The sequence below is a fragment of the Pleuronectes platessa genome, chromosome 4, assembly GCF_947347685.1.
Source record: "Pleuronectes platessa chromosome 4, fPlePla1.1, whole genome shotgun sequence".
NCBI classification, from domain to species: Eukaryota; Metazoa; Chordata; class Actinopteri; order Pleuronectiformes; family Pleuronectidae; genus Pleuronectes; species Pleuronectes platessa.
The window spans coordinates 21,772,195-21,886,940 of NC_070629.1; the positions used below are offsets into that span (position 1 = coordinate 21,772,195).

Here is a 114,746-nt window from a genome sequence, read left to right on the forward strand (position 1 = left end):
AAGATTTGATGAAGATTTAATAGATTGTTCCTGAGGTCATGCCCCACCCCTTCATAAAAAATGTCATTGAAATAAGTTAATTACTTTGTGCACAATCCTCCTAACAGACAAACAAACAAACACTGATGATGGAGTTAAAAATAATTTTATACAATAAAACTCAGCAAAGTGCAACATGTGACTCTTTAGTCCGTATAGATTGAGTTTACGTTACAAAAATGGATCACAATTATCAGTCATACTTCAGAGTGGAAGTTCTGCCCATTTCTCCACATTCTTGGATTACGCAGGTTCTGCTGTGACGAGAGATGAAACAATGTGACTGTTTCTGAGAGTCCATCGAAAATAGAAAATAAAATATCCTGCACAGAGGAGGCTTAAAAGGAAATCAAGTCTTACCGAGTTCCTACTGCCTTGTACTGTCTGGTTTGAGCTGTCACAGAAGATGTGTATGAAATCCTGCCTAGAGGAACACAGGGCTTAACCTTACACAACTCTTTTCTCTCATCTCTCTGTTCAGGTAAAAATACATAACTCAAAGTAATACAAACACAACACAAACACACATATTTGTGCTGCTTTCTTTTTAATGCAGAAACACATGTAATCTGAGGGAGGCCACACTTTATGGCATTTCCCGGCATTTTAAAGCTCACTTTTTTATTGCTTTGAGAGGAAGCTGGGGATTGGCTAAGAAAGGCAGAGAGGTTCTGTGACCAATGTGAAACAGCACTGCACGCATGAGGCTGACACACCAGCACACACACACACACAGACACACACACACACACACACTGCATGAAATGAGAGGGGCACATACACAATTAGGAATTCTAACTGTCCACATGAGCATACAGGTATTTATGTAGTTATCGTACATTAATTGATCTGTGCTGGGCTTTCTTGCTGCTGGAGTATGTGTCCCTGTGTGTGTCCGTGTGTCTCTGTGTGTGTGTGTGTGTGTGTGTGTGTGTGTTTGTGTGTGTGTGTGTTTGCGTTCCACAGGTAAATCCTGTACTCCCTCTGATTACGTATGGTTACATATAACATAGCTGCCAGCTAATCAGCAGGTAAGAAGAGAACTGTCCGAAACTCCACATTTGCAATCAGTTAAAAAAAGAAAATCATAACCAGCAGCCATGTCTGACCTGATTGTAAACTTATACAGTGAAAAAGTCAAATTAAATAAATGCAGAGAAAAATGAATCTTTTAAGCCCAAACAAATCCCCTCAACTACCCCAAACCAAATTAATAAACATAATTCTTATAATAATTAGACTAGGTAACTAGAGGTTCCAGGCTTTATGTCTCTATTGGTCAATCGTAAAGCATCGCATTTTTGTATAAATTATAATTCGCAGTTTTACTGTTTAATGTATAAGAGCAAAAAATGTGATTATGCTGTTCCAAAATCTAAAACTCCCTTCTGACTATATTGGGCCCGGAGGACTCGGCTTGACCTGAGAAATGCAGGTGGGTCGGCCCCTCAACAAAACTTTGTCCCTGTCACTCATGTGTCGTCCAAGTTCAACAACCTGATCCCAGAACTGTGTCCGTTTTTACCGTGACACATTAAATACACACATGAATACAGTGTACTGCTTTGAGTGTCTACGTGCATTCACACACACACGCACACACTCAGATTTACACCTGTTTCCTATTAGTCCAGTAGATTGCAGGGAAATTGAGTGGGAGTGTTAAACACACACACATCCATCCATCTGCCCCTCGGTCCACGATAATTACACACTTCCTGCTCTGAAATCCTTCTCCGACAGCTTCCACTCCAATCATGTCTCTGTTTAAGTTTGAGTGTGCGTGTGTGGTGCAGGTATGTAAGTGTGTGTGTGTGTGTGTGTGTGTGTGTGTGTGTGCGGGGTTGGTTTTCAGACCCACAAGATTGCATCAGTTCATCATGGAGATATGGGCTGATATATTTGAGATATACTCATAACTCTCCTGCCTATTTGAACTGTTTCAGCTGCGTCTGAGTGTGTGTGAGTGTGACCGAGTGTGTGTATATGTGTTAATATCTAATCTATGTCAGTTTAGTTTATTTTACTTCACTAACTTCATTGTTTTCTCTGACTCAACCTCTCAACAGCTCGATTACAGCTCCACTGTGGAGTCTCTGTTAAAACACATTTGATAAAGTGACCTGACTGCAGTGTTATTATTATCGACGCAGTTTCTTTCTTCCGCCGTGGAGGTTATGTTTTCACCCCCGTCAGATTACCATGAAACCTGGTTGTGAGGATGTGGAATGGGTCAGAGACGAACCCATTCACTTTCTGCATGGATCTGGATCAGGGGGCGGGTCCATGCACCATTCACTCTCTTAAAAAAAATTCTAAATTTCCGTTGATTGCCCTGAGAACAATTCTTGGATATTTAGTTTTATGTGCTTTAGTAATGTTTCTAACTTGCTTCAGTGTTTATTCTGGGGTTTGTTATATCTCCTCATGTCATTTATAAGTCTCTCTGTCCAAGTGAGTACCTATTAACCAAGTTACCTTGAAGTATCGGATCTTGAATCCTCATTAAGACCTAATGTTTCACTGTCTCTACATTGGAGCTCAGAGTGAGTGAGTATGTGTGACATCTATTTTATCATTCTCTCTGTAAATACTGTACAAGCTCATCTCTGTGCATTCACACCAGACATGCATGTGTGTGTGTGTGTGTGTGTGTGTGTGTGTGTGTGTTAGCTCGTGTATACATTTTCTGTACATGTGTCTGTGTGTTGACTCAGACTGAGCCTCCCCCCGGGGTCCTCGGAGCTCTCCTCCAGCCCTGTTCCTCATTAGGCATCTGTCATGGTGCCAGCATCAATAAGCAAAGATGGAAGGCGAAAAAAACATGTCTCCTCTCCTCAGGCCAGTGTTTACTATCATCATCAAGGAAAGACCCTCCTCAAATTTACTACTTTTAGTAGTGTGTATTTATTTTATGATACACACACATATATATATATATGTACAATGTGTGAGACATGAAATCAGATGCTCCAGATTTGTTCAACTTTGCTGAATTGTGTTTTCGCTCAACACTCACAGACACAGATGATAATATTTAGTGTTGGGGTTCTTTTTTTTTGTCTGTCTCTCTTCTGTCCCCCTTGTGTCTTAAGATGATGCATCTGTTTCCATACATTGTTGCATGTTTCCTGGCAGAGACAAACAGCGCAGTTTACACAAAGAGGTGGGTGGCGTGTGTTCATCTGGACCGTGTGTGCCTACTACGTTAAACAAAAGGGAGAAAGGGATGACAGCATCCAGCCTCAGTTTGTCATCCTCAGCGTAAACGCTCGTACATCACGCTAACATCTTGCATGTGCTAAGTCGGATCACGCGAAAAAACAAAGGGATGGAAAGAGGGAGATGGATGGAGAAACCAGGGCGAACGGAAAGTTAAGACTAACGACACGAAGCGAGGGAAGTCCAAATGAAGCGCAGACGAGAAGCGAAGGAGGGTGGAAGGAGAGAAGCGGAGGGCAGGATAAATGCTTCCAGTGTAAGCGGAAGAGGAGAGATTGTGACACGGCTTGGCACGGCTCCTTAGCGCTCGTCTGTAGCACAAAGAAAGAGCGGGTGGGTTTTCCACCTCCACAGAATAAATGATGCGAGGGGAAATGGGAGTAAACAACATCAGTCATTATAATTACTCTCATACGGCTACTCCCATCCACCATCAACCATCGTCCAGCCCTTCCTTCACTTTTCCTCCTCCCTGCTTTTTCCATCTGTCTTTACTCGCCGTCTTTTTTTCTCTCTCTCTCTGCGACTTGATTACACCTTTCATTTTACTCTCTCTCTCTCTCTCTCTCTCTCTCTCTCTCTCTCTCTCTCTCTCTCATTGACTTTGTCTTTCCATCCCTAGTTGGCAAAGTGCACTTCCTCTTTTCTATACCTGTATCAAAATTCATCTCCTTCTTCCAGGGCTTCCATGTCGAGGTCGAGTGCGGGGTGGTCTGACTCCTGCTCCTGCACAGAAGAAATACGAGGCCGCAAAAAAAAAAGGCCGGGAGGAAAAATACTACGAAAAAAGAGGCTGCACGTCAGCGTTTCGTTTAGCGTGTTTGTCTGAACGCTGCAACAACAGCCAACACTAATACTAATCTTGGCGAATCTCTTGAGGTTTTCACTGCAGACGATGAGACGGATACGATCTTTGGCTCGCTAGCTGCACCTCTCTCTTGCGGTGGAAGCCTTTGAAAGCCGCTGAACGCACCGTGAATCATGTCAGCTGTTTCTAAGAATTGGATCTGGTTCCCTCACTGTCTTGGACCTCCCTCCTTTTGGCTCCCTCTTTCTGTCGTAGGATTCCTGGAGAGCTGTAGTCGTGTACGGGGGAAAGTTGTGTAGCACACAGTCGCTCGTGTCATTGAAATGATTGTGGTCAATGAAGGAATTCTTGGCCATGAAAAGCAGCAGTTCTGAATCCAAAATATTCAATTTGACACACTTGCAAAAGTAGAAAATTTGTGTTCAGTATGAGGACAGAGACGATGTCCGAGTCCGCAGCCACGCAGGCTTTAGACATCATTCTCATAAGGGCTATTTTATTGTTATTCACCACTGCAGCTCTAGCACAGAACTGCTCTGTAACGCTGAGCTTATGTAATTCATGCCACTGGGGACTTGGACCTCACATTCTTCTGGATCCGTCTCGTAGAAGGAACGCACTCCCTCTGTGGGAGATAAAACAGCCAGCCAAGTCAAACGGGTCCCGGGGGTGGGACTGAACACCAGAACCGAAACCCACCCAAAGCCACCCACCTTGAGACCGCTGACAGAAAAGAACAGAATAAAATAGAGGAGAGGAGAGATATGGCATTTAAGCTTAAAAAGGTGTCACATTTTATTAAAGGCTTCAGGGTTTTCTGCGAGACAAACATACAAAAATAATCAGCATTTGTCATCTTCAATATAAACGGTTGTACATAATAATGAGGCTAAAGCCAGCAGCTGATTAGTTTAGTTTAGCGTGAGGAGAGGCTCAGAATCTATCTTTCTCATTGGCTGAATGTTCTCTGAGTCACGCACAGCCGGGCCAATCAGAGACCAGGACTAAGAAGAGTCATTGATATAGATGAAAGAAAAAAATAACTAAACTTTCTCCCTATCTTCCCATCTTCCTCTAGGAGGCCCCCTGATGTGCAATATATACCGATATTACTCATTGGATAATCCTTTCATTTCCGAACCATATGTGATAGAAGATGAGGCCGTCATTAGAAGAAGAACGATTCGTGAATGCGAATAAGGCCCCAAGGGTTCCCCAATAAATATCTCACTTTGTACAATATGGGACCTAAACATATGGTCAATCTATAGCGTCTATTTGACAAATTAACACATTTTCATCTATTAAGAAAACGATATATCTTGATTCATGCGATATGTCTATTTATAGACTTATGTTCCATTTTAAAAAGATTTAAATATTTCTTTTGAAATCACAAAAACTCAATATCATCCACCTAACCCTTATACGCAAAGTCATCATAGATAGATTCAGGCAAATATTCGCAAAATAAGAAGTACAGTGGGTTTGATGTCCATATAGCAAGGAGTCCGTTTTCATACGCACACACACACACACACACACACACACACACACACACACACAGGAGTAAACACAAGTAGGAGCTGAATGGTTTTCAAGGTGTCTGTGAGGCCTCAAAGGTAAAACCACCATTCATCTGGATCTGAAATCTTATCAACACATCCTGAGAGGCTTCCTGCAGATTTATTCTGAAACTCTGTTTTCTTTTTGTTTTTATAAAGAATGTGTAAATCTGTCCCCGGATCTGGCTAGCGTGTGTGTGTGTGTGTATGTGTGTGTGTGTGTGTGTGTGTGTGTGTGTGTGAGGGTCCCGTAAAGTCATTTCAGCAGAGCAATCACTCATGTAGAGGAGACTACACACTTAGAGGGTTTAGCTCTGCCGGCAGGTGATGATGGACAAGCCTTTCAGGATGGAAAGAGACAGAGGGAGGCAAAGATGGACGGAAAAAGAGGACTGGAGCAGAGGAATAAATAATTCAACAAAATAATAGAATTCCCTTCACAAAGATTATAGGTGAGAAATTGTGGAAAATAAGAAAATTAATGAATAAGTCAAAAGAAGGAGAAAGTTAAACTTTCCTGTGGGGTGTGTATCCGCTCCATTGTCACCCAGTCTGGGCAGAGAGCCACTGCTGAACAGTCCATTTGTCCTGTGGAGAAGGAACCTCTTAATTGCCTCCTCTCTCTCCCTCTTTTGTCCTTCCTCTGTCTTTCTCCCCCTCCAACCCCCTTTCTGCTGGCTGAGAGGACAGGTACAGGAAACACTCGTTCATTAACGACACAGAGTTCATTAGCTGCAGTGAGGCACACTTCACCGTATGTGCACCTCTGAAGGCTACTCTGAGTGTTTGTATGTGTGTGTGTGTGTGTGTGTGTGTGAAAAGGCTGGAGGTGAGGGGGAGCGAAAGGGTAAGGCAGGGTTGGAGGAGGGGGCGTGTGTTGGTTTGGTGACCCGGGGTCCTCCAGCAGATGAGGGAGGTCCTGGGGAAAGAGACCTTAACAACATTAGAACTCAATGAACCATGTCGCCTTCAAACAACCATGGGATGGCCAAGATAACAAACTGTTGTAATGAGTGAATGAATCAGCAGAGTTTGAATTTTCAATTCTGTGGGCACAAAATAACGTTTGAGAGAATATTGCATTAAAGCCCTGCAGGTGGGAGGATGGTGGGTGATTCGCTGTTGTAAATACGAGTGGGATCCTGAACCTCCCAATGCACACAGCCATAGACTTGTGTATTTGTTGACAAGCTGACATCAAGCAGTTATCAATGTTGGAGCATGATGTGTATCAAATGTAATTGTGTAGCTAACTTATGCTCCGATATTCACTATTGCTCAGCTTCTTACTCGGCCTCATTCTCTTTTCCTCTTCTTCCTTTCCTCTGACAACGTCTTCCTCAGTTTCCTCGGCGGACCTACCATGATGTCCACACTTACAATGGCGAGCGGGTTGTGTCTTATGGCTAACTGCTAGCTCCCGCTCTGGTCGTTGGCGTGTGACGTGCCGTAATGTTCCAGCACGGTACACTGGTTACACAAGCTGTGTCTCAATTCAGGGGCTGCATCCTTCAGAGGCTGCGTTTGAACACAGATTGTTTCACATTTCGAACACCATTTCGCAGGCTCCTTCAAATGTGGCTGATTTTCTTCATCCTTCCATCCAAGAGACAGAGAGGCTCCAACCGGTGCCTGGCTCCAACCGCCAACCTACCCCAGGATTCATTTCACTTCAGTAATGAACCATTTTTCAAAGAGGCAATTGTGCCAGCAAGCAACCAGATGTCCGATGCTTGAGTATCACGCTTCAACTCAACCGAACAGTAACAGTACACATGTTAAACAAAGCATTACAACTTTATTGTTGTGTCAAACTTCAGCTTTGTTGATAGGCAAGAGGGATAAAGGTGGGACAAGCTGAAGATGCCGATCCCTGAAAGACGCTGTAATCTACACCAACACAGTCTAAGGGGCGCACTAAGGAGGCGGCCTTCAGCTGCGTCCTCTGGAGGAGTTGAGACACAGCCATCGATTCAAGCTGCTTGGGAGCACGGTTGTAAATACAGACATGCTATACCATGTCCCTAAGATAAGTTTGTGTACCATCATAATCATTTTTAAACTGTTTTTTTAAAGGTATGAAAACGACCTATAACTACAATGACAAATTCTTGAAATTCAAAGACTCTTTCAACGTTGACATTACGATCAACACGGGCAACACGTGCATCAGCCTCTACCTTTGTCCTGTGTTTTCATTGAGCAATGGGCTAAAAATGTCAAGTCCGGTTAGAAAAGTTCAAAACGTGACACAAAGCACCCTGCCACCCAGCTCTCCAAACACACCCTGTCATTTGTAAGATGTCAGCCTGCCTCTTTGCCCCGGTTGGACAGCATGCAGCAGGGTACTGCGCCTTTATTGGCTTTTAAAAGATAATGACATGCCTACTGCCTGCGTCCAACCGCTGATCCAGGGTCAGAGAGTTCTTTTCAGCTTGAGGTTCAGGTTGAGATTGAGGCTCGGGACAACCGATTATTTTATTTTAGGTAAGATGGAACAGAAAGGACACACTGCAGAACGGCAGAATGTGGCAACACACAAGATGCTTGAGCTGCGAGTTTCCTCCGTGTCGAGTCAAAAACATACGCGAGCAAATAGCTGCCACCCATAAAGCTGACAGGGCGCTCTCCTCGCTCCCTCGTTCTCCCTCCCTCACCATCAGTGTTGCAAGCTCAAGGCCACATGCCCTTTTTCATTACAGCGAACAGGCCAGCTGTATTGTAACTACAACCAATTTCCTTGCAGTCTATAAAGCTGTCAATCAAAATCATACGGAACAGGGAGAGGAGGTGGGGTTGCAGGGGTGGAGCTGGGTGGGCTGTCGGGGAGGACGGCGGCCGGGTTCCAGACCAGATGTCAAGAGTTTTACACCGCGGGACACGGCGGGAGGGAGGGGGAGGGAAGGGGAGGGAGGGTTTACCTGTTGCTATTCTTCATAGAGAATACCAGAAATGTTTTGACTTGCACGAGGGGGGGGGGGGGGGAATTTATTTTCATCAGAGATAAGGATGAAAAGTGTGAGTTGGAGTTTTTAAAATGATTGTGTAACATTTTGGGTATTTGGGTATTATGTGTATTTGCTTTTTTTAAGCGTTAACTGAGATCATTAGAAAGTTCCCTCCAGCAGCTGGTTAGTTTAGTGTTGCACAGAGACTGGAAACAGGGGGACACTGCTGACCGGGCGCTCAGGCAACTAAATCTGTCATCAGCACTTCTTCAACTCTCAAATTAACACTTCTGTTGAATGCAAAAATTCATAATGAAAAATAATAAAAACATATTTTCCCTTAAGAGTGAGTGGTAAAGCTATAGTACAGTTTGTGACCCTATAACACAAGAGTGCAATTGATTATTATGTTTTTTTTTTATATTCTAATGTGTGATAATGAATTGTTTTTTTAAATTCATATAGTCTTCATCTTATTATTATTATTATTTTACACAAGATACTACATGTTGATAAGTGAGCCTTAGAGTGTCCTATAAACCTAGCCTGACTACGTTTTATGATGTTTCCCAAATTTCCAGTTTTTGAAAGCTAAGCTATGGGCTGTGTTGCAGTAGTTAGCACAGGCGCCTTCTTGTCACTGCAAGAAATATATGAATTCATATCTGACCGTGTGTGCTCAGTGTGTTTGACTATATATCATCTATAGGAAAGCAAACTATAAGTAGTATTTATTATAGTGTCCAGCTGCACATTTAAAGAACAAAAACATGTTGAAACAATCAATTCACAGTCAGACCAAAGCATCTTTTTAAGTTTCCATTTATTAAAGTTATGAACAAAGAGACAAATAAGTTATAATATTTTTATTTGTTAGAATTCTATCAGTGTTTGAACATTAATATTTAGAGAGCTAGTACAATTTTCTACTTTCATGGCTAGCCTTTGACGAACCCATAGAAACAGCTGTCTCTCTCCAAGGACTGGAACATAATACTGAAGGGGGAGGTGTTGATGTTGTCTCAAAAGACAGTTAGCAATGAAAGTGTGCACCTTTTCTGTTATGGTATATCATTACATATAAACTCTTTAAAAATATACTTCTGTCAAATACCTTGACAACTACTATGTACACTACAAAAATAAATTTTCATATAAATAAATTATATGGCATACATTTATCTTTGTAACTGAAAACAGCATACATCCACGCCAACCAAGACCAAAATGGTAGTCTGGAAGAACCACTGATTTTTTTTTCCTTTTAAAATCCTCTAAGAGCTATGATGAGACCTGTAGTGTAAAATGTTATATACTCTTTTTTTCCTATTTAACATTAGTAAGCACTTTATACAGATCACTTTATACAGAATAAACTGTAATAGTGTTTTTTTTTCAATAGACATAAAAATCCCTGCATTTTTTATCCACTGGCATCACAACATTGACGAAAGAAAAGAACAAAAACATGTTTTATATTACAAAAATATAAATATCGCAATTCAACGTTGAAAACAAGAACATTAAAAAATGAATAAAATAGTTGCCAGCGATGATTCTCTCCGCTACTGCCAATGTGACATCGGGAGAAAACAAAAAACAAAAAAACAAAATACAGAACAACCTATTTCATGCAAGCAGCTGACGTAACACGGTGGACAGAGAGTGTAAAACTGCTAAGACTTCAGGGAAGAGCTACATGTGTTCAACAGGAAGTGAGAGGCAAACTGAGGCAGTGATTGAGGGACCTACAAGTCTGGAAACAGGGGGTCGGGGGGGGGGGGGGGGGTCACACATTTGCATGCTGACATAGACGCACATACAGATAGAAACTGGCCATTGCAAGTGAAGCGAGGTGCTGGTGGTGTAAACTCTCCCCCCTGAGGCTATGGGCTGTGCCATTTGGCATTTGGAGGAAGGGGTGAGGGGTCCCAATTAGTGTCACGGCGTTATGTTGTGGATTTTTATGAGCTGAGGTCAGAGAGGACGCTGAGGCCAAATTGGGGCCAGTTATCTTTACTGTCACTAAAGGAGAACTGGGACAGATTAAGAGGATAAACTCATACACACAAACATGAATGTTTACACACATATAAACTAAGACACACATTAGATACACTGTCAGGCCATATAGGGCTTAGCCCTGAGCAGGCTGCAGGGGCTAGCTTATTGGTTGAACAGAAACAAAAAGTAACTTGAGGTGAGATATTGGTGAGAATGATGCTTGAACGTAATCGAGTGCGAAGTTGAACGTGGTCGTACAGTATACAGTTTGAACTTTAGCTTATCCGTTAGACACAGTCACTAAGGGAGCAGAGTTAGCGCCCCCTGTTGTTGACCCTGTTCCAGAAGAAAATCAGTAACGTGAATGTCCCTGTAATGGCACCGCGAGTTTCTGAGGTGGGTTTGATATTTGTGTGTCAGTTTAAATGACAGAACCTGTATTGAGCCTGCTAGGGTTAAACAAAACAACCTTTACAGTAAAAAATTAAACCAGAGAGCAGCCGAACACTGATACAAAGCTGAGAGCAGAAACAGGTTCCAATGCAGAGGCCATAACCAAAAAACAAAACAAAACAAAATTCTTCATATCTGCTCATCTTAAATAGCACGCATAGCGTGTCAAGTTAAACAGTAATTGTTTCATAACTACCACAAGTTTGTGATAAAAAAATTAATAGTTTAAGATGCGTACCTTTATACAATAATGAACACACAAAAGACACACAAACACACACACAAATATACATATATATATATATATATATATATATACCATGGCCCTGTTTGATGACTAACAATTTCCCTCATGTTTTAAATGAGTTTAACTGTTAGACTGTTCTGAGGATGAATCTGATGTAGAAGGCAGAAAATAATGGGGCTGTTTCACATCATAGAACACTACACACTCACACACACACACAAACACAAACACGTATACGAACACACACATTCACACAAATACAAAAACACATGTATACGCAAACACACACACACACACACACACACACACACATTTAAGTAGAAAGATCACTTGTTTTGTTTAAAAAGACATTTGCATAGAGTTATAAATGTATATCATTTAAAAAAATATTTTGAGCAGCAACGTTGCGTGCTGGCAGGTACATTTGTCTGGATGAAGCTTCCTAATGGCACAGATCCACAGATGAGTGAACAGTAATCAGAAATCGATCTCTCTCTCTCTCTTTCTTTCTCTCACTCACTCACTAAGTCACGCACACACAAACTCACACACACTCACACACACACACACACACACACACACACACACACACACACACACACACACACACACACACACACACACACACACACACACACACACACACACACACACACACACACACACACACACACACACACACACCATATAAAATGGCAGCCCCAGTCTGTTACCATGAGGAGTTGTACGGCTCCTAAAATTATAGCTACTTTTTGTTCATATTTACATATGTATACATCTTTTAAATATTGATAGAATCTAATATCTAAGACAGAAGTCCACTGGGTTACAGTAAGAATGAGCACCATGACCATGACGGCAACACTGGCGAGTCTTCTCGCTTTTTAAGGCCGGGGGGGTTGGGGCTGGTGAGCCGGGCTGTGCCAGGCCAGGTCAGCTGCTTAGTAATAGAGAGGAGTCCATCTTTGGCCGTTGTACGTCCGTTCCCCACAACTGAAAATAAAAAGTATGTTAGAGTGTCAGTTTATTTTAAAGCAGGTTTTTCTAAAATGACCATTGTACTAAATACTCTATGGATCTACTGAAGCAGATGAAAAGTCACCTCAGCTCGCCCGTCTGCCCTGGTTGCTCTCAGCTGCCTCAAACTCCAGATCTTGGAGCTCCATGGCCTCCACCGTGTCTCCCCTGGACCCTGTCTGGGTGTCCAGGGGCACGTGTGGGTCCTGGAAAGCAGCCTCTGGCGCCTCTGGCCCTGAGGGGCAGTAACTGTCCGTTGCAGTGTACCCTGGGTAAGAGGAAGTGGAGGGGCCCTGGTTGGACAAGGGGGCCGGGTGAACGGCAACGGTGACGGAGGCCGACGCTGTTACCGTAGTGATGGGTTGGCAATATGGGGTAGAGTTGGGGTGGTGGTGTGGGAGGTGGTGGTTAGGTTGTGGGTTGTGGGAAGAGCGGGCTCTGTGGCCTGCTGAGTGTTCTCTATGGCTGTTTGAGCCATAATGGCCCCCAGCCTCAGTAGGAGTTTCAAAAGCGTCCATGCGCGGGCGGGCTGGGGGCGGGACCTGCCAGTGCAGCTGGCTCTTGGGGTTCCTGCTGCTGTTGCGCCGAGTGGCTCCTGGCTGGGGCCCAGAATCACAACCCTGAGAGGAGACAGACTGAAGAGGGACACAATGAGACGTTTAGTTCCATAATGTGAGAAACAAGAGCATATCTGCAGTCAGAGCATTAAACAAGCAGCACAATACAGGATATTTCCTTACCGAAGTCACATAGGCTGCAGGGTCGGGCTGTCTGGCTGAGCGCCTGTGCCCTGATCCTGCTCTCCTGTCCTCCTCTGGCCTGACTGCTCTGCCTCTGCTGGTCTGGAGGTGGTACTGCTGCTCCTCCGCTCGGGTTGCCCCTCTGCGCGAGGGCAGGTTGTAGTTCTGCACCTCCTGGCTGATGCCGGACACCGTGGTGTTGGAGCTGTACTCCGAGTCGGAAGAGTCTGAGGCTGCACCGGAGATGGTGGCTGTGGTTGTGTTGTGAGGTCGGACTGAGAAGTGGACCACGTGAGGTGGGGCCTCTGGGGACGGGGTCGGTAACCGGCTACGACCATCCACAGGTGTGACCTGAGAGGCGACAAAGGAGAAGGTGAAGAGACTTGAGATGTTTTCAAACATGCAGTGAACTCCGGATAATCTCCTGGAATCATCTGGAGGGGCTGCATGTGAGAATGCCATTGTGCCAGTCAGTCGCTCCGGACATTCTCTGGAGTTTTTCCTGTCCACTAGTAAAGACTCCAGAGAACGTCTTTGTGAGTCCATGTGAGAATTCAGCTGGATATTGTGAGTCGGTGCATTTATCCAGTCAAACACACAATTACATTTTCTTTCAATTATAATTTTTTGAGCTCTTACCTCTGGATAGGGGCCGAAGTATGACAGTAACACTGGGAGAAGTACGAGACCATTCAGCACTCCCAGAACTGTGAGAATGGCCAACACGGCAAAGAAATACCTGCAATAAAACATGCATATCAAAAACAGATCAATGCGGGGACTAATTTAACTAAATGTAACATGTCGGCACCAAACACACCGCAAGCAAAACAAGAGTCGCTCAGAGCAGCACAGAAAAACACAAGAAGAAAAACAAACCAAGCAAGTTAACAAAAAAAAATACCTGCGCAAACCACAGGGCTTTAGACGTGGAGAGACATGTGTAAGACCAACCATAACACACATGCCCGAAATAATAATTCAACAAAGACGCAAGGCCACTCCTTAAACACACACACACACAGACACACACAAACACACACACACACACACACACACACACACACACACACACACACACACACACACACACACACACACACACACACACACACACACACACACACACACACACACACACACACACAGAGATGTACCTTGCATGTTTCTAAGTCCCGCTTAAAGAGGGTTAGTCGTAAAGAAGCCGAAGAGAGAAAAGAAAAGGGGAACCATAATTAGCCGGAGCTTGTTAATTCAAAGGCGCAGGAGGAAAAGGGGGGGGGGGGGGGGGGGGGAGAGAAGGGCAGGTTATTGGGACCGAGGGTACTCTCTCTTGGGTGTGTGGTGTATAAGCAAACATGGAGAAAACAAAGCAGTGAGGAATGTCAGGGGAGGGGGTGGAAGGGGTAAATGAGGGTTTAAAAAAAAATAAAGGTGGGACGGGGGGTGAGGGGAGAGGGTGGGGTTGGGGGGTCGTGCAAGAGGACAGGGGCCTCCCTCGCTACTCTCTACTCTCGGGCTCTAAAAAAGAGCGAGGGAGAGAAGCAAACAAATGAAGTGAAGGGTATAGAATTTAAACAATTTAGTCGAGGGAAAAAAGAGAAGGGGACCCTCAGAGTGCCACCCCCTCCCCGGCCTCTCTCTCTCTCTCTCTCTCTCTCTCTCTCTCTCTCTCTCTCTTTCTCTCCCTCTCTCTTCTATTTCTTTTTCCTCTCTCTCTCCTCCACCTCACTTTTCTCTCCCTTCTTTCTAAGCTAAGCCCCTGTGAAATTCCCGGCCACTCCACAATCCCCTCTGTCTAATTAAATCTCCAATGTATCAGGTAAGACCCCCCATTCTCCCCACTCCGAAACCCACCCCTCCATCCCAACCTCCCTCACGCTCCACTCCAGCTTCCTCCCTTAATGGAGAGGCTTTCCTCCTGACATGGCTCTCCAGTGGAAGCTCTCAGGTTTTCAGGGATGTGCTAATGAACCACTAACCCCTTTGCCTGAGTCTTCACAATGCTGCTGTTTGTATGTGTGGTACCAGAGGTGTAGACACACTAGACCGCCGACTCAATTCATGTGCAGGGAGAACAACATTTCACAGAGGAACAGATCTACAGGTGAGGACCAGTCCTTGTCTGCCCAGCATGGGTGGCCTCACTTCCCACGTGGAACCAACAACGAGAGCACCAGCTCGACTTATTCTTGCCCAGTGCCACAGCAGCTGGGACATTCATGTGACCAGAGAACAGGACATCATGCTGTGAGCGGGTGTGTAGACGGACGGACATGAATCTCAAGATGAAAAAATCCCAGGGTTCTTTTAAGAGAATTCATCCTTTAATGAACTCTTCACTAAATAAAAACAATAAACAAATCTAAAGCAAATCATAAGGTTCATGAAGAGGTTCAGAGCTTCAGACAGACACACACACTGTGTGGGGTCATGGGAGTTGTTGTCCTCAAAACCATTGCCAATGGAAATGTACCTGACACGACTCAGATGCAAATCAACTTCACGGCTGTGGTAATGTGTGAAAGTTTTACGCAGCAAACGTCAAAGAATAACAGCCCAAGGAAGGAATAGAAAAACAGTTGATTGGCTAGCAGTGTGTTTTTCCTCTGTCGTACGTTGTTTATCCGGGACGTTATAGAAACGCTCACTTCCACAGGTAAAGCGGATGTGCATGAAAAAGTCCACCAAAATAAAACGCACTATTATCCTGAACAAAATTAGGGATTTCTTTGACCATTGTTGGAAACATTTTGGATAATGTTAGTTCACACATACAAACATATTTAACATAGGTCAAGATAATTGAATGAAGAATTGTTACTGTCTTTAAATGGAACTGATGCAATCGGGTAGGATGGGGGTTATGATTTCCATTCACAACAGGATGGGTAATTGCCACATCAACTTTGGGCGTGAATATACACATACATGTAGCTACGCACACGCGTGCAGCCCACATACCGGGCTGAGTGCCCCCGCTAGGCTGTTTGGAGTGAAAACATTCACGGCGCTGACGGGGGAAAGTCAGGGAAACATTTCTTTCGGCGCAAGCAGAAAAATACGAGCCGGGCCTGTTGTTATTGCACCGTCTTGGGGCGCTGCTTTGTTTGCTCAGACAACAGCAGAACCTCTAAATGGAGGCCCGGGACCGAGCCAGAAACCAGAGCTCACCACTGGAGGTGAGGAGAGACGCTCTATAGGCCTCCCTGTGTTTGTGTGTGTATGAGCGTCTGTTTGTATGCGTCTCTCTTTCTCTCTTTCTCTCGCTCTCTCTCTCTTTCTCGAGTGTGTGCTCTAACTGGCAGGCACACCATCATTGACCCTCATGATTACAAGGTCAGGAAGCACGTTGGGGTGTATGTGTGTGTGTGTGTGTGTGTCTGTGTGTGTGTATGTGCATATAAGAGGCCTATGCACATGACACAGTTTGTGCTCTTGCAAATCACATGGACCTCAGTGCACCCTGTTCTTAAAGGAGCAGGTCAAACTAATTATATAGCTACCTAGTATAGCCTCCAACAACAATGTGTGCATGTGCTGCCACGTAAGACCATAAGAGACTTTAAATTATTCGCTGAGCTCAGTGGAAACTTCTCATAACCCTCCAGAATGTACACTATCATTAATTTTCCTCCCATGACCGGCAGCTGGTTGTTACCTTTCTGCCCTTGTCTTACACACAAAAGTAGCCACCGCGGCAGAGCCCCCACAGTGTGTCGGCTTTAATTTCCACTTCTCCTGTCTTTCCACGACTGCCCCCCCACCCTGTTACCCCTTCCCATACTTATAAATGTCTAGCGAGGGCAGTTAAACTAGCTGAAGGAGATTAGAAAAGCCAGAGGGACCTTCCTGTTCTCTTTCTCTTCCCCCCCCTCCCGCTCTGTCTCCCCTATCACTCCCTTTCACTGCGCTCTTCTTCGTCGTCTACTCCCCCCAAGCCCTCCTCCTCCCTGCTCCTCCTGACCTTCAACTCTCCATCCTTCCCCTGGTTTCCCCTAAAATGTCAGGCATGAGAGGCATCAAGGGGGAGGTGGGGGGGAATACACAAGGGGAGAGGAAGGTGAGGAAAGATATAGGCCTTGTCTATGAAGTTTTCTCGGAGATTGAGCCCCAAGAAGTGGACAAAAAACAGGTAGGAGGAGGTCTACAGAGAGGGGGCATGAAACTGAGATGCGGGTGGAAGACAAGAGAGAGATGGAGGGAGGGTACAGAGGAAGAGTGCGGCCTTCATGCATGATTTGTGTCTCAGGTAGATTCCTGTGTGACATGCAGGTTGAGGCATGGTCTCAACGGTCTACTAACGCCACGCAGGCGCCACACAATAACCTCTGTGAGAGATCAATCCCGTGTTGGCAGAATTGAAGCAGCATTTTCTCACGAGGTTCAATCTGTGCTCACCTGACGATAAAGTCGAACTCGGAGCCTGCAAGCATCAGGACACCTAATAAGGTAGAAAAGGCTCCGTCGAGCACCGGAGCAAACATGTGCTCCAATGCCAGCACGGCCCGCCTGTGACGATCCCCTATGGCGGTCAGGAACGCCTACAGAACACACGATACCCAACACATATATCAAGGACCTCAAATATGACCCCTTGCTTAACTTTGATTGATGCATGTTTATTCCTAGTTTTTTGTGTCACTGTGCGTGTTTGCGCCTACCAGGGCCACATGGACGGTGAACTCCACTCCGATGCCCACGGAGGCGATGAGGATCACCACCGGTACGGCGCTCAGCTTGATTCCCATCAGCCCCATGAAGCCAAACAGCTCCACGGTCATGAGGGACAGCACCAACACCTGAAAAAGGAGGCGTTTCCATTAAAAAAGTCAAAGTGGTTGATAAATTGATATGAAAAGTGATTCTTATCGTTTAATGAAATACAAGATAAAAACCAAAATAGGATATACTCTGGCTGAACGTGGCCACAAGTAGGATAGAAAGTTTAAATACATGTCCGTGCACTTGTAGTTCAGCTTGAACCATGTTTTTGAGGATAAATTCCCATAAATCTCACAAGACATGGATCTGCATGAACCATTCTATACAAGCACATAATTTTGGAGAGAATAAACTGGCTTTCACCAATTTTTTTATGTCACATGTTTCTCTGCTCTTTGTCTGTGTGGATAATAATAATAACAACTTCTATCCACAGTTCCCAGGGCTGGAACACATGAAACACATGTCAGCATAGTGGGAGAGAATCTTCTGTGTTATTGTTCTGTGATAAACAGACAGTAATTCACAGCATTTGAATTTACAGCTGACGTAGACTCTGAACGTACACAAGACAGATGGAGTGCAATACGAAAAGAGGATGATGGGATATTCTGCCTTAGAGACGTGTTAAGTACAAACTGCATGTGTGTGTGTTTATGGATGTGTGTGTGTGTATGTGTGTGTGTGTGGTGGTTTCAGTAGAGCAGGACAGGAGCTGGGAGTAAATGCCATTATCAGCTGACAGGTGTCAGGTTACATGGGGCCCAAACCCTTTGAAGAAGGTTGAGGTGGGCAGGGGAGGGAGCGGTGTGTGTGTGTGTGTATGTGTGTTTATATATGTATGTGTGTGTGTGGGTGAATAATGCATGTAAGTATCCGCAATGCTTGTCCACGAGGGGGTATTTGTGTGCAGTGTTTGTGAGCAGCCTCTGACTCCAGTTAGACTCTCTGCTAAAGTGCATTTTGGGTGATCTGAAGACAAGTGGACACTGACAGAGAAAAACATTTGGTGTTGGTCACGTCCAGAAATGTTCAGGGAATTAAACTAGACTTCACTTTTTCTGCTCTTTAGATTTAGAACGACTCTGACACAACTTTAAAGTGTGCATCTGTGTATCTGTTGTTTTACAACAGATGAAAGCAAAACCAGATCCCAAGTGATGCTTCTAAATCCATTCTGGTGCCAAGTGCGAGCAGCAATCAATATCAAGGGGATTAGAAACAAGCTGTATAAATCTAAACACGAGATACAAGGTTTAAACAAGGACTCTGTGTCCGTGTGGGTGAGATGGATTTCAAGGCAAATAGCTAAGAGGGTTTGAGGGGGCTTAGGGTTGAGGGTTTGACGTTGCAGGGCTGGCGGTGGTCTGGTCCCGGACAGACCAAATGGTTAAACTTGACGCCTCTCCATAACTTGCCTTTTGATCTTGCTAGTAAAGCCTGAAGGATGAACATGAGGCCCACCCCTCCTCCTCCGTTTAAGGGCTCAGGTGGCCTGGCCACTGCCTGTCGTAAAATACAACCCACCAGAGAGAAAAACCAGAGGGCTCTGTGTATGTGTTTCTATGTGAATTATGTACCTGTGTGTTTACATGTTCATATTGCATGTGTGCAAGTGTTTACACGTCTGTGTGTCTGCTTTAAGTGTGTGTGCCTGTGTATGTGAATCTGTGTTTATGTGTTTCCTTGGAAACTTGCGAAAAGACCGGGCAGAGGAGAAGTGTGGAGGATGGAAATAAAATCAAACTTTTATAGGTTTAGAGTGGGAGCAAGTTGCTCGAGCAACTTTGTGTCCTTTTACCATTTATTTCAGAATCGGTGTCTGGGAGTGTTGGACTAGACTAAACACACTGGCCCTAACAAAACAGCACAAGATAAACACTGTTGACTGGGGCTACAATAACACAGCAGCCCTGTATCCTTTCTGACTCGCCTAGAGATGCCTTCAGGACCACACATAAAAAATCATGAAAGAAAAACACGTTGAGTTTTTTTTCTCCTTAGCAGTTTGAAATCCAGAACTATCACAGACCACTGGAAATATAACAGAAGAATAAGAAGACGACAAACAACAGCAGTCGCGGATAAACATTAAAAGCACAAGTCATCCCTGGAAGGAGAATCAGGTCACTAGCTACCAAGCTGGTGAAATGTGAATGCTCTGCATGTATTTAGGCCTGGTCTATCAAACTAGTAGATAATCAAATAAGCAGCTAAATGTAAATCTTTCTCAACGTCTGCTGCGGTCTATGGTTCCATGCCTGATTTCTTGCCTTGTGCTGTATAATATTGTTTCTGCTTTCACACTCACGATGATGCCGGCGGTCCACGGGTTGAGCAGGAAGAGCGCGCAGACCAGAAAGGTGCAGGCAAGCACGACGCTGATGGACAGCAGGAGCCAGTGGCGCAGACTAATGTACTGTTCCCAGAACAGGAAGGGGTAGCCATTGGGGTAGGAGGGCAGGCCCTGTCGGCTGTAGTTGCTGCAAATGGCTCGCACGCTCTTGATGGCCTCCACAAACTGCGGCGTCTCGCGGAGCCCGTTGAGGTAGAAGGGAAACTGTGCGTATTCGATGGGCTCGGCAGCCGGGACTGGATGGAAAGAAAAGTGAAAGGAAAGGTCAACCTTGCAAGATGATGACATTTTGATCAAGAAAAATGTATTACTGATAAACATTAAGAAGAGGATAAGACAACGAATCAATGGCAACAATGAAATCTGCAGATAATATTTGTCTGTTCGGATTGAAAGACATTAGGAATCTGCAGAAATAATTTGTTCTCTTGAGCCAAACCACCAATATCAAGGTTTCCCCCCCCAAATCCAACCACGCTCCAAGAGTAGCTACATCTGTGGGCAAGTGTGCGTGTGTGAGTGTGTGTGAGAGTGTGTGTGTGTGTGTGTGGCGGGGGTGGGCGGAACGGTGTGAAACAGAGCTCCATTGACTCCAACCCCAGCCGGTCTGTGGGCCAGCTTGGCTAATGAGGGCCTATCAGTTCCAGACACAGCAGCGTGTCAGGGCTAACGTTGATTCACCGTAATTACAATGTCAGAACCGCCGCCATTACCACACCCTAAACATAGCACGGCCACATAAAGCATAACATGGATGCATAACCACACGTACCTGACAGTCATGCAGCGATGAGGTCATCCTTGGCGCGGACAAAATAGTGTATTCGTTCAGATTTTGTAATAACACATTGCTGCATGCTCGGAAACTCTGCATCTATCTATCGCTCTACTAACTATCCTGTTTCGTTATAGAAATACACGTTTTGGTGCCGTCTGGTGCTGATGTGCGACCGCGTGTGTGTATTTTCGCAGTGCCGACAGGGTCAGACTGGAGAACTTGCTAACATGGCTTGGCCGGTTCTCGTCTCAACTATACATTTTAGGGACACACGTTGGCTTTGGGCCAACACCAATCCGCTTCGGGGAGCTCCCATACAGCCCAGCACTTCACGCTGCTTATCCAATCATACCCCCACCCCCCTACCTCCCCTGTAAAGGACTTCCTGCTTGTTATCCAATTGTACCTCCCACCAAAACCCGGTCCCTCTCCTTGTTATCCAATCATTTTCCTCCCCCGTGGAGCACTTCCTGACTTGTACCAAATCACAGGCTGGAATCAAACAACAACATGAATGTACTTTTTTTAATGTGAATTACAGACCGTGTGTGTGGTAGGGAAATTAGAACAGGGTGTGTGTAGTGTTTGGGGTCACTGGGATTTAATAATGTTTGTGTGTGTATCCCTGTGTCTGTGTGTGTGTCTGTGTAATACTAGGGCCCCATGGTAGCCAGGATTATAGCAGTCACCACAGGCACCATTAGAAGAACCACATTGAGCCACGTCTTGGTCGTCGACCCTGCAACCTGAGCTCACACACACACACACACACACACACACGCACACACACACACAGGCGCACACACACAACGGAGTGCTACGGTAGAGTCTACCACCCTGTCTGAAAGCTAATAGGCAGACAAGGAGCTCAGCTTAAAGTTTCAGACAGAACCTAGTAAATGCAATTTGTTTGAGCTGCGACACGTAGCAGGTTTAAACTGCAGCATTTCAAATTCAAAGCCTAATTTCCTTACTTGTGTGAAAGACAAACACTTCCTTTACACTCTTAATGCAACCTGTTTGCAGATGTACCATATCTCGTGAACTTACTGCTGAGGCGTGTCTCGGGCATGGAGTCGGTGCGGTCGTGGGGCCACTCTGGAGGGTGTGGGCGGATGTTGGCCTGCGAGGCGGCGTACGCCACGGGGTCGTTGCTGACCCAGGCGGTCAGATAGATGTAGAAAGCCCCGGGGTTGATGATCCCATCTGCGTCCACAAGCCTATGACGAGTCAACTACGAAAAGAATAGAGGAGAGAGGGGATGAATTCATGATGTTAATGTAATAATTGAAGTACACAGTTGTGTTGCTGCTCTGTTGTATTTTCTCAAAACACAACTTTCAGACACACACCCCTGGATGGAGTTTAGGCCGTTGACCTTTTCGTAAATGAAACAGTTAGTGACTGGAAAAAGTGCAGCTGAGGTCAAAGAACGAGGTGGAGCGAGCATATGAAATCATAACGCGGGCGTCAAGTGTACATTGGACACGAAAAGCTATTATAGAAATAAGACATGTTGAACCAAAACATTCTACAGGTGAGCTGACCACAGACGTGCTTTATTTATACACACGCATCAGTGCAAGAGAACGGAGCAGCTTTCAAAATAAGAGTCAAATATTAGTCCCTCTCTCTTTCCAACCAAAGAAAAATCAACAAGTCAAACACTGGTTTCTTTTTAGGAAATTTCCCGTACTTCTCATCGCGGCTTCCCAGAATGATCATGCCACATTAAAACATGGAAAATGCAGGATCAGCTTCTCCCTTTACATACAGTAGATATTGGCCGGCCAACCTCAGGCCCAATGTCTTGACCACTGTGAATATATTTCTGACAGAGGAGTTGCAGCTGCCGCAGTCGAATGTGTTACCAAGTTCTGAACAGGGTAATATATTAATATTTGTTATGTGACGCAAGCTCTCTGCTCCTTCCTGGTATTAACATTATTTTTGGGTGAACTGATCCCGATTAGGCATTTCGAAGTACGTCAGTTCATACCCGGCATTAGAATGTGGCTCTTCACAAAAAGGTTGTCACTGCTGTTTGCAATGTTTTAAGCCAATCTGACAATGAATTTGAAGTAGTATAATCAAAATATATATATAAAATGTGGAAGTCTATGGAAAATATGATAATTCAAAAAAAAAAAAATTGTTTATTATCCTTCAATGTGGCCCAGGATGCGTTTGTATACATCCTGCGTCCCAGACCTCCTCGGACTGTCAACAATCCAGAATTCATGCTACACACACACAACACAACCATCTTTGCTAGCTGTAAATACATGCCTAGCTACATAGATGCATGGCTGTAAACTTTAGACACCCAAAGTATGACGTTACTTTGTCAAAGCTGTTTTCCCTGTCAACCCATGTGTCTGTCTATGTGCAGATTGTTCCTGAGCTCTGTTTCAGTCATTTGCTGTGATGGCTGTGGCCCCTGTGTAGACTAAGAATGGCTTCTCCTGCTCGGGGCTGTTACTTCCAACCTCCCGTGTGGAGGCAGAGGAGCGTAGCTTAGCATCGCTACCTCCCGAGAGGTAAAACCATTACAGCACACCGCTCTGTCACTCTCCCTTCCAGGAACCATAAATCCCTTCTTCACGGAGGCAGGGAGAGTTTTGGGGGTGAAGCTGGACTCATGGGGCTAGGTAGATGAAGGAAGGAGTAGGGGTGGGGGTTTCGACGAGGAAGGGTGGGGGGCAGGGGGAAAAAATTGCTTGAGTTAGCGTAACAATAAAAAAATTGGCTGGAGTCCCTGAGCACGTCTGTGTGCAGTTAACCTGGTTGTTAACACTGAAGGAAATGCCACCCGGCAAATGGAGTAGAGCTATAAAAATAACACAACATCTGTACAAATGTTGCTCACACTTGCTTCTCCTGACCCCTACGGGTACCCAGAATGCCAGGCGCCACAGACCGACCTGAAACCTGAGAAGAAAAGAGCCCTTGATAGTGTCAGTGCGGTCCTCCTTAGAACTTTACAAACTTTCCACCTCCTCCTTTCCCTGCGTTCACTCGGAGTGTTTATCTCTCTGTTGCCTTATTTCCAAAGCACACATACCCACGCACACATGCTCGCACTAACAAGGAGAACCAGCTTCCACATGAGACCCAGGCCTGGGCCATAAGGAACGAATGGTCACCGGGCACAGGGAGAAATGTCAGCAGCGACAGATCAAAAGGCAAAACACCTCTGCATGGATCCGTGGAGTGGCATATCATAATAAAACATCTAGCTTTGCAATTTGCCAGGGCTGGAAAAGATCTGGGACTCATTTCGAGGCACAAAGCAAAACAGCTACTGCTGTAAGTGCACACACAACCGACAAAAGGCCGAACGCACACTCAAAACATGCACATGCACACAAGGAGCTTCCTCAAAAGGAACCACGTGTTTGAGCTCCCCTCATTCAAAGAGGACACAGCAGTGGAGCACGTAGGGAGGGCGAGGGAGGGAGGAAGAGACAGAGAGAGAGAGAGAGAGAGAGAGAGAGAGAGAGAGCAGGAGTGATAGCACGAGAGAGAGCTGGATTCCAGAGGATCTGGATTGAATTTAACAGCAGGATACGCAACAACTGTATGTCTTCAAGCTGTCACGGGAAGCCCAGGCAGCTCTGCTGGCGGCCCCCACGCCTCACGGCATATACACTTCCCTCACATGCACAGGAAGTGATGTCACAGGGCCGCACACCAGGTCTAACTCTGCTTCCTGTTAGGCCAGTGGAAAGGGATTGGAAGAGTCTGTGTGCTACTGCAATGGAGCTCAATGAATAAGACGACATGCAAACGCAACACACAACAACACATGATGAATATCATTAAACGCAGGACCCAGTGGAGCTCTGTTAAAGTTCATTATCTTTGTGGAAAATAATCTCATTGTTGAATGGAACGTGGTTTATCTTGTGTTTTGTGTAGAAATCCAATCCAAGAACTTTATTTTCATACTTCTCCAGCTCCTTATCTTCTGTTTTCGCTGTTTCCTGCCAGAGAATGCAGCCATGCATTCATGTATGTGGCTTTTTTCGGTGGTGGTACCAAACTAAAAACAACATCATATCAGCTCCTTTCCTCAGCTGTATATGGATAAATGATTTGTTTTTCTCACATTTCCACTTCGCTTTTTGACATTATAAATTTTTTTGCATCTTTCGCTGAACATGGAAGAGACCTGATTTTATCTTCCACTAAATTCCTTTCAGAGCTTCCATCACCTGGTGGCTTGTGTCATTGTTGGATGTCAAACACAGTCTCAATGCAACACTGGAGACAGGGCTTACATCAATGAATCTACCTTTATCCAAAATATGCAACAAAAAATGTGAATATGTTGCAATATTTTGAAATAATTTCACAACGATTTTAATTATTGGTTCCCACGGGGCTGCAGAATCTGAGCTTATTATTTATGAACCCATTGGGGCCTATAGGAATATCTCTGCTGTGTCTCTATTTATTTCAACCTCCCAACTTCACAAAGTGTCAGACTTAGAGGTTTGACGCTAAAAGAGAGAGAGCCACTGCAAGGCCCCCGCACACATGCACATCACACGCACAGAGGATAAATGGTTTCAATGAAGAGTTAATAGGTTTTTCAGAGGCCGACTGCAGCCCCGGTGAGAGCTTTAAATTCCTGGGCTCGGTAAAGACATCACCGAGAGAAGATGAAGACAGACAGACATAGAGAGAAAGAAGGACTAAGAAGTGGAATACAAAGAGAGAGTTTTTTAAGCTGGAGCTGGCTCGTTTGGCCCCGATCACACATAACAAAACAGATAAACTGGGTGTCACAATACCAGGAATTTGGTAGCAGGGGCCAGTACCTTAGAAATCCCATGGTAATCAAAGAATTGAAAGAATAGGAAGCTGCTACACAGACAATGTATCCTATATTTCCCATCACTGTTTCAGACTCGCTGAATTCTACCCTCAGACGTCCATGGTGCATGTCCACTTTCACATATCTTGACATTGATTCACATGGGACAAACTGATATGGGCGTGAACGTACCAGGTTGAAGTTGATGGGCTTCTCTCTGCGTCCCGTCTGCACCAAGAGCTTGTACGCCAGGACGCCATCGTCAGAGGCGTTCTTGTAGCTGTTGAGGGTGATGCGGCCGGCCTCCCAGTCCTTGTCAAACGCCTGCTGAAGACCTGCACGAAACCACAACCAGACAGATCGGTGAGATGTGGATGTTTAAAAAAAAAAGGTTTCACTCTCCGTCCATATATCCTCTGCAACACCCTCATAAAAGGTCAAAACAAAAACAAAACACATAGAAACCCAGCACAGTGCAAGAGAACCCAACACAACACAGCAGCAGACTCACACCGACCCTGTGGTATTCCTGATTGATGAATATGATAACGCAGTTCAATTCTCCACCAACAAACCGGTCTTCAACCGCCTAAAATAGGCTGCCTTTGATTCGAAGCAATCGTTAGGGAATATATGAGTAACACATGTCTCCTTCTTCTATACTGCTCTCTAATCCATATGTGAATCAGCCCCCCCCCCCCCACACTCTTCTCTCGACTTTCCCCCAAGGCCCACGCTGTGGTCCGTCTGTGGGAGATGTTGTTATGAGTCTCTTGCTTGGCCTGTCTGGCTCCAATTTGTCCCACCATTGCAAAGAGCAATATCAGACACAGTTCCTTCTCTACCTCTGTCGCTCACCCACACACGCTCTGTGTGGTTCCCAGCAGGCACGCACAGCCCCCCCCCCCCCCCCCCCCCCCACACACACACACAATCTGCTCGATCGTTAGCGGCACGTCAGTAAGTAAGTGGAGTCGTCACAATTCTCAGGCAGCGTCAGTGCTGGGTATAGAACAAGGAACCTATCCCAAAGTGAATCATGTCATCATGCAAATGTAATGTCAGACCCCTTTAAATTAAAAGTTGGGTTAGTTGATATGCGAAAAAAATATTTAACACCTCAGAGAGCACATCCCACTACCGGGGCTAACACCTTATCTTGCCAAAAAATTCCAATTCAGATCCACTTCAAAATTTTATTGATTCATCCTTAGGTCAGGCCGCACCACTTCACAACATTTCATTGGAAATAGTTTGGTAGTTTTTGTGTAATCCTGCAAACTAACACATGGACAAACATGGCCTCCTTGTTGAAAGTAGCCAGCACAAACAGTAGTATCTGGTGTATTTCAGTGCCAGCGTGCAATCCCAGCATCAACTGCAACCATCTCCGCTGCCAAAGGCCCTCGCACACTCCATATTGCCAAAGCCTAAGTATAAAAACATGGCCTCCCACCCTGTCCTCCTCCATCAAGCCCTCTCATGGAAGACACAAGTGATTTTAATCAGCTACTGTCAGTGTCCATTTTGCAATCCCACCTACTTCTGAACCACTGCCCAACATCTTGTTTCTTGCAGATTCATGTCAAAACACTGAAGGAAATTATGATCTCAAAACTTTTTCACGAGGATAAGTTAAAGTAAATTATTTCCATGCCTGAACGATCCTGAATAGCGGCACCGAACGAGGAATTAATAACAAAAGCACCTCTGACGTCAGAATCTGGGAAACATTCAAATGATCTAACACAGTGTCTGAATCCTGTGGCTGCATCTGACTCACTTTATCGTCGATAACAGACAATGGGTTTTGTGATCAAGTCCAATTTTAAATCTGTGCTTGCTCATCATACATCAAGTAGAATTTCACCTTGCAGCCAGTCCCTGAAGTAGTGAAGCCACATGCGCGGCAGCTGCCCGTTGTCCTCCTTCAGCACGTAGCGGACGGTGAGGAACCTCCGGTGGAGCTGGTGCATCAGCGGCTGGATCTTGGCGTACTCGGCCCGCTGCGTCACCACGTACATGTTGTAGAAGGAGAAGAACTTGAACTGGGCGCCGATGAAGTCGTACTCGCTGGTCTCCCTGGGCACGATGTCCGTCAGCTCCAGGCCGTCCTTCACCTGGGTGGTCCCGTACAAGCTGACGACCAGCAGGCAGAGAAAGAGCACGATCACCACCACCTGGAGAAAGAGGGATGAGAGTGAGGATTGATCGATGATGGCAGGGCATCTTTCGAACTTTAGACCACGCAAAGACATGGATGCATTCTCTCTTTGAGCACTGGAGGAATTTCTCAAAAAACCTGGCCAAACGAAGGAGGTGCACCTTTGAAATATTAAACGCAAGTCATTTAAACTGTCTATTTGTTTATAAACTGTCTGATAACCACTTCTGTTTGTTGCCTCACGTCATCACCATGATATCAGCCCCCCCCCCCAAAAAAATAAGAAAATAAGACCCAGGCTGTAAAAAGAAAATGTTTTCCTTAACTCATTCACAGTAATGGGGAGTATTGGATTAAGGCATCAGAGGAGTGCAGGAAGCAATTTGGATAAATGGAGAAACATATGACAGGGAGATGAAAAGAACCAAGGTTTTTTAATAAAGTCAAGCACAGGCCACCACATGACTTCAGTTCTGGAAGACCTTGAGAGGACTGGCCACCCACTAAAATGAGGTCAGAGTGTGTGTGTGTGTGTGTGTGTGTGTGTGTGACTCAGATAGGACATGACCACAACTTCAAGCAGAGATTTACTCCTGCTCTGCTGACAAACCCTCCTGTTCACATTATCACCACAGTGAGTCAGCACGAACCCACTCACACAGAAGCTCGTTCTCCATGTCTCTCTTCTACTCACACACACGGACACTGGACTCACCTTGGTGGTGGGCTGCAGGAGAAACGGGGCATAGTGCTTCTCAGCAAAAGAAGCCAGGGTCCAGCGGGAGCAGCGAGGCTCCAGGCAGCGCAGGCCCAGCGAGGCTTCTCCAAACTGGGACAGCAGGTTCCGTGTGGAGCTGTTGTTCTCCGGGCTCTGACCCGCCGACGGGGCCGCATCGCACTGAGGGAGCGAGCTAGCTGTCGGGGCTGCAGGAGGAGGGGCGGGGTGGTGGTGGGGAAAGGTGGCGGGACCTCTGGACCCACCATTGCTCCGGCTCCCGCTATTGTTGTTGTTGAGATTGCTGCCGCTGCTCCTGTTGGCGTTGGCGTTGCTGCAGTAATAGTCACTTGGGTTGCTCCGGGTCTGAGCCGTATTGATGGGCTGAACGGAGATCTGGGAAGTGGGCTCGGCTGTGGTGTAGAAGACCTGAGTTCGGGGGTCATACTCTGTCCTGAGCTGCACTGTGGACTGCATGGTGATTTCAGTCTGCTGGGCAAAGCCATGGCTGCTGTAGGAGGGAGGAGGGCTACTGTAGCTCGGGGGAGGAGTGCGATATGTGGGAGGTGGGGTGCGATAGGACGGGGGAGGGCTGTAGCGACTCCCGTCCGCCCCATCCAGGTACGCCTGAGGCTCGATCTGGATCACACGATTGGCCCCTGGGCTGCAGAGATAAAGACAGGGGAGAAGTGTCAGAGCGGGGACTGTCAGAACTTATAGGGAGACTAAACAGGCGGGACATAAAGAACATAGGTCGGCAGATTTTGTGAAATTCTTCAGAACTCTCAATCTTATAGTATTCTCGAGAAGTTTAAAGAGGTTAAATTTGTTTTTCTTTTAAATCTCTGTTATTGTGACTCTTCTTCTCTCTGCCAGCAGCATGAAATATAGAGCAGAGACCCGACAAGGGAATTTAATAGTGTGTGTGCACATCTGTACAGCCGCCGTGCCAGTGAGCAAGCCCGGACTGGCAGGCAGACTGGTGGAGTTTAATAAAGACTGTGACAGATAGACAGACAAGTTCGTTTCAGAGCAGCCAGACAGAAACAGACAACTTAAGCAGTAATTAGGGTTTGACTGAGACGGATTAAGGTGAATATATCGCACAGATAACCGTGTTATCCGATGTTAGATCAGAGATCAGAAGAAAAACATGAGACGGGTGAATGAATGAGCAGAGAACGCAATCACTTTCATTAGGAATGAAAAGAAGAAGACGTGTTGGTGTGTGTGCACACCTGTAGAAGCAGCAGAAGATGTCGAAGCGTCGCTCCTCTCGACGGTAGAGGTCCATGCTGAGGATGGCGGGAAAGATGAGCAGCACCATGGCAAAGTTAAACACCACAACCACTGCAGCCTGCGAGAGAAACAGAAGGGAAATCAGTTTGATGGAAAAACCTGCTAATAGCAAAGAGAGGGATTGGGCTGTTGATGTAGGCGTCTTTATATGATGGGAAAATAATGGAGGAGACAGAGTAGGTGACACGATCTGGAGAAAAGTCTGGTGGGACAAAGTCTAAAGAAGGTGGGGCTTTAAAAAGGTGGCTATATTAGAATTAAACACATATGTTTTTCTACACAAAACCTCAAATCATGGGGTAAAAATCGAATGTAATGCACTGAAAAGCATTTCTCCACTAATGTTGCTGCATCTCCGTCAATGTAAACGTTGTTGTCCTTTAACGTGAACACTGGAAAACCCTTAAAAGTACCTTAAAACAACACAATCTGAATAAACTGGCTTCAAGGAAAAAATGCCTTTCAACACATTTTCAATTCCTTTCGAGGCAAAAACGGAGTGAGTAGGGAAAAGCAAGGCATCTGTGTGTGTATGTGTGTGCGTGTGTGTGTGTGTGTGTGTGTATGTGTGTGTATGTGTGTGTATGTGTGTGTATGTGTGTGTGTGTGTGTGTGTGTGTGTGTGTGTGTGTGTGTGTGTGTGTGTGTGTGTGTGTGTGTGTGTGTGTGTGTAATAGAAGCCAGTACAGTGTTGTGGTTAAGTATTTGAAGGTGGTGCAGTGGAGCAGGGGATGGGGGTTGGGGTTAGGTTGGGGCTCTTCCCAGAGTACAATCTGGATCTTGCGTGGTTGCCAGACCACTACACACACACACACACACACACACACACATTCATTCACAGACACACACACATACGTGCCAGACCACCCAAGGAGCCAGAGGCCCGCGGGGCCTGAGGTGATGAGCAGGCGTTGTGGCTGTACAGACAACACACACCCCTTACGTACACACACACACACACACAGAAAAAAAGTATCTGCTGCCAGCTTTACAAAAAACGGTACAGTCTCCTACTTAAACCACACCTAAACACCAACCAGACACACACACTCACACACACATCCTCGCCCTCCCTCATTCCACAGCTCGCTATTCAGTCAACAAGAGAAATAATGTGAGAGAAAAGAGGTCAAGTTGGAAAAAAGCTTTGTAAGTAGAGGAGAACAATTAATTCTCAATTGGCCCACTAACGTCCAGACAGATACAGTATGACTCCACTCACTCACACACACACACACACACACACACACACACACAGAGCGACCGCAAGCTGACCCCAGAGCAGGAGATTTATCATCACATCTGTCCTCCACGCATGAATGTGTGTGTTCCTGTGTGTGTTTTTCGTGTTGTTATCTGGACAAGATTCCTTTTTTTTCTTTTGCTGATGGAACGAAGAAAACGAGGGACATGACTGAGGCAGGAGTCAGAGAGAGAGGGAGGTAGGGAGAGAGAGAGAGAGAGAGAGAGAGAGAGAGAGAGTCGACAACAGGAAGTTTTTAATGGTGATAAAGAGACACACACACACACACTAACACACATCTCAGCGTTGATACAAGGCTGACAGATGAACAACGCTGGTTGATGTGTGTGTGTGTTTGTGTGTATGTGTGTGTCTGTGTGTGTGTGTGTTCCATAATAAAAGATGGGTATCAGCATGATCTTCTACCTCACCGCGAGTCTGCCCTCCCTCCATCAGTCACAAAACCACAAGTGCAAAGTATGCATGCTATGCGTGTGTGTTGTGCATGTGTGTGTGTGTGTGTGTGTGTGTGAAAAACCAGGCTGCGTGGATTAGACCCATGGGGTAAATGGATCATGTTTGACAGACTTGCGGTACTAAAGCCATCTATCCACACATGCTAATATTGTACTCAGTGAGGCGTCATCTTGCCACGCTGTATGTGTGCCTGTGTGTGTGTGTGTGTGAGAGGATAGAGTGATATCATTTTGCACATCTACCAAAGTATATACAGTACTTAAAGTACAATCAATCACTTACGCAACAGCAAAGAATTTAAAGTATTAATAAGTATTTATTTCCATACCTCCCTTCAATGTAATGGCAACCCCTTCCCTGAGTAAAGAATCTACAGACATATCCCAATTGGCCTAAACCCAACCATATAAATCCAACACAGACCCAATCACCACGCTAATTGCTCATCCAGCGTTTATCCTTTATGTTGATGTGTAAAACTCTGTAGAGTGTGAGTCAGTGGGACAGAGTGAGCGTTTGAATGCATCAAATGGGTTAATGTTGGAGGCATTGTGTCAGACTGACAGACGTCTCACTCTGTCCCAGTTTTCACTGTTCTGGTGACGTCTAAAATTACTGACAGATGTGAGCAAAGTCAAAGCTACCCTCTGGATCCCCCCCACCTTCACACACACACACACACATACACACACAAACGCAAGCACACACACACACAAACGCACAAACACAAGTTTGACCATTGCTTTTCAAACCTCCCACACAGATACTACAACTCTCCAAACTCACACATACATATGTGAGTGAGGATATGGAAGCGCGCGCGCGCGCACACACACACACACACACACACACACACACACACACACACACACTCAGAGGGATTCAGTTACATGGACCTCAGCCACAATCTGGACAGACACCGGGCCCACCACTAAACAGCCTCCAAAAAACGGAGAGGGAGGGAGAGGGCTGGAGGGATTTAACAAAGCACACACTCCTCCCCACACACACATGCACACACACACACAAACGCACACTTACAGTTTGATGAATGAAATCAATAAAACTACGGTCTGGAGAAATCTGGAGCCAATGAGGACTGGAACAGGACTATTAGTATGAGGAAGAGAGGCCCCACACAGCTGAACCCACTCACACATACATGTACACACACTTCAAACACACACAAACACACATGGTCGCTGACTACCGGGCATATACCTGCAGAGAAAAGGCTCGGAGCGCCGGGATGGGGATGAGGGCTGCCATGAAGAATGCTGTGACGTTACTGATGGAGGTGAGGGCCACGCTGGCCCCGGTCCTCTTCAGACACTCCCCCGTACGGTCCTGCAGGAGACACAGAGGGAGACACATGAAAGCAAATCCAAGAAACTCTGCTCTTTTGATCAGAGTTACGCCGAGGGCAAAACATGTAGCACTTAACATTATGTCCAATTATCATAATACTGATATGACTGACAGTGATTGCAATGTTTCTTGACGCCCTGAAGGACTTGGATTATCTTCCTGCGCCTGTCTACAAGAGTGTGAAGAGGGGAGGAAAGGAAGAGACAGTAAAATGACCTGCCGCCTTTGGAAATAAATCAATTTTGGTGAATTAATAGTGGCTGAACAAGTCGTTTTATCTATTTCTGACGATAAATTGTAGCGATAAGTGTGCACACACCCCTGAGAGGTTTGGCGGTGACTGTATGAAGATTTAGGACGTGCAGGACCACACAGGCAGTGTTTGCAGGGGTGTGCATCTTAGTGTGTGTGTGCGAGTGTGCGTCAGACAGGAGAGATCAGGTTCAGCTCTGTTTAGTTTTCATCTCAGCCACACAAAGGAAGCTGGGGGGATGAGGGAGACGAGGGCAGGAAGGGGGAGGGAAGCTGGGGAAAACAAAAACAAGCAAATACATGCCTGTGTTTTCCCCCTCTGGAGATGAAATGTTAACCCCGCACAAAACACACACACACTCACACGGTTGCACTTTATTTGCGTTATTGTGTCATTTTAATTAGTTGCGTTTAACTCATCGAAAATCCAAAAATACTTGATTAACTGGAATGGTTGCTGTTCCGTTTTCAGAAAAAGGAATAATTTCAGGGGATTAGATACATTTTTGTGTGTGTGTGGGGCGCCTGTGAGTTGTTTGATGCTACATCACAGGCACAGACAGGTTTTCACACATTCCTCTATGGAGGAGATAAGATAGCAGAGGGGCAGGAACATGATGAGTAGGAGGGGGCGAGTGTGTGTGGGTGTTTGTCTCACCTCGAACGGGATCCTCTTGTTCTGCCCGGTCTCACTGAAGGCGTGAGCGAGGAGGAAGACGTCGTCCACTCCTACTCCCAGAGCCAAGAAGGGCAGCACCTGTAGCGCACACGCACAAACACACACAAACTGCATGAGCACGCCGCAAAGAGTAACTTTGTTTTTGGATTATAACACCATTAATCACCACTGAAAAAATATGCAGATCCTGTGAATTTGTGCGTTCATGTGATGTCTTAGTCATCGGAAAAATGTGTTCTCAACTGGGAAAACAACTTTGCTGGTTTTAATTTCTACTCCCTTGTATTTGCACTTGTAAAACACTTTGAAAAGTTCTATACAAATAAAAGGAATTCAGAATTATTATTTCACTGTGAATCATCAGTCGGTCTTGATTTAGGCGAACTCCCTGTCCAGTGGCGTGCTTGTGCTTTACCTGCGTGGTCGCAGCATTGAAGGAGATGCCGAGGAGAGAGCAGAGGCCGAGGCCCGCTGCCACCGACAGTGTCACCAGCAGGACGCCCGCCAGCCCCACGGCGCCCTGAGACTTGGCACAGTCCCACCGCAGCATGGTCAGACACGCATAGGCCAGCTGAACACCAACAGCAAATGTAGAATTGTTTGTTAATCAACATGTGTGTTTAGATCATGTATAAAGCACCTTCCTTCCATCTTTCATTTGATGACTTGCATTTCTCAGATATAACGGAGATAAGCAGAACAACATTTTTCTCCAGTCTCACCATCAGCAGGTATCCACTGGCCACGCGGATGACACTAATGTCAGAGAAGGACTTGAGAATATCTTCCAGAGTGGTTGAGGTGAAGGACAAGACCTTCTGAGACGAATTTGCTGCCACACTCTGCAGCACCGCCTGGAGACCGAGACAAACAGAAACAGGGATTAAAAAACCTTTGGAATGCAATAAAAGGACAAAGATGAACACGTTCATTATAAATAGTTAAAATACATCCTACAAGAATGTAAATTTGTCTTGAGAGCGCCTTTACTCAGCAGCAGCTCGGGTGAAAGCTCAAATTCCGGATTCCCAGTCTTAAATATTAAAGATGTTCTGATATCGATTCTGATACCTGGACTTCTACGAGGTGTTTAACAGTTGTATGTTACCAACACACAATCGTACACAATCTTTTCAAAGTCCTGATACTTTGATCATGTGATATTAATGACACAAACTATTAAGTATTACGTTATTTCTGAAACCTATACAATGTATAAGAGAGCTTTGAAAAGCGCTTTCTAAATATGATGTATTATGAAGTATTATGACTTCATTCTGCTGATATTACAACTTTATTTTGAAATCAAAACTTTTTTTTCAACAGGGCCCTAACACTCCGCCGTACATAACCGACCCTTGCAGCTATCTGATTTCTGGTAAAGTGCGTTGAATCTGTTGAGTTGATATGTTGTGGGCGGTTTATCTACACAGAACCATGGCCCATCTTCTCTCTCTCTCTCTCTCCCTCTCCCTTTCTCTCTCTCTCTTGCACTATCTGGGGGCAGACAGATGGCTTCCACATTGAACTGTAGTAACTGCTCAGTGGGGAGCAAAGCTGGCTGACACACATTAGATAACACACACTACATCACACACACACACACCCATGTAAGTATGTGTCAATCACAGATATGCAAGCAGATAATATTGCAGACACGCCAAATCTTTCATAACACACACACGCACACACACTTTGAAATCTTTTACTTCTTTACTTCTACTGCCATTGATAAAAAACACTGTGTCTGAACCATCACAACTCTTTTCTATCAGCGACTCATGGGCCCCAAGATAAATGGTGCACACACACGCATTTGTATTCACACACACACACACACACACACACACAAGGTCACACCATGTCGAACAGAGGTTGGGGCCCTCAAAACAAAGACCAGATGATGTCACACGTGAGCCACCAATGGGGCCACAGCTGGGAAAGCGATTGTGTGTGAACTTTTGAGCGCGTTTGCATGTGCGTCTGTATGCGAGTACGAGAAAGAGAGAGAGAGAGAGAGGGATATCCAGCTCTCCGTTAATGTATTCCAGACATGCTCTCCATGTTGCTCTGTCGCTCCTCTCTACCGAGCAGTGAGAGAGAGAGGCTTCAGCCCTTTACCACACACCAGCAGTGGTTCTAGTATCTATCAGGGGCCCAGGCTTTGGATGGGGCCTTTACATGTTCACCTGTATCCGGCCAGTGATTTACAGCGTTGTTGTACAGGACTTGGGGCAGACTTCTTCCCCCCCCCCCCCCCCCTTTCCTTTCTCTTTCTTTGTTGGCCCCCTCACCTCAGAGTATCTCCGCTGCCAGGCTTCCAATATGGCTGCTGCCTTCTCCTCGTTCCAGTTGATGTGGGAAACATCATCGTAGCCGCGAAAGTGCTCGAACATCTGCTTGGGAGTCATCAGCTGGAACATGGTCTGCAAGGCCTGGGCACTGGGAAGGCGGGAAAAGGGGAGGAAAAAGAGGGAGAACAAAAAAAAAAGAGTATAAGATGGGGTGCAGGACAACATCAACTTTACTTGGGAGCGTCCATGAGGAACACCAAACCAACAGGGGGATGAGAGAAGCAGAGAGGAATGAAATAACACCAGAATATTAATCTTCCACGAAGACCAGAAACTAAAAATGGAGTTTAATTTCGAAACCAGAGGTCCCAGAACAGAGAGGGCTCTAATTTAACCAAGAAGGGAAAACGAAATTCATCAAAACCACAGCATCTGGAGCCCATTGGAGAACAGTCATCATAACCAGTGGTGTGTTAAGACCACCTGCTGCTTAAGCATAATATTGTTCCATCTGATTTGAATGTTGGGCCCTGGATAAATTTGCCCATAGCGGTGAAACTTGCTCCATTTGCCAGACACTGCGCAGCAGAAATATCCACATGTTAAATAGATTTAAAATATTCATAATAAGGCAACAAATAATAAGCCTTGTTGTGGCTGATTGCGGTACACATTTTTTATTTTTCAAATTCTTGTTTTAAACAACCAATAATCGAAAAACCAATGCAGAAGCAATATCACACGCCTTTCTACAATTAAATATTTGCTGGCATCTTCTACATGTACTGTACATGTGCTCTTTTTGATCTTGATATATATTTGTATTTTGCCAGTTTTACCCACTGTTCCCTGCTGTGGATTTTCCTGACATTGTCCTGCTGTATTCTCACAGGGGCAGATTTTTGGGCCATTCTAAAAAGGGAGCTGGTTCTAGTTGTAGCTCAAGAAAATGTTCAGCCCCTCCAGCAAATGTTAGGCTAATGTCTGGACTTCATTGCATATCTGAAAGCAGCTTTCTTGTCTGTTATTAATAACATTAGTGATATTAGCCAGAGTAAATTGCACAGAGACGTGGAGCTTACTTTTCCTTACTCACCTTTATTACCCAGGTATATCCACACAAGGGAATGTACTGACAAAAGAAGATTACTGACTGAAATTGATAGCGACATAGGAATGAGCCAGTATATGAGCCTATAATAAGAATCCTATTCTGATCTGTGAGGTTCCAGATTGTGTCCCGACAAAATTTTTCTGAGGGTCATGGTTATTGAGTGCAGTGAGGAATTCACAGCCTCCGTGTGCCAATTAGGACGCCATTAAAGCAACGCAACTGATAAGTCATTAACTAATGACTCTGGACAGTGAGGGCAGCTGAAGAACAGTGGTTAAGTCAGTCTACCTATTTTCCAATCATCAAATTTTACGAACCACAGACGCAGACGTTAGCTGCTCGTTCTCTTTATGAATGTAATCTCTGTAATATTGTGATAATCACGGTAATGTTTCCAGTTAGTAAACAAGATGGAGAAATTTAGTGCCAGCAGTAACAGCCCGATGGACGGAGCCACTAAACCACACACACACACGCACACGCACACACGCACACGCGCACGCGCACGCGCACGCGCACACGCACACGCACACGCACACGCACACACACACACACACACACACACACACACACACACACACACACACACACGCAGGCAGGCAGGCACGCACAGACACCCTAATGACCCAACCTTGCCAGGAAAAAACACGACCACAAAACAAACAACGCACCCCACTGTACTCTGTGTGTGTGTAATTATGTGTATGTGTGTGCACATGTATGTGTATGTGTGCAACATTAACTGCATTTTAACATGAAATAAATGGTCCTTCACCAAAATAATGAATAATTTGAGCAGCTTTCCTCCGTTAAAGGAAACCTCCTATTACTTAATAACGTGTATATTTACACATATGTACATAAAGCCCACGTAAAATACATTAACTGACTGAATGAAGGTGTTCTGCATGGAGGATATAGAGGTAACTGCACAAGTAAACCTGAGTATACTACATGACCATAGGTAAACCATATAATCTTAAAGCTTTGTCTTTGTGGTTATGCTAGAATTAAGATCATGTACCAAAATCACTGTATATTTGGACAACTAGGCAGGCAATAGATCACTCTTGGCATGTGTGTGTGTGTGTGTGTGTCTGTGTGTGTGTGTGTGTGTGTGTATGAGTGGGCACTGTCCAAGCAGCGCAGCCAAAGCTGAGCAGTAACAGCTGGAGCTCTAAGATTTCACTGGAATCTGCTAATGACTGCAAGATTTACAGCACACGGCGCACACGCATGCATGCATGTGCAGTTTCGGAGAGCATGAAAGAAGAAAAAAAAACACACACACAGACACAAACGTGAAAGCGTGGGTATGTTACCTGAGCAGGGGTCCACTGCCGTTCTTGGTGGTCCCTCCCACGATCAGTTCCTCCTGCCAGTGCATGTACTTCCTGGACAGACCATGGCAGCCGCCGTTCAGGGCCCGCGCCACATCGAACGGCTGGAGCCATAAACGCAGCGTGCGAGAAAATACTGTCAGCACCGGACCATGTTTTGTTTCACTTACACATTAATGTTTCATATTCACACACCGGGATTCCCAGCTAAAAGCTTGAGCGTGCATGTGTCCCTACCTTAGTTGAGTTCTTGTTGGGCGCGGTGAGGGGGCAGTCGGGGTCAGCAGGGTTCAGACAGGGTCTATCCATGTAGCCGTGTCCAACGTCTGCCTTTTCCAACATGTCCTCAAAGGCTTCCACGGCGATATCGGTCCCTCGCAGTTCCTCAAGGAAGTCTTTAGGGTCCAAGTTGGTCCACTGAAGAGGGTCTTTACCTCTGCACAGGTCAAAGTCAACAGGAGGAAAGTTTAACCATGACTCCAAGGATGTGTATTTGTACTTTTAGCTACCACTCATCCTACTGGTAATAATATTGTACTCACACAGTTACTTCAGCTATTTTTGAAGAGAAAATCCAGCTGAACTGATCAAACTATTGCTCAAGATGTCCATTTTAAACATGTATTGCGCAACAACTACATCATTCAGCTTATAATAGAAATGACATTTTCACACCATTTCACTACTACTTTAGATCAACTGGTTTGTTAAGTTGACGTAACTTTGATGTTTAGTTGACGCGTTTCATAGATTGTTTATTTGGTTTCTGTGTTGTTTGTTACCCGCTTGTTTCACATGATAATGGTTTTATAAGCAGAGACAGACAGTGAGAGGACATAATGTGTTGAAGGGTCGGTTGCATTTATTAACCCACATTCCCCCCCGGATTTTCCCTCCAGTCAAATTTGGGAGAGCAGAAAATAATCTCTTTCATGCTAGGTGACAAAAACCAATAAACGGAGACCAATTCCCATCATGCAATATGGCACAGTGCTAAATTCCAGCCCTAAACTGGTCGTTGTCCCTCTATGCTCTCTCTGCCTCACACATTCCAATCTCTCTTTCTCTGAATCTCTCTCTCTCTGTGTCATTCAGACTACATTGTATGTGCTTAACCAGGCTTGGGTTATTATTCCCAGCCTCCCAACCAGAACCTAGTAAAAACCTTATCTTCCATCCGAGACCATCACGGGCAACACTCACACACACTCACAGGTATATCCACATACTCTAACGACGGTTACCCGAGCTGATGCATTTTAAACATCAAAATAACATGAGTGTGCAGTGATGGCGATGTCACACACACACACACACACACACACATGCAGAGGTACAGGTCTGCTGAGTATTACTGTAGCAGCAGGCCATTAGCAACAGAAGGGTCAGACAATGATGTGAGGCCCAGGGCTGGAGAGGAACTATCACCAGCGATACGCATGCCAGCAACCACTACAATAGAGCCTTCAGAGGGGACGAGTTCAGGACACACACACACACACACACACACACACAAACTTGTTCCTCTGTGGTGTCTCTCTGGATGGGTTGAGCGTGTTTGGGCAGCCTCTACTAAAGGGGTAAAATCAAGCCTTAGAGGTCCGGCTCTCCTGCTTCTCTCAATGTGGACATACCGACACGTTACCATATACAGTCTCTTCCATAACCAGCACACGTGAGCTCAGTGTTTAAGATCCTTTTGGCCCTAAACTCTCAGTGAGGAAAGACCTTTTTAAAGGCATTTCATCATTGGACTTAATGCTTGAAAGAAATTTGGTCAATTGAATGATATGCTGTATTGGTATGTTGTGATAGCGCGGACATATCACAAAATAAAGATTTTATATTGTAGAAAGGTGTTTTGCCGACTTACTGGAGATAGAGCATTCCAGAGTGGAGCTTGGCTCCCTCCCAGAAACAGTCCAGAGGGGTGATGATGAGGCAGGGATGTAGCTTTTCTATGAACTAATTGGATCAACAAAAGAGACACACATTAATGGATATGGAAAAAGAGAAGTTTGAAAAGTGCAGGGAGTAAAAGTCCTGAATCGAAATGAATCTTACCAGATCCATAAAAGGAATTTCCGTGACAAGATCTCCTGATTTGTAGCATAAATTTTCTAATTTCCATTGTCTGAAAAGGAGAAGAAGAGATTCTGTTTAGTTTTTGTTCCGTCTACTTTAAGACTCAGAGCCCATCACAACAGAACTTCAATTTTTCTTAATAAAATCTATCATCATAAAGTTCTGAACATGCTAACACACCTGATAGATGTTGTGTGTCAGTGCACATGCAGTGAGTGAGATGGACAACATATCAAAAACAGCTGATAATATAATATAATGGAACGAAATATACATAATATTATAAGCTAACCAATGTGGTCTCTCTGACACAGTGTCCACAGAGACTCCTTAATACAAGCTTCAGACATTTGCTGCACGCTTATTTGACTTTCAGACAAATCGGTGATTTCAGACTTGAACTGTCCAGAGCAGGAAAACATGAAGCTTAAATACAAATAAACAAGAAATCCTAAACTCATATCACCTGCTGTAAAGGTAAACATGAACTCTGCTGGCTCGCAGGGCTGACTCCAGGTGCTGCAGGAGCGCCTCCACCGTGAGGACGCTGGCTCCCTCCTCCCGCGGCGTCTGGATCATCAACTGAGGGTTAAACATGGACTCTTCACCGATCTTCTGCCGCGTGTACCTCAGTTCCTGGTTCACACGTCCGCCGACTGGACAAAGAAAACATTTGCACATTTGAACCCTCTGTGCACATATTCAAACACAATCATATTGTGTGTTGTGGAATGTTTTCGTCTTTTAACATATATTTTCAAAATGACGTAAACACATTTTAACATCCGTGTCCCTCTGCATCCAAAAGTTGATTCCACTGCAAGAAGAATCTGAGGACCACAATTTGCATTAACTGCCAGAGGTAATTGGGAAAAACATGCACCAAAGTCTGTCTAAGGATTTAAGTCAAATCAAAACATCATCAAACTATTTTTGGTTTGGTTTAGTTTAGCTTATTTCATATATTTAGGGATGTTAACAGAAGCCGGGGCTACACAGGCTTTCATGGTGGTCCTCAACGTAAAGACAGCACTGATGCAGGAGGGTAGTTGTTCAGGCAGAATCATACTTTCAGAAATCTGTTTAACAAATACAAATGAAAAGTACTTAAGCTTTCTTAACTAATTTGTATAATATATAATGAGAAATAAACACATTATGATGCACCCACACATATCTTTCAGACACTGACGGAAGATTAGACAGCCGTACCACACACATACACACACACACACAAACACACACACACACACACACACACACACACAAGCAGCATTAGGTGCTAAAACATCTGTGACTCGAGACGTGATCCTCTGGATCCAAACCTAAAGACGTCTCAGCCTGGCCACAACACTATCGGACTTGTATCTGACACAGTGGCACGTTGCTCACAGGGAGCTCGTACCAGTGCGATGCCAAACATCCCAGCCCCTCTGAATCCAGACATGTAACATCACTTCAACAAATCCACATTTCACAGAATCAGCTCAACGGTTCGACTCAAATTTGCTAACAAGTCCGCAGCTCCAGACCACATTGACTGCATGTGTGTGTGACTGTGTATGTGTGTGTGTGTGATAAAGAGAGAGAGGCTCCCTTCCAGGCTTCGCTCCCAGTATCGTGGTGGGACTAAGCCCTGTGCGTGCGCTCTAAGCTCTCAGCTAGTCTGAGCTACAAAAGCAGCCTTTCAGGCCCTTTAGCTGCCCTGCTCCACCCCAGCACAGGGAAGGCAAGTCTGGCAAAGTCTCTGTCGCACACACACACACACACACATACACACACACACACACACACACACGAAAACACACTACAGTCAAGATAGCATGAGCAATACCTCAAACATTCAGACAAATTAAGGACAACAAAGTGTATAATAACTGTAAAATATTTGATATAATATAAAGAAGTGTGTAATCAGTTTTTTCTTTTGCATGTGTGTGTGTCTGCACCCTTCTATCATCAGCAACTGCACCTTCTTCTTCTTCTTCCTTTACCAGCTCCAAAATGACCAGTGCGATGGCTAACTGTGTGAAAAATCTGTAACATTTTATCACGCCTTAATCCAATTTAACGATTCTGTTCGATTCATGCAACAGCAGGCTCAGATTGTATATTTTTCAGCCCATTGTAAGGGCATTAAAGTTGAACATAAGCATGGCTGTTCTGCTGGGCTGGACCACCCAAGCAGACCAATGGAACGGCAAGGGAGGGGGGCCATGTCTCGGGGCATTAGGAAAACACACTTGATTTCTTTTTTTCTGGACCCAAACAGCATTACCATCTGATCCTGTCTGAAGGCATGTTTATAATACTCATCATTAATAGCAGGCCCGGGCTAACTGGAGCGACATGCTCTCTGCTGCCAGGGCCAGATACACAGCTACATTACACCAGCACTGGCTCCAGAAAGGAGCACGCATGGAACTGATTTAGATCCGACGCACGCTGACAGTGCACTAACAAGCCGGCTCGTCTGGCACACTCAGCGCTCGGAGGCAACGCTCGCCCCGGGGCTCCATGTAATCACAGTGCCGTAGTAGAAACATGGGATCACAGGTAGAGAGAAAGAGGTGCGTCCATTTTTTCAGCACACGTGCGAGGAGATGAGGAAAAGGTCTGATTGAAAAAACGCGGGAGGGCCGTGCTTGTGTTTTCTCTCGGAGTTGCGGGCTGCCACCCAAAGACCTGAAGTGTACAGCGAGCAGCCAGGGAATGGGACAAGTCAAAGGAATGCACTCTCCCTCTACAGGAAACAGCACATTACGGCGTCAGGCCTGGAGAATTCCACACTTCACGAGGTTACAGCGTTTTGGGGTCAACACTCACACAGCCTCGGGGCGAAATTAACACCCCAGCTGGACCGAGAAAATATACGCGAGTGTGTGCGAGTGTGTGCTAGTGTGTGAGAGCGGGGCGGACTCGCGAGCATGTGCGTGAGTGTGTGTGTACACACAGCTGTGTTTCTTCAATGACACATATTCCCATATTCCTTCTCCTAAGAAAACTGGCTGACCCCGGCATGTTGATATCTCGAGGTGTCCCGCTCCAACCTGCACCGCAGTCGCCCCATTCAACAGATTATTTATCTGATTCATCTTTGAGACAAAGCCGGTGTGATGATACCTGAGCTCAGGGAGGAAATTACTCCGATCAAAGGCCAAACATTTTAGAGTTTCACAAAACAAGCTGAATCTTTTATTTTTTTGGGGCCGTGTATACTTTGGAGGTGGATTTTATGATTCTTTTTTGACTCATCATAGACCAACTGAATTATCGGTTCGTTGGGAGAATAATCTGCAGGTTAATCCAAATAGATATGGTTGGTATATGAAGCCCTAAATCAGTTATTTAAGTGATCGTGTAGACAGACTCTGCCTTCTATCAGTAAACTTTATAACACATGCTTTACACTTCAGAGGACTTTTACCTTATTCAATGTTCTTTATTTATATGCATCTATGTGAGCTTGCATCTATGTGTAAATGCAAGCTCAACCTTTTTCAATGATTGGTGGATGGTACAAGCACCGAAGACAAGTGTAAGATGATGAAGAAGTACAAGAAGGAGGAGTAGAAGTATGATAGAAAATGCGTAGAAGTATTAAAAGAAGAACAAGTAGAAGAGGGAGAAGGAGGAGGAGCAGAGCTAAGAGTAGAAGAAGATGTAGAAGTATTTAGAAGAGGAGTAAAGGTTTAAGAAGAAGAAAAAGTAGAAGAGGGTGTAGAAGTAGGAGAACAAGATGAAGGAATTGAAGCGGAGGAAGAAAATGTTTAAGTACAAGAAGAAAAGCAGAAAAGCAGAAGCATAGGAGGGAGATGTAGAAGTAGGAGCTGAGGACGAAGGAGAGAAAGTATTGGAAGAAGTATAACAAGTAGAAGAGGGAGCAGAAGAAGGAGTGGAGGTATAGAGGCGGTGGTCTAGTGGCAGAAACTTGGACTATGGGCAGAGAAGGTCTCTGGTTTGTCTCTGGTTCGACTCCACGGAGAGACAACAAAAGACGAACCTGGATTGATCTGTCCAAAAATCCAAGAGTCTCCCTACCCTGTCTAGTGCCCCTGAGCAAGGCACCTTACTCCCCTAACATCTGCTCCCCGAGCGCCTGTACGCGGCTGCTCACTGCTCTGTGTGTACTGCACAAGATGGGTCAAAAGCAGAGATTAAATTTCCCTACCTGCATGAGTGTGCCTTTGCATGACTGTGCATGTGTTTGGGATGAATAAATGCATCTTAATAATGACAAGTCACAGAGGTGTAAGAAGGAGAAGGAGTTAATAGAGGCGTAGAAGTAGAAGTCGATGACAAAGACCTGGAAGAGGATGAAGAAAATGTAGAAAAAGAAGGAATAGAAGAAGGAATAGAAGTAGAAATAGTCCAAGAAGACATTGAAGTGGGCTTGAAGAAGAAGGCCAATGTGTGTCACTGTATTGGAGCCCTCAGTGTGGGTATTCAGCATGTTGCATAACATTAACCCCTGGTCCCCCCTATTCTCAGAGTGAGGGAGCGGGAGGCGGCGGGGACCCAGGGAGAGAAAGTAGGTTTCTAAGGAACTGACATCACCCCCTTCCCTCCTTTCAATTCTGAACCCCCCTCCCCTTTATACTCTCACTTTCTCTCTTTGGTCTATTCAGTTCTCCACTGTGATTGGCCAGATCATGATGGCAATCAGCCCGGCCTCTCTGTCAAAGCCAGCCTGCCCCCCCCCCGCCCCCCAACTCTCTCTTCTCTTTTCCATGCGATACATAACAGCGCGGCCCCAACCCCCCCCGCACATCTCTTACGCCTGACGACGGAAGCTTCTCGCGCTTTCAAGGAAAACACCGATCCACCGGTGGCCAACAACCCACACACACACACACCTTGCTCCTAACATACAAAAACACACACACCTCCTCTTTGTATGTGTTTCTCTGTCGGATAATATTTAGCACAACATTTGAATTGATGAATAGATATTAAAAATGACTTCCCTCCCTTAAGCATTCCGAGAATCAATTTGAGGCCCATGTGACTTTCACCACTGATAACACAAGCCTCACTTATATTTCGACATTAAAGCAGTTCAAGGGACTGTTGATTCATCGGTGGGGACCTTGTGAAAGCATATGTGAATATACTGTTCAAATGTGCATGTGGCTACACAAAACCTTCACTCTGTGATTATGTGTGTGTGTGTGTATGTGTGTGTGCGTGCGTGTACGCGCAGACAAAAGGATTAGCTGGATTAGGCCCCCTCTCAGCTGGAACCCCTGTGGTGAGGAGGAAGCCCCCCAAAACCAGGTCATCGTTCTGCCACCAAGGTTTACAGCGACTGCCTGTAGCCTATACGCCCCCCCCCCCCCCCCCCCCAATACCTGAACAAGAATGTGTAACATCTACATGAGGATATGATGTGGAGCGAGCTGAAGAGAAGGACATTTGTTTTCCATGTGAGATATACATTATGATTTGAATGTAAAGGGACTTGCATGTGTTAATTTTCATCATAAAGTTGTGGTGTCATCTTAATTCATCAGAAACTTGACTAGAGCTCAGGAGAGTTTATACATCCATCAAGGCCCAACAGTCATCTTAAATTCAATCAAGCTTCACCAACTCCCTAAATACCACCAATATGTTATAGAAAGTGAAAAGAAATTCCTCAATCCGCACCAAAATTGAATGGGTTCTTCCCTGACTCATACCGCATCCTCCCTAGAGGTTTGGTAAAAATCGGATAACAAACCAACCAACAAATAATCAAACAAGGGTGAAAACATGTGTGGGCTGCATTTGAATCTTCTCTCATTCAGTGTCAGTTACAGTTTGTCTTCAGCATATAGAGAATATTCAAATAAAAAACTTAAGACACAGCTACTTATACTTAATTACTAACGTACTATAGATTTGGTTTTTTGTTCTATTTCCTCAGAGGTCTCTAATTAGACTTTGTTTCATCTCGGTTGGTAACTCTGTTCATCTACTCAGGTAGAGATTACCCCACCTCGCTGTTAACATCCTTTCTTTTGTCCCTCGTCTTCTTCTTCATTTACTTCTCAGCTGCCACCGCCAATCACCTGACAGCGCTTTGATCACTGAGAAGAACCCACCTGTTGCCTCCTCTCCCTCCGCCGCTCATCTGCTTCTGCCTCCTACCATCTGCCGTCACTCTGCGTCTGTCCCTCACTCCATCTTTATCTGTGGGATTTTCCTGCCAAGTTAAATATCTGCTGTTCCAAACTGTTGCTACTATGTCTTTAAAGACCCCCTCAAAACTCAGAGGAACTGTCAACGATTCTTAGAACTGATCGTGTGAGGATGCAAAGTGCCTATCTCTTCTAACTGTGATCCAAAGGGTTCAATAACAACTAGGCAACAAAATTCAACCACTTTCAAAATATACACAAGATTCAAGTTAATATCTCAAGACTCTAAACAATATAAATGTTTAAGCCCAACAAATTTGGAAACTTGCTGACAAAAGCCCCAGATCAGAGCCTAGGAGGCATTTGATCAGCAGTCGCCAATCACTATATGAACTCTTCAAAGATTTTCTAGAGGAGCTAAATATCAGGACAAATCGTCTACAACTACAATCAGAGTGCAGGACGGGTTGACCAGACATCGAGTCAGGGAAAGATCTGAGGTATATTACCCCCCTGTCGCCAAACTACCTATCACAAGACAGCAAATCGGGTATTGTGACCTGCACAGTGATTCGATAACTTTAATGGTTGTGTCGTTAAAACTTGTCACGCAAGTGCAAATATGTGACCTCACAATCCACATCCAGTATTCCTCTCTTGTGCTCACTCAAAACCACAAACACTTGTAGGACACTGCAAAGACTGTTCTCCCATTTAGCTTTTTAAAGTTAAGGGTTAGTCACTGCTCGTTTGTCAGATCCACCTTCCGCAAGTGGACCTTGATTCCACATTATTATTCTTTCAATATATAGTTTCTCTGTCGTGGCGGCAGTGGAAAGAGTCCCAGCGATTGAAGTGGTTGTGGGAGCCGCGTGCACTTCAGTTCATGGCGCAATAAGAGTGGTTTCTGAACGCGGGCTCTGCGATGCAGGTGTGCACACAGCCCCAAATACGTGATGAAAGGCCTCACTGAGAGCCGAGACCCTCTCTGACCCACGGCGAGCCCCCTTCACTCTCTGGCTCTGTCTCCCCCTCGCTCTCTCTCCTTTCAGCTCTCAAAGAGGAGGGGGCTGCCACACAGGCGAAGAGTAATACAAGAAAGGTAGATAGTGAGCGACTAAGGAAGGAGAGGGGGAAAAAAGCGAAAGAACTACAGGAAAGAGCGCGAAAGAAATCAGAAGAAGCAGAGAGCATAATTGCTCTGTGGCTGTCTGTCGCTGTGTAGCCGGTTGTCACACTCCGACCCCTGACACAAATGTGACCCCACCCCCACCCTTCCTCTTCAGCCAACCTCACACCCATACCACCAACCCTCAGCCCCCCAGCTCCAGCATTACCATATGTATGGCTCCCCTCGCCCCTGATTATGCTAATCACCTGTCCGGTCCCTGCAGCCCCTAAAATGGGTGTATTTAGCAGTCGGCTGGCTCCCAATGCAGCTTCCCCTGGGCCCGAGGTGTACATTCACACACTCCTCAATGGGCAGATTCTTCCACGTTGCTGCCTTCATTCAGGTCCCACTCAACACCCAAACCCCCACCCTGGAAAAAAAAAAATCCTATTCAACACCAATGGATTCACGGAGCAAGACCGGTAGGAAAAGAAAACGCTAAACTCTGTTTGAAGCATGTGCGTGCATGTGTGCAGTGGTCGGGGATTATTTCTTAAAACCCAAGGTGTCAGGCGAGTGATGTGTTAATTGTTGTAGGTGACCAAGAAAAAGCGTAAGAGATGCTGCCGCCGTTGGAAGCAATGGAAAGGTGTTGTCAAATGTTCAGAGATAGCACTCTCATTTTTATCAAGCAAAATAAGTGAAAAACTACTTTGTTATTAACTCGGTAGGGACAAAACAAACTCATCCTGTATCTTCTGTCCCTGTCCTGCCACATGTATGGCCCTGTGATAAGCCCACAGCCATAACAGAGCGTGACATGAGCCTGAGCAGCCAATCTCAAGCAGCCATCTCTGTCATTTCCTGGTGTGATGGCCCGTGATTTCAGGTTATGCCAGAATCACACAGTGCTGAGTGTGGAACAGAAGACCGAAGGCGAGAAATACAAAAACAGCTTGAAGTTCTTTGAAAGGCTCCTGAAGGTCCGACTTCATGAACAGAAGTTTTAATGATTCACTTTTCACTTCAACTTTAGGCTCGCCAGGGAAAAAGAGACTTGACCTGACCAAGGTTGGCGAGGAGCTGTGTTGCTTCACGTATCAGTGAGACATAAGAGTTCAGTGTGAGCAATAGATCTATGGATTTAAAGGCTTCTCAGATGCCAAAACACTGCACACCAGTTCAAATGGAGTTCACGTTACAAGGAATGTGAAATTGCATGCATGCATTGACCGATGAAGCTCCTTGTCGGATGACGGTGCATTGCATTCACCCCCCTCCTGGTTCTTTAACTTCTATACTTTGTTCGCTCTCCACTAACCTTGTCTGCTGTTCGGTGTTGGACATGTAGCCAAGCACATTGGAGCTTGTAAGTGGAAAACTTACAAGCTCCTTCTACAGCAAAAATTGAAGCTGATGGGAACAGTGAGAATGAACCAAAATTAGTTTAAAAAGAGGTCAAATAGAATAAAACACACAAGGGTTTGTAAGAGTTTGTAACATAAATTAACAGAAAAGAAAAGATGAAAGTTTGATCCCTGATTGTAAACAAACAAAGCATCTTTGATGTGATGCTCGCTTTTGAAAACTAACAAATTGATATTTCCGGTCGCAGCTTGAACCGGAAGCTCAGTCTATTTTCGAACGATCAAAACGATTTCAAAGTGCTGAGACACATCACCTTTTTTTTCATATCTTTCAACCCTGGACAGAGATGCTGGATGTAAATGTCGAAACAGAAAACCGGAGAGACAGTGACATCAGGCCTCTATGCACTTAACAACACATCAGCCTGTGGTGTCAGGTCACAAGTGCTTCTCTTGTCCCGACTCCTCAGCTGGACTCCTCTCTGGCGGCCTCAGCTCACTCCGACACATACTGACTCAATCCGGAGCTTCAAACCTCTCAATCATCCGAGAGAGGAAATGTTTTATGTCTCTGTATCTTTATGCCTCCTTGTGTGTGCATGTGTGGTACTGGGATAATTGCTGTTACTTCCAGATTCTATGACGTTGTACTGCAGGAATTGCAATGAACTATACTGCTCCACACGTAACCCGTGTGAGCCAGAGGGGCTATGAAACCAAAAAAACACACATCCCAGCCAGCAGCGCAGACGCAGTTTGCAGGAGATGTTTATAGTGAGTTTGCATGAAAAATTCTCGCCGCTTTCGTCTGAGAAGCATCAATCCACACCCCTGGTCTCTCTCCTGGTGCAGGGTAAGCACCGCCGCCAAAACACAAACACACTGCCGCTACTATACTCCTGCTCCTTCCCTCGCTCGGTCTCCCCCTCCAGCGCACACACACACACACACACACACACACACACACACACACCCTCTGCTGTTTTGTACTTTCTCCACCCCTCTGGCAGTCAGCACTGTGAGGGAGGGAAGAGAGGAAAGGGGAAGAGGGAGGGAGGGAGGGAGGCGAGGGGAAGGGAAGGAGAAGGAGGGAGGCCAGACCACCCTGCTCTCATGGCAGGGCTGAGTGTTTACATTGCCGTGCCTCACTCTGTAATACATCTGGCATTCTGAGGCCACTCTCTCCAGCCAGGGACGGGGGGGAGTGGTGTTGGTGAGAGGGGAGGCAGGAGGGGAGAGGAGGCTCGGGTAAAAGAGAGAGACCTTTCTGGCAGAGAGGAAAAGAGAGGGATAGGAGAGAGAGAGAGAGAGAGAGGGAGAGAGGGAGAGAGGGGAGAGAGAGGTGGGGGTAACTCTCTCTGAAGTCTCCTGTGGTTGGTCATTCGCAGGGCTCTGGTTTTTGAATAAGAGCGCCTGAAAGAATGCAAAATGTAAACAGAGAGCTTGGAGGCATCTCAGGATGTGTGTTTGTGAATGGGAGCTCGCGTTCACACACACGACGGTCGCACACGGACAAAAGGCTAACAAGCAAATTTCCCCAAAAGTTACTTTGCATCTGCATCGGTGCAGTTAGATCTCATATATATACATATATAAATATATGTATATATACACAACTGCTTTCAAAAGTATGCAGAGCCAGCCTGGGAAAACAGCGCAGAAAGTCTGTGTACAGTACCGGAGGCGCAATGTTGCCCCACACTAAATCCCTCACCGGCTAGCCTACACTTTTCATCAACTCGTAAAGTTTAACACAACACGCTGGAATGTTATTCCTTCCTCAGAGGTTTAATCCTGTTTGTAGTGAACTGATAAACACAAAACTTAATTGAGTCCAGTTTGGAAAACGTTCAAAAGTGTGGATGTGCGCCGGCCTCTGGAAGAGAGCGGAACAGATGGTGACAGAAAGACAGACGATGCTGTGCAAGCCGAGGGGAAAAGGACTGGGTGTGGGTGCATTTGTGTGTCTGATTGCTTGCGGCTGCTGAGTGAAAGTGGCCGGAGATACAGCAGGAGGATGATAGTGGAGAGGAAAAGGAGAAGAAAAAGAAAATGAGGGAAACAGATGAATAAAAAGAGAAAATAGCAAAGCGAGGCCCATCAAAATAGCCTGCCATGCCAGCCCGAGTCAACCACCTCCTCATTCACAGGAGACTCCAAAAGCCTCTCTGCATGTGCAAATGTGCATGTGTGGGTGTGTGTGTATGTGCACGCGCCTGTGCATTCATGCATGTATCAATGCTCCCATACACATCAAAAGCTGGATAATTCAATCATGCAAACCACAATCCCTTCAGTGGAGACACCGCATTCAGGGCACTCCTCCTCCTCCTCATCTTCGTCCACAAGAAAGGATGTCAAGACTTCTTCCGCATGCACTCAACATTACACCGCTCCCTTCTCTTTGCTGCCATTACCAGCAAAACAACAAAACAACCACCAACTCTGTCAACTCAGCTCTTAATCACACTAGATACAAAACAGACATGCCGGGCAGGGAGGGAGTCGCTGTGGAGAAACACTGGATTCTGAAACATTAAGTCTGACTCAGGATGCAGATAAGAATGGATTCTAACTCTTAGCACATTGATATCAGGAATAAGATGAAGGCACATTAACATTTAGAAGGGCATGAGTTTGGATTTCCTGTTGTTTGTTGCATTCCTCAACAAATGCTGTCATTAAAGCAACAGTGATGACTTGCACTAATGTAGAATTTGGATATGTATTTCAAATGGTCTTAATATTCAGGGTTAGGGGTCAGAGGAGGGCTTTAATCCAGAGATTAAAGGAAAATCATATATCCAATTCACTGCCCTCTGCTGGAGGACACATGTCAAATGATTAAAACCCAAATTCATAATCAAGAGGAAAATACTTCTACACTAAATAAAGTATTCCTCCGGCAGCATCGGGCTCATGTCACACTCATAGGCGTGCATGGGTTCGAACCCACGCACACCAGGACGTATACAGGACCGAACAAGGATCAGTGACAGCTGCTACTTCTGCTGCGCTCTTCCCACTGCCGCCCTCCCCCCCTCCCCTCTGCTGTGAGTCCTCACTCTGCACCCAGGCCACAGGGTGAGTATCAGGTGAGGTTTTAAATAGCGGGGCCCCAACGAGATGACCTCAGGGTCCCAGGGGTCTACCCCCGTGGCCCCTGGCCTCTACACTTATGCTCCCCCCTGACCCACCCCTAGAAAGTGCTCCAGGACCGTGGGCCTCTCCTCCGTCTGTAGCCCTGGGACTACAACCAACAGGCCTGTGCCCCCTTAGTCCAGGCCGTAAATCAGAGGAACCATAAAAATCATTTGAACTAATCACTCACACATATCTCTGGGTATCTTCAGTCAGTGTACGGTGAACACAAAAGGCGTCTTCTTAACACTTACAGGCCCCCGTCTCTTTCTTTAGTCTACAGGCGTACCGCAACTCAGCCAAGATTAAAGTGAAGCTCAAGCTCCCTGCTTCACCCCCAGTTTCAACTTCAACCCTTGCACCAGAGCTCAAGCTTCAAAAGCCCCCGTTTCCAAACGTTCTCCTCCCAGTACCCGTTCTCACCCGTCAACACAGCCCTGGAAAAAAAAACACACCACACGGCCACATCTCCAGCTCGCTCTCCTAGCAGCAGAGAAACAGAGCGAAGGAGCGAGGGTCCGTTCCTACAGGAAGGCCAATGTTTACGCGATACTGTTTTAATTAGAGGCAGGCGGTGCTGCTATTTTCTTTACAATTTGGCCTGTGTTTGCCTGAACCCAGAATGCCAAGGGATGGCTCCGTTTTTCCATTTGTAGCCAGAAGGAACTCGAAAGGGGTCTGATTCCTCTGGTCTGCGTCTCCGCTGCTCCGAACGCGGCTTATCGTTAATCAACGTAAGATCATCTAGAATCATCTGCAATCTGAAACTGAGGATGGATCTGGAGTCGAGCAGAGGTCAATGGGCACGAGCTCCGACACTCGGGAAAGTATGGAGAGGGCGGCGAGTCACATCTGTGAGTGTGGAGAGGAAAATAGGAGACCCACAATACTACAACTTCCTGTTTCAGCTAATAATTTCCTGTGAGCGTCACACTGGATATAAATATAACTGTGGATGCAATCTGGCCTCAACACACTTATCATGTGATCCACGCCGGCAAAAAGAAACAACTTTCAAACTATAACTGAATTTCACGACATGTTTAACAGGACACAAAAAAAAAAACAGAGTCGTCCTCTGAGGTTAGACTTTGTGCAGGCGCGCAGCTCTCTCCCAATTGGTCTCTGTCGCTTTGTCTAATAAACAGAACTTCCTGTGTCTGAGTGTTTATAAACAGTGCTGAGTGAGCACCGTGTGAGAAGAGACAATCCCGCGAAAGCTGCAGCACGTGATTGAGCGTAGGATAAACACCCCGGCCGGCTCCAGGACGCAGTTAATGGTGGTCCGCCTCCGCACCCCCAGAGGGAAGGTGACGACAGACACGAGGTGAGATCGCCAATGTAAAAATGCGGCTCCGTTCCATTGTGAAGGAACTGAGAGATTGAATTTGAGATGGGTGTAGTGTGTCTGTGTGTGTGTGTGTGTGTGTGGCTGAGTGCGTGCGTCTGAAGGCCACACAGCTTCCAGGCGGGGTCGTCCACGGGTCGCCAGCGGAGGGCAGTTCCAAATGAAACATAAACAGCCGCTCTGTCCTCTCCTCCTCTCTCCTCTTTTTCCTCTCGGACGATGGGCCAGTCCCCCAGCACGGCCCAGCACAGCGTTCCACGGTCCAGGCAGAACTAATCTATCCCTCAGCTGTGCAGTCTAATCTAAACAAACAGATCTCTCCCTACCAACATCTGGAACCCCTCACGTCCCGGGACCTAGGAAAACCACCGCAGCCCAAGTCTCTTTGTCAGTGTCTGGGTGTGCGGACGAGCGGATCTCTGTGTGTGTCGGTGCGAGTCAGTGTGAGTCCATGTTGGAGACGTCTAGCAGAGGTCGCGAGACGGGGGCTCAGCTGTCTGTCAGGTTCTACACAGAGCCAATCTCTACTGACGATTAATGGTTTAACTTCTCTGAAACAGTGAAGCTGTGACTGAGGCCTGAGCGGTAGCAACTGTTATATTACTGCTTCATCGCCAGATAAGGTCCAATTTGATAACTACAACAAATATTAATCCAAAAGTTTCTAATAGTGACAAACATCACAAGTTATTGGGGCCCAATCAAAAGACATAGAACAGAGATAAGTAGAAAATCCAACATAATGAGAAGCTGCAACAACTTTTTGTGCGTCACCTTGGTGGAGGTAAAGTTATCTACACTACACATCCATAGACACTTCATAGGTTAGAAAAGTTATGGCTAACTACACCACTTCCAGAAAAGCTTCTAGAAAAGATAATAAGGAAGAGTAGATAAAGACAAATGTGATTCAAAGTTACTCAAATCCAAAGTTATGTCCTTATACATCAGATCTTTGGAGTTTATAATGATGAGAAGGAGGGAATGCTGACAATCCTCACATTATAGAGGTTTGTCCTGGCAAATGTGTGATGATAGAATCAGAAGAATGATTATCTGATTTCCACCATGATCCTTAGTGGTAGACTTAAGGCTGCATTGTCAAGTCTGTACCTTTGGGTTTAACATGGTGCCCCTCACTGTAGCACACATGATCTTGGCCTGACCATGTGAAGCAGGGTGTGAAACAAGTGTGTTCCCATCCCTACACTCAGGAGTCCTACACCAAAAGAAGGTCCCCCTGGCTTCGAACATGCTGTCTGTCAGACCCCTGCAGCAGCACGCAAGGAGAGAACAGCCAACCCGAGGAGGAGGTGGGGTGTCTGATCTGGTCAGGAACCGTCTGCTTTCAAGTCGGATCTCACGAGTTATTTGTGCTTTGTATTCGAGGGAGGGTCTCTAAGATGGAGAGAAAACTTGAACATCAACATCTGTACATCTACAATGTTTTATTTCTGTTTTTTATGGCGCAAAAATACGTATTCAGTTTCCCAGCAGCGAAATCTTCGCCTCCATTCATGACTCCCACAGCACACTCTAGTCCTAAGTGCAGGAATGCAGATCAAAGCAAAGGGGGGGGGGGAAAGCGCAGCCCCTTCCCCTTACCCCCCCCCCCCCCCCCCCCCCCCCTTGAGCACCACCCATACGCACAGTTCCCGACTACCTAAAAAAAAAAATCATACTTCATACGTTTTTTTTTACAAAGACACAGAAATAACAACAAGTGAGTCGTCCCCGTCCGCTCCACAAACACTGGATCCTGCCCGTCGCTCCACTTTTTCCCTGCAGCCGGAGACAAATCTTTTTGGAAAGTTGAGAGCTGTCCAGAACGGGACCACACACAGTCTCTGAGCATTCAACTGCTGGGGGCAGACAGACACACACTCACTCACACACACTCACTCACACACTCTCACAAAATGGCGGCTTTGACAAAAATTCCCTCTACCCCAAAAGCTGCTTATGAACTTAATTACAACCTTACTGCTGAGTGCGGTTACTGCCACCCCTCGCACGTCTTGTGTGTGCATGTGCCTGGAGGAGCTGTGAACGTGTGGAGGACAGATACGAGGATTTGAAAAGTTTCAACTGGCCACTTGCCAGGGACCAAACAATAAACAATATCCTGAGGCTTGTTAGGCAGCAACACTGTCCTCCTCCAATCTGACGCATTCCCAACATGCAACATCAAGTTGTTCCCATTAACAAGTTGTGCGAAAAAGAAGAGTTCAAGCAGCTCGCATTCAAACACACACACAACATGTCCAAAACAGCCAATAGGCAATCAAGGTAATGTCTTACCTTCCACCCAGAGTTTCTCCACGTCCGTCTCCAAATTAGCCGCCCTCAAGCCCACGGCGAAAGCTCCGAAAATCATGAGGCCCACCACCAAGAACTTTCCGCAGTTCTTTTGTATGTAGCAGCCCAGCCTAAATAAGAGTCTCTGGAACTTCGCTCTCAGCCATAGAGGGGCTTTCCTCCCGGTCGCCTTCCCCTGCAATCAAGACAAGAGTCCCAATGTTAGTGTCAAATTGAAATACAAGAACAATGTACTTGCTCAGACAGGTGAATGTGCGGTGGTTTGGGAGTCACAGGGACAGAGAGATGACCCCCGGCAGGTGGCCCCACAATGTGTTCACCTCAAAACATTTCAACTACAGGCACCAGTTCCGGCCCCCAGGAGCCTCTGGTTGTTGTGATTCTAGAACGGAGGATTTAACAGGGAAATGTGGTCAACAAATATACGGAAACACAGTCGCTGGCTGTCTCGCTCGGCTGACCTTTGGTGACTGACACACACACATCTGTCGCGGGTGGGGGGTGGGGTGGGGGGGGACCGCCCGGAAACCGCTGGAGAGACTCCCCGGAGCGAGAGACACCGGTTCTGTCGTATCAGTGACATGTCTAAACTGTAACCTTAGCAGGATACGTGCAAAAGGAAGAGATGTATTCAGGCCGGTGCATATCTGTCAGTTCACTGCTACAGTGATGAGTTCATTAAGACAGGAACAACTGACAGTGGAGGAGCAGGTCTGCGTGGCTCTGCTCCAAGATAAGGATGCAGCAGGACCTCCGGAGTGGATGGAAGGTGAATAAGAGGAGATGCGATTATACAGTAGGGGGGGGGGGGGGTGGGGGGGGGGGTGTGTGTGTGATAATATGCATCCACTGTGTCTCTACTTCACTCAGAGAGGGTAGTATATAGGTTCTTCTGTCCTAAAATCCTCCATAATAACATAGTAAAGTAACTGTAACATAGCATAAAGTGTGACTACACTACACTATAGTAATATATGTATTAATAGTGGTGTGGGCAGCCTACATCAACACCCACACATCACACTGATATGAACCCCCCACAAATAAGCGCCACACACCGACTCCACTCCCCGTGTGTTCCGGCCTGCGGTGGTGGTAGAGGAGGAGTGGAGGAGCCCTCGCAGGGGGACTCGCTGTATTTTGTGAACGAGTGAGGGAAGCCACATGGATTTACTTTTACGCACGAAGTCGCCAAAGTTTAGACGCCACCGTAGAAACCAGTAACTTAGGCATCGACAGTTTTAAAAAGCTGCCCGCGTGCAGAAAAGGTCTGGATGTTATGAAACAGGCGCTGGGAGAAGTGACTGCGGGCGAGAGCTGCATGTTTTGCCCCGTCTCAGACCGTTACAGGTCGGCATGTTGCAGGAGGAACAGTCGCGGTTAAGTCATGTGGAGAAACCTGCATCCCAACACCGGGCTGCAGGGGAAGGATCGAGCTGTTGCACGGAGTCAAACCCCTTCATGGCTCGCTACAACCTCCCCGTACCCCTGGTCCCCCGCGCCCAGCCCCGTCCCGTTACCCACAGCAGCCACTGGACACACTTCGGACACTTTTTACACCCTAACACAATTAAATGAAACCGGGAGCGTGAAGCTGCTGCCCGGGTGAAGATGGGAGAGAAAGCACCTCTGTTATCTGCTGCAAAGCGAAGCCGGCATCGCAGTAGCTCGGCCGCTGCAAATACTCCAAATCCAGCGGTGTGCCGCGGGTATAGTCCCCCCTGTTCCTCCGCGTTACTCTCGGCCGATCGGGGTCTCTGTTTTCCTGCTCGGAGGGCGCATTAGCAGCCGAGGCCATGTTGCGGGGACTGCGCGGTGGTCACCGATTCCCACGTTAGTGTAGCTCCCCGAAAGCGTGCAGCGATATCCCGCGGCGGCGGCAGGGTTTCACTCTCGGAGATCCCGTGAAGTAGGGCTTCATACTCCGGTCGGAGACGGCGAGTCAAAGTCTGCGCCTTCCATCCCAACATTGCGTGATCCGGAGGTCTCCGCCGCTTCCACCGCACTCGCCGAGCCTCTGGAGGAAAAACCCAAAAAGTTGTGAAGTTTCTCTCAGAAAGCGCCGTGCGTAAAGTGATCCCCGTGCACGAGTGGAAGGAGGGTGAGAGCACTCGACGGTCGTGGCATTCTGCTGAGATCGATGTGGTCTTCCCCTGGGCCGCGCGTCACGGCCAACTCTGAGATTCAATAGAAGAGGAGAAAAGACCTCTCTCCATTTGGAGGCAGAGGAGGAGGAGGAGGAGGAGGGGTGAAAAAAAGGAGGAAAGAGGACGGTGGAAAAAAAGAGAAAGAGTCGAGGTCCCGCCTCTGGGGCTGTCAGATCGCAGGACTTCCTCGCATCTGATTGGTTCCAGAGGAGCAAAAATTACTCAGCAAACACGACTATTATTAGCTGCTTAGCAACAGCTCACTAAAGTAGAGGGACCACCCAGGCGCGCGGACCTCACGGGGGGGGGGGGGGGGGGCTCGTGCACAGAGAGCCAAACCAGTCCGGTGCGTTTGGTTTTGGTGTTTTTATTTTTGTGGAGGCTTTTCTTTTCCACACATGTTGCCCTGTCGCCCGGAGGAAGCGTTACCCGGAGAGGAGCTGCAGTTTGAGGCAGAGGTTGCAGGGCAGAGGTCCGTGCGTCGGAAGGAGACCGAGGAATGTCAGAGCTGAGATTTTTTAAAGACTTTTTCTTTTCTTTTCTTTCTACCACCTCCATGATGGTGGTGGTGGTCGAGCCTCAGATTACAGCGGTCAAAAGGGAGGTGCCACAGTATAAGTACCCTGTCCTCGTCAGCCCTACTTTAACATATGGGCTACATTGGCTCTTATAGTTAAAACATAGTTAATGTCACATTCAATAAGTTGTTTGTGGGAAATTAATTCAACAATTACTTTTTTACAAAAATTCACATAATATACACAAGTAATATGTTTAGTACCTTTTTAAAGCCACAGAATAATTACATCTATAAATTACGCATGGAAATGCTAATTGTTGCAGTAGGACGTAAAGGCACAAACAGATTTAAGCGTAAGAAGGTCTGATTAATTATTCTACATTATAATAAACGTAAAAATCTTCATGATTAGGAAAAAAAGTTACTATAATACTAAAAAAATAAAAAATACTATAAATCAAGACTTATAAATATAAGACTCACACTCTTCATTTAAAGTAAAAAGTAAACCTAACCTCGTGTAACTCAGACTAAACTGCCTTAGTGAAGAAGTGATGAATATAACAAATCAATAATAACAATAGTGGTTATTAACCAGTGTAACCACTTGTTGGACCAGAGCGTCACAGGGTCGACAGACCCATAATTCACACGTAGGTGGGTGGTCCAGCTCGTTCCATATACGCAGGAACTGTTGACTGTCACGTGATAAGATAAAGATTGTAAAAAGTACCAACTCAGGCAGGGCAGCATCCTCTCAGTGATATAAACACATAGGTAGCAAAACAGAACAATCAATTGCATGCTACACAAACACACAGGTGCACATCCAAATGCATCAGTGTACAAATGAGTGTGTGTGAAGGCATACATGCAATGATATGTAATAATATGTGTATGGTTTTAGATGCATGGACACAAGCTCAGATACAGAGAATAGAGATGATCGTGGAGATATGTGCTCACACATGGATAATGCAAATGCACAAAATCACACTTACACACCTAACAGATTAGATATTTGGTGAAAAATTGACATTTTCCTCAAATGGTCACACTTTTTATTTGGTTTAAATCACAAAATTTAAAGGTTCAGTGTGTAGAAGGTAGTGACATACAGTGGGGATGTCACCTCAGCCTCCCCTTCCAAACATGAGAGAGACCCTGTGGGAACTTTCAGTTGTCATAAAAACTAAAAACATGGCGGCCTCCACAGAAAGGATCCGCTCCTGATGTAAATTAAGAATTTAAATATAACCAATCTAGGCCTGAGAAAACAACAATTAGTACAAATTTAGATGAAACACACTAGTGAAAACGGCCTTATTTTATATTCAATTTTTGCCTATAGATCCCTTTCATCTAAATCTTAAGCACTGGACCTTTAACAGTATTTCTCAGTTGGATCAACTCGACCCCTTTTAAAAAGTATTTTCCCTAAAGAAAAGCTCAGATGCCATGTTTTAAAAAAAATCTAAACAAGTGTTATCTTTTCAGTCCCATACACATTTTGTTGTTTCTTTGGAGTGAGTATGGGAAGTTTGGATTTGGAGGTGGACCCCAACACCGGGTGCAGCAATGATATCATTTCACAGGCATCAGGTATCTCTGGTTTGGCGTCTCAGCCGGAGGAGAGGAGGCATCCGAGGCAAAACAAAGTGAGCCTGCGATGCCCCCTAATGCCCCTGAATAGAAGCAGGCCTGTCTCTGTGGAATGTGTCCTTAAAGCGAGCAGGAGTCATAACCGCTGCACAATATCTGCGCAAGACATTTCCAGGCTGCAGTGTTGACGGTAACTCTTCAGGACTCCATCAGAAGAGCCATAGGTCATTGTGGGGGAAACGGCCCCCCCCCCTCCAAAATACTGTAGTGTGGAGGCTGTAAAGATATGCCAGTAAAAAGGCTCTGGGAGATTATATTGCAAGCATCTGTGTGAACTAATGAAATACATGTGCACATAAGATGCCAAAACACCTTTGACCAAGTATGAGCATATTTCCTATTTTTTCATTAGCCGTCATGTGCTAATATGGATCAGATGGGCTAATTGTTCATTTAAAGAGTTTGACTGAGCAGGGAGATGTATATTCCAAATCAGATTCTTTTCATTTTGTGATTGCAGGCATTGATTTGAAAGATTCTAAGACTTTTTTTTTTTAGCAATGAGTAAAGTTGAGTACTCAGGTTTATTGTTCTTCAAATAAAAGCAGCAAGATATAACGGTTAAGTTGAGGCCAATGCATGTGTATCATAATTAATTTATCTGAAACAGTGTTTATTGTAGGAAATCTATTCATCAGCCATGTCCCACTTTTTAAACCTTTAAATCTTGCCAGCAGTTGAAGAGCACATTTACAATAATGTTGATTAATGTGTGTTGGTCTTATAAATAAATGTGATGAAATGAAAAGAAAATGCCACAATTCTCTGTAGAGCCGAGACGATTAGATGATGAGTGCTTTGGTTCCCTGGTTCCAGCATCTCATTATTGTTTTCTTTGCATGATACATAATGATGCAAAACAATATACCTTACAAGTTGATACATTGCGATACAATAAGGTCGTAACTACAGTATATCCACAACTTCCAGAAAATCTGTTTAAATACTTCTTGGTGATATTCAAACCTTTCATGTTGTGTCACCATCGCAGCAAAATGTTAACATTTGTGCTTTGTCTGATATTTTGATTGATTGATTGATTTGTTGGATGATGATTTTTATTCAGTCATCAACGCACATCGTACAATAAGTATGAACAATAAGGACAGTGTAAAAAATCTCCAAACAGTGATCACATGATGTAGACTATGTCTGCCCTTATTCTTATCAAAATAAGCTACCCTCCAATAATTGATCAGGTTATTGAAACAGGTTTACTCTGATTCTCCTCAGCCGGCTGTTGAGCTCTGTATAGGTTAGGGATGATTTGTTATGTCAGCTGTTGGAATCAGACTCCATAGGGATGGTGTTGTGGATCCGAGGATCCCCGATGACTAATGTTTGCCTCTTCTGTGGTCGTTTATATATTTATCTCAGTCCTCCTCCAGATTCACGTGGATTCCTTAATGAGCTAAGGAGATGAATTTTTATTTAGGGGCTGGAGGAGTTGGGCATCAATCCCAGAATGACTTCATCAGCCAATCACCTTCTTTGACCCCTGGCAGGGCCCTTCACACCCCTCAAGGCGGGTGGCTGGCTAGCGGCCATGGGAAAAAAGAGGGAAAACCTTGTTTAGTGCATGCACTTATTTATGATTTGCAGGTGGACTACAGTTGAAAACAGCAGTGTGCCAACATATTGATATCCTTAAGTGAAATGCAGAGACTCCTTTTAGAAATCTAAGAGGAGTCTCGTGGGACCTGTCAAGTTTGCAAATCACTTTTTTGGCCATTACATGGAGAGATGATCGATTTCTATTGCCCATTCCATTACCTCTTGTTTATATGAGAATAATTCATGGATCTTAAAGAAATAAATCTGATATATTTAGGGACTGTTATCTATGATTGTGTGCAATTGGTGCAGCTTGACTGAATCTGAGGGGAGTGCTGGGCCTTGGATGAGTTCGGCTACTCTCTCTACTGAGTGGCATCCCAAGTTGAACTGAACAGAAAACTAAAAGGTCTCATCTCCAGGAAGGAGATGAGATGAAATCAGCATGCTTCTTATTTAAGTAGCTCTGGATGAAAATAGTGGAGCAGTTTGTGTTTGCAGCAACACTTCATAAGCCAAAATGGTGGAGTGGTGCAAACAAAGCACACCTCTATATTGAAAACAAATGAACTCAGGATCCTTGTAAAGGGAGTGAGAGTTTCCCTCTGCCTGTGAGTTTACTTCCAAAATAAATCGACAAACACGAAGAAACAACATAGTTGACTCCAACTTTGACACACTTCATGGAGCTTAGCATAAATTCAGCCAGGATGACTTGCTATTTATTACCTCTGCCAAGAAGTTAATGTTTTTGTTTTTGATAGCAGAATTACACAAAACCTACTCGACCGATTTCCATGAAATCCTGTGGAGCGGTGGGTCGTGACCCTTTGGAAGAAACTTGATTGGTGCAGATATTGGTGCAGCTGCAGACCGGGGGGGCATGATTTTTCTTTAACATTGGAAAATAAAATAAAAAAAATAGGCATTTTCCAACATTTTATTGAAAATAATTCATGGATCTTGATGAAAGAAGATCAGTCATCTAGTTAATTCTGTCACCATGTTCATGAGATATCAACTTGTACTTGACATACAGTAAATGAAGCCAAAGATCTGAAAATGAGACCCAAGTGTCATTAAACTGGGATTATCCTTTAAGGTGTTTGTTTCTACCTCTGAAGCCTGAAACATGCTTCTGCGACTGCGTCTGCGTCTTTTCACGCCGCTGTGGCGCAGGACTCGTTGTCATTCATGCTTCCCCAACCGTTGCGCGTCTTACAAAGCAATTCCGCGCCAGAACACCAGGCGGAGTAATGCTTTTTGTCGAAGACGACCTGAGAGACGCCTTCTTTCTTCTTCATCGATTGTTTATTTACATAGCTACTGCGGCTCCTTGTAGCCTTTTTCAGGCGGACAAATACGCCAGTCAGTGACGGGTTATAAAAGTGGACATACTTTCGGATCTCTTCTGCCAAACGCTCTTCTATTTGGTCCATATTCAATCTTCTAAATCTCCCGTTGTTTCTGCCTGTATTATGGGGCATGAAACCGGAAATGCAGCTCCAGAAGGGATGTAGAGCAGACCAATCACAGCCTTGCGGGCTGAGTGAGCTTGCGGAGCTCTGCCGTAAATTTTAGAAAAGTGGGGCGATGCCCGTCAGCACGTAAGAAGGGATACATAAGCACGTAAGGGACCCGGAAGGGCTCATGCGCTTACGGGCCCGTGAAAACGCAGAAGCATGTTTCAGGCTTAAGGCTTCACATTTACTTTCAGTAGAAAATCTCCTTGTTGGTGCACATACACATCCTCTCCCCTTTGGAAGCCCCATTCAGGTACTATTCCCAATATTTTGGCCAAGTCATAAAGCTATCCCCATCTCCTCCATCTTGACCCAGCTGCCGGCTCCCTCTCTGATCCATCGTGGCTGGCCGTGAAGCTGTAGGGGCTGAGTGCACGAATGAGAGCCTGCTGGGATGTTTATATTCCAGCTCAAGGTTGTCTTCAATCATACACGGAGCTGTTTGACAGCGTGCAGCACTGGCCTGGCCTCTGTTTACCGCTCCCAATTTCCGACCGGCTTTGTGTGCACAATCAGAGCAGCTCAGAGAGGAACCGAGAGGGCAGCTCCATCGCTCTTCATCCAGCAGCAGCTGCAGAGACCTGGACCGAAGGCATCATGACAGGCTGCAGGAAAAGCTCACATGTGACTGATTCAATCAGAATAGGTAAAGTCTCAGGACGGTGCAATAACACTGATATGACAGAGGATTTAAGGTTTACTTAAAGTGAGTGTACAATATAATAAGCTTTATTCTGAGAGTTAATGGTTTGATTTTTCAGGTATTCATATAGTGTGCATGTGTAATACTATAAAATGTAACTTTATTGATATCCATACTTTACAGCTGTAAGTTACTTACTAAAAAGTAAGTTGGCTGGAAAAAGAAAAATGGAAATATGTTCTGAAAAGTGTGCCTAAGAAACTATGCCCCCACACAACGGTACATTTCAGACAATCCTAGCTATTGATTGTACAACAATCAACCTCTCTTTAGTTCAATTCGTCTCATTTCAGACGTGCAGCCGGCCCCTTCTCTGATTGGACGGCATTCCCTTTGAGATCTGTGATAAACAATGCTGGAGCTGGCTGATATTTAGAGGAGGCAGAGGTCTGGTCTGCAGAACTGGCCTGAGAAGCTGTAATTTTTGGAATTGAGTTCAGCCTCCAGTGTTAACAGGAAACGTGTGCTGCTCTGAATGTATACACATGGCTCAACAAATAAGCACCATAGTACAATATCAATGCTGTGGCTCCACAGAACGATGGAGGTGGGGGTGGAGAGGACAGAACTGAAAACAGTCAAACAGATGGAGCAGGGCCTCTCAGCAAATTCATTTTTATAAATTGTGTAAAAGAAACAAAGGAAAATTTGACTCACACACACAAACAAACATATTTGTTATAATTCTAACATGTGCAGTCTCGTACATTTTTGACTGTGTGCACACATTCAGCTCAGGTTTGCTTCCATTCGACCCGAGGAGGGTCTCTGTGGGAGGCCCACTGGAAAAAGTGACACATTTAAAGGTAAGAACCTCATAAGCTCTCCAGAGCTGTGTTTACTCACCCAGACCTCCTGTTCAGTCTTCACAGCAGCAGGAACCTTTACATTCCTCAATGGAATTAAAGCCCATAAACAAGCAGCATCAACCTTCATTAGGAGACATGATTCCAACAGTGCAGAGCTTGGATGGCGACTTTTATGAGTCGCATTGAATCTACCACGTATCCACTGCCTAATATTATACTTTCCAAATTAAATGTACACATTTTGTTTGTGGTGAGCCAGTGTCTGCTTCTCTTCGTGCCTTTTGAAGTAAACACTGTCTTATTGTTGTTACATGAGACTTAAAGTCATACATCTATGAGTATAACCAATAAGAAATAAGAAATTTACAGTGACAATTTGATTGACTTAAAGTGACATTTTACATTTTTAGACTATACATTACGACAAAATCTGATATCTAATGACTGAAGTTTGGACCAGAGTGAGTCAAATTTTTGGTTTTCATTATTGCAATGAAAAATCTTGGGAAGAGTGAGAATCTTTTTTTAAATATTTATACTTAAGGGGATTTTCCACCTCGTTGGGTCCCGACCCTTTTCATTGTAGCCCGAACCAGAACATCAGGTGTGGAAGATGGTCCACAGTCCAGACCAAAAAATGTATTCAGACCAAAAGAGGGGGTCTCGACTGAACAGAACCATGGTGCTATGCACTTTATTTAAAAGCCGAATTGAAAACAAAACTTATCGATAGCAGTGTTTTAGTCGACTCGGTCCATGCAGGTGATGACAACAGGACGTATGTCACACAAAAGTCTTCAGTCCAGTCCCTGAATTCCATTTCCAAAACCACCCGGATCAAATGGTAACAATACAACAAAGACATAAAGGTACGTGCAGACTTTCAGGTGTGAAACCAGGGAATGCACCTTGGACTAAATCCGACAGCCTGTGACTGAGAGCTCCTCTGACATAAATACTCATTACAGGGACGGGGATGTTCTGAAAACTTTTAATTACGATGCGTCAGTTGTGTTGGAATTTTGGCTTTCTGTCAGAATGACAATATTTCAGCCGGAGAATGCCCTTTTGTGCAGCCACGGTGGATTCTGGATTTTGTGGATTGTTTTGACTGATCCACGACAAGAAGAAAAAAGAAACGAGGACACGTTGGCCGTGAAACGTCGGAACTTGTCTCTGCTCCTCTAATTTGTTGAAAATTGTAGATGCAGCAGGGGAATGTTCATTATCACAGACACAGCTCTTCTCCAGGCCTCGTCTGAGCCTCGTTCAAACAACTGTTCACACTTTTATGGGAAACAGAGGGGAATTAAACAGCGGAAGAGAGACAGTTAAAGAGGTGGGAAATAATAGCTCTCATTCATTGCAATATGACAGCTCGAGATGTGGTGTGTGTGTGTGCGGCGGATACGAGTCGATAGCACCTGCAGCCAAACCGCAGCCTCTGCATCAACTCTCATCTGGCTCATCAATGCACTGTCACAGCCCTCATCTGTTTGTTTTCCCCACAGAACCATGAGCTCATAGCTGAAGTGGCCAATTAGCCCAAACACAGATCAGCGTGGAGCGTCTCGAGAGATACAGCGAGGGAATTTAAGGTTACCTCTCAGGACATCTGTGAATGGAGGATTATGAAACCTGCCTATTATATGACTCTAGTATTATTATCACACCTGCTTTTCTGTGTCTGTGTGAATTTGTCTTTTGGCGATCTGTGCTGTTTGGGCTAAATGTCCAATGGGCTCACTGTGAGGTCTGACTTGGGTAAAAGGGGGAAATAGCTGTCATAATTATACCCACGCCTGAATGTGTTTCCCAATAACCGCCTGCTAACAATCTCCATACCTAATTCATGCATTAGAGGCAGTGCCTACTCTAACCGGGCCTGCTTGCTTTGCCTGTGTTGATGCTCTGGAGCTACTTCAGAAGTATTCCCTCTCATTAGTGAAGCCTCTTCAAAAAGATGCACATGAGACTGTTATGTTTTATAGTTTGTGTGCTGGATGTTGTGAGCACAGTATCCTGCAGAGTGAAGTTAGAGACTTTGTGTTCATCCTACCTGGTGTATCTGCAGTGAAGGTTTTATAATCAATGTGTTTTTGCTAAAATGAAACTGAAATTGCTTTATTACTGAAAGATTTAGGTAACTACTGTTAGTTTTTTCATACATTATATATCTGCATATCTCAAAAAATCCAATCATTGAAATGATGGTGATGTTGACCTGTGGTTTGACCCAGTTTCCGACCACTGCTGTAGTTCAGGATGAAGAAGAAGACACGTTCAAGTCGCCCTCAGACTGAATACACACACTGCCCCGGCCCGACTGACTGCTACACAGCACTGTTCACCTATTATTCACAGATTTGTATTAGTATTGATCGTATTGTGAGTCCAAATCGCACCAAATGCAATTTTGCAATTTTGCACTTCACGGGGCAATACTTGCGGAATTTGTAGGTTGATTTTTCGAGATGTGGGCGCTCTCTCCTCTCAACTCTCTCAACAGTCTGGCCAAAATTGCTGGCGGCAAACGTCCAACCATAACATCCAGGGAGATCTGTTAAACAGCTCCGCACAAAACCCACAGGGTGAGGTGCAGCAGCGTTTCTCCGTTCATCAACAAGGGGCGACAGTCTCCGGGCCAGGTGAGCACCAACGTGTAAACAGAAGATTGGAAGCGGTGACAGCGAAAGAGTCGAGTGTTCGGATGGAGACGGTGACTGACGGAACATTTCTCAATGTGGCGGTTGAATGTAAACACAGCTGCGTGAGATGGAAGAGCGTCCACTGGCTGCATTTTTAATTATTGCTTTGACTTTCTATAGACTGACTGCGACTGTTGTGTATACACAGAGTGTGCAGTTGACAGCTTATCTCAAATCCAGCCTGGTGTTTTAGCAGAGACGTTGTTCACTTGCGGGGGGGGGGGGGGGGGTCAAGTCTCATGTAATTTGTGCTCTGTGCATGTCTGTCCAGAATGAATTACAAGTAGAAGGACAAATGGTTAAAAATTAAGTCGTTTATTGAAATAAAAGCTGATTCGATAAAAATCTGTTTCCTAGCTGCAGTCGTTCCAGTGATTGTAGGTTTGAGTCTCAGGCTCTCAGATACAGTAAACACACATTCATCCGCTCTCTCACCACGGGGTCGGTGTGTACAACAGAAATGTCAAACAATGTCCACGACAGAATCAACATGAGCTAATACAGATAAACTCTTTTCAGTACAAATCTCCTAGTTCAGGGGAAAATGTCGGATTGAAAGCTGTTCTTGGTTTTATCTGTAGTGAGGGAGAGGACGACAACATGTCAGAAGTACAGTTAAATAAACTTCAGTTACTTCATCCGTCTCTGTCCTCACATGATAACGTTGGATTAGAAAACACAGCAGATTTAGGAGCCGCCCTGGTGCTGACATACAGTGAATGCGTTTAAACCATAGACTGCAGATAAAGAGCTGTCATGTCGTCCATCTTGTAAACAATCTATGGTATTAAGAGGTTCCACAATCCAGCCATATTTTTAAGACATTTGGAATATTCAGCCAAACCAACAAACTATTTTGTGTTCAGAAATAAAATATAACTGTCGAGGGTGAGTTGAACTTGTCCACAAGTTATTTAGAAAAAAACAAAAATGATGTGTGGGATTTCCAAAACAAAAAAAGATGGTGATGTAACATGGTTGTTTACAGGTTCTGTATTGAGCTGTATAGTAAAGATAAATAGGTGTGTATGTGTGTGTGTGTGTGTTGCACATCCCTGTATGTGTGAACACTTGAAAAAATCTGTGGGTTTTGTCAAAGGGTCAAAGGAAAATGAAGGAATGACGTTTTGAAAAACAACAAGGTTAACTTTCCTTTTCTAGAACTTTCAATCACATCACATGATCTTCATGTACGACTGACGTATTTGTTCATGTTGTAGATGAGAATTCTAAATGGACGTCTCAATCATGTTGGCTAAAAGCTAAAGTTCAAGGTCCATGTAAAGAACTTTGTAGTTTCTTTGCAAGTAAATTTGTGAAGTTTTATTGTTGAATTAAAAGGATAAAACCAATGATTCCAACAGGTTTTGCGAAATCCCAAACTCCTCAAATTGCTGAATTTTTGTATGTAGATTGGTGTGATACAGTTTTTCTCCATTGCTTTGGGTCATTTCACGAAACAGAAATGACATTCTCAAAACAACATGTGCAAACCTCCAAACCACTGGGCACTTGTTCACAACAGATTGGAATATCTCATTCCTTTAATCAAATTGCAATTGTATTAGCACATCCTTGCAATGACAAGTACAATTTCCAACAGCTTGCACAAATTTCAAATGATTTAGAACACCTTTGCAAACGGTTAGGTACAATTGCCTTCAGTTAGCCCAATCACCAATTGAATATATATTGTTGGTCAAAACTGACTGTCACTTCTCAGTCAAGTGGTTGTTCTCTGCAGAACATGTTGGCATAATTTCATTGTTTACATCATCACCTGCACAATAGTTCACTCTACTGTCAAAATCGTACAGGCACATAATACCATGAAAAACATCATGATATATACTGTAATAAGGATATCTTGGATCATCGGCTTAATTTTCAGGTGCAACTAGAACTTTAGTAATCAAGGTGGAGTTTCACACATCTGATCACCACTCACACAGTAAGTTTACAGTTGTTCTCAATTGCTTTGGCTCATTTCACGAAACAGAAATGACATTCTCAGAGCTCTCAGTGCAATTGGCAAAATAGCCCATATGGTTCAGCACAACTACATAGATCACCTTCAAAAGGTCATATCTCACTATACCAAATTTTAGTTTTGATGTGCTTATTGTTTGACAGTATATTGTGTTGTACACATTTTCTGTTACTGTAAGCACGATGTATGGCAATTATTGTAACAATTTCCATGGCAGTATGAGTTCAATAAACATATTTTATGTGAAACCTTGAATTAATCTTTTTTCTGTTTGATACACATAATATTCTGGAAGGAAAACATCTACTGTAACCATTCAGTGACCATTCAAGGACTGAGCCAAGATTGAAATGTGCACATGAGGGATATTTCTATGGTCCACTGCCATCTAAACATTTTGACCTGTAGTGTTTAAACAATGCCAAAGGGACTTCTCATTTTGGGGGCACTGACTATTTGTATGAGAAAAGGATTTAGTTTTGACTGATGAGTTGGCTGTTTTGGGAGAGATATGACCTTTTGCAGGTGTGCTAAGGAGTTTTGCTGAACCATCTATGTTATTTTGAGAGATGAGCCACAGCAATCGAGAAGGAAATTTTCATTTTGGGGGCACTGACTATTTATATGAGAAAATGATTTGGTTTTGAAACTTGAGTTAAATGTTTTGGGTGGGATATGACCTTTTGAAGGTGATCTATGTAGTTGTGCTGAACCATATGGGCTATTTTGCCATTTGCACTTAGAGCTCTGAGAATGTCATTTCTGTTTCGTGAAATGATCCAAAGCAATGGAGAAAAACTGTAATACAGCAACTGACCGATATCATTTACAAATTGCCCCCAGTCAACAATATTGGAACTTAACAATGAGTCGATATCAGGTTCAGTTGGGATCTGCTCACAAGTTGTGAAGTGGGTCAGAGCCAAATCCGTTTAACCTGCTTTTTCTTCTGCTTTGCATCACGGTGTCTACACAGCTGCTCAATGAACCTGGAGAAAATGCTCAGACGGCAATTTGTAACAAGATGCAACAGGTTAATTTTAATTAAAGGAAACATCTCTTTAATTTCCAACGCTCGACACGTCTCAACGCGAAGTTACACATCTGTAAACAGACATATACATGTGCATCCTAAAGAGAGGGAGAGGGAGCACATCTGCTCCGAGGACGAGCGCTTCCAGTAACTATTATGACATCAGGATGAAGCAAGTGGCCTCACTCATTGTTTTGAGTGGCCATTCCACAAGAGGTCATGCGTAACTTTAAAGAAAACTCAGATACACCCCCCACACACACACGACAAAGATCAACGATCAAAAGTGTACTTGTGTCCCCACCTGTTATAGGTGCACACGCATACACATACGCTGACATACACACACACACACACACACATCGACGCACACACACACACAGTCACACATGCCTGACATACCACAGAATCGCTCACACAAGTACATGAGTCACTCAAACTGTCCACCGATGACAAGTGATCAGAGACTGCCCACACACACGTTCCCAACACACACACCCTGACTCCCCCATGACTCCGCTGACCTTTGACCTGAGGCGAAGGGGGTTGTTGTCTGATGATGTGGGTTCATTCTCCGCGCGTGAGGTCATTTCCTGCAGGAGTGACTGCGAAGGGGCCAATAGAGGCTGCACTGGTTGACCTCAGATGGGGGCACAGCGGGGGGGCCCGATGACGAGTGACACAATCCGGAGGGACAATGCAATATTTCTTAAGAAATACGCAATGTATGTATCATATGTATTCAATCAAATTCCTCTCAGCCTATTCATGAAGCCAATCCTTTTACACTCCATAGAAAGGTAGCTAGGTATTAGTTCACTTTGTAGGAGCGTGTAGACGTATTGTGTAAACTCAGAGAAGTTCAAGTTGAGCTGGATTTTGCCAACAAAACAGAACGTTTTTTTCACCGTCCTCAAAACGATATGATGGGAAATCATGTCATCTCTTTACTTTTACCTGCCACTCACAGCTTTCCGTTGTACTTTTTCTCCTGAGTAAACAAGCGACTCACACAAGCATCGCCGCCGCTGCTCTAATGCCATAAACCCCCCCCGCGCCCCGAGCGACATGTTCCAACAAACACAGTCTTTCAAATATGACAGAACCGAAACTCTCTTTGTTTGCAGTTTATGTCAGACGGAGAACCTGTGTGTATATAGATCAGAGGGAGACGTGAGAGGGGAGGGGGGGGGGAGAACGGCCAGAAAATTAGGAATCTGCTCTGAGCTGTGTTTGTAAACAAGACAAACATAATCAGCATCTCGAGAGCCACATCTGGCTCTGGTCGAGCTCAGCCGGGACTCTGATTGAGAGGCCCGGCAGGCTGCATTGTTTCCACACTGTTGTTCTGTAGCATGTCACCGGAGAAAAATAAAATGGATGGTATGTAAAACACAGCCATGCTCTGGAACAAACACGTAAACACTGAGAAGTATCATCACCTGTCAGAGGGCCATGTTTTTATGTTGCTATCAAGAGTCTGTGGCCACGGGTGAAGAGGCAGTGGTAGTTTTTAATTCCTTGCAGTCGTGAATATTTGTATTAAGTTCATGTCTTCCTTGTATGCTCATGTCATAGATAGATAGATAGATAGATAGATAGATAGATAGATGGATAGATGGATGGATGGATAGATAGATGGATAGATGGATAGATGGATAGATGGATGGATAGATGGATAGATAGATGGATAGATAGATGGATAGATAGATGGATAGATGGATAGATGGATAGATAGATGGATGGATAGATAGATAGATGGATAGATGGATAGATGGATGGATAGATGGATAGATGGATAGATGGATAGATGGATAGATGGATGGATAGATAGATAGATAGATAGATAGATAGATAGATAGATAGATAGATAGATAGATAGATAGATAGATAGATAGATAGATAGATACAGACAGACAGACAGACAGACAGACAGACAGACAGACAGACAGACAGACAGACAGAAAGACAGACAGACAGACAGACAGACGAGTGGAAAATGTGTTTATCATTTTCTGTACTTTCTATAAAACAAACATGAAAATGTTGTTTTATTCCAAAAGTCATAATATTTCTGAGCGACAGAGACCAAAGTTTCCAATGTGTATAATTTGTGTAATAATGTGTTTTTTGTGTTTCTCGACATAATGCCACATTGACCACCCATGCCATTAAACCTTACTTTTTTAATAACACAATGATATTCTGTGGTTTAGAGTTGTTTTTATGAGTTTGAATGAAATGTGTGTTTTTATGTTTGCAAACCCATTTGTGTGAAATGAGCCCTTGTGGGACTGATAAAGAAGGAGGGGGGGGGGGGGGGGGGGGCAGTTTCTGTTGAGGAAGTTGCATATTTCTACATTGACATGTTTGTGTCTTAACTGGTGTTGGCTTCTGTTATTTTCAGACGTATCGCGGCAACATTAAAGAGCACAACTCCCTTTCAGGAGATGTGATACAGAACAAAGCTTCAATTTAAACATGTGACTATAAAAACCCAAACAATGTCAGATAGTGTTTCTGGCTTGTATTCAGCAGACAGCGTGAAGTCGCAGCATATACACAGAGCACAGTTATAGCTCGACTGAGCCATTGTGCTGCGAGCAGCGAGCCCCCCCACACGCCCCAGGGGCAAGCCTCCTTTTCTTCTCTTTATAGGAAAGGCCTTAACTCATGGAGACAAACTGAGCCATCATTATATTTAACAGAGTATCATAAACATTCCTGCGTGCTGGATGGTAAACGGTGAATGTGTCTGGTTAGATGGACGGGTGGGTAAACACGGGGGACGTGACCTTGCAACTCCCACACTGACTCAAGCGCATCCCAGCACACCTGCATGATTCATAGACATAGAGGGGAGACATCTTGGGCTTCAAGCTAACTTGGTATAACAACAGGCCATCTTTCTCTACAGTGTCTCACAGCATCTGATTTCAACAGATCAAGTCCAAATGGGATCAAGAATGAGTCAAGATCTGAGAAGGCATCATTAAATATATAATTACTATTATTATTATTGCAGTTGTGCGTGTGAAGGTTTAGGTGACGTTAAACATGAAGTCTATTTTACATGGTGGATCAGATTGTAAATCGTAAAACTGTGGAGAAATGTTGTATTATATTGTTTTAAAAGAAACCCTTATATACCTGACAATTCAAAATGAAATAATAATATTGCACACAACTAGTCTTTAAGACATTTGGACGTTTCCAAAAAAGCATTCATCCAAAAAAGCATTCATCCAATTTGACAGGCTACATCAGCTCCAATCGTAACATCAGCTTACAGTAAAAAGTCTTCTCCTTTGATAATATAACACCACCACAAACCAGTAGCTGAGAAATGGCTTGAATCAAATCCTCTTTGGCTCTTATATTGAATTCCATCGGTCTGTACTGGTGTACCTAATAAACTGGTAACAGTAGGCCCTGAGCTGCCTGCTTGTGAGATGTTTAAGAAGGAGTTGACTGAACAACAGCACATGCAGATAAGCCACTGACCCGTCACCAGCCTGTACGTCTCCACAGGCTGCTTCAGTAAAGATGGGGCCCTGATGGACGACCACATGCCTCTGTGTGTATGACTTTGTTTGAAATAAGTGTGTGTGCATGTAAGTGTGCATGTGTGTCTGTATGTGTCACAGAACGGGTATCAATGAGACTATTAACGACCCATTTACCAATCTCTATGCCCTTCTACCCATTGCTTTATTCCTCTTACGGCAAACAAGGGCTTAAAACCAATCAAACAAAGTCACAAAAGTGAAATCATTGTTTGAAACACACTTTGTGAGCAGCTCCTGCAAACAAAGCCTCCTCATCAGGTCTGCACGCCTGCAGGACTGGAGGGAAGGCTGGAAGCCTGGTTCTGGATGGAAAAATAAATAGAACGTGTGCGGTACAGAAAGTCAGCTTTGTCTGCAGAGCAGGGGAAATGGATGGGTATTGGCTGCAGAGTGTTGGTACAAGGGTACGTGTGTGTGTGTGTGTGTGTGTGTGTGTGTGTGTGTGTGTATCCATCTGTCCATACATGTGTAAGTTTACATATGTGCAGCCATACATGGATCTGGTGTCTTTGCCTGTGACCAGTGTGTATGATGTTGTGTGTCTTTGCAGTTGAGACAAAGTGACTAATGACACTGATTATTTCTAGCTGTCAGACAGGACATCCTGCTCACTGAGGGCCATGTGGAGCCGCGGCTGACGACCTCAACACATGCTGCGACTCTGAGGAAAAAGAATCCTGACTTAATAAACACTCCGTGCATTCATCAATGTTCAGCTGCAGACGCCAAATAACAAATCACCCAGATGTGAAACCATTACAGCAGGAATGATTTCCACCATTTAACAGACTGACATCATAAATTAAAGCAGAAAAATATCAACAGCTATCTTCAATCACTTTGAAAGGACAAGCATATTTAAAAAAAAAGAAAAGAGAAGAAAATTCTTCTGATAATGTTTAAAAACTACAAGATTAATCACACAGAATTTGACACTTTTTGGGGAACAAGCATAAATGACCATTATTTTCTTTGTTCTTTACCTTCTGTGTAGTAGCCTACCCATAGACATGAAGGCTCCCCAAATGTGAAGCCAAAACATCTATTTTGTCACCTGGTGGCTCACTGCAGTATCGGTCATATGTAAATATATAAACTCTGCCTCCTCCATGTTACTGCATGGGACATGAACAACACTAAAGAGCTAGTGCACGTTTTTTACATTTTGTTTGGTGGAAGGAGTCCATCATTTTAGATAGTTCTTATCACATTTATGTCTAAATGTTCATTTTTCAGGTAAGTTTGGCTTTGATTGGTTAAAAACAAGTGACACATATAAGGTCAACTTGTATTGTCATTTATTCACATACAATATACAGTTGAACAAAATGCCACAGAGGGAGCAGTGGAAAGTAGTTTTGATTGACATAATAAATCAATACTAAGCTGAAATTTACATGGTAGGCTATAAGTAAGTAATAATATATAAATGGCATCATTAACAGACTCACTCGTGATTGGTCAAGCAACAGCGAGGCCTCGCCACTGCAACTTCGTCGCCCGATCACAACAACACAGACTCTGGCTCCAATGCAAGATGGCAGCGTTTGCATCAGGGATATTTAAGCTTAATTTCTGGAGTGTTAGAGGAAGTGGAGAAAGGTCGTCCATATTTATAGACAATCTATGGTATGACCAGTAATATTCACAAATGTACAACTAAGTACTTAAAAGCTCCATTTACCTCCTTCACGAACAACTCTCGACATATCATTTTCGAAAGCAGAGACACATTATGCCAATCAATTGACCGTGTCTGGCGTGTGTGTGTGTCTGTATTGTGTATATACTGACATCTGTTTCCCTCTAGGTTGAAGGTGGAAAGACCTCGGGTCCAACCCCAACAGATGAGTGATGGAGTCCAATCAGAATCTTTATTTGAAGAAAGGGTGTAACCCTGCCCATTCAGCACCAGACCTCCTCGTTTTCCAGGTCTGTGCAGGGTCCCCTCGACTGAGACCCAGTCCACATTTCAGTGGAGGGGCACAAAATGCCTCTGGAAGTAGTTTCAGGGTCTGAGGCCTCGCTGAATGTTGATTTTAATTGAGCACAAGTATGTGCATTTGATGTATGTGGGTGTGTGTGTGCTCTGTTTGGGGTTGTAGGTACGACATTGAACATGGGTCTGCATTTCTACAAATGTGCTCATACGACTATGTTTGCTTAAGCAATTATTAGGTTGTGCAGGACAATGTGTTACAAATATGTTTGTGTCTGCATTTTTAGAACAATATTTATGGACTTATGCACCACACAAACACATCTAAACGGTATTTGTGCATCTGCATTTATGACTTTTTGTGAGTGTGTATACAAATGATAAATGCAGTTCATTATGAAACGTCATGATTGACAGCTGAGACTGGCTCGTGATTGGTTAAACTAGCTTCCACGCCTCCATCCTCTGATCCCTATTACGCAGACTTGCTTCAAATGCAGAAAAATGACAACTTTCATATCGCAGATATTTTAGCTTCATTCTTGGATCGTGGCTGGCAGTTAAGAAACATCGTCCATTCCACTTTATTTACAGTCTGTAATAACAGCATACTGTGGGGTCCCAAAAATTTGGAAAGTGGTAAGAACAACAAAGTTTACCATTGTAAACAATATATTTATATGTTTCTATTGAAAACAATATCTATATACATACTGTATATATATGAAATTATATATATACATCATAGGGTTATTAAAATCCCACGGGTCAGAGAGAAGAGCTTTTATTTCCCCTGGGCGATGGCCCGGCTCACCCTCTTTTCTGGCCCAGCTCATATATTTGCAAATAACACCGGTGATCTCCCATGACGGGCCAAACAAGCAGTGTTTGCTTGCTTACTCAACAAAGAAGAACAGCTCGCTCATTCACTCCCATACACAAGCAAAGGCAAACATTCCCTTTATTGTGCAGACGTCCCTTTTTCTCCCTCTTTCATTTTACCCCCGTTTTCCTCTCCGAGCCCAGGAAGCGTGCACTCACACACTCACCCCGGAACAAGCCTGGAGGTCTCCGGACCACACACACGGAGCGGCGAAAGGATCTCGCCCTGACTTTCTCTCTTTTCTTTCTCTCCTTCCTTCCTTTCATCCCACCCCACCTCCTATCTCACTGTTTCATGTGGTCACTCTTTCTCTATCACTCTCACGTCGTCTGAGATCTCTCCTTCTCTTTTTCCACATCTCACCACCTCTCGGCCCAGCCTGACCGGGCCTAAGTACTGGTTGTGTGCCCGCTGTTGCATGTCTATGTCTCCACCCCATGCAGCAGCGTGCTCTTCCCCCTGTGTTTCTGTGTGTTTGAAAATGCTGATGGGAACTGTAGCGTGGACGGTCACTTAGTATGATAGTTGTGCCTGCGAGGACCACCCAGCTGGCCGGGGTGAAGACACGGTGGAGTTTTGGGCTTTATTTTTCAACGCCTCCGCCGTTCCCATGCCGGGCCCTGGAGTTGAATGAGTTTAATCCCTCTCTGTCACCAGTTTGTGAGACTGTGACACAACTTGGATTGTAGTCAGCTGTGGTGGTGTCCAGGTGAGAGACAGGATGTGCAAACAGGGGGCGACTCTATCGATTAAGCCGCGAGAAAGAAAGAGAAGTGGGAGTCACATGACACAGGATTTGTTCAAGCGATTCCCTCTAGTGGCTGTGGATGAAAAGTCAAGGTAAAGAAACCTAAGCTGCTCAAGAATTTCCGCGGTGGAGGGTGGTGACTATCAAAGAGGGGTATTTGTACCGAAAGGGGGGGGGGGGGGGGGGGCTTCTCACCTTCTCTATTAGTATTGAATCAAATCCAAAGTCCATTCAATGAATCAGACTGGTGTTTTGATGGAGCGGTACGAGCCCATGTGACATCACTGGGAGGGTTAGACGATACCAGCTGCTGTGAGGGATTCCATGTTTTCAATCCCTGAGACTCCTGTAGTTCACAGTCAATTACTCTCACACAAGTAGAGCCACAAACCACTTGAAAACAGACAACCAGATTTACACACAGCAGTTATTGCATATCAAAGTGGTGAGATCTTACTTTACGTAAGTGAGGAGAGTTCATTAAGGCCTCTCAGAGGAGGCACAGAGGCACACACGGCCTTGACCCAGTTGCTCTTACATGCTAGCTGATACCGTGGACAAGGAGGCCTGAGCGTCGTGTTGGGTGGCACCATGTGTGAGCTGGGGATTTACAGTGTCTCCAGACCACACACAGACAAAGGAGACAGATCGGGAGAGGGAGGGATGGATGGAGGGAGAGGGAGGATGTGGAGAAGAAGCAAAGAAGGAGGAGATACGTGGCAGGAGAGAAAGATGGGGGAGTTATGGGTAAGTGCTGATATTAAGTCACTGTGGGCACGAAGCATGGTGACTGTACTCAGTCCCTTAGATGATCTTGTGTGTGCGTGTGTGTGTGTATGTGTGTGTGTGTGTAGTGGAGGTTTTACCGATGTTGTGTTGATTTGTCAAACTTATGGGGTAAACAACCAAAAAGTCTCCATAATATTTATCATCTTGATGTGAAGACATGTTTTTAAGACTAGGACTAATGTCAATACATACACTGTATTTACAGTATGGGTGTTCGTAACCAAAGGCCACATGTCAGCTTTATCTATCTATTATACAGACTTTCTAGAGAAAAGACTAAATGTATGCTCAACAGTTTATACGATTGTTGTTTTTCCATGAAAATGTAAAAAAAACAACCTTAACTTTTACACTTTTCTGTTTCTTTACTATTTGGAGAGGAAGCATTTTAAGAACATGTCTCAAGAGAGAATCTCACCAACACAGATTCAGTCCATGTTTGCGATATGGTGATAAAGTGGTGATAAAGTGGCTAATCAGCGCACTCTCAATGCCCCTTCACACATTGTGAGAAGGATAATACTGTGTTTCCCGACATCAGTAATTCCATTTCAAATAAAAAGTTACAGCCTTACATTTCTTTTTATCTCAACACATCATGTTGACATAAAACAAGTGAACTACTTGTAGGAGTACATGAGCAATAAGAGAATAGTCTACATGTTTCCAGTGTGGAGTAAAAGGGTTCAGCTTCATCACTATCACCAGATTTCTCTAAATTTTGGTGATTTCTAATTTCACAATAGTCTGCTATGACGGGCCACACTAAAAGGTCTACTGACGAATTCAATGACATCAGTATCAGAGTAACAACATTAGGGAACATGGAAAAATAAAAAGACAAATATGCCAATGAATACAGATTTGTCTGATGCTTGTGAGGCCTCTGTCTGTGATTCACTGTAAAGTTTTCCATCTCTGACTTGTGTGTTAGGGGGAGTGCAGTGCAGCCGTGAAGGAGAATGCAATGTGTGCTAAATGGTCCATAAGCGTGGCTTGGCCCGGCCCTGCAAGCCCCTCTGGACCCCATATGGTGAATGTGTGTGAGTGCTACATGCATGGACGCATGGCCTGGCCCTCAGCAAGACTGCTCCCCACCGGATAACATCCCATAAAACACTGACACACATACGCAAACACACACAGACACACACATATAAGGGCTTTGTGGATTCCAGTGTTAAAAAAGTTCCATATACATTTCGGTATCATATGTGGGCACCTTTCTGGATTATGCAAATACACCTATACATGAAATTGCAAAGTCATATTCAAGTAAAATCTCCAAACCACTGAAACTTCTTGCTTTCTTCCACACATATACTTCACCCGTGCACACAAGTGCCCCATTCAACCACCATCTCCCTGCACACACAACAACTCCTGCAAAACAAAAAAATCCTTCCAATCAAGCACCCTTGTCTCCATCTCCCCTTGCAGGAGCTGCGATACTACAGACACCACGTTGTACTCCCCCGATCCTGATTGTGAAGCGGGGAGTGGAGGGGAACATAATTGCATGCTTAAACGCCTGAGAAACGGACGTCCAGTTCTGCTGAGCTGGTGCTTTTTGTGTGGCCTCATTGTTGGGACGTGCAGTCATGCAGCTCTTTGAGTCCCCGTCGGTGCTCATGTTGGGTTAGGGGTGGTTCAGAACAGTGGAAGAGGGGGAAATGTTGTCTAGTGGCCAGATATTTCATTCCAAGACCAAGCACTTTGTGCCTGTTCACCGTGCCTGGCAGGAAGCGCGAGGCTGTGACCAGAATTGAGTAAAAACAGTGAAAGAAATCAGAGGCTCCTCTCTCTGTTTGCTCCATGACCTAACACTGTTGTTGTCGGCCATTTAATGTTGTAAAGTTCCTGTGAGGGTAAGACTCAAACCACACAGGCACACATCCTACACACATGCACACACATATAGACGCCACAGTCGGTTATACTCTCTGGTTGATGTGCTTAGTGTGGCCCAAGTGGACAAACAAAAGGCTCCTCTATGGGGCTGCAGTGTAATGAGAGGCGAGTTTGATCGTAAATATGTTGCTCTGCAAAGTTTTTTTCCATGTCACTGCAGGACAAAGGGAGCGAGCCATCAAATACGGGTCATCAGATGCCTCTACGTTGTAAATCAGCTCACTGAGCAGAATCGGTTGTGTCATCGCGGTCGTCTGTGGCCTAAAAGTGTTCTTCAGCGGCAGCAGGATTCCCCAATCACAGGTGGTCGCTGGTGCTACGGCAGAAATAACAGAGATGAAGAGGGAGGCAAACAAACAGATGGTTTCTTATATTACGGACCTCCTTATTCTTTGCTTGTAGGATCTCAAAAAGATTGTGTTAGAGTAAGAAACAATAACATAGAATCAGCAACCTCGTTCAGATTGATGATATAATCTTAGGCAACATTATTTAGTATAACGATCAGAGCTGGGAAGTAGCAGAAACACTTTGTATTAAGTTTTCATGTATCTTTACTTTACTTGCTTAAATTATACACATTTCCCTGAAAACCCTTACCTGCTACATTGTATCACAAATATCTGCACAATGCATTAGAGGGGACAGCTTTCCAACTAAATGGACGAGACAATAACACAGAACAGCTGATTCCTTGCTGTTTATCCCTCAGTGCATATCACGCAAAACAGATTTAAAATGATGTAGGAGCCATGACAAGGATTGACAACATGGAAGAAAGTGAAGGATCAGCCAACTTCCTCCAGGACAATTTTTCATTCTCATAAATCTCACATCTTCTTGCTTTAATCCATTTTTTTAATAATTTATTTGTTTCATTTTATTTGAAGTAGAGTGTGTATAAGTGGTATAAGCTGTCTTCAATCTATAGTCTCAGTTTGCTTTGCACAGATACAACCGGTAGAAACGGCCTTTTATACTTTGAGTACATTTGAGAGCATGTACTTTTTATACTTTCACTTGAGTAAGGAGGTTGTATCAGTACTTATACTTTTACTTGAGTTGTTTTCAACACAAGTATCATTACTTATACTTGAGTAAAGAATGTGTGTCATTTGGCCACTTCTGATAATGATTTCCCATCTACTCCAGTCAAGTTAGGTGGGAAACTAAAAGAGGAAAAAGCTGTCACAATAGCCCAAGCCATATGCTTCAGCTGTTCCTGATAAAAATCCATGTGGACTATGTTGACTTTAAAAATTATATTAATCCAAGTGTTTCCACTTTCTCTTCCCTGACACTCACACCTTGAATGAACTGTTAAGAAACCAATGAAACAGATAGAAAAGCAAGTGAACTGGAAAGCGAGCGAAGACAAACGAGAATAAAAATGAGAAGCATGAATTATCAACCTAATTTTCCATCTCTGCAATCAATGCTTATGAAGCTGAAACTGTCGTTCTTGGCATGGTGGTAATTGCTTTTGGCCCATGGCAGCCTCCCTGACTCATGAGAGAGAGCTGGTGTAACACAGATGGAGTGTTTCCGAAGCTCCTGTGAGCAGGACAAGACCTCCATTCAGGTCTTCCCCCTCTCCAACCGCTGATCATGACCAACAACAGAGGTTCAGGGAGCGTCTGGTCCAAAGCTATGTTTTATTCAATTCAAATCCAGATTCAGACAAATTAATCCAAGTGAGATGAAAAAGTATGGCTGCAGGAAACAGCTCAAACAGAGAAAGAAGTCCAGGTGGGTTTTCAGGAAAGCCAGTGGGGACATTTCATGGGGAATTGAAGAGAATGCTCCCTCCTGACATGATAAGAATGAATTCTGTTACAGTTTCCATCACTCTGCAGAGATATTTGTGATCTTACTTAAAGAAGCACCTCAGAGTTGATATAGCTAGTTTACCTACTTGACCATTTGTTGACATTAAGAGCATTTACTTTATATGGTGGTTCTTTTCTTTTGACCCCACATCAATTTTGAAACCCTCCTCACACTTTCATATGTCAATAAAATTCAAAAATAGTATAAATTCCTGCAATATTGTTATTATTCATACTGTCAATGCTTAGTATTTGTATTAATTATTTTCATCTAAGGGAACATTTGTACGTTTACTTGAATACATTTCTAAACGCAGGACTCAACTATTTTACACTATTATTTCTATTTTCACTTAAGGGATCTGAGCTCTTCCACAGCAGCTACATATAGATGCACATTTAGATTATTCTGAATATTCTTGCATCATGGCCTGAAGATTAAAGCTTCTAAATGCAGAAATGTCTTTTTTCTTTTATGTCTGTTGTGTTTCATTTACAATGAATCCAAATTTTTTAAATCTATTCTGTTTTGGTGAAATTCGGGGGCCTGAGGCAGGTTTAAAGTTGTCATCGCCTGTAAAGCACTCAGCCTTGCGTTGTTACACAAATGTAAAATGTAAAAAGTAAAAAAGGTTTTTCTCTTTAAACTTGTCGATGAGCAAAGCTACATTCAAGTTTGAAAACTAACACTTCATTTCAGAAAAAAAAAAAAAAGAGTCCACTTTACACAGTCACTCAACAAAACCTACTAATCATCTCTGAAAATGCCTTTTGATGAGAACTTGTTATCTGCAGCCAATGATCTATTTATCCCGACTTTATCTGCTTGAGCGATAGTGTATTATTGCAAATGAGGGCAGAGAAGGCCATCGTGGTTCCGCGAGAGATCGGTTGTGTATGAGATGGAGAGCAACATGTAAACCGTTTGACATCAGTGTTTGGGGCTGTCTTTATGAGAACATCTGTGGCAGCTGCCCCATAAATTCCCAGTGTAGAGAAAACAGGAACAAAAAGTGCCTTTTTCATATGGCAGTGTACCGTGGCGAGAAGTGGAGCTTGTCATTCCTCATCTGCAGCACCACGGCCAACTTTAGGGAAAGTCAAATCAGGGATGGAGACCTGATCCAGTGTTAGTGTGTGTTTAGAAATCCGTGCAGTGTGGCAGTGGCAGGCAACTTTGACTGCCTTAAAAATCAACCCCAGAAAATAGACTAACATATATATTTGGCTGTATTTCTGCAGACCACCAAGTCTCAGGTCCTTCATGTGTCCTTTACTTTCACCCTCTGTCTTAACTGATGTGTGTTATTCTCTTAACTGATGAGCGAGATCAGTTGATGTGATGATGCTGTTGCACTTCTTCTCCAAGAATCTCGGAAAAAGTATATTGGTAAATGTGTACTTTAACTTCATATCCATATAAGGTTGAACTCATCTAATTTTATGAATTTCAGTAAAGTAAAATACTTGGATAATGCACATGTTCACTGATATCTACATAGTTTGTAGAAACACACGGAGTAAACAACACAATGGATTTTGTTGTTTCATTTGGTCTCATCCTATTGTCTTAAATCAGTTTCATTCATTTGACTTAGTGCTTTTTCCTGATGGCTGTATTATCTTTTTTAATGTTGATCAGCTGTTTCTATTAAATAATTAGTTTGACTTTTTATTGTCTTATAATAAACGTTTTTCTTCTTTTATGTGAATCAAGTGACATTTGGCATTTACTGTAATTAAAATTAAAAAAAAGAACATACTATTAGATTAGATTTGTGGTTTAACAACTTTAGTGTTAAAAGCAATAAAGAGATCTTTATTTATATAATTTCATGTTGAACAACTTGATTCAATTAATTCACTGAACATGTTTTAGTATAGCATTATTTCAGGGGCCATGTAATTTAGATCCTACGCAGCACTTTCTATACAATGTTTTGATATCAAAATTTTGTCTGAAAAAAAAAATGCAGGTGAACCCCTAAAGCATCAATGTGTTCAATGACGACTTAAAATCGTGTTGTGTTATTTAGAGACTTTTAAACATTTATTCGACTAGGTGAAAAGTCTGGAAAGTGCGGATCTCGTTGTGTGGATGAATAAACATTCAGGCAGTTACAGAGAAGCTGCTGATGCTGTGATGTGTGTTGTGTGAGTGAGTGAGTGTGATTTAACAGATTAATGGATGTGAACGGAGGATAAAGTATTAACGTCTCACTCAGGATCACATCGGCTCCGTTTCCTCTTATTTCTTAAAATGTCGCGTGTCCCCATGAATGTGGATGAGAGTTTAGCTAACAGAGCTAGCTAACGTGCTACAGTGAGTCTCGCTCCTCAGGATAAGGAGACGACAGAGGAAAGTTACCATGAATCCTGATGGCTTCCACTTCTACACATGAACCAGGTTTGTGAGACGTGTCTTTAGTTAGTGTTGCATCAAAACCGTGACGATGTTTAAAGCCTCAGCAGCTAGTTCACATCACCTGTAGCCACCATGTTTACCTTCTTTCCAGTGACACATGCTGATAAGTGACGATATGTATCTGAGCTGAGGGACACGTTACTACAATGGATGGAATGAACTGATGCATCATGGGAATATATTTGAGGCTAGATGTATGTTTTCTTTTAGGATTAGTGGAGGTTTGCTCTCCATTGTATTTAAAACCAGATCAAATTTACTCTTATCTTGTCTTAAGTACTTACTGTCACTCTCTCTGACACACACTGATAGTTGACATATTATTTTTGATGAGGGAAGAAGTGCAGCAGTTATTAGTTATTAGACAATTGACAGGAAATGACCAGGCAATAATCAGTCATTTCTTTCCTTCTAAGTTTTAAAGATGTGCCTCTCAAATGGGGCGATTCTCTTCTTTCCTTTATTTACCAACCAAGGACAATGCACAAACAAGTTAATCTCAAAATGAGAAGAGATGATTTAAACCAGATTTAGCTATCATCTTATTTCCATTTGCAGTATCTGGGCAGGTACACATACAAAATACATGAATATGAATCTACATACAATACCATCAAAATGTCTATCAGACAAACAGTTATAAAGAAAAATCCAAGAGTTCACATCAAAGTATACGATTACATTCACTCAATATGTATTTGAAAAATTGCAATTCAACACAAAAAAAATTCTAAATCATTGTCAGATTAATGTTGACATGACTGGCTGCTCAAAATCTGTTTTCTTTGCACCACGGGAGAAAGAGTAAAAGTCAAGTATTAAGCTCAGCTGGAAGTATGTTCCAATGCTTGATGGCCGTAAATGAGAAAGATGATTCAATACTTAATCAGAGTCATATAATAAACTGGACATCTTTGGAACTGTTGGTTGGACAAACATCACATTTCACCATTTACTGTCATTCAAAAGGGAAAATTATTACATCAATGTTCAAAATAATAATTTGTTGCAGCCCTAGAGGGAGGTATTGTTATTTTCTTAAGAAATTGTTTACTGCAAAGCACAGAAAATTAACAATATCAACATAATTCATGTTCACAGCAAGGTGGCGTGAAGGTGACACTTGTCTGGCTCCGAACCAAAAGGACGGCACTATTCAAGAAGCGACCATCCAGAGACTGACCTCCACCTTTCATAGTAATGACACAGCGTGGGTGATATTTGCTGACCATAATAAAGATGCAGAGAAAGAGGAAGAAGAGGAGGAGGAGGAGGAGGGGGAAGCCATACCCGTCTCAAAACTCACAAGACCAGACTTAAGTGAATTCACTCAGGAGAAACCATTGTTTCCCAGCATCGTCACAGAACCCAGGCTTTGTGTTCCGTTAGAGCTCAGCAATGTTGATGGAGACAGAGTCCCTTACACCATCAACAGATACCTGAGGGATTACCAGAGGGAGGGTATCAGGTTTATTTACAACAGCTACATCCGCTCCACTGGATGTATCCTGGGGGACGACATGGGCCTCGGAAAAACTGTGCAGGTAAGAAGTATTTTAACTGCTAAAGTAAAATGCAGAACATTTGTTTAAATGTCTGCATTTCTTCTTCACTTATATGTTAATTCCTTAGGTTATTGGTTTTCTTGCTGCTCTGCTGCACAAAACTGGCACATGGGAGGACACGAAGAAGAACAGACCTCAGTTTCTGCAGAGTCAGATCCCATCCAAGCAATGTAAACCCAACAAAGTGGGTACTGAGTTGTTGCGTACATAAAGAAATGTCATGAATCATAACATAAAAATCTTGTTAGGTGGATTAAAACACATCTTTGTGTAGTTACATTGATTTGTCATGAGCATGATTTCCTGTTTTTATAATGTGGTCTAGGTGTTCCTCATTGTGGCCCCGCTGTCGGTGCTCTATAACTGGAAGGACGAACTGGAAGCATGGGGTCATTTCCAGTGTGTGGTGGTGCACGGGCTGAGGAAAGAGGAGGAACTGGCTCGCATTAGGAAGGGGCGCATTGAAATTGCTCTCACCACATATGAGACTCTGCGCCTCAGTCTGGATCAGTTTAATAAGTAAGAACCATTTCTTATAAATGACACATTTTCTGACAAGACTAAAAAGACTGAGACTAGACCTGTGCCCTCTCTGCAGCATCGACTGGTCTGCTGTGGTTGTGGATGAGGCCCACAAGATAAAGAATCCAAAGTCTCAAATCACTCAGGCCATGAAGGAGATGAAATGTAAGGTATGTATGTTTTTTGTCATTATTTGGGTATGAAACAGTTAATAATTAGAGTCTATTTACTGAAGGTGGAGAGCGCAGAAGGCCTTTGTCTGTAAGAATTCCATCACCAGCGTAATAAATACATGCTCAATAAACCATAGGATTAATTTAGCTATTGGACCAAACTTTCAATGGTTGCTTTGCTTTTATATTCCCATCAGGTCAGAATTGGTCTCACTGGCACAATCTTACAGAACAACCTTGAGGAGCTGTGGTGTGTCATGGACTGGTATTTACATATTTATATGACAAAGCATTTTCATATTTTCATCATTTTCTTTCCTGTATTGGAGGCAACGTCATTTTATTTACATCTTGTGGCTTAGCTTACTTCAGATTAGCTTTTCTACTGTGTGTGTTGTATTCCGTTTAGGGCCATACCTGGATGTCTTGGCAACTTAGGACATTTCAAGAACAAGTTTTCAGATCCGATCGAGCAAGGCCAGAGGCACAGCGCAACCAAGCGCGCCCTGGCAACTGGGAGGAAGACCGTCAGAGCACTGGTGAGGAAGATATCTCATTGGTTCCTCAGGAGGACAAAATCTCTCATCAAAGAACAGCTACCCAAGAAGAATGACAGGGTAAGATTGTTCTAGTTAAACCAGACTTTATCATGTTAATACCTTCAACAATGTTCTAGTCTATGGTGTCTCAAAGCCTCCCTTTAAAAAGGGTTTGTGCTGTGTTTTGTTCCCAGGTGGTTTATTGCTCTCTGACAGACTTTCAGCAAACCGTGTATCAGACGGTGCTGGATACTGAAGACGTCACGCTACTGTTGAGGTCTTCAGAGAAATGTGACTGTCAGAGTGGACGCACCCGCAGAAGATGCTGCTATGAGGTGAGCTCTCTCCTTTTAATGCAGTGGGTCATGAAATATTCTTGATGAAAAGGGTTGAGTGTTTTTGTACAGATTCCTGTTTGAGTTCCAGTGAATTTGTTTGACACGTTTTGAGTTATTTTTCCACTTTAAATGATCAAATCAAGTTTACTCAATTTGCGAACATGGACTAACCCCATAACAATTTTTTTTACTGTTGCAGAAAAACTCTGAAGGTGTCCCATTGAAGAATCTCTACTTTAGTTACATGGCCATATTGAGGAAGGTTGCAAACCACGTAGCGCTGCTTCAGTCCACTGCAGGAACCAGTAAGAAACAGGTATAAACACCTCTAACTGATTTAGTTTACTAGCTAATGATGGGTATCTCCAGGCTCCATCAGTTCATTCACATTTTGTTTCTCTAACGCAGCTAATTTCTTGCAGGAAAAATATTTGAGTGCAATCTGTCAGAAGGTTTTCCAAAAGTTTCCAGACTTTGTGAAAAGATGCAAGGATGAAGCCTTTGAGGCGTTGTCGGACCCGATGTACAGTGGAAAAATGAAGGTACGACTTGGGGACAAAGGATTAATCACTTGCTCATTATGGGATGTTTCAGCTTTAAGACAACACATCTGTATTCCTTTCAGGTTTTGCAGAAGCTGCTCAAATATCATCAGCAAAGGAGAGATAAAGTTCTTCTCTTCTCTCTTTCAACTAAGGTGAGGGCTGTGTTCGTGTGGCTGCCTTTTGTGTATTTAAATCATGGAGATAGACATTTTTTGTGTGTTTATGATGTGTGAGAGTTGGATGAGCAGCAGGCTGAGATGTGGGACTGTTGAAAACAACACAGATGAAAAAAAATAGGAGCAGGATACATTGTTTTCTCATGAAACAGATCTAAAGATAAGGATTGGGATTTTATAAGTCAGGGAGAAGAGTTTTAATTATAGTGAGACTGTGTTGTTTATTGGTTGCTGTCACCCGAGACAGTATTATAACATAGGTCATATTTTCATATCCATACAGGGCGAGGCTCAGTGTTACCCCTATATTATATGTATAAATATACAATCGGGGGAAATTACTTTTACATCTGTTTGTTTGTCTAGCGTCTACATTTTCTCTCCCATACAAGTACATTTATATAGTAGATCTAAAGGTTCTGTTTAACTCATCGGTTCATGTGCTTCTTTTGAACCTGTCAGCTGTTGGATATCCTTGAGAACTACTGCATGGCAGAGGGGCTGGACTACAGCCGACTGGACGGGACCACCAAGCCTAAAGAGAGACTTCAGATTGTCAAAGAATTCAACAGCTCGTCTAACACCAACGTGTGCCTGGTCTCCACCATGTTAGTGCCACAGTAAATGTTTGATCGATGTCGGTTATGTGTTTTTTTCTTTTCATTATTGTTTATTTAAAACCATCAAATCCTTTAATCTACTGATAATTGCCTGTTTCTCTATCAGGGCCGGTGGTCTTGGCCTTAATTTTGTAGGGGCCAATGTCGTGGTTCTATTCGACCCCACCTGGAACCCAGCAAATGACCTTCAGGCTATTGACAGGTAGGTTATGGGTCACATCTTGACAAAGAATTGTAATTTTACACTGTATTTCCGTTACAGATGTCTTTTGTCTTCTGTGTTTGTCCTCAGGGCGTATCGTATTGGCCAGTGCAGGGACGTGACTGTTTTCCGGCTGATCTCATTGGGCACCGTAGAGGAGGTTATCTACCTCAGACAAGTTTACAAACAGGTAGCACATAATAATGAACACACAATCATAATGTCAGCAAGACTAATTCCTAGATCATTTCAGTTTCAGATTTATGTACTGTACGTATTAACAAAGAATAGGACTTACTCCGATACAGAGATTATCTGATCTAACACCTCTGAGATGGCAAATGCTGCATTCATTTGTTTATGGAAAATAAAGGAGGAGCTCAGGAAGGTTGTCTTGAATGCTTTGTTATATGTATTACATTTATCAACAATCTACAGATCTTCAATATCTTCCACATGTCCGCGGCATTTTACAAATCTATTGCACAAGATTGTTTTATCTTCCACAGAATGTTCATTGTCCTATGTTGATACAACTGTATTTCCATGCACCCACCCATGGTCCCTCCAGCAATTGCAGTCCTCAGTTGTTGGCAAGGAGAGCTCCAGGCGGTATTTCGAGGCAGTGCAGGGGCATGGCGTCCATAGGGGGGAGCTGTTTGGGATCAAAAACCTCTTCAGGCTTCAGACCCAAGGGACGTGTCTCACCCGCAAGATACTGGAGGTTAGATAGCTCCACAAGCCTTTTACTGTTTGATCGATGATGTGTTCCACTGTAGCATTCTGCCTCAACTCACCTCATCCCACCGACTCGTATTCCCAGTCACGCTACTAGGTCTCACAAAGCCGTCATAACACTTAAGTTATGTGTATATTTGAGTCACTTTTGGGGTAATTGGCACAAGAGTAGTAATAGGAGCCCTAAAGTTGATGGTGTGTTGTACCTATATTTATGTCCTCCAAACATCAAGATTGACACACCCAACTATGAGGATTGTAACAAAAGTCAGGTTCAAACTTGACGTTGTTCGTATGTGTTTCAACTGCTCCGTCACTTTGGCAAGCTAGCGAGCTAATACGTGAACATGCAGATTTGTTTACATTGCATAAAGTCCACAAACAGCAAAACAATTTTTAGTATCTTAGCATCTGAAACTGTAATACTATAAATACAAATACTGCTTCTCAGATGATTTGCTGATGGGAGGATGGCTTGTCACCCTCGTGTCCTCCATCTCGTCACCAAACAACGTAAAGTTACTAGCCTGATAGGTCAATAGGTTATGGCATAGGTCAAGCTGAGTGTGAGGTTTTAGAGTGCCCCCTGCTGGATCTTGAGGCAAACTACTTCGAAAAAGTCTATTGCGCGTGAAAACTTAAATATGTAAAATTCAGAAAATGTCATCATAGTTTGAATATTAACTTTTCCCCACTATTAAAATACATACACAAAGTCAAATGTTGGTGATTGTGTCAATAATCTGATGCTCCACAATGAAACGTTAATGTTTGAATGACTGTGCGTCTCTTTCAGCGAGAAGGACAAGTGGAGGCCGGAGTAATGACCACCAGCACACACACGGGCGAAGAGAAGGAGGAGGGCAGGAAAGGAGTTGGCGTGAGTAACTCTGCCGTTCTCAGAGACCCAAGACTTATTAGGGCACTCATCTTTCCCAGGCAGCCCCCTCACCCTCCTGTTCCCACGTGAAAGCGGGGATACCTCAAACGGGGATCTTCCTCGCTTGTCAGTCAACCGACCCACAAAGAGAAACAGCAGGTCCCCCTCTGAGGGAATTAGATGAATTATGTTACTTTCAAAAGAAAGAACAAGGTGAAAGTGATTTCTAATGTCCGTCTTGTCAGCAACATGTAGTCACACCACTGTGGGCTTGTCAGATGGCTGTAAAATAGTTTGTAGTTTCCTTACAGCGGCTGTGGTTAGCTAGAGTTCAGTAAGTTAGAATAGTTCTGTGTGGTTGAAAAAAGAAGAAGAGAAGGATCAATGTAAATCTCAGACCACCCCTGCTTGGTATGTTTCAGCACTGCAGTTATGTTATGCTGCTTTTTCACAGTAATTTTACCCAATTTATTATTATATTTTCAACAGATATGTCACATTATTACAGTTTCATAACTAAAAGCTTCCCAGAAGTGGTGTATTTGCCTAAACACCACTTCGCTGTAAGTGTGAAAAGCTCTCAGGACATTCATATTTTAATATTGATTATTTTAAATGCACTTTCCAGTGTAGTAGATTTACAATTTAAAGCCTCGGCTCACAGCAAATATTTTTGCACTCATTCCTATTCTTTGTATTGTTTTGAATCTGGAGGATCAGGTTCTCTTTGTCTGCCGCTCACTTTGTCGATGATGCTGTGTGAGAAACAGCTGCATGTAATTACTTGCTTGTCCTAATGGACGGGGCAGACCACACTGAATTCTATCAGCTCCTCTCGGCTACTTATTTACACAGTGATACCCTCTTATCATCCTGCTCCCAGCCAGGCCTGTGCTGAGCAGAGCACTGCCCTTTTTACCGGACTGCCTCTCTACTCCACTGAGGCCATTCAGATTCTTGCTAAAAATGTAGAATACACTGGGGTGCCTTAAAATATACAAAAGGAGGCTCTGGGAGTGTAAGCACCCACACACACACACACACAGACACGCACACACGCTGCAGTATTTGGGAAAAGTCGTATCATTGGTAACTTTTGTGAAATTAGAATCACAGTTGGTGGCTTTTCCCATAAAAAGCTTGTTCGTATGACTTCAGTAAATGTTATGACCCCTTTGTTTTCTTCATACAGTATTACATCATGATGGAGGGCATGTGTCGTGCTGATGTTTATTAAGATTTATTGTTACCATCTGCTTCGCATTAGACAATGAAATGTCACATGGGTTGGTCTATTGAAAGACGGCATAAACAAGGAAAGTAAATAATTTGTAGCCTTCTGGTGCCATTTTGTGGCTAAGTCTGTCTCCTGCAGTCCATATAGAGTTTCTTGTTCTCGCACAGCCCACCCTGTACCACTTGTGAAGCCAATCTGCACCCCTTTTTCTTAAGCTGTTTGTTTCGACTGTTTTATTCAAGGAAACTGGAGATCATCTGCCTACTGGGGGCCCTTTACCGAATGACAAACCAGTCAAGGAGAACACAGATGCTTCAAACATTCCCAGAGGGGTGCTGGACTTCAGCAGTGGGAGTGAAGAGGACGAGGATGAGCACAGGTTTAAGAGGAAGGCCTCTGACCCCAGTGGAGTGGATGGCAACAGAAGTGGAAATGCTACCGCTGGCCCTGGTCAAATGAATCTCAGCCAGTACGGTTTCTCCAGACTCCTGGAAAGGGTCAAAGGACGACCAGAGTCAGGGGAAGGTAGTTCAGGTTCTGAAGAAAGCCTCTCTGACACAGACGCTGGGGATCATGGGGAATTAGGAAAGCATGAGTGTGCCTCCTCTGGCCAGAGCTCCACTACAGGGAGTGGTGCAGTCTGTCTCCCAAAATCAGGAACAAAACCCTTGGACATCTCCAGTGATTCAGACAAGAACAGAAGGGATGGTGCTGGGAGGAGAGAGGAGGGGGTCTCTCTCTTAAAAGAGAGTGATGATGCTGTAAAAAAGAAACGAGGGATCAAAGGGTGGACAAATAAGAAAGTTGCAGTAGATTGGGAGAGTGATAAATCGTCCTCACCAGACAGAAAGACCAACAAGCTTAAAACTACAGCTCCCAGAGTGCACTGTATTAAGGGTTACTCTGATGAATCTGAGGACTTCGACCTAGAGGAAAGCACAGGGCCTAAGAAGGGTGCTTCAAATTCACACAGCAGAGGTCAAGAAAGAGAGAAAAGAACTGACTGTAACAGAAAGAGGCAAATGACTAGTGCAAGAAACAATTCAAGATCCAAATACACAGAATTCATAGAGACCTACACATCTTCAGAGGATGAACACACTCCTGTTAAGAAGGGGAGGCCGACAGGAAGTCACTTCACGTCTCTGCAGGCGCAGCGACACAGAGCTGACGTGTCTAGAGACGGACGAAGAGCTGGAACAACAGAGACGAGGAGAAGTCACACATCTAGAGAATCCAAAGGAACCATCGATAGTGTCCTCGGTCAGTTTCAATATCTACTTTAGTATGCAAATGACTTTTAACAATGTTGATTTCAAAATGAACGTTTTCTATCTCTGTCAAAAGGAGGTGTACAGGAGGTGGTGTACACCCACTCCAACCAGCATGTGGTGGGTGGGAGCAAAGCAGAGGAGCTGATCAGCAGAGCCGCTGTCCGAGACGTGTTTGAACTCAAGATGTACTCCCAGCTCCCGGCCAATCAGCTTCTAGGCAGCCTGGAGGTAATATAATACGCTGCTGTAACGTCTTGTACAGTGATTATTCAGACATATTATTGTGGTTGAATCTGCCTCAGTCCAGCACTGAGGACAATTAAAAGAATGGGTTCACCCAAAATAAACATTTTGGGTGCGAGGCAGTCTAAATAACTTCACTCTTTTTCTGATTGTACCAGGGCCTGTCAGACAGCCCACCAGACAGTCTGCCCCATCCTGCCTTTGCCAGGCCGGAGAAGCCTACCCCGGACCATCCAGTCACCTTCACCAGCAAGAGTGTGCACCACACCGGACACAGCACCTTCATCATCGGGGAGACTCCTCAGGCCATACGCAGGTACTGAGGATGACATATGATGGATTTACCATGAGAAGGAAAAGGAAGCATAAAACAGGTGGTGGGCATATCAAAGGTAAATGACTACAGATAAGGGAGCCGTTAAGAAAAATACGGAAATGGATGATGGGAATAAAGAAAGAAGGTGGATGAAAGTAGTCAGGGGGTGGGGTTTAAAAAAAAAAGTGGAGTAGTGGGGAGGGATGGAAATTCCTGGCAGTGTTTGGAAGAAGGCCAAAACTCACCCAGACAGCGTGGTGAGCGCCCCCACCTGGGCCTCAGGAACTGTGTGTTTAGCGAGAGACCACCGCTGAGCTTTCCCTTCCACCTATTTCCCAGCATCATGCTGAAGATTACTCTATTATGTTCAGGCCCAACTAGTGCAGACGTTTTTCCCTCCATAGCCACAGACCTCCTGAGATTAACCAAAACGATTGCCTGAGGACGCACACTAATTTACACACAGACACACACACACACACACATACACACACACACACACACACACACACACACACATTCTTAACAAGGATTTACATACCTGTACATACATAGTGTTTAAATACACATCCCTGTTTTGCTAAATCACCTCCTACCTTTCTAAATGCGCACACACACACACACACACACACACACACACACACACACACACACACACACACACACACACACACACATTCTTAACAAGGATTTACATACATAGTGTTTAAATACACATCCCTGTTTTGCTACATCACCTCCTACCTTTCCAAATGCGCACACACACATACACACACACACACACACACACACACACACACATACCACACGTTTGTGGCTCCAGTCTCGCTCCCCAAGGGGAAGACTGTATCTCTGCCCACCAGGCAGTGAAAACACACTACTTATATTGATATACCCTCAATTAACCTTGCGGTTTAATGATTTAAATCCACATTTTACTGCCGTTACTTTCATTTATAGTTTTTCCAGTGAAAGCCACACAGTGTTGGAACACCATCATAATGCTGCTGCACCACCAGCAACTTTGAAGCATTTCTGTCCACAAGTCTTGTTCGACAAAAGCTTTTTAATGACTGCCCGAGAGTAACACCCTTCACACTGCACGGCTGTCTGGATATGAGCATGAATATTGGAGGACATATTCATCTTAGGGGCTGACTGATGTCTAATGAATCCGTAGGCCTCATGGCTTTTTAAAGATGTTTCATTCAAAATACATTACAGCATGCACACAGGCCATATTGGGCCTCAAGGTAACTGCAAGTGCCGGACGATCTCTTGTTTGGCTGATGAAAATCAGATGTTTCTGTTTTATTTTACAGAAGAAACATTGTAGAAAAAATGTGCATTCATGTTTACATTTGACATGAAATTATGAATTTATATATATTTGCTGATATATCAGTATCACTCCCTCATATGAGCATTGGCACCCAAAAATCCATATTTGTCTGTCTCTAATGTGGGTCATGTAGATTTAAAGGAAACTACCAGTAATATTAGAAATAAAACTTCTTGTTTCCATGACATGTTTGTGCATGATTGATGAATTTTTCCCTTGTGTCTGTTTGTAGGCAGCACCTGCAGGAAATGGCCGAAAAATTGAAATTTCCCTCCGTTCATCACTTTGTTGAGGAGATTCTGAGAAGGAACTCGGGCCAGAGAGTCTCCTGGCTGCGGCAGCATTACACGTCACTGAACCAGCCTGACCTGGCCTGTACAGTCACAAACAACTTCCCACAGCCGGATTCAGCACAGACCTCCACTTCCGCTGCTATGTCCTCAACATCCACCAAAACAGCTCATGCAACATCTCACACTGAGAGCAGCACCCCACAAGAGGATGTTCCAAAAGCCACAAAAAAGCCTAAAAACACCAAGAAGAATCTGGAACACAGAACTAAGCCCGTGCCACAAAAAGGGTCTAGAATTCTACAAAACCATGCTCCAGAACCCCACACAAACTCTAAAAACCCACAGAATGATGTTCTTCAGCCCTGGAAAAAGCCAAAGATCTCACAAAAGAATGTTCTAGAACCTCGAAGTAACGTTCCAAGCCCTGAGTCAGAGGAGCAGGAGGAGACGGCCTGCAGTGCCAGAGGACACGGGAGGACAAAGAGGGGTAGTGTTTCCAGTTCTGGAGCTCACAGAGCTGGTGGTGGTCTTGGCGTGGATCGGGCCGGCAGCAGTGGTCTGGGGTCTGGGAAGCCTGCTGCTTTCCTGAACCACACAGACAGAGATACCCCTTCTTCTCCGGACCTCAGCCATGGCAGGTCCGCCATGTTATCCAAACCCACAGCACAGGGAAGGGAGCGGGAGAAGGAGTCGTCCTCCAGGATGAGAGGAACTTTTCAAGGACAGAGTGAAAACCCTCAGACCTCTTCCCCTCCTCCTGAACAGGCCCCTTCTACCTCAAGCAATCGCTCCTTCCTCACAGATCTGATAGGAGACACCTCAATCCTGGATGATTTGTTTAAACCCAAAGCCAGGGGTGCACAACAGAGGAGCACCCCCAAAACACCCCCGACTCTCACGGGGTCAGTAAACACGTGTCTCACCACACCTTCTCCATCCAGAATCACTCTCAAAACAGATACTGGTTCAGCAGACTCTCTGTCCTCTCAGAATTCTCGCATACCGACTACACACCGGCTCAAGACACCAGTGCAGCCAGTAAAGAGCAGCCGCAAAGACTTCTGGGACATTTTGAACGAGGGTAACGAGGAGAGCATCAACAGGTTAACAGACCCGGCGGAGGTGCAGAGAGTCTGTGTCAACACTAACTTTTCTGCTAGAAGTAGAAACAGGTCTGAAGAAGAGCAGGAGAGGAAGAGTCTCTGGAAGACGAATGACATGTTTCTGTGGAAGAAATAAGACAGAAAAGACGTTTCAGTTTTAGCTCTCCACTTATTTTATTATTTTAAACTTAAATTTCTTTTTATACCTTTTTTAAAATGTCTCTTTTATTTACTCAATTGAAAATATCAAGCTTTCACTAGATATCTTTCAAGTTACTGAGATAATGTTTATTCGAATACACAGAGCATTAAACCCTTTATGAATGTAAACTTCTGTGTATAATGAAAGATGAACTTCATCAAGGACATTATGTTTTCATCTTTGTTTATTTTGTTGTTGTTGGTTTTTACCTTTGTTTGTAAACCATATTAACCACGAAACATGGTGGAAAGAATGTGGTATGGGTCAGGAAGAACTCATTCAAATCTTGGTCTGGATTCAAGATTTCAAATTCACTTTGTTTATCGTTGTGAGATTGTAACATTTTCCAAAATTTGTATCTATTTTCCAGGGAATAATTCCTGGATCTTGATGGGAATAATCAGGCATGTTTAGAGAACTGATGAGTGTGTGGAATTTGGTGCAGGTTGATTGAATTAAACACACAAACAAGTCGGATTCCTAATCTGTCATCACAAAGACATTCATGTATATTTAAAAGAGTGGAGATGGATAAATAGGCTAAAAGATAACGGCAGTAAATATATATTGATATAGTGCTGCAACTAAGGGTCATTTTTTTATCAATCAAGCAAACAAGCCAAAATTTCAGAGCCAAAAACGTTATGTTGTCATCGGTCTAAAGTAATAAGACAAAGAAAAGCATCAGATTTTTAGGTTTGAGAAGTTGGAACCATCAGATGTGTGTTTGAAAAATGACTTAAACTAGGAGCCAGTTGTCAAAATAGTTGCAGATTTATTGTCCGTCAACTTTCAGCTCCATTGTTCTATGAGAAACGTTAAGGTCTTGTCACTGCAGCACCTGATATGACGTTAAGTGGCTGGTTTGACAGCGTTTGGTCATTGGACACCGTGATGCCACCCCAGAACTGTCGGTGGCCCCACGGAGGATCACTTAAAGCCTCCTTTAATGGCTGTTAAGGGCCGTCCCTGTCACTCTGAGCCCCCCCCCCGCCATGAGAGCGTGCACGGTGTGTGGATGGTGTGGTTTCTCCGTGCAGTAATCTGATCTGATCTGCTGCTCGGCTCTGTTGCCCCTCAGAGTGGAAGCTGCTGAGCTATTAGAGGAATAACAATAAGCAGATGAAGACAGTGGAGCTGGGAGAATATTACCACTCGTACTTTTCTTGAACCTCTCACACTATTCGGAGATGTGTGAAGCAAACGTGAAAAAGTGTCTATTTTATATTTTGACCGATTCAACTCAGATTTTTTTGCAGTAATATGCAAAGAAACACTCATTCTGTGAGTGTGGGTGCATGTGCTGAACCCCACAGCTGTGTTTGGCCTCGTTCAGCTGCTGCAGCGGAGTAAACAGAAAGCCTGAAGAGAGCGGCTCTGTGGCCCTGTTGTGTTTTCTTTAGCACAAATGAGAAAGTGCTGATAGCTATCAATAAACAAGAGAAAGGACGACGTGCCTCAACAGAACAGAGCTCGGTAAATAGTAGGTGTGTGATTGTGGGCTGAGTGGGTGGTACGCCGTGAGTATCTCAACACACACACACACACACACACACACACACACATACCCAGTGAGGCCACACATCTGTCACACCTGTTCAAATCCCAGACAGCGGAGAAGAAAAAGCCCTTTCTCCTATTCCCCCAAAACCCGTCCCGCTCGACTTTTCTCTTTCTGTTTCAACCCACAACACATTTGCAGATTCCTATCTTGTCTCTTTTTTTTTTGTCGTCAGCGTCTGGTTCAAGTGAGATAGCAGAGAGGCGTGGGGTTTTACAGACAGTAGAGGAGACTGGAGTCTGCTAATGGAGGCCGGGCGAACACGGCTCAGTGGCACACAAAGCTCTCCAATCGTTAATCCTCAAAGAGAGATTCTGTCCCCGGATCTGAAGTGAGACGTACAAGCTCCCTGAGTGATCAGTGACTGTCTCAGAGTTGTCAGATGATTATGTATTTAGTTTGATTTCATGCTGTGTGGTTGCGATTTCTCAAAACTCAAAGGACTGAGGAGAAAGGCCACCAAACGGTCGGTATATTTTCCCACTTGTCTTGTCTCCTTGTGTGAAGGGCACATGGAGAAGTCTGTTTATATGTCCTGCCTTTATAACCTGAGTGTGTGTGATTCTGATATAAATTAGACGGAGACGCGGCGGCAGAGGGACGGGCCCCGGCCCTCAAAGTTTATTTGCAGAAGTCAGACTGTGACACCTCATTTGATTTGATTAGTAAAAAGCTGTGAATGAGTGTTGACCCCTGCTGCCCCGGGCCTCCAGACTCGGGTTTCCATACATTCTCACCACAGTGCGTTGAGAAGGTCTGCGAACTGTTTGCCGTCAGGAATTAGATCTCGGACAGATGCATTAAATCGCTGCAAACTTGGCTTCAGATTTTAAGTATTTATAAATATTTTGTATGTCTTAAAGGAACACTAAGCACATTCTTAACCATAATTTTTTTTTTTTACGGTGCACTGACATGAAATAAGGAGAACGATGCCAAGTCAAGCAAGTTTAAGAGTAATGCTGAAATGCCGATCAGTTAAAAAGACTTTTAAGTTATTAAAAAAAAAACGTGTTTATCTTTGATTTTCAGTGAGGAAGCTTGAAACATCAAGAATTCTAAACAGACTTTCGTGGTGTTTGTTACAGCAGCAGCTCTTCTGGTTCAGGAAGCCGGGGATCATGGGAAATTATCCACCGCATGGTTGTGTTTCGGTTCAGTGAGTGGGAATACGCTGTCACAATTGGTCAAGAGATTGAAAGGCCTTGTTTTTTGGTTAAATGCTCGGACATGGAGCCCAACAGAATGAATCACCACCTGTGGCTGCAGAGGGCGCTGTTGCTCAGTAAAAGTGAAATGGTGTTGCTTTAAGTTGAGGGTTTAAGGAAAACAAAAATAAATCAGAACATTTCATCCTGTGTTCATTGTTATATATTTGCATGTGGCATATACATGTGGAATTTTGTAATACAAAGTCATACCTTTATCATTTGGGTTTTGCAGGGACTTTGCCATATAAAACTGTTCTTGACAGTTCGTAAAACCTTTATGAAAAGTTAATTAAATCATCTTCCCTCGTTGCGTAACAAACTTTGTCACATTAAGGTTGGCTTTTAATCTTTTAGCATCTCTTTCACTGTGACTTTAAAATTGTTATGCTCAGGAATGTTGGCTGGTCCCACCTGACTGACAGGAACCAAACAACCCAGGCCGATTCTCATCCAATTCCAATATCGATGTTGCTAAATCCTTATTGGTGCACAGACGTGTATGATGTCTTCATTTTAACTGAGCCCGCCCAGTGAGAAGAGCCGAGACAAATTCAGAAATCTAATCTCTAAAAAACAAATCTGTTAAAATATAAGCAGAAAAACTTTTTTTTTGTCTGTGATATCTTCAGTCATGTGAATGAGCAGAATCAGAAAGTGAGCTGCCGGGCCTTTAGGGGTTCAAGAAATAGAATTAGTGTATAAATCTGTAATTAACGAAACTGTCATTAAATATATTAGTTTTATTTAAATAACCACCATAGGCGTTAATGTGGGAACAGGAAAAATAGTTTTCAACTACAGCCCATAAAAATAACTTTTCTGTGACTCAGCAAGCAAAACAACTAGGGGGGGTACAGAGTCCTCCTGTCCCCCCCCCCCCCCCCCCCCCCACACACACAGACCATTTGCCCCTCATTCCTCTCCAGTTACCCAGGCAACTGTTGGCTGTAATTTGGGTTAATTCACTGGCTCCTGGGCCCTTCCGTTCCTAACTGTGCCCCGTCATAAAAGAGATATACAGCAGATACACACACACACACACATACACACACACACAGTCTTTTATGCATTAACACACTCCCTATGAGAGACTAATCCTCCTTCTCCTCAACACGGCGACACACATCAGGCCGTGTGTGTGAATATCAATGAATCTGTGCAAAACTTAAGCTGAAATGTATTCACTCCCAACACCTGTACGCAGCTCCAGCTTTGACTAACTGATTCAAAGTGAAGTCAGAGCTGGGGCACAGTCGTCTCATTGGCCAAAGTTATGCACAGAAAGACACTTGTCCTCTCCCGTTGTCTCCTGACGGTGCAGGGACCCATAGAGACGGAGGACGAGGTCAAATCTTTTACTCCCTCTCTGAGCAAAAGGAATGGAAAGTTGTGTGTGTTGTCCCATGGGGTAAATATTGAGTGAGCTGAGATATAAACGTAAAGAAGAAAGGCATAGGCATTTTTTTTTTCCCGAGGCCGCCTGCGTCTCTGTTGCGCTGCCAAGGGCCTGTGCGTCACTTGATCCATTGTTTAGTGTAGAGGAGTCTCGGTAAGCAAGCGGCTGCCTCCCTCGCTCCAGCTGCAGCCTCTCCACTGTTTATGTTTGCAGGGCCCGTCGCCTTGAAGTGAGGCTATACAAGCAAAGCCCGGCCATATGTGAGCACTGGGCCGTCAGAGGAGTCACCGGCCTCCTCTTCTACCCCCCCCCCCCCCCTTTCACATCTTTCCCTCCTAAACTCTTCTTTTTTACCCTTTCTCATCAGTTCTCGACAGCGCAGCCCGTCTCTGACTACTTGTTGGCGCAGATGAAGGGTCGAAATTATCTCCTTGAGTTTCAAAGACCTCCATCCTGGAATAGGAGAGTGAAAAGTGGTAGGTATCATTACTCCTGTGAGAAATAATTACCCCCCGATACCCAGAGACTCCTCTGGAAGAATGTATCTGTGTGTGCACGTCAGCAGAGTCTGAGAGACAAGGTGGTAATTATGTCACAGAAATATTTCAACTAGTATAATCATCATTCTAGTGTAAATATTCAAATATTTATGCTGGGGTGTCACACTGGCAAGCGCAGCACATTCAGGAGATGGAAAACGCAGAGAGAGAAGCTGCTTGAGGAAAGATGAAGTCAAAAATGCATATAGGCTATTTTCCGATAATACACTTAATACACTTTTATTAAGAGTTCAGCATTAGTGTTGGGGGAAATTAATCTTTGCTCTAAACTGGATTTCAAGCAACAAGGTGAATGAGTTCCAGTCTCAAAACTCCTGGTTCAACCTGGATAATAATGTGCGAGGTGGGCTCAGTGTGTGTGTGCAGGTTAGTGATCCTGACCTTGGCTCCTGGGTGGGCTGCAGTGGCTGTGTGCTTGTCTTGGATCATCTCCGGACCCTTCTGTTTACTGAGACAACAAGCAAGCAGTGTCCAAAGAGGAGGAGAGAGGAATCACATAGGGAGCATCCTCGAAGGCAGCACCTCTTTCCTTTTCTTTCACACACACACAGACACACTCACGTTCTGCACGAAGAGACCGTCCTCCTGGCCCTGACCACCCACAGGACCAGCAATCATCCTCTGAAACTAAGACAATGCCTTTCCAATGACCCCTACCTTGACGAATCCCTCATCTGCTAGACGTGTTGAAGCCATTTTTATATTTGTGCTAAAACATGATCCCCTTGATGTAAAAAACATTCATCTGCAAGTGCAAAGGACGTGTAGCTCCCCCACACCGATGGTCTGCACAGGAGGAAAACTATCTTGGCTACATATAACCTGCTATTAGGAAAGTAGTAACACTGACATCTCAATTCTGAGCTCTTTCATTTGATGTCAGGGAGATTTTGAAACTTTGAAATTAAAAGGCGTCATTACGGGTTTGCTCCATTAAATTGAGAAGCACCTCAGGTGAGGAAAGTCCCAGCTCTGATGAAGGTAAACAACTTTTCATTGTAGCTGCAGGTGAAGGAATATACACAACACACCTTGTGGAAATTCCCTGAGTTGTAGAGTCGCGACGTGACATTAGATTGCACCAGTACTTTAAAAAAACTATTTTTTACAAGAAAACGTTTTGATGACTGGTTTTATTTTAATCAGTTCCACTTTGTTCAGTAACAACACACATATCACAGAAATATTGTGGGCTTTTTGATAAGCTGCAGGTTGTCATCACCCATAAGAAATACTCCAGCTGTCTGTCTGTCTCTCTCTCTGTGTGTGTGTGTGTGTGTGTGTGTGTGTGTGTGTGTGTGTGTGTGTGTGTGTGTGTGTGAACATTTCCAGGCTCCAGACTCATTATCACCCATATTCAAGATTTATTACTATGGGGACCTGGGTACACACACACACACACACACACACACACACACACCTACACACCTACACACACACACACACACACACCTTCTACTGAGGTCATTTCTGAGGGCCTTGTATGTGTGTGTGTGTTTGTACATCTTAGTGAGGACCGGTCCTCACTTTGGGACCCCCCCCCCCTTTGATGGGGTTAAGACTTGGTTTTAAGGTTTGGGTTATATTTAGGTCTAGGTTTGGTTAAGGGCTAGGCATTTAGTGTGGAGGGTTAGGGTTAGGGTATGGGGCTAGGGAATTAATTATGTCAATAAAGGTCCTCACTAAGAAGCTGTTCAAACGTGTGTGAGTGATTGTCTCCTGGCTGCAAACTACAGCGATCAGAACCGTGAAACTTTGCATTTTGTGCCCTCTGGTGGTCATATTAAAAGTTACCACCATCATAGGAGAATTTGTCTCGGGAGACAGTGAACATGGATATATTTAAACAAATCATCATATACAGGCTATCAACTGGATTTCTGTGTAAAACAAACTGTATAGACTCTCCAGTGATCTGAGGGTTGTGGTGATAGTTGTGTTTATCACAGGAGAATCTAGATTCAAGGTGATATAAATGTATCTATTTAATCACAGCTGTAATTAAAATAAATAATTACAGATATAACTCATTAAAAAACAAAAGAACTGACTTGACATGGCAATTCTACATTATATGTAGCCCTACAGTATTTCCATGGTGCCTGGAAACTAAATTGTCTCCCTTTTGTCCCTGAGATCTTTGTTGACATTTAGATTAATGGCTCCAGCGTCATGTTTCTGTGATAAACAAACAGTCTCGGGTCACATAGTACATAATAAAGGGGAAAGGAGTCCGGGAAAACAAGGGTCATTGTCATCCGTCTGTTTATTGGCGTAGTTTCGATCATTCACACTGTAAAATAATAACATAAATTCACATTTTTTATTTTCTCATTTACTGTTGTCACCATGTTGGAGCTGAGGCCAAGTGTAATAAACACACAGCAGAAGAATAAGTGTGTGGTAATGTCAGTATTCCAGCGTAAGGCAAACACACTTGTCCATGTGTGCATAAAGGTTTTCACTGTTTGTCTTTTCACTTGTGTTTGTTTCAGATACGCACTTGCTTCACAATCCAGGAACAGCTATCAGATATTTTCCAAATGTCTTTGGCTCTGAACCCCTATCGCTGACAATGCCATTATTGTTTTATCTTATTTCCTTCACAGTTTTATTTTGATGTTATTGTATCCGGTGTGTATACTTATAATTGTTTTGCAGGGTTAATCTCTGTGTTTTTACAGTTGCCCATTACGGCTGTTATTGTTATCATTACAGAATCATGCTGTGTAGCCAAATCTCTGCTCAACGAGAGTTTTATCTTTTACAAGTTCAGTTTCCAAGAAAATGGTGCAAAAGAAATCCATCAATCTTAGGGAAGGTTATTGTAAACAAAATATTTCAACCCCCTGAAAAAACACAGGACATTCAGAGAGTTACTGTCAATACGGAGAGACTTTAATTACCACTGACTGTTATTCACCAGCCTGCAGTGTTACTAGACGTTTTATATGAAGTTCCTTAACCTGAATTATTGCAAATGTTCAGTTACTGTCTCCGTCAACATCACGTGAGCTGAGAAAATACTTTTAATCATACGTGTTGACGACCTTCCCTTTTTCAAAAAACAGTCAGTCTGCGCACGTATCATCTGAGCCCAGGGTCACTCTGACCTCCCCTCTCTTTCACAAGCCACTTTTCCTGCAGCCTGCGCTATCTCTCAGGGGAGGATCGTTCATCACGGCTGTCTAAACAGCCTGGTCACCCCGTGATTAGTGACTCTTTCAGGTCAAACAAGTCGGTGGCGCGCATTCATTCAAATAGCTGCATCTGTGAGTCTGCTCCTGCAGGTGTGCGTGCACGGGTATAGGACGGGTCGTGCATGCTTCAAACACTGTACATCATCCTGTACTCAGCAGGCCATCAAACCCAGGTCTCCAGTGCATTCCCCCATTTCTCAAGTAGAAACTCATCAGTTCACTTCCAGCTCCGACTGGTTTTGTGGAAATCAGAACTGTGACTGACACTGTAGAAAAGTCGTCTGCTGGCGAACTCATCCGATCGACTGTTTCCTCCATCTCATGCTAATGACAGTAACAGGTGCGTCTGTGTGTGTGTGTGTGTGTGTGTAGGTGTGTGTATGTGTGTGAGTGGGGTGAATAACAGAATTGAACATTTCCAGGCTCCAGACTCATTATCACCCATATTCAAGATTTATGACTATGGGGACCTGGGTACACACACACACACCTACACACCTACACACACACACACACACACACACACACACACACACACACACACACACACACACACACACACAAACACACGCACGCGCACGCGCACACACACACACACTCAAACCTGTCAGTGTCCCTGATTATCCACATGGGATGGTCATTGTTTTTATTTAGATTTAAAGACATTTGAACAAATGACATTGGTCGAGAGGCTGGACACAGACTTATTTACCTTTACACTGAAGTATAAGAAAATAAATATACACAAATACACAGAGGGACATGCAGGTCAATTTGTCCTTATAGAGCTTAACAAGATGCGACATCCTCTGTGAGAAAAAACAACCATATTTGACAGGGGGGGAAATGTAGAATCCTCAGAGAGAGTTGGTGAGGACCCCTCATCAGGACAGACAGAAGAGCTAAACACATTTAATAGATGAAAACAAAAACTACATACATAAAGAAATGATTCATAAATGTGCTTTCCTGAGGGTGGTTTACCAACTATGTAACAAATGCTAAAAACAGAAATAAATATCACACCGGCGTCTAGAATCCCTATTGACAAAACTTTAAAAGTTAGACCATCCATCAAAGAACCAAAAACGATGATTTGTAGAGACCAGTTTCACATGTATATTTATATTTAAAGATATTTGAGCCAAATGACTTCAAGTGAGTCTTCCTGTTTATTAATTTATTTCATTTTAAAAAGTTGCACTTGATGCAGAGATTCAGTGTTTCTTCTTCACATAGTGCTGCAGGCTGTGTAACATTGACTCTGCATGGATAAGCTTGAGAGGAACAGACTGCAGAACCCAGCCCTGTATACACACACGCAAACAGACACACACACACACAGCACACACACAGCACACACACAAACACACACGGAGGGGGACAGATCAGTCTCTTGTCATTTAGTACTTGACATTATGAGATGATTGTGATTGAGTTGTACCATGAGTGTGTGACAGACGCTGCCGTATGTCTTGTCTCCAGCTCTCAGGTAACACAGGGAGCTTTTTACGAAGTCTTCTGGCGACGGCGTCACGATGTTGGTGTGAACGTAGCAGGCCATCCGAGTGGAGACCCCGAATGGAGCGACCGCCTGACGAAGCAAGACAGAAAGACAGGAAGTTGTGAGAAGGGTTTGTCCCCTCATCCCTCTTTCATTTGATTTAAAGTCGCAGAAACAATCACAGTACCTGTATTATAACCCCTTTATCTTTGTATTCAGCGTGAAGACCTTGAGAAACTCTCTCCACAAACACCTACAGGAACATGAGGTATAACATGAGTGATCATACAACATGATCTAATGAGTTCAAGGATGAGCTGCTGACATCACACTCACCTTGGACGCGGAATACAGGGTATACAGGGGGAAAGGGATGCAAGCAACTCCAGATGAAATATTCACAATCAGCCCTTTTCCTCTGTAGTGGCAGAAACAGGGTGAAACCATTGAACCTCTATGTTAATCAGCGTGTTATATTTTCATGGTATTACTCATTACATCTAATGAGGAAAACATGGGAAGGAAACCTGTGGGCCATGCCTGGAAGGATTATTCTGCACATCTGGAGACAAAATAAAACGTGTTTAGAGGGTTTTCAGAGTTCATTTGTTTGGGAGGAATACACAGCAGTGTGACTACTATATATATATTATTACACTGATGGCCTGTTGGAGATGTGAGGACTGAGACATTACTCATAAGAAGGAAATGATGGACAGTGTGAAAGATTCTTTGTTTTGATCCTTCATCTCTGAGACTGTACAAGTACAACTGTCTAGAAATGGCAACTTAGAGTTCAATTGTTTGAAATAAGTAAAATGATTAATGTTCTCTTACCTTGGCCATTGTCTTCACATTGCAGTTGATCACCTTGGTAATTGTCTGAAAGCACAGATACATGAGAGACCCTTTAAGTAAACTACTGGATCTTTGCTGATAATGAAGGGACAAAAAATGCTTCATGTTGAGGAAAAAAAAAGTGTGATTGTATGTACTAAGAACCATTGAAAATGAACATTTAGGTGAAGAGATCTGATGTGAAACTGGTGTTTAAGTTATGTACAATGCAAATCGTGATGTAATGGAAGTTGTGTAAATGTAAATAACCTGTAGGTTCGTGGTTGACAGTTTCTCCTAGAGTTTTACAGCTCTGGTTTGGAGCTTTCTATTTTATTTGGCTCTGGTTTGTTTGTCTTGTGCATGTGCACGTGGACGAGCATGCACGTGGTTGATTAGAGGCACAGTCCTTTCAATGGTTTCACACTGTTCCACTGATGCAGTCAGTAGAAACATGCCAAGATATGCAGCAATGCTCCAGCAGAGAGGGGGGAGCGAGGCTGCTGGCAATCGAACACAAATGTAAACCGGGCTTCAGTGCATTCGTGACAGCTCGAGGGTCCACACCTCACAATGGGATGAGTACCACTGAATTTAAAGATATGTCTCTGTTGTTACTGATACCTTAAAGTGTAACTGCAGAGGCAGCACTGACCTGATCCAGGTCTGCACACTCCAGGAATGTGCTGGGGATGAAGTTGGGCAACATGCCGACATTATTGACTGAGGAAAAAGGAAAGGCATAATTTGTGATGACTGTTTTCTTAAATTTGAGTTATATGTGTGCAATTAATAAATGAATAAAATGTCATTATGTGGAAAAATTGAAAATACGACCAACTTAAAATCCCGATGTTGAGATCCTCAAGTTGATCCTTAATTTCACCGAAGACATTTTCCTTTGTGAAGTCCGTCACTATCACTTTCACCTTCTGCCCTGTTTTATCAGCTGGGAAGAACGAAAAGGGAATATATGAGTAATATTGGAATAAATTGTTGTAATTCTGTACTTTTACAGCAAATCTAACAGACAGGTAAACGTAGCATTTACCTATTTCCTTTGCTACTTGGTCCAAAGTTATTTTTGTTCTGCTCATGATAACCACGTTCATCCCTCGCTCGGCCAGCTGAGGGACGATACAATGCAGTGGTGAATAAAAAACTACAATGTGCAAAATGTATCATCAAAAATCATCAGGTTATCCATCTATATAACTTCAGATACAGACTTTGTGGCCTTGGTTTTTAAGTGAATGTATTTAATTCAATCTAATACACATGCTATTGTGTATAACAAGTGCTTTCTATTTGAAAATGAATTCACTTTTTGCATTCTTCTTGTGTTTTAAGCATAGATATGGTTTTTATTCATACTAATAAAAGTGTTACTGTATTTAAACTCTCACTTACTGCAAATGCGTACGCTCTCCCTATTCCTTCTGAAGCACCGGTCACCACTGAAACAAGAATGTAGGGATTAGTCTTTTAAAGATCCAGCGTGTAAGATCAAGATGAAAGGGATCCATTGACAGAAACTGAATATAAAGTAATCCTAGTGATGTTTTCACAAGTGTGTGTCATCTTAGTTGAATGAATTGTTGTTTTCTTTACCCCCAGAATGGGCCCTTTATATTTAAATACTTTATATTTACATTGGGAATGTGTCCTCTCTATGGAGGCCGCCATGTTTTTTACAGTAACGTTTGAAAGGGGAGGGTAAGGTGAGGGGTAATAAGTTGCAACATGCAACTTCACCACAAAATGTCACTACATTCTAAACACTGAACTTTTAATTGATTTCCACCACTTGTCATATTGTCCTGTAGTTTCCATTCTAAACACCGGAGGCACTGTGAATACGAGCCAAACAACCCAATCTCGCTTCCTCTGCTGCTGCACAGAGGAAGAGCATTTCATGTTTGTATTTACCCAAACCCAACCCATCCCATTCGGACAGTGTGCAATCCCAGCTGACATTGGGCTGGAGGCGGCGTCACCAGTTCATTGCAGGGCTGACATACAGGGACAAACAACCATTCACAGTCACACTCACTCTTATGGTCAATTTAGAGCTTCCAATCAACCCAATCCCAACTTGCATGTCTTTGGACTGGGGAAGGAAGCGGGAGTACCCGGAGAAAAACCATACAGACACAGGGAGACCACTAATCTAGAGTCTTAAATTAACCTAACCCCGATCTGCTTGCTGGGATTGAGGGAGGAAGCCAAAGAAAATCCAGGCTGACAAAGGAAGAACATGTAGACTACAACCACAGCAATCCGCCAAATCAGGATTGGACCCATGAATCTTCCTGCTGTGAGACAACATTGCAAATCACTTGATTATTGTTTCTCCCTAGGTGATAGATGATATGTTATTTTGCAGGGGCGTTGCAACAAGATGGGAAAACCAGGCAATTGGTGAGAGGGGACTGCAGAGAGGTAGAAGATCTAGGATATCTAAATGTGTGTATGATGGGCCTGGTATGTAGCATTTAAATGTTCCTACTTTACTGGTATAAAGGTGTATCACAATTTGCACTTTGTTTATCATTTTAATAGGAAAAGAATGGTTTGAAGATTGGAATGATGTGGTTTTTGGGGGTGGTTTGGTTTGGTTCTGTGTAGGGCCCCCCAGGTGCCTGTTGCATGGGGGCCCAAATGTCCCTGGACACCCCTCTTGCCACACTTAAATTTCATGAGATTCGACAAAGAAAAATATATTGAGCCGTGTTTCCAGCCTGGCTTTTTAACCTTGTGGGTCATTTGGTTATTTTACTTCCTGTTACTTTCCTACGTCTGTGCCCACTTATCTTGTGTATTAAACCTCTGTACTCTCATCGTCAGTTTGTCTGCTCAGCTTGAATTAGCTCTGTAATTCAGTAACTTGGATATTATTACCCTGCTGGTCTTCTCATAAAGACATATGGGTGAGAAAGACCCTTGCTATAGTTCTTAAATGATCTTCTTTACAACATTTTACAGCTATTATCATAGGAATGACATTTTCAAGTAGGTAGTTGCTCGAGTCTCAGCTTGGGGGAATTAAATAAAAAAAACAATTACAGAATAATAATCCGTGAGACCATTCTCAGACATGACTCAGCCCTTTTCCTTTATGAGTTCAGTGACCTAAAAGGCCACTGGAGGCATTTTTTCAAAGAGGAGGGTTTCGTGACACAATGACACAGATTCCTATTGGTCAGCCAGTGGGTCAATGATACACAACCACAGACCTGATCTTATATAAAATACACACAGTATCTGTTTTGTCTTATTTTGATTGCTCTATTCTATGTCCCAGAAGTTGCTTCTATTTTGTGTCTTCATCAAGGTCCCTTTTGTTTTAGTGCATCATAACTTCCAGTGAGATATTAAAGTATTAAAGTACTGAGAAAAACATGTGAGTCAAAATCTTTTTTTTTGGTATGAAGAGCCACTTGTTTCTCATCGTCATAATTGTCCAGACGGCACCTTTTGCCAGAATGATATTTTCCTTGTTCTAATGCAGTTACTATGATGACTGAGCTTCTTATGCTTCCACAGGGAATAGAACATTTGTTTAAACCAGGGCAAATAGTGGTTGGCACTGTTGCTCTCAGCAATAAGGTTGTTCGATTCCTGGATCAGCCAGGGTCTGTCTGTCTGGAGTTTGCATGGTCCCCGTGTCTGGATGGTCATTCTCTATAGGTGTGAGTGTGGCTGTGAATGGTTGTGTGTCTCTGTTGGACCTGTGATACGCCTGCAACCTGCTCAGGGTTTACCCCACCTCTTGCCCAAATATCTGCTGGGATCGGCTCCAGTTCCTCCTTAGACCCGGGAAAATAAGCAGTATAGGTAATGGAATCATGAATGGAAGCACAATCAATTTATTATCAATAAGTATCTTGACCAAATGGCACTATCAGTATTCAGTACTCACATGTGTCAATACAATCATAATGACTGAAATATGCAAGTTGTATTGTTTTATGGTTTTATATAAAAAAAAAACATTATCATAAATACAATGTCTGATTAATAATTGTATTAATATTCCTAACACATGCACTGTCATAAACATAAAGTGCTGACAATCACACAGGCACGTAACTGTCAACATTCACTTCCCATGTATGTGTCATCATCGACCAATACAACACGTCTGAGGCCACTTGAGACCGAAAAGACCCAAGCTTGAAGGACATTAGGGGAAAAAAACTCATGCAAATGTGGTTATAATTGTTGGGAGAGGAAATGAATGCAGAGGGAAGGGCTTGATGCAGCCCAGAACATAGTGTTCTGATGGGTGTTTCCCCCCGTGCTGGAATGGAATCAAAGTGGGCTTTGGGGAAGAAAGGAAAGATCAGCCCAGTATTCTGTGTTTTTTACGAGGCTTCTTTTAGCACTGTGGGAGACTGAACAACCTCTTCAGGAGCTGCCAGAGGAAATCTGGTAAGTTGATGAGACTGCTGTGGGACCTGCAGAGGAATGTTTCATTGTAGTTACTTGGAGGCGGGCCGAGGGCTGAGGGCCGGGCCAGAGCCCTCACTCGCATTTAGGAAAAAAGTTATTGAGCTATCTCTCAAGTTTAAGGTTAAAAGTTCGACTCCCTGTGCCATTTTATCATCCTGCATCTTAAATGTTTCCGATAGGCAGGGCGTTTTTCTATTTGTCATTGATGAAACCAGTTTGACTTGTTTGACCCTGGTCATACAATTATTATAATTAAAACAGAACAGAAACAGTAATTAACATTTTGTGAATAAACTCAGATGGAATGTTCTGTTACCTTAATTAGACTTTTCCTTTATATAATAATGTTTTTACCGGGCCAACGACATCGTGCTACATCCCTGTCAGTGAGTGAGTGACTGACACACTTTCCAAAATATCTGAGCAAATAATCGTACTAGAGACAGAATTTAAAGCCTATGATGTTCATAAGATGTCACATGATGAGCACCATCATAAAGAAATCACATACACGTCAGAAAATGAACTTCATCAGCCAAATTTGAAAAAGCCTTTATCCAGAAATCTCCGCTCAAACATGAACTAAAGTGTATATAGATTGAAAGAATATGATCATATCAGTAGGAATGACGTTAACAGGATGTCAATAAAAGTCAGAAAATGACCGTGTAGTGATGCATTCACTTTTGCAACCAATACCACTAGAGAGACATTCTATAGCTATTTAGATTAACCAACATTTGTTATCATATGACATAAATGTTAAGATCTTGTCACTATGAACAGGCATTATTACAATACAGGAAGTTAGCATTGCCTGACTGGGATATGAACAGTGTGTCTGCAGGGTGTGCACTGCACAACAGACTGAATAACTGATTCAACTAATCCCACTGGACTTTGTAACTAAGTTATTGTGGTTTGAATCGTCAAACCCTCCTGTGAGTTAAAGTATTGTTTTATGAGTGTGGTGCAACCAGGGACAGTGTAGAGTTGTTCCAATGTGTTTTACAACAACTTAAGCTGTATATCTCATCTGTCTTCACTTTATTTATTCACCACAGTATAACCCACTGACTGTAGGTCTGACAAACAGCACACGCGCACACACACACACACACACACACACACACACACACACACACACACACACACACACACACACACACACACACACACACACACACACACACACACACACACACACACACACACACACACACACACACACACAACACAGAGCTCACCTGCCCACTCTCCCATTGAGGTAAAGAATGTCTTTGACAGTGGAAACCACAGTTTTGGAAAAAGCATCCTGCTGGAAAACAGAAGTTTCATTCCATAGTAAACGACAACTGCTGCACCGAGGGAAATGAAAAGCAGCTCCATGACGTCCGGCATGATAAACTCCTGCTTTGAACCACTCTGTGTTTGTGTCTGCTCTGTGTCTGAGAAAGTTTCTGGTCCAGTGATCCACTAAAAGTGCACAATGACAGAAAGAGGGAATGACCCTGCTAGAGGACACTCCCATTTCAAAAGCAGCAGCCTCTCACCCTTCCTCTCCTGAACATGCAAACACACCCACAAATACCACATGTTGGTATTTTATTATATCACAATAATGAGAAGCTCCTGAGGTTCTACATTAAACATGTTAACTAATGCCTTTACATCCTATTCATCATGTATTCAGCAGCAGTGATTTTTACTTTCAAACCCCAAAACCATAACTTCTGCTTGAACAATAATCATACGTAACTCTTTAACTGTATATACTGTTGTTGTTTTTTATATTGTTATATTGTTCAATATTGTGTTTTTTAATTTGTCGTTTGTAAAGTGCACCAACCACACCAAGGCAATTTCCTGTATGTGCAAATATACATGGCAATAAAAAGAATTCTGATTCTGATTCTGATTCTGATTCTGATATAGAAAGCATTTTTGTAAAAGGAACAAGCAATGATAATTTAGGACAAAGCCAAAGTAATTGGAGAGTAGGAATAATCCTATACCCACATACAAATGTCATAGATATGGAGAATAGCACCTTGCATCTGTCAATAGATATTATATGTTTTATACCCTTTTAAACTCTGAGAGTCAATTTTATACTATTTATTATTGTATATTCTCCTAGTCACACATCTGACTGAATGCTTACTACAAACGAATCGTTATTAGTTACCAGACTAAATTTGAGCAAGATCTCAATAACCTGCAAAAGGGGACAAGTTAAAGTTTTGCCTCTAATTTGTTGTTTTGTTTAAATAACCAGAAATAAAGGTTTGGAGAGCATGCTTAATATAATGATCAAAGTAACAAAAAAGCACTCTCAAAGTTCTGTACTATTGTTCTTATTTAGACCAAATAGTATATATTCCCCTAAAAAAAACAAAATGTGAGTCGTGTCATCAACAATAAATCTGAGCACATCTTTCAAGAGGTTATTAGTGTGGGGGTATTGTCTGTAACACAAAAGGAAATAGAAAATATGTTTCCAAAACAAATCTGAATCATAGAAGAAACAAGAAAAAAAAAAAATGCGTAGACAATCATCTATTAATAGATAATAAGTCAAACTTTACAATGTAGGATTAAATAGATAAAATATTACTCAAATTAAATGACATATCAGTTAAATCAAGGAAAAATGAGAGGAAAAATCTAAAACGAAATGTCCCAATATGATGATAAAACCAACCTGAAGTGCTAATTTGCTCATTTTGAGACCTGTTTGCTTTCTCTTAAAAAAAAAAGACACAAATATGTCATTATGTAATTTCTATTCATTTCTTTCTTGCCATGTA

The 114,746-nt window shown here is 43.8% G+C and overlaps 3 protein-coding genes and 1 long non-coding RNA gene across 4 annotated transcripts; 1 reads left to right on the top strand and 3 right to left on the bottom strand.

Annotated features, from left to right (window-relative positions):
* Positions 1-9,388: 9,388 nt before the first annotated feature.
* ptch1 (patched 1) lies at positions 9,389-58,370 on the bottom strand. The gene is made up of 24 exons (XM_053421669.1): positions 57,790-58,370; positions 56,145-56,337; positions 41,221-41,410; positions 40,734-40,803; positions 40,543-40,634; positions 38,907-39,105; positions 38,652-38,773; positions 36,216-36,363; positions 34,644-34,775; positions 34,337-34,492; positions 33,901-33,999; positions 32,844-32,969; positions 29,842-29,960; positions 28,604-29,267; positions 27,595-27,904; positions 25,917-26,059; positions 21,953-22,136; positions 20,080-20,360; positions 17,708-17,845; positions 17,445-17,587; positions 13,683-13,782; positions 13,044-13,394; positions 12,389-12,938; positions 9,389-12,279 (listed from the first exon to the last, which is right to left on the bottom strand). Exons 1-23 carry the CDS (start codon positions 57,958-57,960, stop codon positions 12,390-12,392), a joined length of 4,680 nt encoding a protein of 1,559 aa, XP_053277644.1. The 5' UTR covers positions 57,961-58,370; the 3' UTR covers positions 9,389-12,279; position 12,389.
* Positions 58,371-64,052: 5,682 nt separating this feature from the next.
* LOC128438669 (uncharacterized) lies at positions 64,053-98,902 on the bottom strand. The gene is made up of 3 exons (XR_008338369.1): positions 98,781-98,902; positions 97,057-97,131; positions 64,053-64,173 (listed from the first exon to the last, which is right to left on the bottom strand). It is a non-coding gene; the product is annotated as an uncharacterized LOC128438669 (long non-coding RNA).
* On the top strand, positions 84,583-97,689 carry ercc6l2 (excision repair cross-complementation group 6-like 2). Its single transcript, XM_053421291.1, has 20 exons — positions 84,583-84,886; positions 86,006-86,448; positions 86,537-86,653; positions 86,795-86,988; positions 87,068-87,161; positions 87,362-87,429; positions 87,574-87,781; positions 87,898-88,038; positions 88,241-88,357; positions 88,464-88,583; positions 88,667-88,738; positions 89,225-89,370; positions 89,489-89,584; positions 89,675-89,774; positions 90,156-90,308; positions 91,119-91,202; positions 92,682-93,702; positions 93,787-93,941; positions 94,115-94,272; positions 95,847-97,689. Exons 1-20 carry the CDS (start codon positions 84,859-84,861, stop codon positions 97,144-97,146), a joined length of 4,815 nt encoding a protein of 1,604 aa, XP_053277266.1. The 5' UTR covers positions 84,583-84,858; the 3' UTR covers positions 97,147-97,689.
* Positions 98,903-105,751: 6,849 nt separating the features above from the next.
* Positions 105,752-113,438, bottom strand: hsd17b3 (hydroxysteroid (17-beta) dehydrogenase 3). Its single transcript, XM_053420291.1, has 11 exons — positions 113,184-113,438; positions 108,892-108,938; positions 108,533-108,608; positions 108,323-108,430; positions 108,137-108,204; positions 107,482-107,526; positions 107,172-107,206; positions 106,981-107,062; positions 106,832-106,897; positions 106,585-106,734; positions 105,752-106,447 (listed from the first exon to the last, which is right to left on the bottom strand). The coding sequence occupies exons 1-11, from the start codon at positions 113,335-113,337 to the stop codon at positions 106,358-106,360; spliced, it is 921 nt and encodes a 306-aa protein (XP_053276266.1). The 5' UTR covers positions 113,338-113,438; the 3' UTR covers positions 105,752-106,357.
* Positions 113,439-114,746: the final 1,308 nt, after the last annotated feature.

Coding starts and splice junctions, on each gene's coding strand:
- ptch1 (XM_053421669.1), bottom strand. CDS start 57,960: ATGGCCTCGGCTGCTAATGCGCCCTCCGAGCAGGAAAACAGAGACCCC. Junction 22,137..25,916: donor AGCCCATCAACTTCAACCTG/GTACGTTCACGC, acceptor TTCTTTTCGTAG/TTGACTCGTCATAGGCTTGT. Junction 13,783..17,444: donor GAGTTCGACTTTATCGTCAG/GTGAGCACAGAT, acceptor GTTTTATTGCAG/GTATTTCTTTGCCGTGTTGG.
- ercc6l2 (XM_053421291.1), top strand. CDS start 84,859: ATGGCTTCCACTTCTACACATGAACCAG. Junction 89,775..90,155: donor TCAGACAAGTTTACAAACAG/GTAGCACATAAT, acceptor TGGTCCCTCCAG/CAATTGCAGTCCTCAGTTGT. Junction 91,203..92,681: donor AGGGCAGGAAAGGAGTTGGC/GTGAGTAACTCT, acceptor GTTTTATTCAAG/GAAACTGGAGATCATCTGCC.
- hsd17b3 (XM_053420291.1), bottom strand. CDS start 113,337: ATGCCGGACGTCATGGAGCTGCTTTTCATTTCCCTCGGTGCAGCAGTT. Junction 107,527..108,136: donor AGTGTGCAGACCTGGATCAG/GTCAGTGCTGCC, acceptor CTGTGCTTTCAG/ACAATTACCAAGGTGATCAA. Junction 106,448..106,584: donor GCGTCTGTCACACACTCATG/GTACAACTCAAT, acceptor GTGTGTATACAG/GGCTGGGTTCTGCAGTCTGT.